The sequence below is a fragment of the Tenrec ecaudatus genome, chromosome 4, assembly GCF_050624435.1.
Source record: "Tenrec ecaudatus isolate mTenEca1 chromosome 4, mTenEca1.hap1, whole genome shotgun sequence".
NCBI classification, from domain to species: domain Eukaryota; kingdom Metazoa; phylum Chordata; class Mammalia; order Afrosoricida; family Tenrecidae; genus Tenrec; species Tenrec ecaudatus.
Genome location: NC_134533.1, coordinates 17,742,238 through 17,886,416, shown reverse-complemented (window position 1 = coordinate 17,886,416; position 144,179 = coordinate 17,742,238). Strand labels below are relative to the sequence as shown.

The window sequence follows — 144,179 nt, the reverse complement described above, 5'->3', positions numbered from 1 at the left end:
TGCAAAAAGACCAAATTAGTGGATCTTACATGACAAATCAGATATTTTAAATAGCACTTGAAACAGTAGGTCTTCCAATTAATTATATGAGCATAATATCAGGTAAGTTATTTATCTCCTCTAATTTGTTGAAATTTTAGCTAACAAATATATCTATTTCATACTTTTAAGATTTTGAATTTGATAACGTATGTGAAGCACTTAGCACAAAGTCCAAGACAGTGAATACTTAATGAATGTTGGTTACTTTTAGAAAATGGCAAATAAGAGGGTGGTATCAAACACGAATGAGGTTCTAAGTCTAGGAGACAGATAATACATTAATAGGGCAAGCGATGTGGCAAAATAAATTATCAAGGGCTCATGAGGGAGGGGGGGAGTGGGGAGGGAGGAGAAAAAAGAGGACTTGATGCAAAGGGCTTAAGTGGAGAGCAAATGCTTTGAAAATGATTAGGGCAAAGAATGTACAGATGTGTTTTATAAAATTGATGTATGTACATGTATGGATTGTGATAAGAGTTGTATGAGTCCCTAATAAAAGGTTTTGTTTTTGTTTTTAAAGAGAGATGTTAGGAAAAGAAGTTTGTTTTAGAGCAGGAAAAAACCCCAAATGTTTAGTTTTGAGGCACATTGAGTGTATTACGTTGGTTATATCTATTGCTGTTTTTGCTGTAAAGACCTGACAAGTCCATTCTGATTCACAGCCACCCTCTCCCCAAAAGAAGCAACATTGCCTAGTCCTGAGGCACCCTCATAATTGTTATTATGTTTGAACCCGTTGTAGCAGACAATGTGTCAATCCATCACATCAAGAGTCTTCCGCTTTTTCACTAACCACCCACTTTTTCAAGCACATATCCTTATCTCAGGACTTATCTTTCTTGATAACATATCAAAAGTAAAAATATGTGACACAAAGGCTCTCCATCCTTCCTTCCAAGAAACAGTCTGTACTTCTTCCAAGAGAGATTTATTAGTTCTTTTGGCAGTTCCTGGTACTCTCAATAATATTCACCAGCACATTTCAAATACATCAATTTTCCTTTGGTCTTCTTTATTCAATGTGCAACTTTCACATGCATATGAGGTCATTGAAAGTACCATGACTATGACCAGGAACATCTTAGTCTTTAAAGTGACATCCTCCCCTCCCCCCAGAAGTATTTATTTCAAAGGATGGCATTGAATCTGAAGTTCCAGGAGTGGGACATATCTAATTGGAGCACACAGGAGCAGATGAAGGGGAAGAAGAGAGAGTGGAGTACATCCTGGCCCACCAGGCCTTGAGGACGATGTTCCCAATTAGAGCAGCCAGTCCACAGAAAGAACCACATGGCCGGCCCCATTATGAGACATGACGCCCCTACAGGGGACAACACCGGAGACACAGAGTGGGAATTGCACCCAATCTGATGCTGCCACACCAAGGCAAAACACTAAGGGGTGCAGCAGAACAGCAAGGGAATGGAGCAGTGAGGTCCCCAGGGAATGCTGAAGGTGGAATTTGGGGCCAGGGCATGGTGCCCCAACAGACTGGCCTGGAAAATACCCCTAAAGGTCAAAAAACAATCCTTGAACTAACTACAAGCTTTTCTTTCTTGTTGTGTTGTGTTTTGTTTTTAGTCATTGGTTTGTTGTTATTGCTGTTGTGTTGTATATTGTTGCTTGGTTTTGCTCTGTCTTGTTTTTGTGCATGTTATTATCTCCACAGGTCTGTCTAAATAAGATAGGCTGGATGAACAATATGGAGGAGATAACAATGAGACCAACAGTTCAGGGGAACGTGGGGGGGGGGAAGGTAGTGGCATTAACAAAGCCAGGGACAAGGGAACAACAAGTGATCCAAATCGGTGGTGAGGAGGGTGTGGGAGGCCTGATAGGGCATGATCAAGGGTAATGTAAGGAAGAGGAATTGCTGAAACCCAGGTGGGGACTGAGCATGATGGTGGAATAGGAGGAAAGTCAAAGGAAATAGAGGAAAGAGCTAGGAGGAAAAGGACATTTATAGAGGTCTAGATAAAGACATGTACATATGCAAATATATTTATATATGAGGATGAGGAAATAGATCTATGTGCATATATTTATAGGCTTAGTATTAAGCTATCAGAAGGACATTGGACCTCCACTCAAGTACTCCCTCAATGCAAGAATACTTTCTTCTATTAAATTGGCATTCCATGATGCTCACCTTCCCAACACAACTGCTGAAGATAAATGGATACTAAACTAATGTGGTGAAGAAAGCTGATGGTTTCTGGCTATCAAAAGATATAACATTTGGGGGTCTTAAAGGCTTGAAGGTAAACAAGTGGCCATCTAGCTCAGAAGCAACAAAACCTACGTAGAAGAATCACACCAGCCTGTGTGACCACCAGGTGCTGATGGGATCAGTTTTATCAGTCATCAAAGAACAAAAAATCATATCATTGTGTGCTCACCTCTATGATATGATTGCTGAAAACAAATGGGTGCATAAACAAATGTGGTGAAGAAAGCTGATGATGTCCAGCTATCAAAAGATATAGCATCTGGGGTCGTAAAGGTCTGAAGGTAAGCAAGCGGTCATCTAGCTCAGAAGCAACAAAGCCCACATGGAAGAAGCACACCAGCCTGTGTGATCACAAGGTGTTGAAGGGATCAGGTATCAGGCATCATCAGAACAAAAAATCTTATAATAATGAATGGGGTGGGGCTAGGATGGGGTGCAGACCCAAAGCCCACTTGTAGGTCACTGGACATCCCCTTATAGAAGGGTATCAGGGAGGAGATGAACCAGTCAGGGTGTGATGTAGCAATGGTGAAAATTACAACTTTCCTCTAGTTCCTAAATGCTCCCCCACCCCCCACCCCCGACACTATCATGATCCCAATTCTACCTTGCAAGTCTGGCTAGACCAGAGGATGTGCACTGGTACAGATAGGAACCAGAAACACAGGAAATCCCGGGTGGATGATCCCTTCAGGACCAGTGGTGTGAGCAGTGATACTGGGAGAGTAGAGGAAGGGTGGGTTGGAAAGGGGGAACTGATTACAAGGATCTACATGTGACCTCCTCCCTGGGGGAGGCAACAGAAAAGTGGGTGAAGGGAGACGTCAGTGAGGGCAAAATATGACAAAATAATAATTTATAAATTATCAAGGGTTCATGAGGGAGGCGGTAGCAGGGAGGGAGGGGAAAAGAGCAACTGATGCCAGGGGCTAAGGTGGGGAGCAAATGTTTTGAGAATGATGAGGGCAGTGAATGTACAAATGTGCTTTACACAATTTGTGATAAGAGTTGTATGAGCCCCTAATAAAATATTTTTTAAAACCCATAAAAATAAAATAAAGTGACATCCTTGTTCTTCAACACTCTCAAGAAAATCTTGTGCCACAATGTCCAATGTCCTCATTTGAATTCTCGACTGCTGCTTCAATAAGCACTGATTGTGGATCCATGCAAGATGAGAACTTTGAAAAAAAATTTAATTTTTCTTCACTTATCATAAGGTTGACTTGCAAACCACACCGAAGAGTGTAGTCATGGATCGTCATAAGCAAGTACTTGAAAACCTCCTCACTTTCAGAAAGTTAGGTTGTGTCATCTGCATATTGCAGGTTTCTAGTAAGACATCTTCCAATCCGAGTGTCGAGTGCCTCTTTATATAGGCCAGCTTCTCAAATTATCTGCTCAGCATACAGTTTGAATAAGTATGGCAAAAGGACACAATCATGATGTACAATTTTCCTGGTTATACACCTTTTTGTAACAATTGTCAGGCACAATGAAGCGTTCTGGAATTCCCATTCTGTTCATTGCTATCCCCACAGCTGAAAGTCTTTGTACCGCCAATAAAATACAACAAACATCTTTCTGGTACTCTGCTTTCCATCTGACATTAGCAATGATATCCTTCATGCCACATCCTCTTCTGAATTATCTTGAATTTCTGGAAGTCCCTTGTTGATATAATGCTGCAAAAATTATTGACTCATCCTCAGCAAAATTTCATTACATGTGGTATTAATGATACTGTTAATAATTCTGGTAATCTACTTAGTCACTTTTCTTTGGAATAGTTGAAAATATGGATCTCTTCAAATTGATTGTCTGAGGAGCTGTCTTCCATATTTGTGGTATACATGAATGAGGGCTATCAGTGTTTTATCAGCTTGTTGAAACATTTCAATTCCTGAAACATCACTTCTCATTAATGCCTCAGTGCAGCTTGGACTACTTTCTTCTGCATAATTGATTTTAGATTATATGCTCTCTCTTGAAATGGTCTGATGACAACCAGTTCTGTTTTGCAACGAATCCCTATATATTCCTTCTGTTTTTTAAAGGCCTACTACAATATTCAATACTTTTATCTTTAAGATCTTTTAATATTGCAATTTGAGGCTTGAATTTTTTTTCTTTAATTCTTCCAGCTTGACATATGTAGAAATGGGGAATTAAATATTTAACATTGTGCTATACAATATTTGATACTATTATATCCAATTGTTACTCTATTACGAGTAACATTTAATTTAAATTACATTTAAATTTAATTTATATTTAAATTAATTAACAACCTAATAAAAATTTAAATTCACAGCCTTGATATTTGTATGTGGCCCGGGCTTAATAGTGAGTATCACAGATATCATGGAAAATTATACTGGATTTAGATGGCAGGTCCTCAGATTCTTCATCATATTTTTAACATAATTGGTTTATTTTTAATCCCATGGGCTCTACTTTATGCAATTAAAAACACCTTTTCCAATAATATTTCCATAGACTTCCAAGTAGAGCATAAAATCATAGTAAAATATCAGAATCAGAGAAAAATGACTTTGAGACACACTGTTGGTGAAGTAATTAGGGTCAGTACTATTGCCCAAGGAAAGAATGTATGGTGTGAACCAGGAAAGATCTCAGGAAATTTGCTATGGGGTGATGGGAGAGGAATGAGATGAGGAATATAGATTTGGGAAAGACAAATAATCAGGAGAATTCCATATCTAAATGCCAAGAGAAAGAGTAGATTTGTCAACTTGTTTAGATGCTACATGGAGATTTAGTACTCTACAAATGCCACCACTAGTCTGTAAGTTTGTCATACTTTGGTAGCTTGTGTTATTCTGTGCTGCTGGAGGCTAGGTCACTGGTATTTCAAATGTCAACAGGGTCAGCCACAGCGAACTGATTTCAGCAAGAAAAGTCTATGAAAAAGGGATTCACAGTCCACTGTAAAGGAAGTAGACTATGAACATCTTCTGTATAGCATTTACACATTGCTAGGTTCTGAAGACTTACTGAATGGAAGGAGAACACTGTCAGAGATAGTGCCAGAGGATGGACTCCTTGGGTAGGAGGACACTTAAAATGTGTCTGACGAGAAACTGGCTTTTCAAAGGAGAGCCGACCATGCTGACATGATTGGAATAAATCGGTGGGCATACAGTCAGCCTGCAGCATCTTTATTTGCTTTGGGGGTAAAACTCAAAATGAGAAGAAATAGCTACAAAAATTGACAATAATGGGAACTTAGAATGTATAACAATAAATCTAGGAAAAGTGGAAGTCATCAAAAATGAAATGGAATACATAAAGATAGATATTCTAGCATTAGTGGGCTGAAATGGACTGGTAACTTTGTATTAGACAATAGCATGGCTTACTATGCCAGAAAGGAAACAAATAGAGAGGAATGGGATTGCATTCATTGTCAAAAAAGACATTTCAAGGATCACCTTGAAGTACAATGCTGCATGTGATAGGATTAGATTTATCCAATTCAAAGAAATATAATCAATACAACTATTCTTCAAATGTATGTACCAACCATTAAAGCTAGGAATGAAGAAATTAAAGAATTCTACAAGCAGCATCAGTCAGAAATTGATCAAACATACAATTAGGATGCAATGAAAATTATTGGTAATTAGAATGCAAAAGTTGAAAACAAAAAGGAAAGAACAGTAGTTGGGAAATATGATCTTGGTAATATAAGATCACATGATAGAATTTTTCAAGAAAAATGACTTTCTCAGAAAAAAGACTTACTTTGAACAACGCAAACAGCAACTATACACATGTACTTCCCTAGACAGAATACAGCGAAATCAAATCGACTACATCTGTGCAGAGACAAAGACAATGGAGATGCTCAATATCAGCAGCTAAAACCATGCCAGTGGCTAACTGTACAGCAAACCACCACTGTTCATCTTCAATCTGTATCCAGAACAAATAACCAGAGAAACTGGATTATATGAGGGTCTTGTTCTTGTGCATATTATTATCTCTGCAGGTCTATCTAGATAAGATAGGCAGGATAAACAATCTGGAGGAGAAAACAACCGAAGATTCCGGAGAAACATTGGAAAGGGGGAGGTGGGGGAAAGAAGTGGTGTTAACAAACCCAGGAACAAGGGAACAACAAGTGATCCAAAATCAGTGGTGAGGAGTGTGTAAGAGGCCTGCTAGGGCTTGATCAAGGGCAAGGTAACCAAGAGCAATTATTGAAACCCAAGTGAAGGCTGAACATGATAGTGGGACAAGAGGAAAGTAAAAGAAAATAGAGGAAATAACTGGGAGGCAAAGGACATTTATAGAAGTCTAATTACAGGCATGTACATATGGAAATATATTTTATATGATGATGAGGAAACAGATCTATGTACATATATTTATAGGTTTAGTATTCAGGTTGCAGATGGACATTGGGCCGCCACCCAAATACTCCCTCAATGCAAGAACACTTTGTTCTAACTGACAGGATTGCTGAAGGCAAAATGGGTGCATAAGTAAATGTTGGGAAAAAGCTGATGGTGCCTGGCTATCAAAAGATATAGTGTCTGGGGTCTTAACGGCTTGCAGGTAAACAAGTGGTCATCTAGCTCAGAAGCAATAAAGCCCACATATAAGAAGCGCACCAGCCTGTGTGATCATGAGGTGTCGATGGGATCAGGTATCAGGCATCAAAGAACAAAAAATCATATCTTTGCAAATGAGGGGGAGTGCAGAGTAGGGACCCAAAGTCTATCCGTAGGCAATTAGACATCCCCTTGCAGAATGGTCATGGGAGGAGACGAGCCAGTCAGGTGCAGTGTAGCAACGATGAAATATATATAACTTTCCTCTAGTTCTTTAATGCTTCCCCATCCTACCCCCCACTATCATGATCCCAGTTCTACCTCACAAATCTGGCTAGAGCAGAGGATGTATACTGCTATAGGTAGGAACTGTAAACACAGGGAATTCAGGACAGATGAACCCCTCAGGACCAGAGCTGAGAGTGTCGATACCAGGAGGGTGAAGGGAAGGAGGGGTAGAAAGGGGGAACTGATTACAAGGATCTAAATATAACACCCTCCCTGGAGGACAAACAACAGAAAAGTGGGTGATGGGAGATGTCAAACAGTATAAAATATGACAAAATAATAATAATTTATAAACTAGGAAGGGTTTATGAGGGGGTTGGGGAGGGAGGGGAAAAATGAGGGGTTGATACCAAGGGCTCAAGTAGAAAGCAAGTGCTTTGAAATGCTGATGGCAACAAATGTAAAAATGTTCTTGACACAATGGATGCATGGATGGATTGTGATACGAGTTGTATGAGCCCCCAATAAAATAATTTTTTTAAATCAGTGCCCCTTGTTATCAACTCCTCATTTTTCTCTCCCTCCTCCATCTTCCCTCCCTTCTGAACCCTTGATAATTTATAAATCATTAAGTTTCATGTCTTCTACTGACCGATGTCTCCCTTCACCCACTTTTTTGTTGTCCACCCCCCTGGGAGGGGTTATATGTAGATCCTTGTGATGGTCCTACCTTTCTTCACCACCACCCCACCTTCCCCTTACCCTCCTGGTATCGCTATTCTCAATACTCTAGGGGTTTTTTTATCTGTCCTGGATTCCCTGTGTTTCCAGCTCTTATGTGTACCCATGTACATGTTCTGGTCTAACCAGATTTGTAAGATAGAATGGGAGTCATGATAGTTGGGGGGAGGGGATCATTAAAGAACTAGAGGAAAGTTGTAAGTTTCAAGGGTGCTAAACTGCACCCTGACTGACTCATCTCTTCCTTGTGACCCTTCTGTAAGGGGATGTCCAATTGTCTACAGTTGGGCTTTGTGTCTCCACTCCACACTTCCCCTCATTCACAATGATATTTTTGTTTTTGTTTTGAGTCTTTGATGCCTAATGCCTGATCCCATCACGACCTCATGATCACATAGGCTGGTGTGGTTCTTCCATGTGGGCTTTGTTGCTTCACAGCTAGATGACCACTTGTTTATATTTGCGCCATTAAGACCCCAGATGCTATATCTTTTGATAGCTGGGCACCATCAGCTTTCTTCACCACATTTGCTTATGCAGCCCCTTTGTCTTCAGCTATTATGTCAGGAAGGTGAGCATCACGGAATGCCAGCTTATGAGAACAGAGTGATCTTGCATTGAGGGAGTACTTGAGTAGAGGCCCAATGTCCCTCTGCTACCTTAATACTAAACCTATAAATACATGTACATAGATCTATTTCCCTATCATTATATATAAATATATTTGCATATGTACAATCCTGTATTTAGACCTCTTTAAATGTCCTTCGCCTCCTAGTTCTTTCCTCTATTTCCTTTTACTTTCCTCTTTCCCCTCTATCATGTTCAGCCTTCATTTGGGTTTCAGTAATTCCTCTCAGGTACATTGCCCTTGATCAAGCCCTACCAGGCATGCTATACCCTTCTTGCCATCAATTTAAATCACTTGTTGTTCCCTTGTCCCTGGGTTAGTTGGCTCTCCCCTTCCTTCCCCCCCCCCGTCTCCCCTTCTCCCATGTCTTGTTGTTTTTAATTCCAGAAAGTTTATCTTGCCTATTTTATCTAGATAGACATGCAGAGACAATAGTAAGCACAAAAACAAGACAGAGCAAAACAAAGGGAAACAAAACAACAACAATCACATAAAAGCAATGGCACACACAAAAAAAGAAAAGCCTGTAAATAGTTCAAGGTCTGTTTGTTGACCTTTAGGACTGCTTTACAGTTTGCCACACTCTGGCCCCAAATTCTATTTTTGGTATTCTGGGGACTTCATTGCTTTGCACCCCTTGCTGCTTGCTTGCACGTCTTTAGCGTTTTGTCCTGGTGTGGTGGAGTCAGATTGGGCACAATTCCAGCACCGTGCCTCCAGTGATGTCCCTTGAAGCACTATGGGTCAGTGAGTGATGTTGTCTCTCGTGATGGGCCTGGCCCCATGGTCCTTTCTGTGCATTAGGTGCTCTGAACAGGAATATTGTCCTCGGTGGTTGGTTGGCCAGGGAGTGTTCCACTTTTTCCTTCCCTCTTCATTTGCTCCCTTGTGCTCTGATCAGACTCGTTCCTCTCCTTGAACTGTTGCTTCAGTGCTGTCCTCTGAAGTGAATTCTTCTGGGAGGAGGGGAAGGTGTCCAAGTATGTTTTGGGGTAACATCTCATGGCTTCACAAATCTGCCTAACAACTTTAGTGAAGGGTGAGAATGTGGGTCCATGATTTCAAGTAACTAATTGTGATTCCTTCCACACTAAGAGTTTTTGGCAACTTCTCGCAGTCTTCTTCCTCATTCTTTCGTTTTCATCATTTTTTCCTCTTCTAAATCCATTTAGCACTGATGTGCTAATTCCCTTCTTTGTCATCTGTGAGCTGTGTCTCAGTGGTAATCTCAAATTCTAAATTCAGCATTCTTAACAAATGGACGTGTTCTCTATTTTATCTCCTCCATCATATTATCTTGATCAAATGCTTGGAGTATGTGTACATAACTCAGGAATACTCCCTCCCAGCTCCCCACATATTCCTTACATGCTCTTTCCCATAACTTCTTCCCACGAAAATGTATTGTTCCAGATACACTGACATCAAAAGTGCACTTTCCCCTAAATCAGAGACTACCAATAGGCAACACAGCCCAGAAGAAATCCTCCTGCATACTTAACAGATAGACCCAGTTTATTTTTTTTACTCTGCTTTGATTCAGGCAATTTACACATTGTCAACAGAAATGAATCCACAGACATCCCATAAGCACACCATTCCACACCCTGAAAGGGAAAGTCACCGAGCAATTTACTAGTAAGGTGTTGTCTTCCTTTCCTAATGCTTCTCTAACAGAATGACAACTAGTGGTGGCTTTACCGCACAGAAATTTAGAAGAGAAGAAATCCAAATTCAAGGCACTGAAGGCAGTCTTCCCCTTTCTGTTGGCTCTGGGGGAAATCCTTATCTTAGCTTCAGGAGCTCAGGCATTTCTGTGCCTTGGTGGTGAATATCTGACAGCTGGGTTTCCCCTTTAGTGCTTGCTCCCTCTATGCTTAATCTGTTCTTTATATTTCAAAAGTCATTGTTTCAAAATAAACCTTACATTAACATAGCAAAGAAGCCCTTGGTACCAAATAGGATTAGGTTAAATTATGTAAGAGTTGGGTTTACAATATATATTGTACATTGGGAGGTGGGCGGGGGTTGAACTTTTTACCTGTGTTCTTCCAGTTTAAGGGATGCTGAGTGTGTCCTTTCCTTTTGGTGTTCTAACTCTAGGTCTTTGCACCTTTCATGATAATATTTTACTTTGTCTTCTTGAGCTGCCCTTTGAAATTTTTCCGTTCCGTTATTTAGCTTCATCATATCATCCATTTGTCTTAGTGACTGATTAAGAGCAAGTTTCAGAGTCTCTTCTGACATCCACTTTTTCTTCCCTGTCTTTTAAATGACATTTTATTTTGTACATATGTGATATTCTTGATGTCATTCCATAGCTCATTGTGTCTTCTGTAATTGGTCAGCAAATCTATTCTTGAGATGTTCTGGAAATCCAGGTGAGATATGTTCAAGGTCGTATTTTGGTTCTCCAATTTTCTTCACCTTAAACTTGAATGTACACATGAGCAATTGATGGTGTGTTCCACAATTGGCCTCAGGCCTTATTTTCCCTTTTTATATTGAGCTCCTTCCCCTTCTATTCCCACAGATGTAGTCATTTTGATTTCGGTACCTTCTCTCTGGAGAACTCCATATGTATAGTTGCCTTTCGCGTGTATGTGTTTTTTAAAGGTATTTGTGATGAAGAAGCCATTGGTCCTGTAAAACTCTGTCTTGAAATTTCCAGCTTCATTTTTATCACCAAGACCATATTTGACAACTACTATTATTTCCTCTTCATTCACAATTTTGCATTCCAATCACCAATAATTCCCAATTCAAGCTTAATTGCATGTTTGATCAATATCAGACTGAAGGTGTTGGTAAATGTTTTGAGAATGATGAGGACAATGAATGTACAAATGTGCTTTACACAATTGATGTATGTATGGATTGTGATAAGAGTTGTATGAGCTCCTAATAAAACGATTAAAAAATTCTTCAATTTTTTCATAATTACCTTTAGTGTTCAGTGCATATATTTGCAATATAGTTTTATTGACTGGATTTCCTTGTCAGAGGTTACATATTATCCTATTATAGGCAGCACTGTACTTAAAGATAGATCTTGAAATGGTCTTTTTGATGTTGAATGCCAGGTCCTTCCCAGTATAGTAAACTATGTGACTGCCTGATTCAAAATGGCCAATACCAATCTTTTTCAGCTCATTAAATTTTAGAATATTGATATATATTCCATTTCATTTTTCCAACTTCTAAGATGCCTGCATTCATACTTTGTACATTCTTTTTTTTTTCCTCCATTTATTTTTATTTTTTTTAACAATTTATTGGGGCTGATACAATTCTTTTCGCAGTTCATACATATACATACATCAATTGTATAAAGCACATCTGTACAGTCTTTGCCCTAATCATTTTTTTCTCTTTTCTTCTTTTACATTTTATTAGGGACTCCAACAACTCTTACCACAATCCATACATATACATACATCAATTGTATAAAGCACACCCATACATTCCCTGTCCCAATCATTCTCAAGGCATTTGCTCTCCACTTAAGCCCCTTGCATCAGGTCCTCTTTTTTTCCCCCCCTCCCTCCCTTTTCCCCCCTCCCTCATATGCCCTTGGTAATTTATACCTCGTTATTTTGTCATATCTTGCCCTATTCGGGGTCTCCCTTCCCCCCTTCTCTGCTGTCCCTCTCCCAGGGAAGAGGTCACATGTGGCTCCTTGTAATCAGTTCCCCCTTTCCAACCCACTCACCCTCCACTCTCCCAGCATCGTCCCTCACGCCCTTTGTCCTGGAGGTATCATCCACCCTGGATTCCCTGTATCTCCAACCCTCATATGTACCAGTGTACAGCCTCTGTCCTATCCAGCCCTGCAAGGTAGAATTTGGATCATGGTAGTTGCGGGGAGGAAGCATCCAGGATCTGGGGGAAAGCTGTGTTCTTCATCGATACTACCTCACACCCTAATTAACCCATCTCCTCTCCTAAGCCCCTCTATGAGGGGATCTCCATTGGCCGACACTTGGGCCTTGGGTCTCCACTCTGCACTTCCCCCTTCATTTAATATAATATATATACACATACATATATACATATACACATAAATACACATACATACACACACTTATATCTTTTTTTTTTTGCATGATGCCTTATATCTGGTCCCTTGGGCACCTCGTGATCGCACTGGCCAGTGTGCTTCTTCCATGTGGGCTTATTTGTTTCTGAGCGAGATGACCGCTTGTTCACCTTCAAGCCTTTAAGACCCCAGACACTATCTCTTTTGATAGCCGGGCACCATCAGCTTTCTTCACCACATTTGCTTGTGTACCCATTTGTCTGCAGCGATCCTATCATGGAGGTGTGCAGTCAATGATATGATTTTTTGTTCTTTGATGCCTGGTAACTGATCCCTTTGGGACCACTCGGTCCCACAGGCTGGTGTGTTCTTCCATGTGGACTTTGTTGCTTCTGAGCTACATGGCCGCTTGTTTATCTTCAAGCCTTTAAGACCCCAGTCACTATCTCTTTTGATAGCCGGGCACCATCAGCTTTCTTCACCACATTTACTTGTTCACCCACTTTGGCTCCAGCCGTTGTGTCGGGAGAGTGAGCATCATAGAGTTCCAATTTAATAAAAGAAGGTATTCATGCATAGAGGGAGTGTTTGAGTAGAGGCCCAAGGTCCTTCCGCCACCTTAATACTTGACCTATAAATATCGACACAAAGATCTATTTCCCCATCCTCCTATATATATTTGCATGTACATGTCTTTGTCTAGACCTCCATGAATGCCCTTTGACTCCTAGCTCTTTCCTCCATCTCCCTTGACCTTCCTCCTGCCCTACTACCATGCTTCATCGCCAACTGGGCTAGAGTATACCTCTTCTCTAAGCAACCTTACCCTTGATCATTTCCCACCAGGCCTGCCACTCCCCCTTCTCTACCATTTGGGGTCCCATGTTTTTCCCTTGTCCCTGGGTTTGTTAACACCACTTCCTTACCCCCCCTACCCCCCACCCCAAGTCCCCACGGAACTGTCGGTCCCGTTGTTTTTCATCCAGATAGTTCATCCAGCCTGTCCTATTCAGACAGACCTGTGGAGTCACTAACATGCACGAAAACTAGACAGAGGAACACAAAGCAACAGTATACAACCAGACAACAAAACAACCAAAACAAACCACTGAAAAAGAACAGAACAAAACAGTTCACAAGAGAAAAGCTTGTAGTTAGTTCAGGGATCTTTGCTGGCCCTTAGGAGCGTTTTCCTGTCCAGTCTGTTGGGGCACCACGCCCTGGCCCCAAAGTCCACTTTCAGCATTCCCTGGGGACCTTGCCACTCCATTCCCTTGCTGTTCCGCTGCACTCCCCCAGTGCTTTGCCTCGGTGTGGTGGGATCAGGTCAGGTGCAATTCCCACACTGTGTCTCCGGTGCTGTCCCCTGTATCGCCCTTAGTCACTGAGGGGCATCATGTCTCATAGTAGGGTCAGCCATGTTGTTCTCTCTGTGGACTGGCTGCTCTACTCAGGAACATCATCATCACGGCCTGGTGGGCCAGGCTGTGCTCCACTCTCTCCTCCTGCCCCTTCATCTGCTCCCGTGTGCTCTGATCAAATATGTCCATCTCCCATAGCTGCAGGGTCAATGTCGTCCTTTGGAAAAAGTTCTTTTCGGGGGAGGGGCAGGAATCCACTTAATTTATGGTGCTGGGGCCAGCCTCCCAGACCTCTCCACCGGTTCCGTCCTCCACGCCGGGATATTGCATTCACACCTTGCGACACTGGGTTGAAGTCTGGTCCCACTTTCCCTGTGGAGATATAAACCATACCCTCCCCTTGGGTGGATTAATGCCCCATTTCTGTCATGCTGATTGTACTTACCTCAGGGGACTCATGTTGTACCTGTCCCTTTGGGTCTGGCTTACCTCGCTTAACATAATTCCTTCCAGCTCTTCCCATGAAATAACGTGTTTCATGTGCTCATCGGTGCTTTTTAGTGCTGCATAATACTCCATTGTGTGTATGTGCCAAAGTTGGCTAATCCACTCGTCTATCGATGGAAACTTAGGCTGTTTCCAAGTCTTTGCTATTGTGAATTGTGCCGCAATAAACATTGGAGCGCATATGACTGGTCGTGTTTTATTTGCTGCTTCAACCGGGTATATGCCCAGTAGAGGGATGGCTGGGTCGTAAGGTAGATCAATTTCCATTTTCTTTAGGTATCGCCAGATTGCTTTCCACAGTGTCTGTACAAATCTGCACGACCACCAGCAGTGGAGGAGGGTTCCTACTTCACCACAGCCCCTCCAACACTTGTTGCTCTCTGATTTACTGATCTGGGCTAGCCTCAGGGGTGTTAGGTGGTATCTCATGGTTGTTTTGATTTGCATTTCTCTTATGGCAAGGGACTTCGAGCACTTTCTCATATATTTATTGGCCATATTGATCTCCTCTCTAGTGAAAGTTCTTCTCATTTCTTTTGCCCACTTCCTTAGGGGGTTAACTGTTTTCCTCTTTTTGCAGGTCATGATGGTGTTGTAGATTTTAGTAATGAGCCCTTTGTCTGACGTGTCATTACTAAAAATCTTCTCCCAGTCTGTGGGTTGCCTTGTCACCCTCTTGGCAAAGTCTTTCGAGGTGCACAGGTGTTTTATTCTTATTAGATCCCATTTGTCGATTTCCAGATCACCTGTGTGTGTCCCCTTCCCTGTTGCAGTGAGCCTATGTGCTCCCTGGGCCAGTGCTCTGAGATTAGTCCCCATTCCCTCCTTAATGGTCCTGATGGTTTGGGGTTTGACTTCTAGATCTGTGATCCACCTTGAGTGTATTCTTGTGCATGGGGTGAGGTAGACGTCTTGTTTCAACTTTCTACATGTGGATATCCATTGTTTCCAGCACCACTTATTAAAGAGGGCATCTGCTTCCCACTTGACGTTTTTGGGACCCTTGTCGAAGATCAGTTGTCTATATGCTGATGATTTTACTCCTGGGCTTTCTATTCTTTTCCACTGGTCTGAGTGTCTATCATTGTGCCAGTACCATGCTGTTTTGACCACTGTAGCTGTGTAGTAGGCATTAAAATCAGGTAGGGCGAGTCCTCCAATTATGTCCTTCTTCTTAAGGAGTTCTCTGCTAATTCTGGGTTTCTTCCCTCTCCATATGAAGTTGGTGGTCAGTTTTTCCAATTCTTTGAAGAAGGTTGATGGTAATTGGATTGGTATAGCATTGAACTTGTAGAGTGCTTTAGGAAGAACTGTCATCTTTACTATGTTCAGCCTACCTAACCATGAGCAGGGGAGCTTCATCCATTTGTGAAGGTCACTTTTGGTTTCCTGTAATAGGGTTTTATAATTATGCTTATATAGGTCTTTAGTATTTTTTGTTAAGTATATTCCTAGGTATTTCAATTTGTTCTTGGCTACTGTGAAGGGTACTTCCCTCTTAATCGCCTCTTCCATGGCCCTGTCCGATGTGTACAGAAACCCTACCAACTTCTGTTTATTGATCTTGTATCCTGCTACTCTTCCGTATTCCTCTATTGCTGTAAGTATTCCAACTGTGGAGTTTTGGGGGTCTTCAATGTATAGGATCATGTCATCTGCAAATAACGATAGTTTCACCTCCTCCTCTCCCAACTGGATCCCTTTGATGTCCTTCCGCTGTCTTATGTTGTTAGCCAGAACCTCCAAAACGATATTGAATAGAAGAGGGGACAGGGGGCATCCTTGTCTTGTACCCTTTTTCAGTGGTATTGTTCTTGTCTTTTCTCCATTGACTATGATGTTGGCTGTTGGTCTTTCATAGATAGCTTGTATGAGCTTGAGGAACTTACCTTCCAATCCTATCTTCATGAGTGTTTTGATTAGGAATGGATGCTGGATGTTGTCAAATGCTTTTTCTGCATCTATGGATATTATCATATGGTTTTTATCCTTTTTCTTCTCGATGTGGTGTATGATATTGATGGATTTTCGGATGTTAAACCATCCCTGCATCGCTGGGATGAATCCTACTTGGTCGTGGTGAATGATATGTTTGATGTTCCTTTGTATTCTATTGGCCAATATTTTGTTAAGGATTTTTGCATCTATGTTCATTAGAGATATTGGTCTATAATTCTCTACACCTGTGGGGTCTTTTCCCTGTTTGGGTATCAAAGTAATGCTGGCTTCGTCAAATGAGTTTGGGAGCTTGCCGTTCTTTTCTATGTTCTGGAATACTTTGTGGAGGATCGGTGTCAGCTCTTCCCTGAATGTTTGGTAAAATTCTGCTGTGTAGCCATCTGGCCCTGGGGCCTTTTTCCTTGGTAGGTTTTTGATGACACTCTCTATTCCTTCCTTCGCTATGGGTTTGTTGAGGTTCTTGATCTCTGTCTCAGATAATCTAGGGATAGATTGTTTTTCTAAATATTTATCCATGTCTTCCAGGTTTCTGAATTCATTAGAATACAAACCTTCATAGTACTTTGTGATTATCCTTTTTATCTCATTGGGGTCTGTTGTTATTGCCCCCGATTCATCCCTCATCCTGGCTATTGATGATTGCTCCTTTCTATCTTTGGTAAGCTTTGCCAGGGGAGTGTCAATTTTATTAATTCGTTCATAAAGCCAGCTTCTAGTTTTGTTAATCCTTTGCATTGTTCTTTTGTCTTCCCACTGGTTTAACTCTGCCCTGATTTTTATTATTTCTTTTCTCTTGCTATTGGAGGGGTAGTTCTGTTGACTCTGTTCTAGTTGTTGGAGGTTTTGTGTTAACATATCTGTCATACGCCTTTCTTCTTTTTTCATGTATGCATTCAGTGATATCAAGCTACCTCTGATAACTGCCTTTGCAGTGTCCCATAAGTTTTTATATGTTGTATGCTCGTTCTCATTAGTTTCTAGAAATTTCCTGATATCCTCTCTGATCTGGACCTTAACCCATTCATGTCGCAGGAGATCGTTGTTTATTCTCCAATTGGTGACCCTTGCTTTTCTGGGTGCCCTCCTATTAATCTCCAGCTTTATGGCATGGTGGTCTGAGAAAGACGTCTGGATAATATCTATGTGTTTGAATTTACTCAGGCTGGCCTTGTGCCCCAGCATGTGATCTATTCTTGAGAAAGATCCGTGTGGATTGGAGAAGAATGTGAAACCTTTTGCTTTTGGATGAAAGGCTCTATAGATGTCTATCAGGCCCTGTTGCCTAATTACATTGTTTAGCTCTCTGGCCTCTTTGCTGAGCTTCTTTCCCTGTGACCTGTCTTTCTCTGATAGTGGAGTGTTGAAGTCCCCCACTATTATTGTTGTTTCCGTGATTTCTTCTGTCATTTTTTTAATAGTTTGTTTGACGAAATTTGCCGCACCATTATTAGGTGCATAAATATTCAGTATGCTTATTGCTTCCTGGTTTACTGAGCCTTTGAGCATTATGTAATGTCCCTCTTTGTCTCTTTTTATGTTTTGGATCTTGAGATCCATTTTGTCGGAGATTAAGATAGCCACTCCTGCCTTCCTGGAGTTACCATTTGCTTGGTATACTTTCTGCCAGCCCTTTATTCTCAGCATATGCTTGTCTGCTTGCTTAAGGTGTGTCTCTTGCAGGCAGCAGATTGATGGGTTATGTTTTCTAATCCAGTCCCCCAGCCTCTTTGTTTTAACATATGAATTGAGCCCATTTGTATTCAGAGTGATTATTACAATCTCTGGCTTCATGGTTGCCATATTCTGTTTTGTGTTTTGGGTCTTTGCCTATCTTCCTTCATATCAGTGTACTGCATTTGAGTGGAGGGTTTCTATCCTGTCCTCTTTTTCATCTGAGACCGTGTTGTCCTGGTACGTGTTGCTGGCATGTTGGCTTCTAGATGGAGATGGGCTATATGGTGGTCTCCTGGAGGTTCTAGTTGGAGCTTGATCTTCTGGCCATAGTGAGTCAGCCAGTATGTTCTGCAGGGTCGGGTGACTTGCAGTATATTTTTTGAGTTCTTCCTTGTCCTGGAAGACCCTTATCTTACCCTCTATCTTAATGGATAACTTGGCAGGGTATAGGATTCTGGGGGAGGCATTTTTATCTTTCAGTTTTTGGAAGATGTTGCTCCATTCTCTCCTCCTCTTCATGGTTTCAGCTGATAAGTCTGAGCATATTCTTACCTGCGCTCCTTTGTATGTGACTGTCTTCCTTTCTCTTGATGCTCGTAGAATTTTCTCTTTTTCCTCTAAGTTGGATAATTTTACAATTATATGCCTTGGCGTGTTCTTCTTGGTGTTTAGCTTACCCGGCGTCCTCTCTGCTTCCTGTATGAGAGTCGGTTTCTCCTTTGTTAGGTTGGGGAAATTTTCTTCCAGGAATTCCTTTGCTATCTTGGCGGTCGATTTGTGTGTTATGTTGTGTTCCGGTAGACCGATTATTCGAATATTATTCCTCTTCATAGCATCTGTCATTGATCTCAGGCTGTCTTCTGTTTCTTTAATTTTCCTATCTGATTGTTTTTCTCGCTTGCTTCGTTTGGTTTGAGTGTCCTCGAGTTCACTGATACGGTTCTCAGCCTCCTCAAGCCTAGATATAGCTTCTGTGACCTTTTGTGTGGCCTCTGCTACCTCCTCTGTTAGTTTCTGCAGTTCCTTTTGGTGGATAGTATTCATCCCCTCTATTGTGGACTTCATCCCCTCTATTGTGCATTTCATCCCTTCTATCGTTGCATCCTTATTTTGGTTTGCTTCTCTTAGCTCCTGTATTACTGCAAGCAGAGTTCTGAAGATTTCCTTTTGTGGCTGATCTATATCTGTTTCTTCTATGAGTGACGTTAGGTCTGTTAAAGTGCCTCATTTCTCTGATTTTTTTGTTGGGAGTGATGTGGTCTGTTGATTTTTCCTTGATCCTTTAATAGGCCCCATGCTTCTGGGAGACAGGAGTAACCTTATTGTGTGGAGGCTCAGGCCACTGTGCCGTCTCCTGGGGTGGCTGGGGCGGGCTGCGGCAGGCTTAGGGCTGGCACTGGGGACCCAACAGGGCCCCAGGTGGTGAGAGCTGGCTGGAGCTCACTGACGGCTCCTCAGGGACTGCAAAGCGGAGACCCAGGCTCCACTGCAGGTGGAGTGTTTGATCTGCCCGGGCTGTGAGCGGGCGCGGGGAGGCCCCTTGGATAGCTGCGCAGGCAGCTGCGGGACACTGCAGGGAACAATGGTGTTCGCTCTCCGCCCTTTTGGCGCGAAACCGCAGGGGGTAATGGCGCCAGCAAAGGAGGCTTGGCGCGAAACCGCAGGGGGCAATGGCGCCCTTCCTCTGCTCTGGCTCAGAGTCGCGGCCGCCGGGGTCCCCGCAGCACCCTGGGGAGGGCACCTACTCTTGTGCCTTGCGCAGGGGGGGGCCCTTGGTGGGCAGACTCAGCAGTGCGGGGCGGGGCGCTCCGCGGAAGCTCAGGGTCCGGGACAGGCGCGGGTTGGGCTATGGCTCCTGTTGGCGGGAAATGCTCAGCGCAGGGTCCCCGCCAGGAGTGGAGCTGGCGCTAGGCTGCCAGGGGCTGGAGGGGGTGGGCGGGGGTGGGAGGCCAGCGCATGGAGGGCAGGTGGAGAGGTCCGTGGCAGCGGTGCGGGTGGATGGTCCCCCGTGGGACCCCTGAGCTTGGATGAATGGAGGGAGGGACGTGGGCCCGAGGGCAGATCGCTGCCCTGCGGGGAGAGGGGAACTGCGGGAGAGGAAAGCTTCTCTCCCAGTGGGGATCCGCGAGTGGGGAGTGGGGAGTGGGCCGCTGGAGTAGGCAGGGCAGGCAAGCGGCTCTGGGCTGGCGTCCGGTTTGGGGATGGAGCCTAAGCCGGTCGCCAGTGAGCTCATGGCAGCTTAGTGGCCAGAGATGTCCCACTAGTCCGGTCCTCTTTCACCTAGACCCCTTCTCCGGACAAATACGTGGGGTAGGACTGGGGTGCTGTCCCAGGGGGATATTTCACTCACCAGACTCTTACTATTCAGCTACCTGGTCGCCAATCCCGCTTTGTTTGGAGGAGCTCTCAGAGTATGCGGGTGTCCCTGTCGGCCATCTTCCCCCTCTCTCACTTTGTACATTCTAAGTTCCAATTTGTAGTAGATATTTGCTGCTGTTTCTTCGTATTTGCGTCAAGCCTCATCAGTACATGAAGGTCCTGATGGATTTACTCCTGCAAGCGTTAGTCCATCCACATCATTATGGTCAATTCCAATGTGAAAAAGCACCTCTTCCTTGCTTGTCTCTTGAGACCTTCTTAACTGAGGACCTCATCTTGGCACTATCTCTGCCAATGTTCTGCTGCTATTTATCAGGTTCTTCGGCTCTCTATAAGGTTTTCAGTGGCGAATTACTTAGAAGTGGACAGTTTTTCCCTCCTTCATCCTCTGCTCTTATCCTTGAAGTGCTGGTGAAACCTCCTGTTCATTTTGGGTGATTCTGCTGGTATTTGAAATACTGGTGACATAACTTCCACAATCATAGAAACACATGCCAACACAGTATGACAAACTGACAGACAAGTGAAAGCGTCTGATAATAGTGCTGGATATTATTCTGTGAGCCGCTACTTCTCCAGGATTGATCAGTATAGGCCAGGGAGGTCAGCTCATTAGGTAAATGGTGGTGAGTTCTTGAGCTTAGTTCATGAGTGGCATCCACAATCTGGACCAACTAACAGAGTATCTCTATTCCTCTGGTCATAAAAAGATCAATTTGAATTATCATCCCCCCCCCCACTATTGGTCAAAAGAAGCTTCCTATATGTACTTCAAACTCAAGCTTTCAGCATGCACCAAGGAAAAATATGTCTAGGAGTAGTCAGGATAGAACATGAATTGCTTCTTAGGTATAGTAGTGTCTGAAGTTGTGTGTTCCTGAGCTTTTAAATTTCTTGAGCTCTAAATTCTCTTTTAATAAAGTTACGTGAACTAATAAATATCATTTATCTCGCATCCATTTCATTTGAGTTCGTTTTTCAACCATGGAGCCATTACCGGCATGTCCAACATCTTCCAAATTTAGAGGGCATGTTATTGAATCACCTTGAGACAAACATCACCTTGAAAACTAGGTGACTCAGTAAAACACTTCAAAGAAGAAGCTATTTGGCCCGTCGACTATAGATATTTTGATGTTTTCTTAAAAGTTCACAGAAACAAGAGGCAAAAATAGAGAAGGAAGAAAAGAGAATGGAAGAGGAGAAGGGGGAAATGGGAGGGGAGAATAAGACGACACAGAATAGAAACGTAAGAGCGGAGAGGACCAATACATTGTAGAGCTGGCATTTTTACTGCTTCATTAAGTCACAACATTTCACGTTTCCCCCAGGCATCTGCAGTGGTTTTATAGGGGGGGGGGTGTTTAAAGACCTCTGGGTCCTGAAAACCAAACAATACTGCCCTAAGCTCACCGAAACAGGGATCATGGGTCAAGGGTCACATGAAATGACAGGGCTAAACAGCTTCATCTCCCCAAATCATGGTAAGTCTATCGTTAGCATTATTGATCAGAAAGTAATATGACTATAAAATTGTAAAATCAAGCTATATTAACCAGCTACTTAAAGCCACTCACAGCCTAGCCCCAGGGCATCATATATTTTCCATAAATATTAGAGGGTTTTTTCAATATTTTAGTAAATGTATATGTAACAAAATATTTCAACTATTTTTTAAAATCTTCACATATACAGTTTAGTGACATTTACTGTGTTTATCATCACCCTTCTCATTGCCATCTAGTGGATTCTGACTCTTGTGACCCTATAGGATAGAAAGGAGCTGGTCCTGTGAGTTTCTCAGGTTGTATCTCTTCTCCCCTGCAGAGGCTGGAGGTTTTAAACTTCTTCCCTTATGGTTGGCAGCCCGGCACATAACCCACTATGCCACCAGGGCTCCCTAACTGTCACTGACAACCATTCCCACATTACATCACTCCTCTCAGAACCCATGCTGACTAAATATTGAGTCTTGAAATGTGCAACAGGAACGTTTTGAGAGGTCACATCCATCTCATTTATGTTTAAGCCGTCTATTGGCACCATATTTGATCTCTGTGAATGTGATTTTTCCTTCTTGAGAAATAGGTTTAATCACTGTGGTGAGCATTCAATAAAGCGAGGTGAGTATGGCAGGTGATGACAAGGTCTCTTCTCCACTTTTACTCCTACAGTGAGATGCTTGAGGGATATGCTTACATTCTGAAACCCCGAACCAAGGTCCAACTGCCTGGTCATTTGTTCATGCATTTGTTTTTCTTTTCATGTCGTGAGGACCTATCTAATGCCAGATTCATAAACAGAGTGATGAAACAAAACCAGTTGCCATTGAGATAATTCTGATTCATGCTGATTTCACATTGTGTCAGGATAAAACGATGTTCCATGGGGTTTTCAATGGCAACTTTGCTGAAAGGAAACTGCCAGACGTTTCTTCCATGGCCCCTCTGGGTAGACTTAAGCCTCCAACCATTAGGATAGTTTCTGACCATTGAACCCCCAGGGACAAAACCTCTGCCTTCCTGAACATTAGAATGTAATGCACTGCTCATTCCTCTATCCCTTCTCATCTCCTCTGCGACTGGCTGAATGTAGAATCTTAGCTGATTATTCCTTTTTAGCATAGTGGCTTCATTTCTTCTTTGATCACTTGAAATAAGATAGGAGCTGGAACTAAGAGGGTAAACCATTCTGTTGCATTGTGAGCAAACCTGGTCACATTGCCTCAGCAAAGAAATCCTCCCATTTTGAGTCTTGTGCTTTGCAAGACTAGGGCTGACCCACAGCAAGTCCATAGGAACCAGCTGAGTCCTGGGGCATCTTGGGGAAAGCTGTCCTTCCTGAATGTCTGCATTAAGACAATGAAGTGATTTTAAGCCAAGGGACTGATCGCTAATTGGGTGTTGTTATAACTTTGCGGAAGTGATAGGGAAATGTCTCAAGGCAGTTGACCTGGGAAAAGTGGATGGGGACTTTATGAAATAACTCTACACACACAGTACCAGGATATGTCCCAAGTAAATTAACGCACCTGGAAAGCATATCAGCCAGTGATGATAGCACTTAAATTAATATCCATTTATCTAAAGTCATCCCTCAAGGAGCACTTTTAGATAGACAGGGAGAGACCCACTGGTAATGCACAGTCATCACGAACTGCATCCGTTTATACTCTGTTTTGTATTTGCATCGAGCTGTGAGGCTAAAAGAATGGTTACGTTTTGCTCTGTGACACAAAGGAACCAGTTGGAATATTGCCCGTGGAGAACATGGCTTATCTTACAGGTGACATAAAACCACAATCATCGCAATAACAGGTTTTGCAGGAGCAAACTCCACCCCTATTATCCTTTTTGAGCCACTTAGCAACCCTTTACAGATGGGAGAATAGGTATCATTACACCACTACTAATAAAGAAGGAAACTAAGAGTAAGACTTTCCAGAGACGTACTAGTTCCAATGGCAATTGGCACTGCATGCTGACTCATGGCGACCCATGTGTCACAGTTGAAATGTCTTCCATAAGATTTTCAGCGGCTTGCTGTTCAGAAGTAGACAGGCCTTTTGAAGTTTAGGTGAACTGAAACTGAGCACGGTCACCGCTTGCACCATGCACGCACGGCTCCATAACCACGCATCGCTTTTGTAAAAGGACATAGCAAAAAAGAAGCATGAACACGAAGTTTGGCTGATGGCAAACATCAGCGTATTTTCCCTCTCTGGGCTGTCTATCCACAGAAGCACTTCCTCCCCCGGAGTTAGTTACAGAGCTGAAGTCCTCAGAAGCTAGAGATGGCATCGAGTGGCACTTCAGCTTGTTGGAGAATTTCTTTCAAAACCTTTCCTACCTTTTTAACTTAAAATAGAAATTCACTGGTTTTGAGGACATAAAGATAGGATTATAGGATTATTCATAGCCTCAGAAGCCTTGGCTTTTTTATTTTCCTGGTGTATAACATTACAGAGTTAGGAAAGTTCACCTATTCATTAAAAAAGGAGACAAGGAACATGGAGTAGAAAGATTCAAAGTTCTAACGACTGTCACACAGAGAACCACAGTAGAAGGAAAAAAGATCAACCTCATCTCACCACCGATGATTTATACTTTCACATACCCTCACCAGCTTCATTCTCTAAGCTGATCCATGTACAAGGGGAATTCAAAAGAAATACAGAACATATATGCATGGGTTTATTCCAAATACAATGTGTATAAACATCTCTCTGGGATCAGTGGAATGACTGCAGGCAAGTTCTCTTAAGGATACACTGTCTTGGTCTCAGTGTGATTTAAAAAAGAAAAATCCAATCCAAGCAGGGGCTTCCAAGGGGATCTAGTGGGCCCATTAAATTCAAGGCAAAGAAGTTAGCCCCGAAGGTTACAGTAACTGTCGTGGGAGATCACAAAGATCACCTTGATAGCTTTTTGTCCAAGGCCCCAGGAATATCATGGGGACTTAGCTTAGGATGGAGAGGTTTGAAGAAAACTGAAAACTGCGTAGGTGAGAAAAAGGTCAGGAAAGTTATGCCAAGGAAATTCTCTTCCATTAGGATGATGGCAATGGAGGTCTATGAGAATTCTGCTGGAAGACCTCTTCTCATTTACCTCCAGCCCCTTCAGGCTTCTTTTTCTTCCCCAAGTTCCAAGAACATTTTGCTTCTTTCCAAGGATGTCCAATTTGACAAGGCATAAATAAAAGAGGGAGGGGTTCTTCGGGGTAGGGTTAAGCAGAAGAAAACACCACCTTCAAACGTGTATAGACTTAGACAAAGGTCTATATCCAAAAGACCCAAACACAATAGCTCCACATGAAATTTTATTAAATTTTTATTTAATAATGTTTCTAAGATTCATACTGATACCTTTTGACTTCCCCTGGTGTATCTCTTTCTCTGGTCCATTCGGACAGTTGGCTTTCTTTAAGAAAACTGAATTAGGGAGAACACAAAGTACCTGGAAATGGTAAGAACCCATCAAATACTTTCTAAAGTTGAGTAATACTGTGTTTCAGAAATCAAAGTGTAATGCCAGAAGTTAACTTTTCCCAAAAACCTAAACACGGTAGGTATTACTCACGCATACTGCACTGGAAAGTGGATTGTTAAATTCAGCACGTTGTCATTTGATCTTCCTTGTGATCCATTGTGAATTTGTTCTAGTTTTTAATCGTTTCTGCATTTTCTTCCCTTGAGGCTTTTAGGTTTTACCTTGTTCTTCTTGTTTTTTAAAATGTTTTCCTGTGTATGAAACCCAGGATTGGTAAATCTATAGAGACAGCGAGATCAATGGCTCCTTGAGGGCTTGGCAGAGGAAGTTGGGGGAGATGCGGCACGACACACAAGCTAAGTACAAATGGGGGGATAAGTGTCAGCATGAAGAAAATGCTCTCAACCTGACTGTGGTGACGATTGTACAGCCCTTCTTGATGGGACTGGACTATTGAATTGTCTGATGTGTGCGTTAGATGCCAATAAAACTGTTCAAAAGAAGAACGGTTACTATTTATATTTATCCGCACATTTCGTCCTCACCAAAAACATACATCATTAATACCAACGTTTGTTTTATAAATGAGGAAGCAGAGAGGGTAGAACATTTATCCAGACCAATATGCTAGAATGAAAAGTCCTCGGTCTTGAACACGTGTTCTATTTGCACACCCAGACATGCAGAAGTTCACTGTTGGACTTTCTTCTCAAAAGAGATAAAAAGGCACATAGTCTGATCACATTTTAAGTGTTACAGGTCCATTAGAGTTCATTGATTTCCATTTTCTGCTTCAAATGAGGAGACTGTGTAGGTTTCCATGTACAGAGACCCTGTAGGACAGAGTCGAACTTTGTCATTTGAGTTTCTGAGACTTTAGATCTTTACAGGACTAGACAACCTAATTTTCCTCTTGAAGTTTAGCTGGTGGGTTCAAATTGTTGACCTAGTAGTCTCTACACCACCTGGTCTGGTAAATAATGCACAGGTAATTACATTCCAGAACAGAAAACGTTCATAGTAACACCTATTAAGATAACATAAGACAACACACATAAGTGAGTAAAGCTTAGGTAATTACATTCCACACAGGGAAAGAAACAGATGTGATAGCAATAATAGCAGCTGTCATGTGAACTCCAAGTATTAGGCATTACCAAGTTCTTTGCAAACATCACATAATCCTCTCTGCAGATTTACAAGTATAAAGTTTTGAGTCTAGCCTACAGAATGGGGCACAGGGATAATAAGAATCTTGTACAAGACTATTCAACTTAGATATTCCTGGCCACGAAGCCTTTTCTATTTCTGATATTGGGAAATACCTTGCTGCCTCGAAAAATAAAAACAAACAAACTGCATTGCCATTGGGTTGGTTTCGAACCAAATTGTAGTTCTCAAACCCCTCTTAATTCTGACATTCTAGAACTACTATAATTTATTCACTGGACCTATACATTCAGGTTTGAGCCCATCGCTCCAACCAGTATGTCAATCCTTCGGCTGGAGTGTCTGCCTTTTGTTGGATGCCCAGTATCATGTCCATTTTATTACCAAGTATTATGTCCTTCTCTAAGAACTGGTCTCTCTTGATAGCATGTCCAAAGTATGTGAGATGAAATCTTACACTCTTTGCTTCTAAGGAGCATTCTGGCTGTACTTCTGCCAAGAAAAAAATGTTTTTTGTCCTTTTAACAGAACACGGTACTTTCAATATTCTTTGCCAACACCATAATTCAAATAGATTCTTCTACCATTGCCTTGATTCACGGTCCAACTTCCACAGGCATACGCGGCAATGAATAATGCAATGTCTGAGGTCAGGTGAACTTTAGTCTTCCATGTGATAATAATGGTGTTAGTCTACATTTGCAGATGGGTATATGTTGGGTTTCTAAAAGTCCCATAGAAAAATTCCAGAAACTACTGAGAATTTCTGAAAATGTTCATTTGAAATTTGACAATGTTCATCAGTGTACAGATGGAGGCAGGGGAAGGAAACAGTGATGGAATTTTCTTACCATCCTACTGCTAATAAATGGTAGCCGAACTGTGATCCTGCCATCATCTCACTCTACTATCAAGGCCTTTTGTGTCATATCCTACCTTTGTGTCATATCCTACTTTTCAAAAAGTCTCTGCTTTTTCCAAACAAGTGTAACATATGCTATTTATAGAAATTTTGGCAAATACCACCAAAAGCAATGGAGAAAGTAGCATCACAATTCAGAGGATTAGTAGTGATACTTTGGTATAATTCCTTCTAACCACGCGTAATTAAGTATATTTCATTTTATAGACTCACTTTTTACCAACTATTTTGCAAGCCCAAGTCTATGGCATTGAAAGTTCTATAAAACATTTCAATATCTATAAACATTCCGTGGACATCATCAATGCAGACTCCTTCATGATATGTGGACAGTTAGGTTGTTTATGATTCTTAATTATTAAAGCAATCCAGTTTGAGTCCTTAGTACCTAAATCAGGCTGATTTCATTCAGGTGGATTCCAAAATATGAGAATGCACGTTCTATTATTTCTGGATGCCTCTTTGCTGAAAATTCATCTATAAAATGATAGGCTGTCAGACTAATTCCTGCTCTGCCTCACCCTGGTCTTTCTTCTTCTGCCTTATTTCTAAACAACGAGTCGAGTTATTCACATATATAGCTAGACTCTATGTGTTGGAAGCAGAAGGGAAAGAGGCTGGAATTTGGAATCTGCAATCATACACCAGTGCACTTCTCGGTCACAAGTTGATTCTGGCAAAGCTACCTCAGACCTTCAAGCTTGCATTCTTACCTTAAAAAGTAGGGCACTAAGAGCACCTGCCTCAAATATTGATGAAAGGATTAAAAAAGGCAAAACATGTGACAAGGTATCGCCTTTGTTCCAACAAGTCGGCTGCTATTATCTTTAGGTTTGCTTGCATATAGATATAAATGGCTCTTGGAGGGAACTGACAGGAGCGAAAACCAGGTTTCCTCTGATTTGCTTTTTTGGTCAAATGAAGCTGGAACTTTTTGTTCTTTTTTGGTTTGTTTGTGGGTGATGTCTTCAAAGTGTAAAAGTCCTAAGGAAAAAATGCACTTGTCATTATAATATTTCCCAAGTCTACCAAGCATAGGTGCCATTCTGAAACTTTTGAAAGCCTCTACTCCTGCGTCATATATCAAGTTAATAAATCGAAATGCCTCCGTTGATAGACATGTAGGAAATCTAGTGCCAAACAACCAAACCAAACACAGACAGTAGAATCTTTCAGATCAGGCTTAGCCCCACCCCTCTGTGGCAGGCAGCAACATCTGACCAGACTTGATTGGCCCCAGCACTTTACTCAGGGACATTTAATGAAGAAGGAGGATGCTACTACGAAGCCAGCTAGCGAGGAATGGAGAGGTAACGAGAGAGAGGAGGTTCAGGCACACAGAACAACAGACCGGCTTCTCAGAGGGACAGAAAGCCAAGGAAGCAGAGTAGGGACAGTCTGGGAAGGTGCATACTGCTAGACAACTAGACTGACAAGGAGATATTTCCAGTGTGGATCCTATGGCAATAGGTGAAAGAAGAGAGAGCTGGTAACTTTGTGCTTCTATTGGAGTAGAGTAGAAGAAATTTCAGGAGACATTCAATGAGGATGAAGTTTACAGGAAAACATGAGAGCAAGGGGACCCTGGTAGGGAAGAATCAGCCATACCTAGGTGATAAGCTTCAGGTGAACAGAAAGCCGAAAGCAAATGGGAAAGTGGAAGACCATGTAAAGCAGGAGGCAAATGGGAAGCTCAGCTTGTCTGGGAAAAGTCTCAACAGGTACACCTGGCAGGAGATCCAGCAGCACAATCAGGAGGCTGACCAGTGGCTGGTGATCAATCGCAAGGTCTACAACATCACCAACTGGATCCACAGGCACCCAGGTGGGCGCCTGGTCCTCCAGCACTACGCTGGGGAAGACGCCACGGTAAGGACCTTAAAACTCTACTTTCTCTCTCTCTCTTCTAGCTGCAGGGCAGATGGAGGGCTTGTCTCTCTTCCCAAAGGCATCCAGGGAAGTGCTCAGGCTCCCAAGGCAATTTTCAGGATTTCTATCCAGCAAGAACTCAGAAGCAAATTAAGCCTCAAAAATCTATCATTGTCATTAGGTTTGAGATGAGCTCAGATGCCGATACACACCTGGTTTGGTGGTGTTCTTATTTTTGTTGTGACGGTGGCTTAGTTTTCTTTGATTGCCTTTTGTTTTTGTTGGTTTTGTTTTGTGTAAGTGGGGGAGGGGGCCATGTCTGCCTTGAGGTAGCGGTAGATATTTTGCAAACTTCTATATTGGGTTTCCTAGAAGAAGAAGAAAAAATTTACCCAGTGGGCATCAAAGTGCTCTTTAAAATAGTGAAAGTGGTAAATTATCAAATCTTTTAGAGTGTTCAGAACGCTTCTGTATCCCGTGACTCATTCGATCTTCACAGTAGTTTGTTGTAGGTGATTACGAAAATAAAGTAAATTAAGTAAATAAAGAACTGAACAGTTGCTGCTGAGTGGATTCTGAAGACCCCGAGCCTGTCTCAGTAGGACCATCCTCCATAGAGTTTACAGTGGCTCAGAAGTAGATCAGAGTTTTCTCCTGAGGTACCTTTGAAGAAGGGCCTGATGAAGTTAACCCATCCGGTAAATCAGTGGTTTGTTGACGATTTTTATTTCTCGTGAATTATTTAAAACATCATGATTATGCATTCAGTTGCAGCCACTGAGGAGGAATTGGTTAATAACATAGAAGCAATCACCTTTGAGGATACTAGCCATGCCCCCATCATAAGAGTCATGGAGGAAACCTCCCAAGCGCGTTCAGCAGTGTACTTTAGACTTTAGGGAAACACAACATTCAGAGGAAAGATTGCCCAAGGGAAGATGACTCAGGAAGAATGGGAGATTGCCAGCAGAATTCTGAAACCCACAGAACGCCGTGGCTGCACAGTACTGGTAGCAGGCACATTGAAATCACTTCTGGGAAAATTCTGAAATTCCCTGGGTGAACATGGGGAAGTTCCTAAAATGCTCTGAACCCTGGCTTCATCACCTGGAAACGAAAACGGCACGACTGAGCTTCCTGGTTTAGTGCGAGAGCTGAATGAAACCGATGCTCACAAAGTGTTTAGCACTGTGCCAGACACATGATACGAGTAGGTTTAAGCATGGCTATTATTACTTAAACCACTAGCCTTCATATCCTCAGAGATATGTGTATTTGCATCCAGCACCAGCTTAGAAATCCCAATTCTATTTGGTTAGGAACAGAGAGCTATCTGGTGGGGTAGAATCCTGCTCTCTATTGAAGGAGGATGAGACATTAAGTCAGACAAGACCAAGGTCCAACGCTTCCCTACAATAAGAGCTGGTGCTCTGAAAAACAGGAAGATCAGGTTTGGACTCTTAAAGGCGCTTGTCCAGACTAAACTATGAAAACTCACTGCTGTTGAATCAATTCGTAGTGGGTCTAGAAGATAGGGCAGAACTACCCCCTGTGAGTTACGAGACTGTAACTCTTTATGGAAGTAGAAATCCTTGTCTTTCTCCCAAGGAGAAGCTTGTGGTTTTGAACTGATATTGCAGTTAGCAGCCCAATGTGGAAACACTGTGCCACCGGTTCTCCTGTTCAAAGGAGCATGTCTTCATCCCCACCTTCTCGTCACGATGACACTTTCCTAGCACTGCACCCTTTTCCACCCCTACCATTATCATCATCACCAACTACAGAAATCAACCCAGATATCTACATTGTGGACAAAAGAAAAGTAATAATTGCATATTTCCTAGGTCACTAAGATGCCATACAGAATCTTTTAATGGAGCTGTGGCTCCTGATTGAAAGTAAATTGAGGACTAGAAAGAAGAGTTGAAATGCTAACAGATGAACATGGTCCAAGAGGAGAAACTGCTTTTTGGAAAGGCTAGTCTGGTATTTGAGGGACACATAAACTTGAGAAGAGCTAGTTAAAGAGAAGGAAGACCAGGAAGGAGTCAATTACAGTCCAAACAAGACAGTAACAGAAATTGAGAGATGGTGTGATGGCTCTCTAGGAGACTGGATGCATCAGGCTTGGTGAATGGCTGAATGTGTAAGTGGGATGAAGGACTCTAGATTGATGCATGGGTAATTGGTTTAGGCAACGAAGTGGGTGGTGAGCCCATGACAGGAAATGGAAACAGAGGATGAACAAGTTTGAAAGACAGAATGGACAGAGAGAGAGAGAGAGTTGAGACTGAAGCTGAGCTTAAAGCACCATAGAAACTCTCAGAAATTCCCAATAATGGAAGTTCTCAAACAGTGTCTCGTCTGGCCACTAGATGAGTTTTCTCAACTAGTGAAATCAGTTTCAGTGGAAAAAAAAAATCCAAACCCTCTGCTTATCCCTGCAGGTGGCGGGGAGTCTAGATGATCTGTTCATTCCAAAGCAACTCTCTCCCAGAACAGGGAAAGATTGTTGATTGTTCCCAAACAGGCATATTCATCACTCACTTTCCACTAAAAATATCAGGAAGCTGTTGGTCTGGTCATTGCCATAGCGACAGTGAGATCTGAGACGAGGAATTACCCAAAGATGTGGGAGTCAGGGTCGTCAGATGAGATTGGCTAGTGGATATTAAGGAGGGCTCTTTGAGGTTAGATTACACTGTATTTTGGGTTTTATCATTTTTCAATGTACATATGTGTACACATTGACCAGTCCTATCTCAATTTATGTTTCTTAGTAAACTTCTTTTTAGGGAATTTCAATTTACTCAGATGTACAAAGTAACAACAAGTACATACTATCACTACCACTTACTGATGTTTAATTCTAAAGCCTTACCTGTTAACTTTTAGGCTAGTTCCCCAATAGATGACTGCATGGATGGAAGAATGGAATCTTAAGGCAAACTGGATAGTGCAGTAACAATGTTTCGAAGAAGGACTACAGCTGGAACACAGTAGTAATTTGTCCATTGTCACACAACCTTCATTTCTTTTATCCCTATCCCACACCGGTCTTATTGCCAAATAGGGAAAGGCACATTCTTTGGGAGATTACAACCCCACTGGAACAAGGCTGGGCAAACAGAGTACCAGCTGTATATCAGTACACAAGGTGCCCTCTTGGCCTGGTGCCTTTATACAGATCTCAACTTGAATTTAATTATTGAATTGTAATGGAAGGATTTTATCTCAGGCCTGCTGCCTTAGCAGTAACCAACATCTTTTCACCCTTTAACTAATAACATATATATGTATATGTATGTACGTATATGTATTTTTATACATATAACGTTTATGGAAGTTTTATTTTTTTCAATTCCTTTTTTCCACAAATGTTTGGAGTAAGTGTGTTTATTTGTGTGTGCATGTGTGTGCGTTTACTTCGTAATGTCTATGTGGAACCTTCACATAATTCAGGAAGCAGTTATTCAAACAGAACGAGAGAATATTCATGGTTTAAAATCAGGAAAGGTGTGTGTCACAGCTGTACTTTTCACCATACTTATTCAATCAGTGAGCTAAGCAAAAGTATAGACAAGGTAGAACTCGATGAAGAAGAGCACGGCATCAGGACTGAAGGAAGGCATCTTAACAACCCATGATATGCAGATGACACATCTTACTTGCTAAAAGGAAAACTTGAAGCACATTTGCTGATAAAAATCAAAGACTGCAATCTTCAGTGTGGATTGCAACTCAATAGAAATAAAACCCAAATCCTCACAACTGAACCAGTAAGTAGGACCACAATAAATGCAGAAAAAAATCAAAGTTGTCAAGTATTTCATCTTGCTTGGATCCATAATCAATGCGCAAAGAAGCAGCATTCAAGAAATCAAATGAAGGGCTGCCTTGGGCAAATCTGTTTCACAAGACCCCTTGAAAGTGTTAAAGAGCAAGGATATAATTTTGACAATCAAGATGCTCTTGACTCAAGCCATGGCATTTTCAATAACTGAATATGCATGTGAAAGTTAGGTAATGAATAACAAGACTGCAGAAGAATTTTTTCAGTTAAATTACAATGTTGGTAAATAATATTGAAATTGTTGTGAATTGACAGAAGAACAAACAAATCTCTCTTGGAAGAAGTACGACCAGAATGCTCCTTAAAAACAAGGAGAGTGAAACCTACTGAACTCCTCTGGACATGTTATCAGAAGAACTCAGTCCCTGGTCCTGGCAAAGATCAGTATGTTTAGTAAAGTGGAGGGACAAGGGAAAGAAGAAGAGCTTGAACAGGATGGGTAGATACAGTGGTTGTCGTAATGAACTCACACATAAAAAATGTGAGATATCTCCTGACTAGGAAGTGTTTTGTTCTGTTGTGCTAAAGTGACTAGGAGTCAGTACCAACTCAATGGCACCTAACAGCAACTACACACACACACACACACACACACACACATACACAGATAGATACACACACTCATTGCCATCAAGTCAATGCTGACTCACGGTGACCACCTATGGGTTTCCAAGACTATATACGCACACAATGGTTTCATACACACACACATACACATAGACAAGCAATTTGTAAATTTGTGAATGTAAAGAAAGAATGGCAAGTTTCCTACATTGCTATTGTTCTGGAAATATCAAAGTATAGATGAATCATAGTCAGTTTTTGAATGAGATATTTAGATGTAATATAAATTTATGAATAGGTGAAGGAGAATCGTCTGCTTCCTGGGATCCCACAGGCAGAAAACAGAAGGGCAAGTCCAGACCCAGAAAGAAGAGACTGTTACCCAGACTCCGGAGGGTGGGTACCAATGCCCAGAATCTAAAAGCACGGTTATTGCCCAAATTGGCATGAAGAACAGACCATTATTTTCAAGACTTTAGCTTTAATGAAAATTTCCTCCCTGTTGGATTTTGAATTTGCTAAGTACCCATGACCTCTTCTTTCCCTTGAACTTTCTCCCTATTGGGATGAGGGTGTCTGCTCCCTGCCTGGAGAATTGGAGACAAAAGAAGGCCACACAAACAGACAAGAGTTAACCTGGGTGTTAAAGGATGAGTGAGAGCTGGTATGTAAAAAATAAAATGGAAGGAAGTAGTCAACGAAAAAGAATTTGCTCGTACAAAATTTCCCAACAGTAGATGGGCAGGAAGTGCTTTTTGAATGAGGAGAGATCCAGTGGAGAAGGCGGTGCATAAGGAACAAGGCCGGGGAGGCAGTTTGGAGTCAAATGTGAAAGGTGCACCAAGTGACTAAAAGCTAAGAGGTGGAGAGACACCCTAATTCTCTCCCCAGTAGATACATTTTGGTTTATCATTATCCAGAAATATCCAGCATCACTCTTTTCTCAAGCGGCCTTTCAGAAAGGGAATTATATGTTAAGGTTGGAGTGGACCTTATGGTGCCTGGCTTTAGAATCACATAATCATGAGTTCACGTCACTTCTAGCTCTCCGATTTACTAGTCTAGTGTTGACCTGCAGGGCAGTGAGAGAGGCGCACGAAACTAAGGTTTTGATTGTGAGTGGGCCCACAGAGGACCTTGTACATAAGACACACTCAAGAAATGCTGCCATCATTCCTCTCACTCCTCATTTGAGTCCCTCTTCATTCTTTAGCAAGTTCATATCTGCCCAAGGAGCTTGATAAAGAACTCATTTTGCAGGCCTTTGAATATGGAGATTTAATAACTTAGACTTTATCAAGAGAGACTCTGATAATAGACCATTCTAGGACTATCCAAGTTTGTACAGCCCAGGAAAGCAATGAAGAGTTTCGCATAGTTGGCCTATTCGGGATAATTTTATAGCTCTTCAGTAATGGTTGTTACAGTCGTGAGCTGTAAATTTTACAGGAGATCCGAAGAAACAATGAACCTAGAAAGGATCATCATGAACACACTGTTGCACCCAATGGGATGACTGCCCAGAGTAAGGAGAAATTGCAACAGTTTATGTGTCCTCTACACCCTGATCCTAATCCAACAGAGAGCTTTTCATTGAAACTTGCTCCTAAAAACAGGCATAACATGATCTTTCAGTACTGATCACGCTGAGATTTTTTAATCACACTCTTAAACATGGAATCGCTGCCTTCCTGTTTAGGGGAACTAAGCTTTCAAAGCATGGGTTATAACAGCGAAAAACACCTTTGCTAACATCTCACTCAGCATTTCCCGGGAGGCTCAGATGGAGTATGCTACAGAAGGAACAGTCGACGCCAGGCTTGTTCTAGCAGGTGCACAGCTGTTTCTGAATAATCCAATCGAAAGACTCTTCGGTGATGTGAGTTTAAACTGTGATACCACACCCTTGTAGTTAACCCAATTTGTTCTATAAGAACCTTCTTCTCTGTAGACTCACATGTAGTTCTTGAGTATATCTAAACTTGCTTTAAGATTTGAAGAAGAATTTATTATATTCACTGAAAGCATTTAGAGTTTAATCGATAGTCAGATTCCGAGTTGTTAGGTCACTGCTGAGTACAGGACGAGGTGAACAGCGAGCATTTATCACAAGAAGTATACATATAATAAAGATGCTATTGCTCACTCTCATTGAGTCAGTCCCAAGTAGTGACATCCCCACGCCCAATGGAATCAGACCGTTGTGCCCATACAATTTTTGTTGTGTAATTTTTTTTTGGAAGTAGATGACCAGACCTTGCTTCCCACCATCCATCAGCGTGGGAAATCCATGGGAACAGTCTCAGTTTCACAGCAACATGTAATCCTTCTGGAAGTTGGGTGGTGGCTGGGAGTCGAATAAAGATCTCTTTCATCTTCTAAGTCTTATGTTCTACACACTAAGACGGTTTGGACTACCTCAGTCATGAAACTATTTTATTTTGTTTTCTTCTGAAAGCTTTGTAGTTTGGGTAAATGGTACATAGGAAATCGTTGTTTCAACTAGGCACAAATATTTTAACCAAATAAAAAGAAAAGTAGTCTTGAAAAAAAAACAACTAATAACCCAATAAAAAAAGATCTCTTTTATAAAGGATGACAATTCTACCACTGGCCTACCTTCTTTTACCCCTCTATGGGAAGGAGAGTTAATAAATATTTTAATTTACTATATTCCAAATAGTGTTCTAATAATTACTTTTATCCTCATAATCATTTATTAACTTTGTGGTTATTACTATCCTCATATCTGAGGAAGCCTGATGGTGCAGTGGCTGGTGTGCTCGGATGGTAACTGAAAAGTTGGTGGTTCAAACGTTCTTGCTACTTCTCCATGGGCGGGAGCAGCGTGTGCTCATCAAACTCACAACCATGGGAACCCTCGAGGGTAGCTCTACTGTGTGGCATAGGGTCACGATGAGTCAGAATTGGCTCAAGAACACTAAGTTTTGGGCGATAATCACCTCCACTTTAGGGGAGAGGACAATGGAAGCACAGAAAACCTGTGAGATTTGCTCCCAAAATAGCAACTGTGTTAAGTCTGGGTTGTCTAGAGAAACAAAACCAGTGACATGCATCTATGTATAAGAAAGAACTTTTTATCAAGAAGGTAACCCAGCCGAGTCCAGCGGAAGTCCATGGGTCTGATGCTCGCCGGAGCCCTCTTCCGACTCACATAGCTGTAGATTAAGGATGAGTCCAGGTGAAGCAAGAAGCAGGGAGGTTATCGGCCAGTGAGTGTAGAGCCACGTGCATCCAAAGTTGGTGGAAACATGGCAAGGCTCCATCCGCTTTCATGGGGCTGCCCCTGGAGACTGGCACAGAGTTCCAAGAAGCAGGGAGCCGAAGGACTAGAGAGAAAAGGGAAAGTTCCCAGTTTCTCTCTTCCCAGCAAAAAAAAAAAAAAAAAAAGACCACACTTCTCAGAAGACATCATCAGGCTGTGACCTGATTAGCAGGCTGGCCTCCATTTTTATACAAGTGCAAACTGACATAAAAGCGAACTGTTACAGCAACCCTTCAGAACAAAGTAGAAGTGCCCAAGTAGACTTTCCAAGGCTATAAATCTTTGTGGATGCAAACTGCCGCATCTTTCTCCCGTGGAGTAGCTGGTGAGCTCAAACCACTGAACTTCCAGTCAATAGTGGAGCGCTTAACCATTACACCACCAGAGCTCCATGCACACCGTTATACAGATAGTCGTGGTGAGGCCTGCATGTCCATGTAGGAAATCTGACTCCGAAGTCACTTTCTTAACCAGTACTATGCAGCACCACCTGTCTAGTGAGATGCGCATCTTCCATATAGTCAAGGTACAACCTTAGTCTTTTTTAAAAAATAAATCTTTTTATTGGGGCTCATACAACTCTTATCACAATCCATACATACATTAATTGAGCAAAGCACCCTTATATATTCATTACAAACGTCACTCTCAAAATTCGCCTTCCACTTGGGTTCCTGGAATCAGCTCGGTTTCCTTTTTTTTTCCCCTTCCCCTCCCTCCCCGCTACCTCCTTCCCCCTGCTCCCTTAATAGTTTATAAATAATTATTTTATCTTATCTTACACTGCCCGGTGTCTCCCCTCACCCACCTTCCCATTGTCCATCTCCCAGAGAGGAGGTTACACATAGATCTCCGAGATCGGTTCTCCCTTTCTACACCCCCTTCCCTCCCGGTGTCGCCACTCCCACCGCTGGTGTTGAGGGGTTCGTCCGTCCCAGATTCCCTGTGTTTCCAGATCCCTACTGCACCACTGTCTTAGTCTTATATTTCCACTCTTTACCGCTCACCAACACGAGCCACAAGCCATATTACTGAAAGGTCCAGCATTTCTCTCTTAAAGAACCATTCTTCTCCTAAAACAATGTAAATGCTAAGGAGGGAGGAAAGCAGTTCTTACTCCCAAACATAAGCAGGATATAGAAACTACCACTGCCTCTTATGGAATATGAATCTCAGATGGAAAAATACCATTGGTCAACTTTATTCTGGTCCCAGGATTCCACATTTGCTTTTTGTTCATTTGTGGTTTTGAAGGATAGTGATGTAACTCCTTCAATGCCAAAGACAGCCTAGAGGTTTCTACTTGAGTCAACCCTAATCAAGGACCATTCCCCAGATATTTTCAAGCCTTTTTCTTAAGCCCACTGTCATCAACTGTGGCTTGTATTTCTCTATATATAATTAACTCAAGGACATCATGCCCTTGGGCTTTGGCCAAGTACCAAGAGAAGCTTCCAATGGAGCAATACTCTGTGTCCTCCATCTTGGTCATGTGAGAAGCTTCCCCACTAAGACTGAGGTTGAGTTTAAAGATTCATCATGGCCCATAAACTCAAGACAAATATTACTTCCATAAAAGAACCAGCAATCCTGTCCAGTGCTAGAGGAAAATCTAGCTGTGTTTACTAGTAAAGAACTGGATCTAATCGGTGGGTTTCCAGCCTAAGGCCATGTCACAAGTTTCCCAGGGTAAATATGATAAATCCATTTGAACCATCAACTTGGAGTCAGAAGAAAATCCTACAAAGGACTCTGGACTGGTTTACAGGATGTGTATACTCATCATAGGATATACGGTTATTTCTCTAAGCCTCTAACCAATCTCTCTGATTTACAGGATGCCTTCAGGGCCATGCACTTGGACCTTGATGTTGTGAGAGTCTACCTTAAGCCACTGCTCATCGGAGAGCTTGCTCCAGAAGAGCCCTCTCAGGAGAGAAACAAAAGTGTGAGTGAGCCCTCACAACCCTTGGTTGTGTGGAAGATGGGGACAAGGCTGATAAAATCCAGTGGCATTGTAAGCATCTCAGTCCTGGCAGGGGTCTCCACATGGTTCATCCAGCTCAAGGCACTAAGGTAGTTCCATGTGTCTTGTCAGCTGCAATGTCTCCCAGGGAGTCAGCAGAGAGGGAGAGTGTCCTCTGCCCCAAGGAGGAATACAGAAGTTCCCAGATTTCTCAGGAGATGGCCATGCCCACCCAGAGGCCTCATTGGCTATGACCTGATTGACAGGCTAGACTCCACCTCTTCACTCTTAATCCTCTCAACTTGACAGATGATTATATAACTACCACACACCCCAAAGCCTTTAGGTATTCCTGAGGAGCAACACCAACCCTTTTCTCTTTAGTGTTTGGCTACATGAAAGGTAATCTTCTGAAGTACAGGGTCTCTGTAAGGTTGAAAGTGTCCTTGATGGTTTTACATAAAGCTTAAAATAATTCTCAATATTGAGAAATTCATTATTTAGACTAGCTTACATTGTGTGGTTCTTAATCCCTTTCAAATAAATTGTACTAATTGCTGATCAATATACTATTTTGAGACAGATTGAGTCAGGATTTTATTCTCTCTTGAAGAAAGACTCACAGAAGAAGTGTGATTAAACTAAAAACATCGATGTAATCATGTGCAGAGCTGAAACTAACAGATCCCCCCCCACACACACACACACACAGTCCACCCCACCGTCTGTTAGGCAGCATAGCTTTGTGCTTAGGAGAATGGGTTCTGGATTTGGGCATCTTAGACTAACATCCAGTCCTGCCTTTCTCAAGTGGCATGAGTTCAGGCCAGTCACAAAACCTCTCCGTGGCTCAGCCTCTCCCTGTGGCTCAGTTTCCCTCTCTATAAAACAGTGCCAGTATTAGAATTGACTGCCTGGGGGCCCATGGCAAGTGTTAGAGGCCTTTAAAATGCTTAGGATCGTCTCTGATGCATGGCAACATTGCAGATGGTCAGTAAGTTTGAGAGGTTACCAGTATGGTAGACTTAGGGGAGCACTAGGGATTCACAGACCTCCAGATGTGTACCCCATTTGAGGGAAGGAGACACGGTCACAACAAAAAAGATGGTGCAAAGTTCACTTGTTGGTCTGTTTGTTTTCGTTTTCTTTTTAATCATTTTATTGGGGATTCATACAAGTCTTATCACAGTCCATCAATGTCAAGAACTTTTATACATGTGTTGCCCTCATCATTCTCAAAACATTTGCCTTCAACTTAAGCCCTTGGTATCAGCACCTCTTTGCCCCCCCCCCCCAACTAATTTATAAAGTATCATGAACCTTTGATACTTTATAAATTATTATTTTGTCATGTTTGTTTCTAAAAGTGTTCTGTAAGAGGAAAAAAATGCCACAGTTTAATGATCAGCTAAAATCCCCTGAGGGTAAAGGCCTGCCATGTATCCTGCTGTTCACTCTTGCACACATGCATTTGGGAAATGAGCCCATCCAGTCCTCACAGGCAAAGGATACGCTAAGGGTTGCCTCTGTGAATATTGTAGTGATTATTTTTTACTTCTAGAATTATTGTTATAGCTTTTTTTTTTTCAATTCCCCCTTTCTGTTCTTAAGAGTTCACAACCCTGCCCTTTTCCCCATAATTTGCTCACCCTTTCAACTGTCCTGCTTACACACCTACTTCAGCCATTAAGCCAAGAGACATTTCTTCCCAGCGTATTGTGATATGGAGATATTGGAAACCAATCTCAGTATTGCACATGGACTCACATGGCGTATACACACCCTTCTGAGGTCCAGGATCCCTCCCTTGAGCACGCAAACTCTAACACCGCTGGGGAATCTCTTTTGTTTCTAGGGCTGTGTTGAACAAATCTCAGTAAATTCCTCCTGCGAGCTAGCTTTCTGCGAGCTGTCATTCAATTGACTCTGATTTATGGCGGCCTTACGTACAAAAGAACAAAGCATTGCCCCATCCTGCATCATCCTCACAATTACCCCCACGCCCCAGTCCATCAGGGCAGCTATTGTGCCCATCTATCCCCTCAAGACTCGTCCTTGCCCTCAGTGGCCACAATTTCACCAAACACGATGCCTTTCTCTAACAACTGATTCCTCCTGATGATGTGTCCAAAGCAAGTACATCAGACAAGTGTCTGTGGTTGCCCATAGGCTTTCAATGACTGATTTTCCTAAATAGGTTACCAGTCCTTTCTTGCTAGTCTGTCTCAGTCTGAAAGTTCCACACTGAAACCTTTCCACCATGGGCGACCCTGCTGGCATTTGAAATACTAGTGACATATCTTCCGGTATCATAGTAACATCCAAGTACAGCACCAAAGTATAGCATTAATAGACCAGCAGGTGGACCATGGAGAGATACTATTCATCTCTCCTCCTCCCACCCCCTCCCCCCCAAAAAAAAATCACAATCCAAAGTTTTGTTTGTATAATCATTGCTTGGGGTTTTGCTTCTGGCCAATTAGTCCAAGCATTTTGGAAATGAACACCTCAGATTTAATTAGTGATATTTGTCCACATAAAATTCCTGATATATGAGATATTTGTTCCTTTAATTTCAAAATAATAGTACCAACCTACTAACTAAAACATTTATCTAAAACACTTCAGACAGTGTCTAGCAGCTTGCAAAACTCCACAAGTGGCGGCGTTTTTTATTATTACTGTGTTCTCTTGTGTTCCTTTTTCCCTGAAGTAACTGACTCTTTCTCTAAATATTTTTGTCACAGTCACAGTTGGTAGAAGATTTCCAAGAACTTCGGAGGTCCTTAGAGGATAAGAACATGTTCAAGGCCAACTTGGGGTTCTTCTCCCTTCACCTGATCCAGATCTTGATTTTGGAAGCTGTGGCTTGGCTATTACTGTGGAATTTGGGAAGTGGCTGGATGGTTACAATCCTCGTTTCCTTCCTTCTTACTATTTCTCAGGTACGTTAGTAATGAAACCCAGGCAGTGGCCTCAAGGAAAGTTCAGGAAGTTTTGTTGTCTCTTGGTGTCAGCTACTGCCTGACACTTCTTGACCAACTAATTGCCAATGTCTGAAACTTAAGAGCAAATTACCAGAATTCACTGAGCCATAGATCCCTTGTCTATAAAAGTGGGGTAATAATTTTTCCTCATGTAATTATTCTAGGAGAACTGAAAAAAATGTAAACTCTCTAACCCATTACCATCATATGTATGTAGTTCATTAATGATAATTGCCACTAGTCTCATAGACTCCAATCCCTGGAATGTTAGAGTAGGATTTCTATTGGCTGAGTTTTTTAATTCAGAATTCCAGGCTTTTCTTCTGAGGCAACCTCTGGGGGGTCGTTAGCATCCAATCTTTCATTCAGCAGCTGAATACATTGTTCATTTGCACTACCTTCTAAAACCAAACTCACTGCTATCAACTCCCATAAAGAGTTGCAGTCTGAAAAACCCCACAGGACAGTTCTACTCTGTCCTATAGAGTCGTAATGAGCATGCGCTACCCAGGGACTCTGATATCTGAGACCATTAGCCCTCATATTTTTACACAAGTCCAGTCCCTGGAGATCCATCTTCAACCAAACTACACTCATTAGTTCCTTCATTTAGTAACAAACCCAAATCAATCAGTGCTTCAAACCATGAGTTCTTAAAGGGCATTGGCTGCATCTCCTTATCTGGAATGTAGGACATATGAATGATAACCCAACTGACACTAAAATTTCATAGGTGTTTTCTGAATAAAATATTAACCCCACCCCCACTGTGCTGTGGATGGAAATAGAAATATACCTAAACCTTCCTTCAGGAGGCATGGCATCCAGCATGGAGACAATAATGTAAATATCTAAATACATTATCTAACAGAGTGACAGCTGTGCCAGGGCAAGGAGCCCGCCACGTGCTGTTGGTGCACAAAGAGGCGTTCAACTTTGATCAGAGCACTGAGGAAGGTTTTGTCACAATGCAGACACAGTTAAAAACCAAAAAAATCTGTTGGCCAAATCCAACATAAATAGACCTCCACATCTCCCAAAGAGCAGCTCATAGATGTGGGACTGCAGACATTCTGGTTAGCAGGCAAATTCTTTAACCAGTGCACCACCAAAAACCCTTGTCATGGAGTTGATTGCAATCCATAGCTAGCCAAAATTGGGTTTTCAAAATGGTAAATCTTTACAGGAGAAGACAGCCTCATCTTTCTCCTGAGCAGCAACGGGTGGGTTTGGGCCACCAACCTTGCACAAGGCCTTGTTCTTAATGTGTGTCCAGGTATCACTGTTTCCCCCACCTCCTGGAAAAACCAACTGACTTTTCTTTCTCCTTCAAGAGTAACTTTTATAAACAAAACCAAACATTTTTTTGATGCTTAGGATGAGCAGGACACTTTATGATTTTTTAACTTGCTCGACAAGTGAACCAGTTGCTGTTACCAGATTTGTCAGATGAGGATCTGAGGTTCAGAGCAACTGGTAACTTAAAAGAAGTCATACAGCTCCTAAGCAGTGCAGAGCGGAAACCCATTAAATCCAAACCTGTCTGAAACTAAATTCCATTCCCATTCTGCTCCATGCTAGGAGACTTTGATGGTGACAAGGGAAGCTTTCTAGACTGATGCCTATGCAAAGACAAAGAGATGGGAAAGGATACTCTGTGGTGGGAAATCAAGTAAACTTGGCTTGAGGTCCAAGATTGCCCAGTGTTCTTGGCAAGCTCGCTCCTACACTGACAGACTCATTTGTTGATTTCTCCTTAACTTCTCTAACAACATCTTTTGTTCTCTTAGGCTCAGGCTTCATTTTTGCAACACGACGTAGGACATCTTTCCATTTTTAAGAAGTCCAAGTGGAACCACCTGATGCACAAATTTGTGATGTGCCATCTCAAGGTACAGGGTGTTCTGGGAGTAGTAGGTTGAGAATGTTTAAGCGTCATTCCTTAAAAGAGTGCTTTTTAAGTTTTGCTATGGTGCATTAATATCAATAAAAGCTGCTTATACACAACCCCTATATATGTGTAAATATGCTAATAATCTAGGTTGTATAATATACTAACATATATACTAATAATTTAGATAAATTCTAGTAATGTACTGGTAAGATCCTTGGGTGATGATTGTAAATAATAAAATCAAAGATCAGAGGAGGGCTTATATTAGAACTTAAATTTGGAGCACCTAGTCTGAAAAAAGGTATGGATGAGATGATACTGAAAACTCAAAGTCCATTTGGAGAGTCCCCAGGTGGACTCTTGACCAGGGATGTGAATAGTCTTGACTTCAGAGTGAGTGCATGGGAAAGTGAATTACCATAGATTAGGTTAGGTGAAAATTTAACATATAATTTGTTTTCCTTTTTGGCCCAATTTTAAATTATTCTGGTCTCTATTATCTTCTGCTTTCTCTTGAATTAAAGTTTTCCTATGTTTTATTTTATTATCATTTTATGGTGGTTTTGTATGATTTTTCTTATATGAAATCTAGGATAGTTAAATTTATAGAGACAATAATTAAATTAATAGTTCCTTTGGGCTATGGCAGGGAAGGTTGGGAGTAATTGGGAGCTAATAACAAATTTTACAAGAGTGAAAAAAATGAAATTGTTTAAAAAAAAGAATGAAAAAAATGATGAACTAGGTATCTGCTTCAGAAAGGTCACAGTCTTCAAAGCCCTATGGAGTAATTCTAATCTGTAGCACATGGGGTCACCTTAGGTTGGAATTTGAGTGGCAACTGATTTAGGGTTGCTTTGTTTGTTTGTTTGTTATACACTTGAGACACGTTCAAATGGATTAACTATTTAAGTCTAGGTCCTATATACTGGTAAATGGAAGAATTAATAGTATAGTACTAAATACTGTGGGCTTTAGAAGACGGTTTCTCCGGTCACTTGAGAAGCTTTTAAAATTCACCTAAGTCTATGCTCCATCTCGGGAGCTTCTGATTTAATTCATCTTCATAGTTACAAAATTTCCCCAGGCAAGTCTAACCTGAAACCAGTGTTGAGAACTTATAACAGCAGAAGAGACTTCTGTGGAAACTCAGTCACTATATTGCTGGAGTAATTTGTTTATTTGACTATCATTTTTTATCATCTTATTGAGAGCTCTTACAGATATTATAACAATCTATAATTCAATTATATCAAGCATAATTGTACCACCTCCACCACCATCCTTTTCAAAACATTTTCTTTCTTCTTGAACGCTTTGATATCAGCTTCCCTTTCTCCCCTCCCTCATTTTGATATTATGTATTATTATTATATCTTGCCTTATCTTAAACCATTGAATGTATCCAGTCACCTACAATTCTGTTATTCCTTCCCCTTGAGTGAGGTTATACAGTCATCATTGCTATTGGTTCCCCCTCCCCCCACTTCCTGTACCCTCAGGGAGTCATTACTCCCATTACTATTTCTGAAGGGTTTATCTCTCTTGGATTTCATGCATTGAATGGTCTTAATTTCAGAAATGAAATATGCAAGCTTAATAAGATTAATGAGATAAAACTAATACCATAATAGTAAGGAGAGGAAATACTCAAGAACTAGAGGAGTGTTATGTGTTTCATCAGTGCTGCACTGCACCCTGGATATATGATCCCTTCTGTCTGGCCCTTCTGTGAGGGATTGTCCTATTATGGTACCGGTGGGCTTTGAGTTTCCACTTTATCCATGCTCGATCGCATCAATTTGCTTTTTGTTTTTGAACTTCTGATACCTATTCCTGCTGACCCCTCATGATCACACAGGCTGCTGTGCTTCTTCCATGTAGGCTTTGTTGCTTCTCTGCTAGAAGGTCAGTTGTTTAACTTCAAAAAAAATGTTTTTACTGAAACACCAAGAAGGTGATGGCTTCAACTTCATATGCAGTTAAGATTACATACAATATGTGTGTGGCGGCTAACACACTGCCTAGTATCTGGAGAATGTTCAATAAATATTCACTGTTTTAATATCAGGAGCAATGTTTCCATGTATCAAAATGAGAAGCCAAAAGTGTTTGGTTGTGATGGCATTAATGAGATAAGGAACTAAAGCATAAGGCAGAGCGAACGTCACTAAGTTGGACCATTCTTGCATTCATCCAGTCTTAGCCTACCTTTGTTCCTGTTGGACAAACTGGGGTTTAGGAACCTTGGTGGCATAGTGGGTTACGCATGGGCTGTTAACTGCAACATTGCAAGTTCAAAACCACCAGGATCTCAGCAGGAGAAAGACAAGGCTTTCTACTCCCATAAAGAGTTATCTTCTTGGAAACGCAGAGGGGTAGTTCTACCCTGTCCTCCAGGGTCGCCATAGGGTTTAAGTAAATTTAAAAAGAGAGTTAGATCTGGATTCACCTAGTAATATGTCTATACCCCAAGTGGTTCAAATGAACCCACCTCCCACCCCACCCCCCAGACATGGTATAGCTACTTGAGGTTTTATGGATTCTTCGTTTATAAGCTGTGCAGATGATTATAGGTGTTCTGGTCTTTGCTGTGTTTGCACAGCGAAAGAGCCTTCTGGAATTCCATCTCAACATGTCTGCATATATTCTGGACTTTAATGCAACACTAAAATAAAAATAGAGCCCCTGTAGCATGGTTTTTTTTTAACACCTGTACCCATATGCACAATTTGAAAACTGTAAGAATCAAATGTTCTTGCAGGAGATTCAAGATTTGGACCTTCCTAGAAAATCTGGCTTATACTGTTTCATAATTACATAAAGAACAACAGCAACAAGCGTGATGAGCTTGTTGTTCCTTATGTTCTAGAAGGTTGGAGGCCCCTCATTCAAGCATGCTGCATAGATATACCTTTATGAAATCTCCACAGGACAAAGATAAGACAAAAAGAAATCATTCGCATGAGGGAAGCCATCAGCATGAGGAAGACCACCAGTATGAGTCCAGATGGGGTCCAAAGGATTTGTAGCCTTCTGGCTAATTAGGAAAGTTATAAAACAAAGAAATCCTCACAAAATCATGATTTGTGGCAGATCAGTTTATCGCTGCCTTAGGTGGTATTACAGAAATACGAAAAGGACCATGATTGGGAGGCATACACAATGGTAGATGAGAAAACTTTACTGTATTGCTGCCTTTTCAGAAAAAAAAAAAAGATGCTCAGCACCCCTCTGTCTATTAAAAACTTCTGCACTACAGCCAACATCTAGGATGAAGTGTAGCTATTGGCTTTTGCAGCCTCTGGATCATTCCAGAGCCCCCGGGCTGTGTCACCCACTTTGGGAACCACTGCTCTACCAGTTTTATCTGCCCTCCCTCGCCCTCCCCACCTTTGTAATCATCAAATCTGTTTCACTTGGTCTGAAAACCTTTGTCTTGTTTTTCTCTTTATTTTTCCTTCTGTATAAGTGGTCTAATGCAATGCTTGTCCTCTCGTGATTGACTAAACTCACTCAGCATCATAGTCTCGGGATGCTTCCCAGTTTCACATCATTCCTAGCGACGCATCGTATTCTATTGTATGTATGTACCAAGTTCATTTATCCACTCTTGTACTGATGAGCATTTCGGTTGTTTCCATCTTCTTGATATTGTAGACAATCCTGTGATAAATTTGGGCCTGCATATGTCTGATCATGTTATGCTTCTTACTTCCTTAGGGTATCCCAGCAAAGAGAATGCTGCATCATATGCAATTGCTATACCTAGTTGTTGAGTTAGCACCATATCACTTTCACAGTGATTGTGCATTTTCTTTTATGATTGTACATTTTTGCAGTCCCGCCAGAGTGTAGAAGGTTCCAAACTCACCACAGCCTCTTCAGTATTTGTTATTTTCTGGTTTTTGAACATTGTTGTCTGTGCTGGCAAAAGGTGGTACCTTATCCAGATTGACCACCTGGGCGTCTTCTTTGGTGAACTGCCTGTTCATATCTTTTACCCATTTTAAAAAATGGATTATTCATCTTTTTCTTGTTAAGATATTGTAATTTTCTGTATATTTTAAAGATTAGTCCCTTGCCATTTAACACTTTTAAAAATCATTTTATTGGAGGCTCTTACATCTTTTATAACATTCCATAGATCCATTGTTTCAAGAATATTTGTACATATGTTGCTGCCATCACTTTCCAAACATTTACATTCTATTTGAGCCCTTGGTATCAGTTCTCATTTTTCCATTCCGCCCCCACACACTTTTTACCTATATTTTCTTATAGGAGATTTGCTACAACCAAGGTGTTATTCCATTTTTTTACTGTTTCTTCCGTAAGCATTGATTGTGGATCCAAATAAAATGAAATTCTGACAGCTTCAATCTTTCCCCTTTTATAAAAATCTTGCTTATTAGTCCAAACATGAAGCTTTTTGCTTTAATTATTTTGAGGTGCAAGCTGGACTGGAGACTGTTTTCTTTATCTGGATCAGTCAGTGATGCAAGTCTCTTTGCAAGGTTATGTTACCTGCACATTGAAGATCACCAATGCGCCTTCCTTCAGTTCTGATGCCATGATATTCTACATATAATTCAGATTCTGAAATTTCTGTTCAGCACGCAGATTGAATATGAAAGGATATAATCCTGAAGAATGCCTTACATCTTTTAAAATGTTAACTTTATTTCCTAATATATCCAATATAAGCAATTTGTTAAGGACTGTTCAAAGTACCGTACACTGCCAAAAGAGCAACCAGACCTGCCTGAAAAGAAGTACCGCTAGAATGCTCCTTTAGAGGCAAGAGTGTCAAGATTTCATCTCACATACTTTGGACATGTTATCAGGAGAGACCAATCCTTAGAAAAGGACATCCTGCTTGGTAAAGTAAAGGGTCAATGAAATCGAGGAAGACCCTCAATAGACTACAGTGACTACAGTGACTGCAATGGGCTAAACATAACAATTTGAGAACCGCTCAGCCCCAGACAGTGTTTCATTCTGCTATGCACGGTGTTGCTAAGAGTAAGAACTGACTCAAAAGCACCAAGCAGCGTACAATTGATGAGGTTTTTCTTTCTGTATTTCTATCCTTGCGTCAAGACTTCATGTGTTGTTCACTTACAGCCCATCTTAATGCAGTGGCTACCTTCCAAGTGCTCAATAGTCACATAGGGCTAGTAGCCACTGTGTCTGACAGTGTAAAATTAAAATATATACAGACTCACTGTAGGTGTCAAATATGAAATAAAGAACTGATGCTACCGCTTGTTATTCTGTAATAGATTATTCCTTAAATTATTGTGGACTAAAGAGATATTGAATGGTTTCTATGCGACATTATTTTTCTAAACAATTTTTTTTATTTAATCGTTTTATTGGGGGCTCGTACAGCTCATATCACAATCCATCCATCCGTCCATTGTGTCAAGCACATTTGTACATTTGTTGCCATCATCATTCTCAAAACATTTTCTTTCTGCTTGAGCCCTTGGTATCAGCTCCTCATTTTTCTTTTTCTTTTTTATTTTTATTTTATTTTATTTTATTTTTTTAACAATTTATTCGGGCTAATACAATTCTTATCACAGTTCATACATATACATACATCAGTTGTGTAAAGCACATCTGTACAGTCTTTGCCCTAATCATTTTTTTCTCCTCTTTTCTTTTTTTACATTTTATTAGGGACTCATACAACTCTTATCACCATCCATACATATACATACATCAATTGTATAAAGCACATCCATACATTCCCTGCCCCAATCATTCTCAAAGCATTTGCTCTCCACTTAAGGCCCTTGCATCAAGTCCTCTTTTTGTTTTCCTCTCCCTCCCCTTTCCCCCCTCCCTCATGTGCCCTTGGTAATTTATACCTCGTTATTTTGTCATATCTCGCCCTATCCGGAGTCTCCCCCCCCCCCTTCTCTGCTGTCCCTCTCCCAGGGAAGAGGTCACATGTGGATCCTTGTAATCAGTTCCCCCTTTCCAACCCACTCACCCTCCACTCTCCCAGCATCGCCCCTCACACCCTTGGCCCTGAAGGTATCATCCATCCTGGATTCCCTGTACCTCCAGCCCTCATATGTACCAGTGTACAGCCTCTGCCCTATCCAGCCCTGCAAGGTAGAATTCGGATCATGGTAGTTGGGGGGAGGAAGCATCCAGGATCTGGGGGAAAGCTGTGTTCTTCATCGGTACTACCTTGCACCCTGACTGACCCATCTCCTCTCCTAAACCCCTCTATGAAGGGATCTCTAGTGGCCGACACTTGGGCCTTGGGTCTCCACTCTGCACTTCCCCCTTCATTTAATATGTATATATATGCATATATGCATATATATACATATACACACATATATATACATACACACACTTATATCTTTTTTTTTTTTTGCATGATGCTTTATACCTGGTCCCTTGGCACCTCGTGATTGCACTGGCCGGTGTGCTTCTAACATGTGGGCTTTTTTGCTTCTGAGCTAGATGGCCGCTTGTTCACCTTCAAGCCTTTAAGACCCCAGACACTATCTCTTTTGATAGCCGGGCACCATCAGCTTTCTTCACCACATTTGCTTATGCACCCATTTGTCTTCAGCGATCCTATCATGGAGGTGTGCAGTCAATGATATGATTTTTTGTTCTTTGATGTCTGGTAACTGATCCCTTCGGGACCACTCGATCACACAGGCTGGTGTGTTCTTCCATATGGACTTTGTTGCTTCTGAGCTAGATGGCCGCTTGTTTATCTTCAAGCCTTTAAGACCCCAGTCACTATCTCTTTTGATAGCCGGACACCATCAGCTTTCTTCACCACATTTACTTGTTCACCCACTTTGGCTCCAGCCGTTGTGTTGGGAGAGTGAGCATCATAGAGTTCCAATATGTACAGTAGCTCATGCTCCCCCCACAACCCATGCAGTAAATGTCATAACGTTGATTTGCTGGGGAGGAAATTGAGTCTCAAAAATTATAATTGATTTGCCCAAATCACAGAGTCAGCATTTGCAGAGTCACTCTATGAGATAAAGCAATATGTTTTGAAAACCGCTGTCCTACCTCAGCCAGCAGACTGTCATTAAGAGAGAGGGAAAGAGCAACAATGAACCTAATCTGAGATGATTCAAGCCTGACACCAGCTAGAAATATTTCATTCCGATTTATTTTGATTTGAAAGCATTGCAGCCTGGACATGCAGCAATCTGAGCCAACTTCCCTCTGGAGATCACTTCAGATCCATGATTCTTTGAAATAGTCATTAAAGTAAGAGACCTGGGGCCACTTTCTTCCCCACAACTAATTAAAATCTCAGGCCTAACATTTTTTATTTGTAAAATGGGAATCATAATCTCTGCCCCAATCTACCTTCAAAGTTTTTAATGTGTTTTTTAATGAAGATCAAATTTTTAAATGTAGTGAAAAATGCATTTCATTTTAATGTTTTATTATTATTATTTTAATCACCTGGAATAGTTACAACCTAAAGTGTATTGCTGGATCCAATAATTATTTCTTCATAGGCCATGAGAATCTTTATTTCATTGTGGAAAATGGGGCACATTTGGAAGTTCAGATGTCTTAGTTTGACTTTGAATGTGGCATGCAGAAAACTCTGATAAGGAAGAATTTCACAGAAAAGACATCTTTAAACTAATGAGCCCTCTCTTCTCCTCAGGGTTTGTCAGCAAACTGGTGGAATTATCGACACTTCCAACATCATGTAAAACCGAACATCTACCCCAAAGACCCAGATATTAACACAGGCCCACTTTTTGTGCTTGGAGATTTGCAGCCAGTCAAGGTACATCTTGAATCTTGGGCACTAATAACTTCAAAGTAGATTCTTAAACGATGGCAGCCAGTTTGGGGAAGTTAAAGCTGAAAGCTCTGGTTTCAAGTACATCTGGGAGCTTCTCTCCAACTTTTAAATCCAGGATAAAGAATTCAAAACACTGGATCTTGGTTGGGGGTGAAGTGGGGAGTGGGGAGGGGACTGATACCAAGGGCTCAATAGAAAGTAAATGTCTATAAAAGAATGAAGGCAACATATGTACAAACATGCCTGATTCAGTTGATGTATGGATTGTGATAAGAGTTGTACTAGCCCCCAATAAAATGATTAATAAATAAATAAAATAACTGGATCTAGAGTTGTAAGAAGAGAGGGAGATTTGAATATAGGACTCTATAAACTCAGAGGTCATCCTATCAAACCTTCCACAGGAAGAAATGTGATAGACGAAGAAATGTGCTCTGCTTGAACAATTCTGGTCACATGAGGGTCCCTGCCTAGAGCCCATGACCATCTGTGAGGCAACACAAGCTAATGCTAGATAGTGGAACCAGATGGCTGGAGATGATAATGGCCCCCCAAAGTGTACTAAGAACATGGAGGTATGTTCATCCAGCAAGGAAAGATCAATGCATTGAGTAAGACTATCTCCTAAATAGAAAACCATCTAATATGCCACAGAATGAGATTCACTAGGTATAATATGTGAGTGGCCACGCCTCGATCTTTCTTTTGCACAACAGCGCGACAAACCATCAGTTGAATGACTAAATGCAAATGGAGCTAGAACTGCAAGCAGAATTCTGTACAGCACAGTTGGAAAGGAGCTAGAGAAGCTCCGTAGAAATGCTCTGTCCCTTGCCAGTCAGCACAGCCCTCCAAAATATTGTCCACGGGAATAAACAGTTACAATCTCCGCGGTCCAACTGACTATGAAACATGTGAAAGAACCACCTACATTTAATTAAAGATGCCATAACACGTCTTCCAATTTTGGTTCTGGTTATTCTAGTGTCTCAAGTTTGATAGCCAGATATTTTAGTCTGTGTAGACTAGAGAAACAAATCCAGGGACACTCATATGTGTAAGAGAAAACATTATATACAAGAGCAATTGAATATTGAGGAAACATCCCAGTCCAGGTCAAGTGCATAAGTCTGATATTAGCCCGCATGTCTGATACCAATGTATAAATTCCGCATCTGACTCATGAAACACATGCAATGATGCCGAATTCGGGAAAATCACAGGCTGTGGGTGGAAAGCCTTGAGGATCCAATGTTGTAGAGGTATCTCAGAGCTGGCGGGGTTCTCCACGTGGCTCCTTCAGCGCCAGGGCTCTAGCGTCGCTCCATGGGTCTTGTCAACAAGCATGTCTCATAGGGACTCTGTGGTCTCATAGGGACTCTGTGTGTGTCCTGCCTCTCCAACCTCTAAATGAGGTCATCAAGCTGTGACCTGATTGATAGGCTACACTACACCCCTTCACTCTTAAGTCTCATATTGACAACAGATTATGTAACTACCACACCAAATAAATTGATGGCTATTAGATGAGGAATCTCCATAGAGATTTCATATGTACAAGAGTGTGCTGACCAAAGGGTTTTTTCTCTTTTCATTTTATTCTCTCTCCATCAGTATGGCAAAAAGAAAATCAAATACCTTGATTATGAAAAGCAACACCTGTACTTCTACATAGGTGAGTCTTCCGTATATTCCATTTCCTTGAGGTAATCACTTGCCAACCCAGAAGTTATGACTGACATCTTCTCATGTAAATATTTGTCCGTGTCTTATTGTTACCAAGAAAACAGCGTAACTTATTTCACATCCACTGGAGTAAAAATCTGGAAAGAAAAGCAGAAATGACATAGCCTTTTTAAGAGGCATCTCATCACTCTGGGTCTCAGGCAGGGAAAAACTGATCCAAGAGGAATGGAAGGTAGAATACCAAAGAAGACGTTTCTGCATCTTGGATTCTCTTCCTGGAATACTAAACGCTTATCAAGAAGAAAGGACACAGTGGGGTGGGTAGGGAGAGACGAGGGATCGGAAACAAATACTGGAATATATACAATGTGGTGCTAGAAAAGGTGAAGGCCCAGGAGCTCTGGTGGCATATGGGTTACTCGTTGGATGTTAAGTGCAAGGTTAGTGATTCAAAGCTACCACATGCGCCATGGAAGAAAGATGAGGCTTTCTGCTCCCATAAAGATTTACTGCCTTAGAAACTCACAGGGTCTGGTCTTGTCTGTCTTATAGGGTCTCTGGCTAATAATTGGGTGTGGGGTGGACTTGGGTTTGTTTGGTTTGTTTTTTGTTTTTTTTTTTTGGGGGGGGGGGTTATGGATCTTCCAGGTGGAAGAAATCTGTCTCTTCCTATGGTCGACGTGGAGCTGTAGGAGATATGTTGACAGAGCTTTCATAAGTCTGAATGTGTGTCCAGGATTTTTTTAAAAAAGAAATAAGGCATCTGAGTAGCCAGGAAAACCAATATCATGACAGCTGACAAGAAAAGACTTCAAGGGAACCCCAAATCTGCTCATCGACAGCACGCTTACGTGTTTGAAAACATAAACCAAAATCAAGGAAAGAAAGAAATATTCCATGCAAAATCATAGTTCTTAACTAAACACACTTTGGTCCCAAGGGAGCATTTGGCTATTTCTAGGAATATTGTTGGCAAAATAATAAAGTGGGACGGGTGATGCTGATACCAAGTGGATCGAAGCCAGGGATACTGCTAAGGATCCCTTCTACCATACGCAGAATAGAAGTCTCCCAGTAGCAAAGGAGTAGCCAAGCCTGGTGTCAATAGCTCATAATTCTGAGATTGAGAAAGCTGTTTTTGGTCATCTGGTAGGCCACCTGAAGCAACCTAAACATCCCTAACAATGGTGGCCCTACAGGACTAACTTTTGAGTTGTGGTGGCCAGCCACCTCTGCAGCCTCCTAGTTGCTGGAGTCTGACAACCCTTACCTTGCATCAACTACCTGCTCCTTTTCCTTCATGTCTGAAGAGAAAGACAAGAAGAGTGATGGCCCATTTTGAAAAGCAGCTGTTCCCCATCCTACTTCCACCTGTGTTTGCATAAGAAGAAGAAGCTAGAGTTTCTTTTCTGAACGCTCTTGAAAAGTAAGCCTTAGAATGCCAATTTAATAGAAGAAAGTATTCTTGCATTGAGGGAGTAACTTGAGCGGAGGCCCAATGTCCCTCTGCTACCTTAATACTAAACCTATAAATATATGCACATAGATCTATTTCCCCATCCTCATATATAAATATATAAATTGGCATTCTATGATGCTCACCTTCCCGATACAACTGCTGAAGACAAAGTGGGTGAATAAGCAAATGTGGTGAAGAAAGCTGATGGTGTCCGGCTATCAAAAGATATAACGTCTGGAGTCTTAAAGGCTTGAAGGTAAACAAGCGGCCATCTGGCTCAGAAGCAATAAAGCCTACATGGAAGAAGCACACCAGCCTGTATGACCAAGAGGTACTTGAGGAATCAGTTATCAGGCATCAAAGAACAAAAAAATAATCATGTCATTGTGTGCTCACCTCCCTGATATGACCACTGAAGACAAATGGGTGCATAATCAAATGTAGCGAAGAAAGCTGATGGTGCCTGGCTATCAAAGATATAGCGTCTGGGGTCTTAAAGGCTTAAAAGTAAATAAGCGGACATCTAGCTCAGAAGCAACAAAGCCCACATGGAAGAAGCACACCAGCCTGTGCAATCACAAGATGTTGAAGGGATCAGGCATCATCAGTACAAAAAATCTTACCATAGTGAATGAGCAGGGGAGTGTAGAGTAGAGACCCAAAGCCAATTTGTAAGCCACTGGACATCCCCATAAAGAAGGGTCTTGGGGAGGAGAAGAGCCAGTCAAGGTGCGATGTAGCAATGATGAAAAATACAACTTTCCTCTAGTTCCTAAATGCTTCCTCCCCACCCCCCACCCCCACTGTCATAATCTGAATCCTACCTTGCAAGTCTGACTAAACTAGATGATGTATACTGATACAGATGGGAACTGGAAATGGGGAATCCAAGGCGGATGATCCCCTCAGGACCAGTGGTGTGAGTGGCAATACTGGGATGGTGTAGGGAGGGTGGGTTGGAAAGGGGGAACCAATTTCAAGGATCTACTTGTGACCTCCTACCTGGGGGATGGACAACAGAAAATGGGTGAAGGGAGATATGGGACAGAGAAAGATATGATAAAATAATAATTTACAAATTATCAAGGGTTCATGAAGGAAGGGAGAGTAGGAAGGGAGGGGAAAAATGAGGACCTGATGCCAGGGGCTTGGGTGGAGAGCAAGTGTTTTGAGAATGATAAGGGTAATGAATATACAAATGTGCTTTACACAATTGATGTATGTATGGATTGTGATAGGAGTTGTATGAGCCCCTAATAAAATGATTTTAAAAATAAAATAAAAGGTCTCAACAACAACAACAAAAGAAAAGTGAGCCTTAACTCTCCTGTCTGTAGCAGAGCGATATGCTTTTAAATCACAAAAGATAAATGAATGGTGTGGGTTTACAGCAAATGCTCACATCAAAGAAAATCCTGCTACCAAGCACTTTTTTTCATTGTGCCCCTTTCTTTCACATACCAGCTTAGTGTCTCAAGTACAATTGAGTCATGATCCAAGTCAAAGGATCTCCACAAGGCTCCTTTGTGCTCTGAGCAGTTTCACAGGTTTTGGGGGAGAAGTAAGGAACTAACGGTCTGGCCAAGATATATGATGTCTTTATTTCTGTCCCCCAAATATACGCTACTAGTACCCATTCCCAAGAAGTGTGGAGATTGAATGGACTTATGGCCTTTGTAAGGGCTTAAAAACTCTTGACACTTTGCCGGACTTTCCTTCAAGAATAATTCAAATTTCCAAAACCTTCCCTGCTCTTCTCAAGGGAGATTGAACCTGGAGCTACAGTCACTGATATTTCTGGCTTTCTGGTTCAGCCTTAGAGACTCGGAATGCTTGTCAGAGTCCAGAATGAGTTCTCCACCTCGTATCTCTCCTCAAAGTCAACATTCCAAGGATAGCGTGTTCAGGAGCCAGACTCTTGCTGACGTCCTCTTCACTGAGTCACTGTCTCTTTCCGTTCTTTCGCAGGTGCTCTCCCCTTGCTCATGCCGGTCTATTTCAATCTGCAGTCCATACAGGTGATGTTTATTCGAGGGTATTGGATGGTGAGTAATTTGTCTTTCTCTGAAACCAAAGTCAGGCAGAAGAAGAGAAATTAAAATATTCCTTCCAAGACACAGCATCCTTGATTACCAGGGCCTGCTATCTATCCTATAAAAAAAGGGATCTCATTCCAATGAAAGAAAATGAAGCCATGGTCAGGTCATCTAACATTCAAGTGTTTTTCTCCGTAGGACATTGTCTGGGTCAGCAGTTTCTACATCCGCTACCTCATCACATTTGGCACATTCTATGGAATCTTCGGGACTGTGTTGCTTATATATATTGTCAAGTAAGAAAGCAATAATATTCTCTTATTCCCATAACCCAAGCGATTCTCTCACCTTCCTTAGCAGAATTGTTGGGACGTTAACAAAGATTATGACACCATGCAAAAGTCCCTGGAACAGAGACTTTATAGTTATAGTTATATATAATATAAATTTATAAATATATAGTTATATTATATATATAAAACTTCTTTTATTCTACCTGCCCCCTCCCCGCCCCAAAATAAACCACTGCTATTAAGTAAAATCCAACTTATAGAGACCTTTTAAGATAGAGTATACCTGGTCCTTGGAGTTCCTGTGGTGATATAATTTTACAGGAGTAGAAAGTTTCTTCTTTCTCCTACAGAGCAGCTAATGGGCTCACACTGCTGACTATGTAACCAAATAACTGATTAAAGCAGTCGGGCTTTAAACAAGGTCAATATTGGCGTTAGAATGGATTGTGTAAATCGGGCTTAGAATGGCTGTACAAATGAGTGGCTGAGTTGAGGCCTACTTCAAGAGACAAGAATTGGAATTTATTACAAATGGATCATTTGAGAGTCCGAAAGAGAGACCTAATTAGTGATAAATCTTCTGACTCTCACCCGAATGCTCTTTCTACACTGCTATGCGTTTCCTGTGCAGCTCTGGTGGCATGGTCGGTTACGCATTGGGCTGCTAACCGCCAGGTTGGCAATTCAAACCTACCAGCTGCCCTATAGGAGAAAGACATGGCTTAGAGTCTCTGAAACCCACAGGGGCAGTTCTATCCTGTCCGACAGGGTCACTGTGAGCCTGGATCATCTCGATGGCATTGCGTTGTTTGGTCTTCTCTTTTCATGCTGTGCCTAAGTCATAGATTGATTCAAGCTGATAGGAGCTTAGATATAGACAAGGGTAGTGCTTTTTCAGCTTTTCGTGTGCCTAGTTATTTTGGGTTGCTATTAAAATATAGAGTCTGAGATTCTGCTCCTAGGTGATGTTGATGCTGCTGGTAAGAGGTCACACTCTATATCTAGGTTTTAAAGGGATTTGCTAAAATCTTCCCTTTCAAATTAACCCGTTCAAATCAGTGAGGTATACCAAAGGTCAGAGTGAAAGTGAACCATGTGATTTTAGGACATGCAGTTAAAAAACAAACAAACAACAAGTTACCCTATATATGGCTTCTGAGACTGTACGTCTTTACGAGAACAGTCAGTCTTCTTCTGGCATCTCTCTCTGGAGGAGCTCTCAGTGGCTATGAACCACCAGTTCTGTAATGAGCAAACCAACACTTATCCCACAGTGCCACTAGCGTTCCTTTATACTAGAGAAAAATTCAAGAGACGTGTCTCTTGCAAGAAACTCAGAAGACACAATCCCCCTATACCATGAGAGGCCCTACCATCCTTCAAGTGCAAGGGGTTGCAAGGAGAGATGGTTCAGGTGTTTCATTCCAGGTTGAAGACAAGACTGGCTCCTTATAAAACTGTACTCACTCAATCTCCATTTAGCCCCATTTTTTAAAATTCCCAATTTCAGTATTTCAACTGATGCCTAAATTCTTTAGAATCACAGTCCATTGGATATATATAAGTATTGTGATAAGACTTGGAAGAGCCCCCAATAAAATGATAAAAAATTATCATCCATTTGGATAACGTAATCTATGCCAAATATCATGCAGGGACAGGAATTCTGTTACATTCTTTTATGACTAGAGATTTTCACCAAATCAAAATAATGTCAGAGTACAATTTGACTAAGGAAGCTTTCCGACTTTCCAAATAACTCCTCCCTCATTCTGTTGCCTTATTCTTCTAAACCCCACGGTGGGTAACGGGAGCTAAGAGTCAGCAGGCACTTTGCTAAAGGCTCACATGCTCTGTCTTTTTAGATGTCCTCCTCAGACAATTCTGTAAGGTAGTATCCATCTTTATGTTTCCTTTAAGGAAACTGCAGCTCAGAGAGATTAAATCACTTGCCTAACGTCAAGGAGGAAGTTCACTCCAGGGTCAGTGCCATGCAGAACTGGAACTCAGAGCTATCTGATGACGAATCCCAGGCTGTCAGCCACTTTGCATACACCTTCCACCTATCCTGGGATCTTTTCTATTATTGATTCAGTGGCTGCATGATCCGCATTCCGTCTCTAGTATGAAGGGTTCCACAGTAACCGCCAAGTAGAACAATGAATGGCCATCATGTTACTGGAAACATTCACTCCCTTTCATAACCTCGAATGTCCAGCCAGTCGTGCCAGGGATTAAGTAAGCCCAGTAATTGAGATAGAAATATTCCAAAGAGTCATCACTCCCTCCTTCTATTTCCCAAAAGGTTTCTTGAAAGTCCTTGGATCGCATATGTGACCCAGATGAGTCACTTACCAATGAAAATGGGCCAAGAAGAGAACCAGGACTGGGTCAGCATCCAGGTAATGTTGGAACTCCCCAGAGACAGTCTTCACATCATGCTGAATAGTCACATCCAATCACAAAGACTCGGCGTATTCAGTTCCGACCTCAGACTTGGCACTGCAAGTGTACCTGTATAACCTAGGCAATGTGACTCTGTCCATTTTGTCAACACTCCAAACACTGCCCACTTGAAACATGATAAAATGGATGCACGGTGAGGACTAGGAACCTGTACAAAGACACAGTCGGGGAATGTTAGGGGAACAGGCAGGAGTTTGATTTCCAAACCTTTGTTCTAAACTAGAGTTCAGCAAACTGCAGCTGAGAACGAAACCCAGCCATTGCTGCTTTCTGTAAATAGAGTGCTACTTTGGAAAATAAGCATGCTCATTTATTTATGTATGAATGCTAATGAGAAAGTTAATGGCCTGAATCGACCATCCACTCCACGGAAGAATGATACTAAAGTCTTCTTCTGTAAATATTTACAGGCCTTGGAATCCTATGGAGCAATTCTACTCTATTTTGTATGGTTTCGATGAGGCGGGATCAACTTGATGGCAATAGGGTTAGTTAATTGGTTTATGAGCGGCTAACCACAAATTTCCACAATATTTGCCTAGAGAATCAGTTGACACCCTTAAGAGTTATTGAGAGACCCCAAAATCTTCTTCTCTGTTTAGGCTATAAACATAGAGATTTGTTATATTTGAAATTAAAACGGGTCGACTAAAAATATATGTTAATTCATTTTTAAATATTGAAAATAAAACCAACACATAGTAACACTACAAGCCCTACTTAATAGCCTCTTGGAAATTCCACAATAAAAGCGGAAGCAGATGAGAATGAAAAGGTCAAATAAAATCATAAAACATATGAAAAGACTTTTAATTTTGCAGATCTCTTGAAAAGTCACAGGGAAACCTCCAAATTGTGTGACACACAGCTTGAGAAATGTTGGCATAGAACAACCACTAAAAAAGCATTCAAAATAGCAACAACTTCAAATTTGAGACTGGAAATAAGCCATAGGTAGGTGCAATTAGGTTGAAACAGTTGCATCAATGGTGATTTTTAACCTTTTGGTCTAATAAGCCCCTTGGCCATCTGAAGAAAATTGTATGCGTTCTTCCTCAGCATAATCTTTATATTTATCAAATGTAATGCCTAAGATTACCAAAGATATGCTTTAAAAACTCACTCTCATTGACATAGCAACTGTGGAATGGAATAGAATTGTCCCACAGGGGTTCCAAAGCTATGGATTTTCACAGAAGCATCGTGCCTCATCTTTCTCCCATGAAGCAGTTAGTAGGTTAGAACCAACCACCATTCCACTAGCTCCTTGGTCCCTTCGAATCAGGCATACTTGTCTAGTCTTAGAAAAATGTTGTACTGCCTCTTTAAATTGTAAGCCCCTTTGAGGCCCAGGGCTGCATATATTTTATGCCTTTCATGGAGTCTTATATAAAGAAGCTGTGCAATCAGCACTTGCCGAATGATTGACTACATACAAGAATGTTTTCTTTGCTGCACACTTAGGCCCATTTGTATCTAATGTAAAATATTTCCTTTGCAGGTCCTGGCCACTTGTAACGTTGAGCAATCCTTTTTCAATGACTGGTTCACTGGGCATCTGAATTTCCAAATTGAGCACCAGTAAGTCAAATAGAAATAGTCCATAAATACGGAGGAGGGGCAATCAAGTATAACCACGCACCATAAAGACCAAAGTAAAACCTGGACTCCAAATCTCAGGGAGAACAAATACATGAAAAGTCAGCAAAGGCTGTCGCTTTCCTACGAGGCTCGGTGACAGAAGAAAGAAGGACGAAAGGCAGGGTGACAAGGATGAGTAAACAGAGTGGAGTCTTGGCAAAATGACTCAGTTGCCAAATCCCTATCAGCTCAGGAACTGGTGACTGCTCTCTTCGCCCAGGGCTTGTTGGGAAAATCTGTACTACTGGAGTAACCGAGTTGTGTTAAATATAATTATTTAACTCCAGCTTAATTTAAGCATCTGTCTTTGCCGATCTGAAGTTACAAAATAGTCAGCCAGGAAATCCAGTCCGTGTTGCCATCTCCCAATGCTGTCTGGAAGTACCTCCCCCACGTGTTAGCTCGGTGGGAAGGCCCTAAAAAAGGGAAAGGAAAAGACACTGAAAATCAATCTCTCCCGAATTTTCCAGGGAGAACCTTGGTGTAGCCTTTGCCTAAGGCCTTTCTGGAATGCAGGTAGTCCCCACCTGACAATTCCGACTTGGTTGCAAGTCATTTCTGACATAAGCAGAATACCGCTTTTGTGATTTTCTTCAGTTTTCATCTTCAGCTCTCCAACTCTGTTTTGAACGGTAAATCATAACATCGGGCATGTACAAGTGAACATCTGAGGGTGATAATCTCTGAAAATTACATGTCAAAACAGCATACATAGCACATATCACTAATGATGCGATCACTGGTAAAAAGAGGTCATTAAGTGTGGCTTGCAATAATTCAAATACACCATAGACTGGGAACTACCTGCATTCAGAGAAAGAATGAGATTTTATACCCAGGTGTTAGATTCCTTGGCTTTCTTTTATATTTGTCCTTTAAAGTCTCAACAGAGCAGAAATAAAATCATATTTTATCAAAGAGGAGATTACCTCAAACTTAATAACCCGGATGATTAATAGAAGAGCTTGAGTAAGAACCACATCTCCTTCATTAGTCTTAGGACTTTCCCACAAACACAATGATTAGAATTCACTGAATGCTCAACACTTCATGAGGTAGGAGTCAAATGGAGAGAGAAGTAGTCCCATGTAGATAACTCAGAATGGCAGGCAACATCATGCACTTCAGGTGAACTTGCAAAATTAACGATACTTATTGGGGCTGATATTTATCCTCTTAGCATTTCCCAAGAGCTTCTGGCCACCCAGATGGTGTGCAGAGGGTTAGGGGGTAAGTGTTTGGGCAAGAGCTCTTGAACTTCCCAGAAAATAAGTTTTGGGCAGGCCATTGTTGACATCATTTTATTTGGTAATAAGGAAAAGAAAACGCATTTGCATTTATCTGTTGGTCTAAGCTTTCTATTTCCTCGTCTCTGTTTTTATAGCCTGTTTCCCACAATGCCACGCCATAATTATCACAAAGTGGCACCACTGGTGAGGTCACTCTGTGCCAAGCATGGATTGCCGTACGTGGATAAGCCCATGCTGAAGGCGTTTGGAGATATCGTCAGGTAATGACGTGCTCGCTCTCAGCTCACAGCTCTCATTTTCCAGACTGTTCATTGTGCTGTGATTATTCACCCAGCAAGCCGTGTGAAAGGAGCCTCTGCGTCCAGCCTGGTTACAGGCTCTATGGGAAATACTACCAACAGTGATTGTTGTTGTTGTTGGGCGCCTATGGTCCACTAAAGTGGAAGCTGCTTGAAACCAGTATTGTATATTATATGTCACTGGACCCGGCAGCGCCTTATACAGGCTGGAGGACTTTAACGGTGGGAAGAATTTTCACATGATCCGGTGCAGGTTTACAAACTTCTGTACTGTATGGTGTGATGGGACATCAATATAACAATCAAACTGGTGGGGTGACAGATCAAGAGCGGTGGGGCCCCCAGAAACCTAAACCACACTCTTGCTTAGCACATTCCATTTCCTTCTGAGCATCATGTTGGTCACATTAAGAACCTGGATCCTTAAGATCCCTGGCTGGTACAAATGGTTTGTGCTTCTCTGTGACACCAGGAGGCAAGAAAGACCTACGATGTAGAACATGACAGCATTGCCCTGAACAAGGTAGATGTCCCATGGGGAAGCTCTTTCGATCGCAAGCTCACCTCTTGATGATTCTGCTTACTCCTCTTGCAGGGCCTTGAAGAAATACGGAGCTATCTGGGCCGACGCCTACTACACCACATGATGGCAGGAGGGCTGATGATTGTGCTGTTGGTGCATTGATTTATACACGTACACCAGGGGCATGAATCCAAGAAAGTAGAGAGATCTTTCTGATGATGTCTTCTCTCTAGATAAAAATCAGAGGAGACGCAAAAGGGGTTTGACCAGACTCGCAAAAGGGAAGTGAGGGTTCAATGGTTTTATTCTTGCGATGGAATCTTGAAATTCATCCCACAAAGAATCTAGCCGGACTTATAAAGTGGCCATAGGAAGAAGTGTGCCAGAGGAGAGGCTTCTGATGAGACACTTTGGAAAGACTCACATACACCATCTACGAAGTACCTGGAGAAATGCAAATGTTGTTCATTTCTTTATAATTAGTTAATCGTTTCTATGAAAATGGAAAATAACAAGCATTAAAAACCTTTCAAAATCTTTCAATATTCGTTCACTTTTTTATTATTAGGCCTTTGTATATGTAATGAGTGTATTATATACCTTTGTTTCCAATTGGAGACATTAAAAATTTCTGATAAAGTATCTTAAAGGAACTTCTTCTATCCAGTCTCAAAAGCAAGTGGTAAAAAAGTTAAGGTTTTATTTTTAAAGGGTACCCTGTGTTCTCCTAATGAGTCCTAGTGGCACAACCAGGTAAGTGTTGTACTACTAACCATGAGGTTGAGAGTTCAAATCCACCAGTGGCTTTGCAGGAGAAAGATGAAAAGATTTACAGTTGTAGAACCCCCATCCATGATCCCAGGAGTCAGAACCAGCTCAATGGCAGTGGCTTTGGAGTGTTCTCTTAAGCAATACATTGTTGCTGACTTAAACATTTGGACTGTTCATTCCCCACCATGAGAGCAGAACCACCATAGCTTGTTATGAACGACTCTGGTAAAAGAACGTTTTATTTTCTTTATGTCTCACCATGTGTCAAGACGTTCTGCTAACTTGGTGCCAGATTGAGCATGTCTTGAAATGAGAGAAGAGAGGGACAACTGGTAGATTTTCTCCTTTTCCTCCAGGAAACCTAGGTTCAATTCTTGGCCACTGCTCCTCCCATGCAGCTACGACCTGTCTGTCCGTGGAGGTTTACCTGTTACTATGACGCTAACTTAACACGTCTCAGCCAAGCTGAAAGACTAAACCAATCCGGAGGAAAGACTTTGCTATCTACTTCCAAAAATTGCCCTGGGAAAAATCTATGGAACACGCCAGGGCTCTTATTCATAAAGACACAGTTAAAGTTAACCTTAGCTGCAGGGAGGAAAAGCACAAGAGAACAAGCCTATCCCTCGTTGGTGGTTGTTGCTGTTAGGTCCCCTGGAGTTGGTTCCCACTCATAGCAGCCCTGTGCACAACAGGAGCAAATGCCTCCCAGACTTCGACCATCTTCATACGTGTTCTTCAGTGGGAGCCCGTTGTGCTAACTGTGGTATTAGTCCATCTTGTCAAGGGTTTTCCATTCCTTCGCTGCCCCTCCACTTTACCAAGCATGGGGTTCTTCTCCAGAGACTGGTTTCTCCTAATACCACGCCCAGAGGTCCAAAGTATGTGACACAAAGCCTCTCCAGGCATGCCTCCAAGCAGCATCCTGCCTCTACTTCTTCCAAGAAAGATGGGTTTGTTGATGCTTCACCAACACCACATTTCAAATGCAATGAGTTTTCTTTGAACTTCCTCATTCAAAGCCCAGCTTTCATACGCATATGAAGTGATTGAAAGCACCATGGCTTGAGTTAGACACACCTTAGTCCTCAAAGTAAAGTCCTTGTTTTCAAACTTGCAAGTGGTCTCAAGTTCTCTCCTATGCCTTAGTCCCACGCAAATCATCAGAGATATTGGCTTATCTCTGTTCTCTGAAATTCTACCAATATGCATTAGCTGCCTGGACTCAAAACAAATTTTCACAAGTTTGTTGGATTGTGCACTTATTAAATCCCCAGTGAAGGAAAATGCATAGAACCACTCACAGCTCCTGGGGAACTAAACTAAGCCCCAAACAAAGCCATTGTCAAGTGGATTCTAACTCAGACAGAGTGGAAGCACTCCACAGGTTTCGAAGGCCACCATCTTTACAGAAGCAGAGCACACATCTCTCTCTCATGGAGCAGATGGTGGGATTAAGCTACTGACCTTGCAGTTAGCACCAGTCACCAGGGCAACTTCCTGGGAAACTAGTCATGCCAAAGCTAGGAAAAGAGGCATAGGTTTCCTGGGAGGAAAGGACGTTGAAATTATAATATATAATATTATAATAATGTCAAATAGTGAAGAATCCCTGGTGGTATCTTTAGATGGGTTCTCCTGCCTGAAACGGGGGTTGCGAGTGGGAGTGGGTTACAGGGACTGGTTTTCTGTGTTTCACCTGAACCAACTCCCAGACTTTAGATACAAAGAGACATTCAAGCACTATATATAAGTAACGGGGAAAAAAGCAGAAGAATTAATGCATTTCAACTATGGGGTTGCTGAATAATAGTAAAAGTACCATGGTCTGTCAGAAGAATCAATTCGCCAAGCACAGCAAGAATGCTTCACAGAAATGAAGATGGCGAAATGCTGCATCACACTTTCAACCTATTTGTCAGGAGATGGGGAGAGGCCCAAACCAAATTCATTCCTACTGAGTGGATTCTGATTCATAATGACTCTCCGGGACTGAGAAGAGCTGCCTCTTTGGGTTTCCAAGGCTGTATATCTTGACAGGAGCAAATAGGCTCATTTTCCCCGGTGCAGTGGCAGGTGGTGGGGGGAAGAGGGGGGAGGTCACTAACTGCTGACTTTTGTATTTAGCAGCCTAATGTATCACCATTACATTCCTTTAAGGATAAAATGGTTACACCTTTTTCACCAATTCTTCATTTCAGAAGCAAAGGAGGCAGAAGTGGAGGTGACACATGGGCGTCGCTTGTTGAAATAGGAGAAATTATTCCCTTACTTGTGACTCATAGCCTCTCATCTGTAGGGAGGTGCCTCTACCATTGTTAAAGTGATTCCCCATGGGTTCATGTAACTCATCGGTCTTCCTTGACTGTGGGCGGGTCTGGGATGGGAGGAACTCTCATTACAATAATAACAGTAACCATCATCTGTATGGGCGTTCCTGGCTTATGAAACCTGTCTATTTGCTTGTTACAATCACACCATGATGCACCTTGGCCAGGTAGTAATAAGTACCACACCCACTTTTCAGAGTTGGAGACTGAGATTTGAGGCATGTACGTGACCTCTCCAAGTTCATAATCGGGTGCTAAGTTAAAGACTGATGATCCATAGAAACTATGGGCAATGTCTCACTGTCTTCCCTCAGTTCTGTGAAGTGGGTTATGCTAGCTCTTAAATGCTTCCTCCCCCCAACTATCATGATCCCAATTCTACCTTATAAATCCAGCTGGACCGGAGGTAGAGATGGGAACCAGAGACACAGGGAATACAGGACAGATGAACTCCTCAGGTCCAGTGGTGAGAGTGATGAGAGAAGGAGAGTGGAGGGAAGGTTGGTAGAAAGAGGGAATCAATTACAAGGATCTACATATAAGCTCCTCTCTGGAGATCGGTCAACAGAAGAGTGGGTGAAGGAAGACATTGGACAGTGTAAGATATGACAAAACAATGACTTGTAAATTGTCAAGGGTTCATGAGGGAGGGAAGGATTCGAGAGGGAGGGGAAAATGAGGAGCTGATGCCAGGAGCTGGAGTTGAAAGCAGATGTTTTGAGAATGATGATGGCAACAAATGTGCAAATGTGCTTGACACAATGGATGGATGTATGGTTTGTGATAAGCATTGTAGGAGCCCCCAATAAAACCATTTAAGTAGATAGATAGATAGATAGATAGATAGATAGATAGATAGATAGATAGATAGTTAAAGATCAGCCATTGGAACTCACCCATTGGTACTCACTCAATGGTAGTGAATTTGAATTTTGAGTTTGATCTGATTACAGAAATCCCTCCTACCAATAGTTAATGCACTTGACTACTAAGCAGAAGGTTAACGGTTCGGGTCCACTCCAAGAAATACCTGACCATCTACTTCTACCCACCCCTACCCCCACCTCCAGAAAAATCAGCCATTGAAAACCCTATGGAGCATGCCCCTGAATGGACTCCATAACAACTGAGTACCTTTATGAAAAATCAATTATTAACTCAAAACAGAAGAAACTATCTTCTCATGCATACATTCATTAATTTGGTAACATTTGTTGAGCATCTACAATGTGCAAGAACTTATGGAGAAGCAGGAGCCCTGGTCCCGGACAGATAGATTCTAATGGAGATCTTAACCTCACTGCTATCAGTCTGGTGTCAACTCATAGTCACCCTATAGGACAGAGTTGGGCTGCCCCTGTGAGTCCCTAAGACTAAAATTCTTTGTGGGAATAGATCTGCTGACTTTGCTGCTAACAACCCAAAGCATAATCACTCTGCCACTAGGGCTGGCTGCCAATAAACAGGTAGAAGGAAGAAGATAACATATTACGAAAATAAACAGGACGTTGTGGGAGATAATAGGCAGGGAAGTAGTTTGCATGAGGCAATCAGGACAGGTGAACATGACAAGAGTAGCAAGAATCTGTCCCAGAATCCCAAGGAGCATGATCGTGAGACCATGATGCAAAAGCTCTGGGACAGGACACGTCTCTCTTCAAAGACCAAATTAGGAAGCCTGTGTGCACATAGAGTGCTGCAAGGTCATTTCCTCACTGGCTGAAGCATCATTTCTTCATAAGCATAGTTCTACTTGACTTTTCACCAGCATTCAAAATCGGTTTCAACTATGTGTGTAAGATTTTGTGCTATTAATTTTTTTAATGAGCTCCATCATCTTACCTCTTGAAATTCCCTCAGCAGTTCACAGGGAGCATTCTTGATTCCAGGACAGGAGAGACTGGGAGAGAACTGGAACCTGTCAGTACATGACCCAAAGTCACAGAACCAGGACCCACTTAAGCCATAGGTTGGTATTGGCGTATAACACAGTTCTTTGTCTTCCTCTTCTAAGTTCGGAGTTCTTCCCACCCTTCTGGGAGTCATCCATGTCCAATAACTGAAAGGAAAACAAAAAGGTGTGCAAGCAGCATTTGCCATCTCAAGGATCTGGGTCCACATACTGGTTTGCTGGGGGGGGGGGGGAGTTGTTCTGTTTTTAATGAAAGTGAGGATTCCTGAGTGTCTCTGTCCTCTGGTCCAAGCAATATGCATACTGTAGACAAAAATCGCATGTACATTTGCTTGAAGAGAGCTGCCCACCCTCACATTCAACAAGGAAATGTTTGAAAGACACACAAGGTGGATGACTTGAACTTGCATTTCGCTTGGTCACCATTTCTGGGAGGCTCTCATTTTGTATATGCAAAGCCATGTGCAACCACAACAAACGATTCAGGGGAGATACAAGTGATTTAAGAAATGTCCATAGCTACTTTGTCCACCTCCTATGAGCTGTGTAATCTTGGAAAGTGTACTTAACCTCTCTTTGCATCCATTTCTTCATTGATTACATGGTGATTAAGTCTATCTCAGAGGATGGTTGCCAAGATGAAAAGTGAAAATATGTGTAGTATTTAGGGAAGCACCCGGTGTATACCATTTGCTTAAATCATTTATTTTCTTCTTTTTTATATCTTGCTTAACCCAAGGTAAATCTGACAGGTACAGACAGTGAATGCTCTCTGCTGTCTGAGTCCAGGCAGAAACTCTTTGGAAGAAAGGTCTGATAAATCACTTGCAGAAAAATATCAGCTATTAAAAATCCTGTGGAGCAAAATTCCACTCTGACACATAGTTATCATGTGTCAGAATCATCTCCATGGCAACTGGTTTGGTTTGGTAGAAGAATAGGGATTGATTTCTTCACATTTTTGGAAGCTCAAAGTCCAGTTCTTTCTGTGATTCCTTCTCCTGGGTCCTGGTAGCGACCAACAATCCTTGGTGAGCTTTTCTTGTAGGGCAGTCTTATCATGGAATCTGTTGTCTCCTTGGGTGGATCTCATCCATTCTGAAATGATTTCATTAGGACCTACCCTGCTCTGGTAGGACCTCATAAGATTAAAGTAAGCCCGCCTTTTTTGCAAAGGGTAATAAATAGAATTATAGAAGTTATGATTTCCATATATAATTTGGGGACATTGGGCAATTCAACTCATAACAGGCATGTTCAGAGAACCACTACTAGCCTGGTTTTGGCAGAGAATACCAAAAGCTACTGCCGTTTCATTGAACCTGAATCATAATGACCTTACAAGACAAGAGTGGGTTTCCAAGTCTGTATACCTTTATGGTGTAGAAAAAGTCGTCTTTCTCCTGAGGAGCGCCTAGTGATTTTTAATTACTGGCTTGCAGTTAGCAACACACTGCATAACCCACTAGGCCACTAGAGTCCTGGGCAGAGTATAGAATTTGTGTAAAGTCTTCCAAAGAAATTGCTATCCACAAAGAGAGAGAACTAAGGACCCTACAGGGCCCATTGATGTAGTCACCTACTCAGAGCCCATGCCTATCTCCTCTTTCTCCATGCTGTCATCCAAATGCTGTCTCCCATGCAGTCACCACCGGCCCTTTGCACATTCCCTACTCTCTACTTGGAAAACTCTTCCTCCTTTTTGTTGACCAGTCAGCCTTACTCAACCTTCTCACTCAAGTCAGGCACTAAGTTCTGAGAGAAGTCATCCCATCCTTACCTGGTCAAGCTAACGCCCCCTTATAAGCTCTTACAATCTGTGTACCTTACGGATACCACTGATCTCTGTCTGTACCACCACAGGCTGGCAACCTCATGATGATGGTCACTGTGAGTATTGCTATTCATTATTTTATCTCTAGAGCCAGTCCACTGCTGTTATAAAATGGATGTTCTATCATCATGTCAGCAGGTAACCAATTCAAACAAAGATAAGCCTTAGAATGTTAAATCAATTTTATGGTGCAAAATTAATAAACAAAACTAAAATGTGGAAGTGTGAAGTATATGTCCTTGGCTCAGTAGATTTTTGAGCCAATAGCTGGTGTAATGAAAACTGGACTCTAAAAAGCTTCATCTTGCAGCCACATAAAGGAAGATTGGAAAAGGAGGGCGACCAACTACATGACTATCACAACCACCCAGATGAGAGCTCACGAGAACCTGAGTTCTCCTAGAGACACCAAATATGGAACAGAAAGGAACAGATGAATATACACTGCGGAGTCTGGGTCCTCAGAACAATGTAAGTAATTACTTACGGGGGACAGTCTAAAGACCCCAGGTTTGTATTGTAGGTGATAATTGCCCCAGATTGCTCACTTAGGATGTGGTGAAACCCATATGAAATTGTACACTACCGATTAGTAAATAAGTCCAAACATTTCTTGCTTACTGGGTACACTAGCTCTCCTAAAAGGTGTACATTTGAAAAGAGGCTTTGATTCAATAGGAAGGTGCAGGCAGACCTAGAAGAAGCTGTGATGTGGTGGTGACGTGAAATTGTTGACTAAATATTGGTAAGTAAGCACAAGAATGCCTATGCTTACCTTGCTTTCTGGGTAATCTGACACTGATGGCAACAGACTCTCTCAATCAATGGTATCAGGAACATCACTGCCCCTTTCAAAGATGGCAGCTACTCTATTTTGAATGCTTGTTGATCTGCACAATCCAGGGAAAAAATCCAATCTCCTGAATCTGTTTTCCAAAATGCCTTTTCCCTGTCTCCCATTCCAGAGCTCTGACTAGTAATTTCTCCCATCCGGTTATCATTCTGGCACACCCACATTTTACAAGCCTGGGTGTATTCCAATTTCATTGCATAGGCCACCGCTGAACTGGTTTGAACCTGTCTGAAGACCTGCTTAGCTGCAGCCTGCCTGGGCCACTCCCTACCCCATGCCCTGAACACTGCCTCAGGGATTGTTCATGATTCAGCTACAAAGTAAGTCTCGTAGATGTCAAAGGCATCTCATCTTTCTTCTTCAAACCCCCCTGGACCCCTGCTAGTAAAATCAACCATTTTCAGTAAATTCAGTCACTTTCAATTTTAGCGAAGTTCTTTCCAAAGCTTTTTCTTTATGTCTTTCAATTGTATTAAAGTTATTTTTTTCTTTTTTTTTTTTTGGTAACATTTTATCCACTTTGTCTTAACCTACATTTCTTTTCATCTTCTACATCACAGCTAAAGGGCACCACCATCCAGAGAGTTGATCAGAACAAGATTCAAGTTGTAAAGCACCTTTCTCTCTCTCACTTCACAACTCTTTCACTTCAATTGAAAACCCATTCCTAAAAACTTGCCCCTGTTAAAATGGTACAAGTAGGTATTGCTCTATACAGTTTCCATAAACTACCCAAATCCAAGCCATTGTTATTTCTGAATTAGACACCTGCATAAGCTTCATCAAAGAGCCCAAGTACTGTAGCAGTTTATATATTGGATTGCTAACCACCAGCATATATTGGATCGCTAATCACAAGGTTGGTGGTTCAAGTTCACCAGCTGCTCCAAAAGTGAAAGATGAGGCTTCCTGTTCCCATAAAGATTTACAGTCTGGCAAAACTATAAGAGTGGTTCTACCATGTCCTTTAGGTCACTATGAGTTGGAATCAACTAGATGGAATTTGATATATACAGTGGTTAGATGAACTTCATCTAAGTGATCTCCAGGCTTCCATTCTTGTCTTGATAATATACATTCCAATTAGCTGCGAGTGTGATCTATCAAATGAAGACCCTGTCCCTTCTTCCACTTATGCAACAATAATTCTCTATGACACTTAGAATAAATTCCGCATTCCTCACCAAGACCCGAAAGACTTGGCCGGGTCTCAGACCCACTGTGTACCATGACATCCTTCAGTCCCTCCAACCAGCTTTCAAGAAGTTGGAGGACACAAATAATCCATGTTTTTTCCAGTGCCTACCTTAAAATGTTAAAGTCTCTTTTCCTTTAGTAAGTTGTCTTTTTTGTACTGAACTTTGCATGGCTGTATGTTTCTCATCGTTTGTATTGTTTTGTGGTACCATCAAATCTGCACTGTGTCATTGCAAACTTCCATACAGCAGAATGACACACGTCTTAGTCTTATGCAATCCTTACCATTGTTGGTATGCCTGAGGCCAGTGTTACAGATATTGTGTCAATCTATCTTTTTAAGGATTTATTTTCATTTCACTGACCCACTTCCAAATAGGATGCCCTTTTCTTACAATTGGTCCTTCCTGTTGACATACCCAAAGAAAGCAAATTGAAGTCTTGCCATATTCACTTCCGAAGTGCATTCTGGCTCTATTCTCGCTCTACTATTATTATTGCACTGAACTTTTTTACTAAAGGTTTGCAGAGCAAATTAGATTCCCATTTAACAATTCCTATATACATTGTCCATATCCTTTCACTATGTTTATTCTCTCTCCATGTTGAGCAAATAATCTGAGAAGTTGGAGTCTATGAAGAAGAACATGGCATCGGGATTGAAGGAAAGTTTATCAGCAACCTGCAATACGCAGATGACACAACCTTGCTTGCTGAAAATGAAGAGGGCTTGAAGCACTTGCTGACGAAGATCAATCGGTGCAGGCTCCAGTATTCATTGAAGCTCGGTGTAAAAACAAGTCCTCACAACTGGGACCAATTGATAACAAGAGAAAAGGAGAAAAGCTGTCAAGGAGTTCATCTTGGTTGGATCCACAAGCAATGCTCCTGGAAGAAGTCAAATAGCATATTGCCTTAGGCAAATGTGCTGCCCAAGAACTCTTGAAAATGTTAAAAAGCAAGGCTGTGCAAGGACTAAGGTACGCCTGACCAAAGCCATGGTATTTTCAGTCATCGCATATGCATGAGTTAAACAATTAGTAAGGAAAATGATACATTTTACTTATGCATGGTCTAAGAATATTGGATGTACCTTGGATGTCCAGTAGGACCAATAAATCTGCTTTGGAAAATCTAAAGCTGCAATGCTCCTTAGAAGCAAGATGGTGAGATGTCACCTCACATACATTTAGACGTGTTATTAAGCAAGGCCAGTCCCCAGGAAAGGTCTTCATGCTTAGTAGAGAGTCTGAGAAACAAAGGAAGGCTCTCTAATGACCCAATGACTGCAACAATGGGCTCCCAAATGAGAACATGTGTGAGGCTGGTACAGGACTGGGCAGTGTTTCATTCTGTGATGCAGAGTTGCTATAAGTCGGAGGACATCTGATGACTCCTAGCAACAAACAACACACATATTTGTCCGTGACATTGTGATCTTTTCCACAGACTGTACAAATTCTCAGTATTTCCAATCTTCCTGTACGATTTCCATTACCCCAGGTTTCCTGCTACCTCTTATTGTCTCGTCTTTGCTTAGGGTAAATATTGACCATTTGGTCTCGAATGCATGCTAATTTAAAGGTGCACTATACTCACGGTGATATTTTTTATTTTAAGAGACTCTCTGTTATTTAGCTGAAAGATGATCTCAGGAGCATGCTCAGTTTAAAGGATATCTTATGGCTACGGTCTCAAAAATTTCAAGTTTTTCTACCTGTTCAGTAAATCTGAATTTTTTTGAAATTTTATATTTGTTCCACATTTTTCTCTCATTCTATGCACAACCACCTAGACCTATTCCTCACTCATCGACCACCTTATTATCTGGCATTTCACATTTAGAGAAAGTAACATACTGTCCAGCATTAACAATGCATGTCTGGTGTGTTAGATTGGGTTCTCTAGAGAAGAAAAAAATAGGGACGTTTGTATATGTTTGTATATCTCACTGCCATCTAGTCAGTGCTGACTCATAGTGACCTCTCTGTGGATTTCCAAGATGGTAACTGTTTACAGGAGTAGAAATCCCAGTCTTTCTCCAATGGAGTTGGTAGTGGTTTTTGAACTGCCAGCCATACAGATCACAGCCCCATGCATAACTACTATGCCACCAAGGTTTCTATATAGAAAGAGATTTATATCAAGAAATGGTTTACACAATTGTAGAGGAAGGCAAGTTCAGTGAAGTTCAAGTCAGGCTTCTCCTGACATATGGAAGCTGATAAACAGAAGGAAGGATGATGAAAAAAGGCAGTGGGGGCACAGGCTGATAGATGCAGAGGTAAATGAATCTGATATCAGCTGAATGAATCCACCATAGGCAGTCTGCTGACAGCTCCAGTGATCAGCAGGTGACCCAACAGAAGATTAAGGTACCAGGTCAAGATCCAGCTCCAACAGAAGGCAAAGGGTCAAAGAGATTTCTACTCTGCTCAGTCTCTCTCTTATACGATAGGTCAACAGCTCAATAAAATGTCATCAGGCTGCAACCCAATTGATAGGATGAGCTCCATTCTACCCTTTCCCAGGAGTGTCTAGTTGACACAATCCTTAATCATTACATCTGGCCATAACAAATGCTGAGGTGCAAGGTGAAAGTAATGTTGGCTGTAATGTGTCAACTTGGGCCATGATTCTTAGAGGTTCGGCAGTTATGTAATAATGAAATTTTCCACTTGTTCAATGATAAAGCCACTCTCCATTATGTGACTGAATGTGTTCATATTATATTTTTTCATAATGACCTGGTCTATGAGGCCTAACCATGTCAGTAAATGAGACGTGAGCTTATTGTGTTGCTGGTCAGAATGGTTGTTAGTGGTAGCCAGACACCACCTAGTCCTTCTGGCCTCCGAACAGATGAGGTCATGACTTGGTTGAACTATTGGTCTTGTAACGAATTTCTTCTTCAAGTCTTGTGGTTCCTTCTTTCGCTTTGGCTTCAGATAAAGTAGAGATCAATAGTTATACTGTAGATAGCTGCTCAAAAGCTTTCATACACCAGAATACTACTCATTATTCTAGGATGTAGAATAATATCTTTATGAAAAATGTATCAATTGACCTAGTTGTTCTCAGTTCTAAGCCTTCAAACCCAGTAAATTAAACCCGTGTCGTATTTGGTTATGTCTAATACTTGATTACAACTGTGCCTCCTCTGAGTTTTATTATATATACCAAAAGATATTTAGCACAAATATACATGCATAGGTATATGCCTATAGATACACCTATGCGTGAACATCCACATAATCCTGTTTGCATTCCTAATCTTAGGTATGCATATATTAAATACTTATGTAACCACACACATTTTGGTTGTGATTACTGTCACAAAATTATACAGCCATACCTTGGAAATATTGTAGGTTCAATTGCATGGAAAACTATGTTCACACCATGCTGTAATCTATTAAGCATGCAATGGTAACATTATGAAAAAAAAATTGAAATACTGTAAGAATTACCACAATGTGCCAAAAACAGACAACGTGAGCACATCTTAAAGAAAAAAAAAGGCTCCATTGAATTTTCTTGAAACTGGGTCGGGACAAACAGTTATACACTGCCCTTCAATTCGTAAAAAACGTAATGTGGGAAAAGCAAAGTGAAGCCCACTAAAGTGCGGTGTGCCTGTTTATGTCATAACAGTCACCAAATGTGGCTCTTCTTTTTGTGCACTTGTGAGTTCCATCGCTTCCCTTGGTCAAGTTGTGCAGACTTCACGCATATTGAAGATTGCCTTTCCCTCCACAAAATGTAACAATTATCTTCTATCTCGAAGGGATTTCTCTTCCTCCCTCTCCTGTCCTTGGTAACCATCAAGGGACATTGTTTTCTATGTGTATACCTACTCCAATCTTATTTTGAAAAGGAGACTTTGTAATATTTGTTTGATTGATTTGACTCAACATAATATCGTTTACAATTCTACCTGCAGAGTCTCAAAGTCCCCACAACCTTGTCACATTTGTTTTCAATTTCTTGTTATTATTTTGATCATTGCCATTTTTAAAGAGTGAGATGGTATCTCATTGTAGTTTTGATTTGCACCTCTCGTGCATCTCTCTCAGAGGCAATGAGGGAGCCCTGGTGATGCAATGGTAAAGCATTCTGCTACTAACCCAAAGATTGTCAGTTCAAACCCAACAGTTGGTCTTTGGGAAAAATATGTGACAGTCTGTTTCTCTGAAGATTTACAGTCTACTCTGTCCTGTGGGGTCACTATGCATCATAATTGACAGCATTGGTTCTTTTGTTTGTTTGTTTGTTTTGGTTGATAGCTAATGGTCATTATTTTAATTATTTGTTTATTTGTTGTTGTTAGGTGCCATTGAGTTGGTTTCAATTCATAATGACCCATGCACAACAAAATAAACACTGTCTAGTCCTGTGCCATCCTCACAATTGTGGTTATGTTTGAGTCCATTATTGCAGCCCCTGTGGCAGTCCACCTCTTTTTCACTGCCCCTCTACTTAACCAAGCATGGTGTTTGGTAAATAAGCATTGTTTGTTAGCCACCTGAATGTCTTCTTTGGTGAGGTGTTTATTCATATTCTCAGTCATTTTTAATCAAATTGTCTTTTTGTTGATGAGTTATTAAAGTTACATATATATATTTAATGATTCCATTATTAAAAAGTGGTATAGTGAGCCAATCCACAGGAGAAAGTTGAGACTCTCTATTTTCATAAACATGTTACAGTCTCTAAAACACATAAGGGCATTGCTACAGAGTTACTGAATCAGAATTGGCTCAATGTCAGTGAGATTTTGTTTTATTCCATTATTTTCAAAGTGTCATGTAAAATTAGCAGATCAAAGTGCCTGTTGCTACAGCTGTCCCCACCTCTGCCCTAACTTGATCTCCTCCTTACCATGCCTGCTTCCTCTACTTCACTGGAAGAATGACAGAGAAGTTCTCAACTCTATGTCAGACCACCACAAAAGACACAACATTGGTGTAAAATCGCACACAAGCTCCACTCTATCAATATTAAGCTACCCGTGGTCCCCCTTATATTAAAGGTATTCAACTGAGACAGTATATTTCACTAGTTTCCCTCTCCAGACTCAGAAACTCGCTGTCTTGAATTGACCTAGATTCATAGTGACCCTATAAGCCAAAGTAAAATTGTCTCTGTGAGTTTTCTAGATGGTAAATCTTTATGGGAGTAGAAAGCTGCATAGTTCTCCCTTGGAGCACCTGGGAGTTTTGAATTGCCGACCCTGTGGTTAGCAGCCCAACCCATAACCTACTAGTCCACCAAGACTCTGTTCAGTTTCTTTAGCACTGTCAATTGCTGCACCATGTGCATGGCACCCAACTTGGACAGGAGATGATCAGAGATGGCCAGGTGGTTGGGGTGGAAGCAGAGCAGATACAATGACACGGAGGTGGATACTCTTCAGTCTGCGGGGGCTCAGCTCCAGATGATGCAACAAATCTGACATGTGTTCTAATAATCTCAAAGAACCTGGAAACTATGTGGAACATAATATTTGCATGCAGACATAGCTTTTCTGGAGCAATTTCTAGCAACGATAGAAGCCAATATCTAGGGACTCTCCACATCTCCAGTGACCACTGCATAATGCTACATCCCACATCTACTGTTACCAGGGGCAAGCAGTGTCAGCAAGGACTACATCCAGCATCACTTCTGAGCTGTCTTTACTGAGTGACTAGTCCCTTGGAGAATCCAGACAAAGGCAACAAAGTGGTAGACCTGGACCACCACCATCACAGTCTGAATGTCTCGCAGCAAAGGTATGTTAGTCTGGGTAGACTAGAGAACAAACCCATGGACACACACATATGTGTATAAGAAAGAGATTTATAAACAAGAGCAATTGAACATTGAGAAAACATCCCAGCCCAGTTCAGATCAACCCCATAAGTCCAATATTAGCCCACATGACTGATACCAATCTATAAAGTCCTCTTCAAACTCGTGAAGCACATACAATGATGCCGAATGTAGAAGATCACAGACCAGTAGGTAGAAAGTCCTTGGATCCAGTGGCATTGGAAACATCTCAGCTCTGGCAGTGGTCTCTGCATGGCTTCTCTAGTATCCAGGGCTACATCAGGGTGGGTCCATGTGTCTTGTCAGCTGCTATGCCTCCCAGGGTGTGAGCAGAGAGTCTCCCACCTCCAAGGAAGAAATTTCAGCAATTCCCAGAATCCTTAGGGGAAAGCCATGCCCACACAGAGATGTCATTGGCCATATCCTGATCAACAGCCTAGACTCCAACCCTACACTCTTAATCCTCAGATTGGCACTTGATTATGTACCTACCACAAAAGGCTTCATGGAAGAGTGTGGGTTAGAGGCCCACAGGGAACTCTTCTGGGTCACATATAGGTGAGTCCTTATCACCTGGTAAGCTCTATGCTACAAGATCCAAGAGACTGTAAAGGACTTGTCTGCTCATCTTCAGAAGTCATGAAAATACCATAAAGCACAAATGAACAAAGTAATCAACTTAAGGAGTGAGGTAGAGACCCAGGGACCTGGTTCCGTAGGGATCAGGAGAGAGGAGCACACAACACACTCATGATGCTTCCACTGTCCCAGATACCCAGCCTCACTTCCAACAGTCTTTCTAAATATTTTTGAGATTAGACCTTTATCAGAGATGTCACTCCCACAGATTTTCCCCAATTGTAGGTTATCTTTTTGCTCTTTGGGTAAGCAGAAATATTTTGATATTCAATAACCTTCACTAACACTCCTACTCAAATGGGTTGATTTTTCTTCTGTTTTCATTGTGCAACTGCCATGTGCACATGAGGAAATTGAGAAGACCATGGCTTGGGTCAGGCTCACCTTAGTTCTCATCTTTGGGATTTCAAACCCAGTGTTATCTTCCCCCAGATGAAGTGGTGGCTCCGCCAAGTTCCCATAACTCCACAGAATTTTATTTCCTTGTACTATTTATCCTGTGAGAAATTATTTTGCTCATTTATGAGTTTCCTTGACGCCATTCTGTTCCCATACTTTCAAATTCAAATGACATTGTATTCCTATCTCCTATGTGTTTCCAGTACCTGGCACATAGTAGGTGCTCAGTAATATTTGTTACATTAACATAGAATACATTAACAGAGAATCACTGAATGTATGCTTTGCCTTCGAAAGACTGATATTTCCCCTATTTGGGCTACTATTTAGGCGAATGTTCAATCTACCTCAATCTGATGATTTAGATATTAAATTCTGAATTCAAAATGAGTTATGTGAAACTGTTTCTCTAGTGTACATTTTATACAGTATTACAACTATGGCTAAGTCACTTCACCTCCCTGAGCTTCAAGTCCTTTGTCTGTAAAATTTGGATAATAACAATATTTACCACACAAAAGATTTTTGTGCACACGAAACAAGACACTACTTGTAAAACTCTTTAGTCAAGTGCCTTGAAATGACCCAAACAAAACCCAACTCACCACCATCAAGTTGATTCGGAATCATAGGAACTCTCTAGGGTGGAGTAGAATTTCCCCTGTGGCTTTCCAGGACTGAATCTTTATGGGAGTAGAAAGCCTCATCTTGATCCCACTTAAATGACTAGCCCTCATTAAGCATGACTACAATTCTTGATGTCGCTTTTGTCATATTGATAGGTGTGGTAGTTACATAATTTCATGTCGACATGAGGATGCATAAGAGTGTAGGGGTGGACGCTAACCTGTCAATCCGGTCACTGCCTAATGGAGACTCCTTGTGGCTATAGCCTTCTCTTAAGGATGTTTCTGGGAACCTACCCACCCCTCCTTTCTGCCTTCACCATCCTGCTGACTGACCCTGGTTGCTGCCAGAGCCCCAGAGATGTGTCCACCACCATTGAATCCACAAAACTTTGCTCCTACCACCCTCTGATATGCCTGCATTCTTCATCACTTCCTGTGGCTGCATGAGTCTGAAGAAGGACTTGTGGACTAGTATCAGACTTACGGACTTAGTTGGACTGGGCTGGAATGTTTCCTCAATACATAATTATTTCTTCATATAAAGCTCTTTCATATATATATATGAAAGAGCTTTATATGAAGAAATAATTATATATATTTATCATATATATATCATATATATATATATATCACTGGATTTGTTTCTCTAGTCAACCCAGCCTAACACAATAAGATGAAAGAGTTAGTCTGCTGTTAGTTAAAATACTAAAATTTTAACAATTTAATTTTTTAGTTTGTTGGAAATTCAAAATGTAACAACTCCCTTGCTGTAAAAACTTCTAACTTCTAAGACCATCAGTAGTGATGGTCTTCTAACTCAGGAAGGCAGGAAGCAAGGCCTTTAAGATAGGTACCCAGGTCAGTGGAGAGGTCTGGGAGGCTGGCCCCAGCACCAAAAATTAAGTGGATTCCTGCCCCTCCCCCTGAGAAGAATTTGTTTCAAAGGACGACATTGATTCTGCAGCTCTGGGAGATGGACATGTCTGATCAGAGCACACGGGAGCAGATGAAGGGGGGGGGGGAGGAGAGAGTGGAGCACAGCCTGGCCCACTAGGCCATGAGAATGATGTTCCTGATTAGAGAAGCCAGTCCACAGAGAGAACAACATGACTGGCCCCACTATGAGACATGATGCCCCACAGTGACCAAGGGCAATACAAGGGACAGGCCGGAGACACAGCGTGGGAATTGCACCTGACCTGATCCCACCACACCGAGGCAAAGCACTGGGGGAATTCAGCAGAACAGCAAGGGAATGGAGTGGCAAGGTCCCCAGGGAATGCTGAAAGTGGACTTTGGGGCCAGGGCGTGGTGCCCCAACAGACTGGACTGGAAAACACTCCTAAGGACCAACAAACGATCCTTGAACTAACTACAAGCTTTTCTTTCTTGATGTGTTTTGTTCTGTTCTTTGTCAGTGGTTTGTTGTTTTGTTGTCTGGTTGTAGACTGTTCTTTGTTTTCCTCTGTCTTGTTTTCGTGCATGTTATTGTCTCCACAGGTCTGTCTGAATAAGACAGGCTGCATGAACTATCTGGAGGAAAAACAATGGAACCAACAGTTCCAGGGGGACTTGGGATAGGGGGAAGTGGCGGGGGTAAGAAAGTGGTGTTAACAAACACAGGGACAAGGGAACAACATGGGACCCAAAATGGTAGTGAGGGGGGAGTGGCAGGCCTGGTAGGGAATGATCAAGGGTAAGGTTACGTAAAGAAGAGGTATAGCTGTAACCCAGGTGAGGACGGAGCATGGTAGTAGGGCAAGAGGAAAGTCAAGGGAGATGGAGGAATGAGCTAGGAGTCAAAGGGCATTTATAGAGGTCTAGACAAAGATATGTACATGCAAATATATATATGAGGATGGGGAAATAGAGCTATGTGTATATATTTATAGGTTTAGTATTAAGGTGGTGGAAGGACCTTGGGCCTCTACTCAAGCACTCCCTCAATGCATGAATATTTTCTTTTATTAAATTGGCACTCTATGATGCTCACCCTCCCGACACAACTGCTGAAGCCAAAGCAGGTGAACAAGTAAATGTGGTGAGGAAAGCTGATGGTGCCCAGCTATCAAAAGAGATAGTGTCTGGGGTCTTGGAAGCTTGAAGATAAATGGGCAGCCATCTAGCTCAGAAGTAAAAAAGCCCACATGGAAGAAGCACACCATCCAGTGCGATCACGAGGTGCCAAAGGGACCAGGTATAAGGCATTATGCAAAAAAAAAAAGATATATATATATCATAATGAATGAAGGGGGAAATGCAGAGTGGAGACCCAAAGCCCATTTGTCGGCCCCTGGAGATCCCCCTCACAGAGGGGTTTAGGAGAGGAGATGGGTCAGTCAGGGTGCGACGTAGCACCGATGAAGAACACAACTTTCCCCCAGATCCTGGATGCTTCCTCCCCCCCCAACTACCATGATCTGAATTCTACCTTGCAAGTCTGGATTGAGCAGAGGTTATACACTGGTGCATATAGGAGCTGGAGGCACAGGGAATCCAGGATGGATGATACCTTCAGGATCAGGGGTGTGAGGGGCGATACTGGGAGAGTAGAGGGTGAGTGGGTTGGAAAGGGGGAACCGATTACAAGGATCCACATGTGCCCTCCTCCCTGGGAGACGACAACAGAGAAGGGGGTGAAGGGAGACGCCGGATAGGGCAAGATATGACAAAATAACAATAGATAATTATCAAGAGCTCAGAGGGATGGGGGAGCGGGGAGGGAGGGTAAAAAAAAAAGAGGACCTGATTCAAAGGGCTTAAGTGGAGAGCAAATGCTTTGAGAATGATTAGGGCAAAGAATGTGCGGATGTGCTTTATACAATTGATATGTGTATATGTATGGATTGTAATAAGAGTTGTATGAGCCCCTAATAAAATGTAAAAAAAATGAATAACACAGCTTTGAGAGTTCTGTACATGTCCTTCTTTGTTCCTTTCACTTGCAGCATCACATCTATTATACATTTTTCTTTACTATACTTTTGTTCAATTTCCCAAATGAAAGCGATATATGCTGTCTGAACATTGGTGGTCTTAATGGAAGTTGTAAAGCGTCTTATGTTCTTATGATATAAATTGTAATCAATCAATGAAAAAATAATATAATTAATTAATTTTTTTAAAAGATAGGTCCCAGGCACTAAGCATCCCTCACTGAGATAAGCAATGGGTTGTGGGGCTTCTGGGACGGGTGGTCTGGTAAATTCTGGTGAAATGTGCATATAGATGATTGTTTCCTGTGATGGTTTTAAAATTTGCATCATTTAGGGTATATAGCTTGCTGGATTGTCATTGGATTTTCAAAGTACTTTAGAGGGAGCAAACCCCGGAGATTCCTATTGCCTCCGGCTTGCAGAATCAACACGAGTCTCTCAAATTAACCTCTTCTCGTTCTTTGACTGACACAAAGACAAGCGATACCAGACCCTTCTGCCCTCAACACCATCAGTAGCTATCATCCGATATAGAAGTGGTAGATTTGGGGTAGAAAGTTACCACCATCAGGTTTGCTCAGACTAGACACCTGACCCAGATAGTGAGGTCCAAGCCTAGAAGAGGAGAGGTGTACTCTGTGAAGTGACATCCCTTGTGGTACCCAAGAAATTGTCTCTCAGTCTGTGTGGTCACATCTGTAGGAGGCATCCGCTGATCAAGGTGTTTATTATGGGTGACCATTTAATCCTTGGTGCCTCTGTGTCTTTGAAGACAAAAGCATTGCAAAATGACTGTTATTTGTGAACTTGCTGCTAAAAGCAATAAGAGATAACTCAGTTATTTATGATCTCTTTTAAAATTCTTTTGAATCTTGTATATCCGTGTGATTGTCTTAGAACATAGTGCTTTTATTATTCAAATGTTAAGAAAGTGTGACTAGTTAAGTAACATTTGCATAGATAAGAGTTTAAGAATGTTTTTTGATGTTTGTTTTGTAACCAATCCCTTGTAAGAAGAGTATAAAAACCAAGCTTTGAATATACTCTGGACTTCAGTCCATCAGATTGAAGTCCTCCCTATCCCATACTTTGTATATATCTCTTTCTTTTCCTTTCATCTGCACGCCGCATTTTGGACCCAGCTTGATGCGGGATAGCTGGTCTAATCCCCCACACATATCACCACCCTTGCAGTCTCTGTAGAAGCTTATATCCATCAATCACCATTCTCCAAAATGCAATGGGATGTACTAAGGACTATAACTGGGCTGGTCCATTGGTACATCCGACATACTTGAAACTACTTACAGCTGGTCTTCTTGGATACCATCGAAGCATAAAAGACTCTTACTTTGTATAATGCTGAATCCAAAATAATATTGGTACAATACCCACAGAAACAATGGCTACACTTGTCTGCTGCCCAGGGTATTGACAAGGAAAGGAAGTCGTTCCACTCTGAACCAGCCCTACTTGGTGTTCTGCCCCATAAACAAGAGCAAGATCATCTACCCAAGAGAGTTGCTTCATCCAAGGCCACATCCCAAGGAACGCCCACTGGAAAATGGAAGAACTTGATCTTTTGCAAGATGTGTCAGCGATAGTTAGACAGTATGAAAAGGTTTTAATTTCAGTACACCTAATCACCTCCGGTGCTTGGTTTGGGACATTTTATGATGCACCCATATAGAACTCGTCGGTCGTAAACATTCCCCCCCTAAATGCCCAGAGTGGAAATGCACTAACAGCACATGCCCTGCTAAGATTGCAACACGGACCTCAGACATGGTGGCTCTGGGAGACACATCATTTACTTTGAAGTATTTGGAAGTCATGACTCCATGTTAATACCTCCTGATGTTAAGAAATATCTACAGCGCAGGGTGGAAGAGACTAAGGAGCTTCTCACAGAGAAAATGGGAGAAACAAAGGGAAGACGCACTGAAAAATTCCAAAAAACCAAAGGAAGAGTTTCTTTTAAGAACAAAAGTGGAATTGGGAGACTTTTACAAAAGGGCATAGAAATTTCATGTACTTTAACCTTTTGGGGACTATCGTCAAGAATACATTCACCTGATTTTTGTTGTTGTTGTTAGTTTCTTACATCTGCCATCTAAATAGCAAAGATCCTAATAAAAAGACCGCTTGCAATCCAGCAAATCAATCAGTCTTGTCTCCAGACACTATTTTTGATTGACTCACATATTCAAATGCAAACTCATTAACATATTTAACATGTTTAGTACATAATGAATATTTTTGCAGATACTAAATGTTGATCTATTAACATATTTTTAAGTTGCCTGAGCCTACACCTGTGTTTTAACACCCGTGTTATACGGAATCCTTATAAAGCAATTTATTTTTTCATATTTTACAAGGGGTGTTTTTGCAGTAGGGTTAAGTTATAAGTTCTTAGAAGTCATGAATCATCTTGAGACTAGAACTCTCTTTCTCAAGTCTCCATCTTCAGTCCATTTGGTGGTGTCGTACAGTTCTGGAATCGAGTGGATTACCGTTAGAATGAGATGTTACCCAGGAGTGCTTTGAGATCCTTGGTTCAAAAAGAATTACCTGCAGGTGGGGCAATGGGGGTGATGCTGCTATCTCAATGTTAATCCTTAGGCAAAGTTACAAAGAGCTAAAGGACACTTATAATACACTGTTTCAAATATCAATAGCAGGCTGACCGTATGGAGTGGTGCATGGTCTTAAATAAACCTGATTAGTAAACCTCATTTCATGACAGTGAAATTTAGATTAATTCCTCTCTCCTTCTGTGGGGTACAAAGCAAAGCACCTCCTCAAGTCAGATCTGCATGTGCATATGTAAGTGAAGGTGTGGATGAGGAAAAGAGAGAGCTAGGACTGAGATTTAGCTTATAGAGAGAATGAAAAGGGTTTGTTTAGTCCAGTAACAACTGAAATGAAAAATTACTTCAGTGAGGGGCATTCTTAGTTCATTCAAGGATAATAGCAAAGCTAATTTTTTTAAGTATGCCCCCTGAAATGTACCTTTCACTTAGATTACCTTTTGAATATAACAAGGTTCTGTTTACTGATTCCAACAGAGAAGAAAAAGAATGCATATATGCAGATTACTTTCTTTGAGTATTAAACACAATAAAACATGCCTTCAAAACTAACCTACAGTTCATTTCCTTTGGCAGGATTTACCCCTATTTGCTTACAACTGGAAGATAAATGTGGTATCATTTATGCTCCCAGATTCTATGGTTGAAAACAAAACAAACAAAAAACAGCTGCTGACTATCTTTTTTTCAGTGATTTTTTAGAAGATAGCCCTAAGTTTAAACGTCTTAATACATCAGCTCATCGTTTGTTGATTATTCTGTCATCCAGCATTGTGCATTTCTGATCATTTTGAAGAAAGTCTCAGATCATGCCTCTGGCCTGGTCTCCTTGCTGGGTGTGGCCCGGCCTGGGGTGTCCTCCCTGGACCTCTGAAAAGTATATCCTGGACCCTGGCAGCTGAAGGATGGCAGCTGACCCTCCTCAGATGTCTTCGCTCATTACTCTGCAATATGTCAGTCCAGCTATAGAGGACAAGGGCTGGCATGAGGGCCTAGAACCAGCAGGGATCCAGGTGGTACTGGGCAGAGATCCAAAGGTGTCAGTGAGTTGGTGAGAGGAGAAAGGAGAGCACTATTGTGATGCTGTGAGGCCAAATCAGATACTAGGATACAGTGGCCAGCGGGTAAGAGCTGACCACCATTAATGCAGCAGGCTCTGTGGTACTGGAAGGGGGGTCCTGCACCAATGCACATCCTGAGATGTGCCGAGAAAGCAGGGTTGGGGAGCTAGTTGGGGCGGGGAAAGGCATAGAGATGGACACACAGGTGATGTCAATTTTACCTAACAACCTGGCCTTTGGAAACTAACACTGTTGGTAAATCAGAAGTGGGTGTAATTTGAGCAAAAAGAGTGTTAGAAGACAAGAAACAGTTTGAAGATTAGGTACATGTATTATCTGTGTTCTGTCTACTGGTTTGGGTCATCTTCAGCATTTCTTAATTAATAATATGGTGACAGTAATTAAACAGAAAGTAGCTTTAGCAAATGAAACCAAAAAATGAGTGCATTTTTCCTGGTATTTTTGAACTGACACTATTTCTTATAAAGTGATTTTATGAGGCTTATATTTCTGAATTATTAAAGAATTTATTGTTTTCATGGTAATGTAAAAATGTGGTACATTGCTCTATCAGAGAACATGCCTCTCTTAATCACATTGATTTATTCCATAAATATTTGAACGCCCAACAGAGTGCTCAAATTATAGGACAATGTCATTATTATTACATGCAAGTAAAATTTTGCTGAAAATCATCCAACAATAGCTGTAGCAGTACATTGACAGGGAGGTGCCAGAGGTTCGAGCTCGATTCAGAAAAGAATGTGAAACAAGGAATATCATTGCTGGCTTCAGATGGATCTGAGCCCAAAGCAAAGAATACCAGAAATATGTTTACATGTATTGCCTTGACTATGCCAAAGCGTTTGACTGTGTGGATCATAACAAACTATGGATAACCTTGAGACAAATGAGAATTCTAGAACAATTCATAGTGCTCCTACCCAAGCTGTACATGGATCAAAAGGCAGTTGTGGAAACAGAATAAGAGAATACTGCATGGTTTAACACCAGGAAAGATGTGTGACCACGTTGCATTCTCGCACCATACTTATTTAATCTGGAAGCTGAGCAAATAACCAGGTAAAGTGGATTATGTGAAGAAACATGTACTATCAGGCTTAGAGGAAGGCTGACTAACAGCCTGAGATATACAGATGACACAGCCTCGCCTGCTGAAAGGAGGAATTGAAGCACTTGATGAAGATCAGTTTGCAGCCTTCAGTATAGATAACAACTCAATGTAAAGAAGATCAAAATCCTCACAACTGGACCATTGGGTAACAATAGGATAAATGCAGAAAAGAGCGAAGTTGCCATGGATTTTGTCTTGCTTGGATCCACAATCAATGTTCACGGAAGTAGAAGTCAGGAGCTCAAAAGACACATGGCATCAAGTACATCTACTACTGCCTGAGACCTCCTTAGAGTCTGTAAAGCAAAGATGTGACTCTGAGGACAAAGACGTGCCTGACTCGAGCCATGGTATTTTCCATTGCACCATGTGCATGTGAAAGTTGGAAATTAAATAAGGATGGAAGGAAAGTCTATCCATTTGAATTGTGGTGCTAGAGAAGAATATCGAATATTTATCCTTCTAAAAGGACAAACCCTTGGCAAAAGTATGAGCAGAGTGCTTCTTGCAGAAAAGGATGGTGAGACTTTGTCTTACATACTTTGAACATGCTGTCAAGAGAGAACAGTCCCTGGAGAAGGGCAATGGGGTAGTTACATAATCTGGGGTCAATTTGGGACTTGATAGGATTAAGATTGAAGAGTTGGGGTCTAGTCTGTCAATTGGATCATAGTTAATGAGACCTCTGTGTGGGCATGGCCTTTTCCTGAGGATTCTGGGAATTCCTGAATTTCCTCCTTGGAGATGGGAGACAGTCTCTCTCTGTCTCTCTCTGTCTCTCTCTGTCTCTCTCTGTCTCTCTCTCTCTCTCTCTCTCTCTCTCTCTCTCTCTCTCTCTCTCTCTCTCTCTCTCTCTCTCCTTTTCTCCCTTCCTGCGAGACATCACTTAGGACAAGACACATGGCACTACCCTGATAGACTCCATGACCTGGAGCTGGAGAAGCCACGTGGAGACCCCTGCCTGCACTGAGATGCTTACAACGCCACTGGATCCAAAGACTTTCTACCCACTGGCCTGTGATCTTCCTGCATTTGGTGTCATTGTATATGTTTTGTGAGTCTGAAGAGGACTGTATAGATTAGTATCGGACATATGAGCTAATATCGGTCTTATGAGCTTGGACTGGACTGGGTGGGGATATTTCTTAATGTAAAATTACCCTTTATATAAAACCCTCTCATGTACATACATGAGTTTCTGTGCATTTGTTTCTCTAGTGTACCAAAATGGAGACAGACAACATGTTTGGTAAAGCAGAAGGGCAGTGAAGAAGAGGAGGACACTCGAGGAGATGGACTGCCACAGTGGCTGCAAGTGGACTCATGTCTATGTAGAGTTGTGAAAATGGCACAGGGCTGGGCGGGGCTTCATTATGTTTTGCATGAGGTTGCTATGGATGGAAACGACTCAACAACAGGTTCCAAATACTTTATTAGGCACTGCTCGCACAAAGGAAATAAGTGTGCTTGCATCTAAGATGCTCATTCCCCAGTATAAACAAATGATTCACACCCATAATTAGTACACAGGGAATATATGTATATACATATGAGGCAGCTTCAGAAAATTATGGAACATGGAATTAAAAATAATGCATTTTTCGGCAAGCTCTTTACAGCCCACTTAAATGTAGAGAATATGCTCAGAAGTGGTGGAAAGAAACAGAGAAAGCTTTAAATCACAAGAGTGAAGGGAGGATCAGATGCACAATCTGGCTGACTCACGAATTAAAGGATGAGTGTGAATGAGACAGGAGAAAGATGAATTGTGGGTAAGTAAAAGATAGCACAAGGCAGAGAGCTTCAAAAGGCCTCTTGGGGAAAAGCATGCATTTGAGAAGTGTCTAACAATGACAATCTTTCCCAGCAACCCCCTTCTGTGTTCTGCAGCTTTGTGACTAAGGATTCCTTTACTTACTATGACAGCACTACTAAGGCAGCCACGTCTGCCATCACTGCTCGGGGTTAGAGAGAAAAGACTCTGGGTTATAGGAAGTGGAAGAGCCAGGAGTCAGAATTAAGTGCTGACTTAATTAAGTCTAGAATTCAAGGCCAACATCAGACTGGGCCAAATAATCCCTAAGATCATAGATGGAAATAAAATGCAGAGTCCCCAAAGGACCAAAACTTGGAATAAATTCATAATCATATAGTCTCTCCTGGGAATCCAGATTCTGTACTTACCTCAGCTTCCAGAGTCTGAGAGCCTCTTGAGACCAATTCCTAGTCCCACAGTCCTAAAGAATTAAAACCCTAGTTGAAGTGATTGCCCCACTGTCACCTTGGGAGCCATCAACCTGAAGGAGGAGTTGGAAGGGATATGCTAACATGAATCTAATTTAAGAAAAGCAGCTCTTGTGTTTTTTTCCTAAGCAGACATACATTCTGGAAGAATGTCTGGAAGAAAATAGTAGAAGTCTAGATATCAGAGGAAAACACTAGATGTTTAATTTTGTTTCATTCAACACTTCACATCCAGAAAATCAAAAGTGGAAACAAAGGGAAGGATCCGCTACAGGGGTGAGTGGAGATCATGGTCCTTCAGCACCTAGAAAAATGCTTCCCATGCCTTCCGTGTCCAATACGAGTCTTTTGAGTAAAGTAATTCATTTTAGTTGCCAGCTAACACTTTGGGTGGGAAAGAGAGAAATCGAATTTAGACTTTCAGAAAGAATACTGTCTGGGATTTTACAGCTTTTCATAAAATAAGCAGCCATCTAAGTGAGGTCTCAACAAAGTCCACATGAAAAGAACTACATTAGCAGATGTGACCCAAGGAGTGTAAAACTAAAATCCAAATCCAGAGGAGGGAGTGGTATCACGGCTTAAATCGTCAGTTTGTAGAAGACTATCTGGACGACAAAGTCCATTTGCAGGGTCCTCACGTGAATGAAGCCTCCAGTAAATGCCCCGTGAACATGATCTAGGGATGTGAATAACCTTACAATGAGACAGGGAACATTGTAAAGTCAACGTAAGAACCTATCAATTGATCTCCCTTTGGATCTATTTTAAAGTTGCTTTCCATTTTTAACATTGTCTGCTTTATTTATGATTGCAGCTTTTCGATGTTGAACCTGGGAATTGTGGTTCATTTGTACCCCTGTTTATCTGCTTCCTGATAGTGTTTTACATAATTTTCTGTATATGAAATCAAGGGTAGGGAAATCTATAGCAACGGTAACTGGGTTAATAATTACCTAGGGACATGGAAGGGGAGGGTTGGGGAAATGGGGAGCTAACAGCAATGAATGTGAGATGAAAAGGCTCTGAAATGGAGCAGGGCGATGTTTGCACACCTCTTCTTCGTGTGATGGCTTCAAGTGGACGATATGTGTGGTATATGCCAATAAAACTACTCTTTAAACACTACCTCTAAGGGGATTACAAGAAAAGTCGATTGTACTTTTATGTAGATACTGCTGCTAATTAAAGTAGAATGGACTTAACTGTGTATAAGTGGAAGTGTCTTTTGTCTCTCCCGTTTAATTAGACTTCTGTTCAAGTGACTTTCTATTTCCAGTTGCCATCTCTGGTAGGGTGACCTCCACTTGGCACAATCCCAGACACACCCCTCAAACCAAATCTGAAGCTGTTTATTGCAATAAAAGCTTCGATAGTTCCTAACCAGATAAATTCTTTCCTGGAACAGCCATCAGACTACATCTCCTGTAGGACATTATTTCCTTCAACTCTTGTGACAGACAAGTGACCTAAATGTCTTAAGGGCTATGGCTATGACTTGCTATCAGAGAACCTAGGTTTTTGCATGTAAATTTCAACATGCAAAAATTATTTTTCCACTGAATTTTCATTTTAAACCCTAAGAACAATGACAGTCTCTCTAATACCTTATGAATTGTGTGGATTTGATTTACTAGAACTACTTTATTATTTTGTGTTTCGTTTGGATTGTGGGACATTCTCATTGGGCATGGCACCTGAATTCATAGATCCAAGTGAATGTAGTCCTTCAATATGAACTGCTCGGAGTACACACATTTGCTTCCTTCTTGCCGATGAAAACATGTTAGAATCATTTCCATGGACTGACATAACCTTATGAACAAACCAAATCTCTTTGGCTCCTTTTACCTATTGAACGGCTGCAGTTGTATAGCCTGCAGAATGAATACTAACCGAGAACTTGGAAATCAAGATTTTTCATTTGGAACCTCGTCCTTCCCAAGAAAGCAATTTGTTTTTTAGTGCTACCATCGAAACTGGCAGCAGTTCACATTTGTAAACTGTGCCTTAGAGGAACTGTTAGAGTCAGGAAATACCTCACAGTTACAAAAGGCATAAGGAATGTACAAGGAACACATTGTATTGTTGTGAGTGGCAGAACTGATTCCAATTCATAATGACTTTATATAACAGACGAGAAATACCCTGTAGAATTTCCAGAGCTATAATTTTTAGGGGAACAGACAACCGGGTCTTTTCTCCTGGTGAGGGTGTGATGGTTCCAAGTTCTGGCTGTGCGCCTAACCACGACACTGCCAGGGCTCCTTTCGTGCACACTCAAAACACAAACAAACAAACTCGTTGCGGTCAAGCTGATTCCAACTGATAGCAAGCTTACAGGGTAGAGTAGAACTATTCCAGATGGCTGTCAAGGAAGTAAAGCTTTACGGGAGCCAACTGCCCGATTTTTCTCTGGTGCACAGCTAGTGGGTTCAAATCTAGGGCCTTACACTTAGCAGCTCAACTTTAGCCCATTGTGTCACCCTGGCTTCTCAGTGAATAGGGATTTTGCTGTTAGACGGCCATTGATTCAGTTCCAGCTCACAGCAACCCTGTAAACAACACAAGCAACACTGCCCTGTCTTGCACTGGCCTTCCAATTGTTTCTTATGTCCATTGTTGCAGCCACTGACTCCACCTCCTGGAAAATCTTCCTCTTTCACTGACCTACTTTACCAAGCAGGATGCTATTTTCCAGGTACTCAAAACTGCACTATTAATGCCTCTAAATAACTCCCACTTAAGCTATCATCAATATCACGGGAGACGTCATTCTATACCGTGCTATAATTTGTCAAGCGACTCCTCCTCCATGTTACGACATTAAGATTTGGTTTCATCACTGTAGCTCTAGTGAATTCATTTCCACTACCATAAAATGTCCTTCTCTTTTGTCTATTATGACTTATTTAATATTCAATTATTCATTTTGCTCAATTTTTATCAAGTAGCTTCATTTTTATTTAATCTAATTTGATCGTGTCTCGATTTTAATCAATTTATTCTCTTTACAGTTATTTTCTTTACTAATAGATGTGGATTAATTTATGCCATCTCATGTAATTTCTATTTATCTTGGCTTTTTCTATGATTCCCTTTTATTGACTTTTTGTCTTCATTTGTACTAACTGATTATAAATTCCATTAATTCTTCTAAACTTAAAAAAAAGCAATGCTTGATTCTTATCCTTTCAAGAGCATGGATTATGTTAAATTTATAAATATCTGAGAAACAAAAATAGAGATGGAAATTCAAGATATGTAAATATATAGAGACAGTCACTGGATTAATGGATTATTGGGGACATGGAAGGGAGGTTGTAGGGAAATGAGGAGCTAGCATCAATGAGTATAAGAAGGAAGAAAATGTTCTGGAACTGATTGTGGTGATGATTATACAACTTTCTTTTGACATTATTAAAATATTAAAGTATATGATATATGAATTACATGTCAATAAAACTTTAAAATATCTAAGAAACACTATCAGTTATCCAAAAAGTGCATAATCATATTTGAGCATTGTATAAATAATGAATACTTGCTTCATGAACTGGAAAGCTTGTCAATCTGTTTCTCAGGACATGTTAAAAATCATCTTCTATGCAAATAAATCCATTCTCACGCATTACTGCTTATCTGCTGAATTTTTTATCAAACATACAGAATAATTTGGAAATCAGTAAACATTGCTGTGTTTGTATGAAAATCTAAATCATAAGGTGGCATAAAAGTCTTTTCATTTCAAGACATCACAAAGATTTTTCTTCTTTTCTTGGACCTCTCTGATTCTTTCCTAGATTTTCAGTAGCCATGACACAAGCGAATTACACTGAAGTAGCCGAATTCTTTCTTCTTGGATTTGGCGGCCAGCACAAGTTCCGGTATGTCCTATTCATTGTATTCCTAGTGATCTATGTGGCCTCCATGGTGGGCAATATTGGAATGATCCTGCTCATCAACACGGATTCCAGACTTCAAACACCCATGTACTTTTTCCTGCAACATTTGGCTTTTGTTGATATCTGTTATACTTCTGCTATTACGCCCAAGATGCTGCAAAACTTCCTAGTAGAAAATAAGTCAATATCATTCGTGGGGTGTGTCATACAGCTATTGGTTTACGCGATGTTTGCAACCACTGATTGTTACCTCCTGGCAGCTATGGCACTGGACCGGTACGTAGCCATCTGCAACCCACTTCGCTATTCCACAGTCATGTCTCAATCAGTCTGCATCCAATTGGTAGCAAGTTCATATGTCATAGGTTCAATAAATAGTTCCATACACACAGGATTTACGTTTTCCAGGTCGTTCTGCAGGTCCAATATTGTCAATCATTTTTTCTGTGATATTCCACCACTTCTCTCCCTGTCTTGCTCGAGTATCCACATGAACATCATGATGCTCCTCGTCTTTGTGGGATTTAACCTGATGTTCACTGTGCTGGCCGTCATCTTTTCCTACATATATATTATTAGTGCCATCCTGAAGATGTCTTCTACTTCTGGGAGAAAAAAAGCCTTCTCCACCTGTGCCTCCCACCTGACAGCAGTCACCATTTTCTATGGGACCCTCTCCTACATGTACTTACAGCCTCCCTCTAAAAATTCTGAGGAAAACATGAAAGTGGCTTCCACATTTTATGGCATTGTGATCCCCATGTTGAACCCCTTGATCTACAGCTTGAGGAATAAGGAGGTAAAGGAAGCTCTAAAATTGATGGGAAAGAGGTTCTAGACTTGACTCAAATAATTAAAATATAGCCCAAGAAAACATGCAGCATGAACGCTTTCTAAAAATGTAATGTTTCTGAAATTGAAAGCATGTTCATGTGTTCTACTGGCGCTAACGCTTTAAATAGATTAGACCTTAGAGGCATGTAAAAGTATCACCCAGGACTTATTTTTCCTGGAATATACTTTAAGAAAGATATCTTACTTATCCATGAAAAAGCATCATGTCTGAAGTGTGCAATGTATTTATTCACTTGTGGTATACATCGAATATGTTCATAAAGAATAGAAAATGACTTATCTGCTCATAATAAACCTTAAAAAATCATAATGTTCCATTTATAAAAGAAAAGTACCTGCGTTGTCTACAATTAGACTCTCCTCAAATTCTTCAAATTACTGCATAAATATAAATATAGAAAAACTCGTTTTTATATGAAGGATCATATTCAAGCTATATGGTTTACCTGGTATTCCCAGTTTAGTGGCATTTTCCAGCACATAGCAATGTTTATTTTTGTTATGGGTTACTGTTTTTATTCTTAATCCATGAGGACTCTTGTAAGTACTTTAGTATCTCTCCCTAGCAGTTAGAGAATCCAAAATGTGAATAGATCTTATAACCTAATGAGTCTGCATTCATGTATAAAAAGGCACATCAATCATTCTAGTGTTAAACTGCAGAAATACCATGGGAAGTCCAAGGAGAATCAAAAGCCCTTTAATTCTGTGAGATAAATGGTAAGTTTGGGTAACTAGATTGAGAATAGGTGGGGAAATTCTTATTTGAATTCTTGAAAGTCCATGCTAGCTTTCTTTCAAAATAACACCAGTTGTTCTAATTAACTAACCAAAAAAAAAAATTTGAAAAACAAAATCTCACTGCCACTGAGTCTATTCTGACTCACAGTGATCCATGAGACAGAGTAGAACTTCCTACCCATGTGGGTTTCCTAGAGGGTAAATCTTTAAGGGAGTGGAGAGCCTGATCTTGCTCCTTGGAGTACTGGTGGTCTCAAATTGTTGACCTTGCACTTAGCAGCCCACACATGACCCCTATACCACCAGGATTCCTAAAGAAAATGATACATTTTTTCAAATCCAATATCTCATAAATTTTAAGAGAAAAAAGATAATTTTAAGTTAATCAACATAAAATCCCTTAATCCCCCAAAGACTACCATCACCAAAGAAAGAACCATTTATCCCAGGGTACTGATATCTCCACGGACCAGCAACAAAGTACACAGAGTCTAAGAGACGGAAAGGGGAAATTTGAGATCCAGTTAGGAAGAAATTCATTGCCATCAAGTACAAGGTTAACACATACACTACTACTCTTCTAAGTCAGAATTTTATGTTTTACATGGAATAAATTTGAAATGAAATCAACTACACTTTTATATAGTTTGGGCCCAGACTAGACAGAACAGATGATGAAAGGAAAATATCGACGGAGTTTGAATGAATGAATACAGCACTCATCCACTTATTTATTTACGTGAAATTACACACATGTGCTGAAGGCTGGTATAGCAGCAAAGTGGGTCAATAGGTAAGCACACAACTGCTAGCCAAAAGGCTGGTGGTTGGAAGGCACTCAGAAATTTCACATGAGAGATATTTGGTAATCCATCCCCATAAAGATTTCAGCACAAAAAAAAAACCCATGGGATTATAAATTGGGAAATGACGTGGCAACATACAACGGTATTAAGGCACTGGAGACAAGTAATTGAATTAGATGTTATCTTCACTAAAAAAATGATAAACCACCTTCTACACACACACACAACAACAAATCGATGCTGGAACCAGGAGATAATGAGATGGAAAGCAGTTGGGGTCAAGGCAGGCTGAGAGCTGAGACAATGCCCATGAAGCACATCTCCCAGTTCCATGATAAGTAGGAAATACTCCTGAGAAGCAGAAAGCACTTAAATAATCCTGTGGCCTTTTTCTAGCTGTTACGATGAATTGTCTCTTTTACATTCCATTCCATCCTTCTACTTGGAGTGGTTAGAAAGATCAAGGCCACATTTTTGAGATGTCTTTGTCCCCTGAATTCTGGATATAAATCAGATATATTTCGTGTGGAATTTGGAAAGCAGAAGTGAGCCAAAGAACCTCTTCTTACTGGTAAGCACGGAAAGGAGACGAGTCAGGTGAGAGAAGTGACAAGAGTCAGACTGGGTTCTGTGTCTGGCAGTCATTGAAGGTGTGCGGGAGGCAGTCGTGGTGGTGGCAGCAACAGTAGGGGTAGCAACAGCAATTGGCCAGAGTATTGGTCTCAGCTGACCTCACACATTCCTGAAGTCCGTTCTTCCATCGCCCAAAAGATTTCACAAGCATCAAACCCCTGCTTGCAATATCTGCTATGGCTTCTTCTCCTGTTAGCTTGTGACACCGTCACCAACCACGACAAATATTCAGATATTCGGAAATGTTCCCGAAAATAACAATCCTGAGGAAAGGGGGAAGAATGGTCTGAATTACAAATGGTACCTCCTGACATCCGAACTTTGTAGATGTGTTACACTTAGTACACAGTCTTATCTGCCTTGCATGATAAGTAGGTACGAGCAAAGGAAAACTCTGATGTGAACAGGGTTCATATTACACAAATGCCAGACTGGAATGGCAGAATGAACACTACCTGGGAATTTTGGAAAAGAACGGGACTCTGACAAAATTCCTTAGAGTATTCAGCATATGGGAAACTCTTAAGAATTTTCCAGGAGATTCTGATACTGTACTAGTTTGTAGAGTCACGGCTATACCATAGCATGTAGGGAAAGGTGAAAGGAAAGGACTCCTTAGGGATATTTGGGGGTGCCTGGTTACAACAGAAATGTTATAGCATACACTTTTATAGCTGATGGTTAATTTTTCTTTTGGCCCCCTAATCATGGTATGATTCACTGCCACTGGAATGAATGAAAAGTCCCTACCAATACATTCCTATATCAATACCTTGCTATGCCAATACAATTCCAATACCAATACGTATGTGTTGAATGGATAAATAGGTAAATTAAAGAAGAGGGGACACACCAGAACTTAGACATGACATGCTCTTATGAATCAGAAGCAGTAAACTGCTTTAACACAGTTGTTCCTAAATAAAAGCAGAACAAAACCAAAATTTGTTGGAAATGGCCAAGTTTCTGGTTGAATCAACTGCCTATAGCAAGCATTGTTGGAAAAAAACACATAGACTCATAATTTAAAGCAAGGATCTGTCATTCTACATAAAGAAGGGTAGGGTGAAAGAGCACACCGAAAATAGGTGCTTTCTGTCCTTCATATCTTGAAGTTATCAGTTATAAGATACATTTTAGAAAGGAGACATGTAAAACTAGCTTGGTGGTTCAAGCAAGCTGTCAGATACCTCTTTTCAAAAATTGTTTTTCCTTGCCTCATTTCATTTTTGCTTTTGTTGATGTTGTGTTGCTTTATTTGCTTTGCTCTTGAGATTGAGCGTGTGAATGTTAGTGAGAAAGATACACACAGAGGGAGAGAAAGGATTCATGGACAAAAGATATCTAGTAGCACAGGTATGGTATTTGCATACTCGGTTGTCAATTTGAGTATGAAGAGTGAAGAGGGGAATTTAGCGTTTCAATCAGGTTGTAGCTTGGTGACTTCATTTGGAGCCACTAAGGACATAAATAGCTCATTGGATGCAGGAGACAGATTCATTCCCTGCAAGACATTCAGACACATGGAGCTACGCTAGAGCCCTGGAGCTGAAGGAACCATATGGGGATCCATGCCAGCACTGACATGCCTCTTCCACCACTGGATCCGCAAGACATCCCACGTACTGGCCTGTGATCTTCCTGCATTTGGCATCATTGCATCATTGCATGCGTTGTATGAGTATGAAGAGGAACTTATAGACTGGGAGTAGACATATTGGATAATATCAGACATGTGGATTTGGACTGGACTGGAATGTTTTCTTTCTGTAAAATCGCTCCTGTATATAAATCTCTTTCTTATACATATGTGAGTGTCTATGAATTTGTTTCTCTTTCAACCCAGAGTAACACATCAAGGTAATAATGACACCAAAGAGAGTATAGGAAAGCGATGTTCTTTAATTCAGACGAACAACGTGTACCGCAGAACTACAGACCTTGACATTCATCCATTCCAGAAGGAACGTAGAGATGTGATGCAGTTAAGTTGTGAATCAGTTTTTCCCATAAGAAAAACTGAAAACTGATTAATTCGCTCTCGATCACCAACTTTTTACCCTACCCTGGTCTTTTTATACAAAATATTCCACAGAAATGTCAAAGTAAATAAGTTCAGAGTTAAATAATATAATTTAAATAAGAAACACAACATTAAAAAAAAGTTTTTAACAACACATTATGGCCCATACCTTGAGACTGATGAGGATCTGAATCTGTGGACATGGATGTGGGGAGGAGGGATGGAGAGAGTCATTGTTGGGAAGGGGAATCTCCTTCCATAAAATCAACTGATAGCTGCTTTCAGGAGGTTTTTTGTTTTTGTGTTTTTCCCCTTCTTTACCTTTTTTCACTAGGACCTGGCTAGCTTTCTCTGGAATAAATAGGTAGGTAGATAGATAGATAGATAGATAGATAGATAGATAGATAGATAGATAGATAGATAGATAAAGTCTGTCTTGTGGTCTGCTGTTGGTGTTTCCTTAACCGTTTTCTAAGTTCACTAAATTATCGTCAATAAGATCAATAACATAGTTAACCAGTTCCTTATTGTGAGCATTCTTTAAAAAAAACTTTATTATGGGTTTTTTAATCTAAAAACAGTACAAAAACTATGAAAATGATAGAAAATGCTTGGAACACAGCCGCAAAATGTTTAAACAACGCTTACAAACAACGCCAACTAATGCTGAGTGACTGAAGAAATATGAATTGCTTTTGTTTACAAAAGTCCCGTGTATCAGGTCGGTTCCAATGTTTGTTTTAGCTCCAAGGCAACATTTTCTCGACATTTCACGGCAATATCTGATGATGTCCAGGACTGATGCACTCACTTACGGGGGTTCTACTGTACTTCTGCCAACGAATGCTTGAGTACTGCCTCTTCCACCTCTCCCGAGGAGAGTCACGGATTAAAGGAGTCCATCTGTCTTACTGACATCATGGTTTACACAGCAATTGCCTGATGAGGTATTGGTACTAGAAGGTAAGAAGGCAATGACTTCCCACCACCATCGTAAAGGAAAGGTGGACTGCTGGGGACTAACCAAGCCTCTGTCTCAGTCACATGTGAGTGAAATAGAAGAGAGAATAGAGATGTCACGTTCTACGCCTTTGCCTTTTGTCAAGGTGCTTTCCCTCACCATATTCCCACTTCATTCACCAGTCAGATAGGAGTGGTACTTCATCAACTATGCCAATCGGCCATTAGAAAGTTCAGTGTGGCTTCTCCTTACAGTCCAGTCAGTATTTGGCCAATCAAAGTACAAGCAGAATGGTGTCTTGTACTTAATTGGTACAGATAATGGGTCACAAATTCAAAATGTATTGAATACATGAATAAACATTGGCTAATTATCTGAATGAAGGATATAATGTTTAAACCCATGAAATCTGAACTCACAAAGATATTTTTTTGAAAACTTACCTGTGTTCACAAAGTTAATAAATACCAAGTTCAGAATTTGAACTCAGGAAGAATGACTTCAGGAGTTTGTACTTTCAAACCCTAAGCTGTACATCAACATGGCCATCCTCCTGGGAAGAGAACGTAAATCCAAAAGTCTAAAACCAATCTTTGAGTACTTCAGTATAGTTACTAAGGCATCCCCAAATATAAGTAGAGGAGATTATAAATGAATCTATAAAAACTTATTGGCATTTAGCAAGACTCCTAATGAAAAAAGAAAACCAAAGTCCTTATCAAGGCATCTATTTCCCAGGGAAGAAATTATTTCCATCTTGTAGAGCTGCCATACAAAATTATGCTAAAGTTACCATAAACCAATGGTTCTCAACCTTCCCAATGCCACGACCCTTGAATACAGTTCCTCATGTGGTGGTGACCCCACAACCATAAAATTATTTTCATTGCTACTTCATCACTGTCATTTTGCTACTGTCATGAATCGGGCGACCCCGAAGGGGTCGTGACCCACAGGTTGAAACCGCTGCCCTAAACTAACACACACTTCTACTAGAATAATAAGAAAATCTTACTGAAAATTTAAGTCAAGGTGTGTGGGGGGGGGCGGATTTGTATGTCTTGGTGTAAAGCAATGACATTTCTATGGTAGGAAAACAGAGAGGAATAACCTCCCACCAGGTAAACATTTAAAAATACTTATCTAGAAACCAGGGGAGAAGATGCCTAGTACTAAGTTCCTAAATGGACACTTTCGACCTAGTTTCTATACAGCTCTTGGTGACCAGACTATGTGCTCTAGACTACTGGGACTTTACACTCTGTTCTTTTGAGGGGCACAACATCCTTCATGCTCAACAGCAGAAGGACTCGATGTGGAAACCCCACTAAGTGAACGGGTTTTATTCAACCAGACCTGTAGCCCTTGGATTTCAGGCAGAAATTCCCTAATGTGAGAAGTAGGTGGTGGCTCTGGCAAGAGCATGGAACTGGGGGGTCATTGGATTTTGGTTCACATCTCCTACCTTGAGGATGCACAGTGAATGGTGGCCTGGGACTACCATATACTTATTATTTTAATGCATCTCTTGCTTCATTATGACATATATTAGTATGGTAGGTATGGATCTGCTGTTGTAAATCAATATTATTGCAAGTTTTCCCCTATCAACAACAACAACAACAAAAGGAGTCACGGTGGCTTGTTGGGTTCCATGTTGGGCTACTAACCACAAGGTCAGCAGCTCAAATGTTCCAACTTCTCCTTGAGGAAAGGGGAGGCTCTTATGAGGTGAAATTGACTAGATGGCAATGAGTTTGGGTTGGTTTGAGAGTTCCTTGCCAGTTGAGCTCAGCTGGACCAATAGAGTTCCATGAACTGATTATCTGTAACAGCACAGTAAGACCTACCCATGGATCCATTCTACTAATTGCCACCACAAGGACTGAAAGTAGCCCGCAAGTTACAAAGGAATATGAATGACGCCACTCATTTGGGACATTATCTCAAGTTCAGACTGCATCAGGTCTCAGAGTCCTTGAGGCATGGATCAAGAATGACCAACACAGCAATCAAAGAGGGGCATCCAGATTTGGAGAAGTCTCTCAACGATGATAGCCTTCCCTTGCAAGTTCCTGCCCAGTTCTACAAGTACGTGCACACGTTTCCTCTCTTGCTCTTACATCACTGAAGCAGCTTTATTACTGAGAATTTCAGAATCCTAGACAAACCCTTGATTGTTACAAAAGATCTCTAAGCTCTTGTATGTAAACAAGACGTGAAGCCCTTCAATGGTACAAACTTGATTTTTGTTTTTTAATGGTGTCAGCTGGGAATCTGAGTTCTGTGTACTCAACTCAGCCCTTAGAGTCTGGAATTCTCATGAGATGGACTTCTGAACCACACCCCTCAAAGTAACACCCAATTATGCCAATGCCAAAGTTTCTCTCGGGAGCCACTAGTTGGCAGCAGGTGTCAAAAAGGAGGTTCAGATTTAAAGAACCACTTCTCTAGAAAAACTCTGGATGCAGTCTGCGGTTGTCAAGCAGACACACGTTCTGGAGTGTCAAAGAAATCTCGATCTTAGGCATCAGAGAAAGGCTCCAGGAATTTCATCTTTGCTGCTTCTCAACACTCACTTTCAGAAAACCCAAAGTAGAACAAGAGTAGTAGGACCTGCTACCTGGTGAGTGGGAAGGATTTAGGGTGTGCAGCATCTAACAAATTGCTATTGATATTCAAAAACGTCTTTGGGTGTCAATTCATGGATCTTAGAGATGTCATGTCCTCGCTTTACTTAATATCTCTGAGAGGGGTAGGGGAAGAGTCGGTCATACTTGGATATAAAAGCTGCTTCTAATTAGAGTTACACTGATTTAATTGTATATCAATGAGGCTCGACTCTTGCTATTAGCTTATGGGACACCATCTATAAGCTTTGCTTGTTGCCTTCCCTTGCCCATCTCTACCTGGTACAACCCCAATTGTATTCCTAAAGCTAATGTGAAGCTGCTTGTCTCGGGAAAGGTTTCAAGATCCCCTACCAGATGAGCTCCATCCCTAAAAGGAGAACAGGCATTTTATTTGCAACCCCGTCTAGCCACTACTAACTGACTTTCCTCAGTGAATCCACCTCAATAGTCTGAGAACGGTGGGTGGAGATTACCATAATAGACCATTAGTCTCTGCACTTAACTTTCAACATACATGACATTCAACTTTTATTTTAATGTGTTGGAGCTTTCTTACTCAAGGAATGGTAATTCCTGATTCAAATAATACCTTGAGCAGACGTGCGGCTTTGATTTAATGACTGCTTTATTATTTGGAGGCTGGTTGACTTGGGGATGATTTCAGTTGCCCAGTGCCCGTGAACTCATAGAGTCGAATGAATGTAGTCTTCCAATGTGGACTGCTTGGGTAGATGCATACGTGTTTCAATATCCCTGATAAAAATAGTTCAGGAACTACTCCAGAAGACTCGTACCCTCCTTGGCTGTATGAACAAATCCATGTCATTGGCTTCTTTTCTCTATTGAACTGCTGCTGCTCTAAATACTAGGAAAATAATAAAAATCTCAAAATTTAAGATAAAGATTTTCTTGTGGGACATAGTTAGTCCCTACATGAGCATAACTTGGGAGCTAACACTTAGCCCCAAACATAGGTATGGTCAATGCTAGAGTGAGTGTGCCTGTAAAATGTGCTGTATCAGACATAAGAGGGGCTAACATATTTTTAAGAAATACTTAACAGTTACAAGAAGGCATATTGAATAGAAACAAGCATTACTAACCACTAAATTGCTATGAATGTCAAAGATCATCAATGTAATTGAATCTTTAATATTCTACTATTAACACTAGACCACAGACATTTGCTTCCTACAAGGTTAGACCTGTTTCTGGATATATTTATCCAACAGATTCCGAAAGGGCCACCAGTTTCCCCCTATTCACTCTAATCTTGGAGATACCGTGTGTATGCCACATACCATTATTTGTTGTGCTCAGCCAAAAGAAATCAGGATATATTAATGTAGTGTTAGCTAAGCAGAGACAAGAAAGGTGCACTCGTTTTATTTAAAGTAGTCTGTATTGTAGGAAACATTGAGGTCACGTTGTTCTTCACATGGTGCCCTCTGATCCAAAGATATATTTGAACAACACAAATTACATGAACTTGGAATTTTCTCAAGTACCAGTTCCTCTTTATTAGCAATTGAATAGCAGGCAGTTCCGTATTGTTATCTGAAGGGGATCCAGAAATAAGAGTTACTGTACAATAAATAAGAAACCCTGATGGCATACTGGGTTGTGTGTTTGACTGATAACCACAAGGTTAGCTCATCGAGCCCACTAGCCATTCTATAAGAGAAAGAGGAGTCTTTCTGCTTATAAAAATTTACAGCCTCTGAGACTGATAGAAGAAATTCCACTCTGCTCTAAAGGGTTGCTATGAATTGTAATGAACTGACTGTTAGTGAGTTTGGTACAATAAACAGCAATGTAAATTCTGAAACACAAAACAGGTCTGCCAGAGTTCAAGCTCTTTATTAAAATTAAAATATACCAGTCTCATTATATACGATGGGACAACTTCTGCCCCTGTGCACAGAAACTCTTAGAAGAAAAGTTAGAATTTTTCTTATAAAGAAGTGTGGAGTCAATCTCACCTCTGAAAAACTTAACATGAAATACCCACTGACTTCTTTCTATTAAAATGCATTTTGAAATGTTTACTTCACAATTTGAAGAAAAATGTATATCTCTAAAATATTTATGAAAATGCTAGATCTTATGTTTTCAATACTCTAAGTTGTCCTCTCACTTGCTATCTATGTGCTGCTTGAATTTCTTTCTTTATTTCCCAGTCTTCTGAAGCTGTGTTTTGGATCTGCAGCATCCAACGTGCAGTCTGTATATATTGCATCCTCTCATACCAAAATGGAAAAACCTGCTGCCACCTAACGGATTCTAACCCATAGTGACCTTATAGATGAGAGATCTACCCCTGTGAGTTTCCAAATCCTTAAATATTATAAAGGCTGCAGAGTGGCTGGTGAGTTGAAACCACTGCCTTGATAGCTCAATGCGTAACCAACTAGCCAAGAAGAGACCATAGACACATTTGTTCGGGAGTCCTGTAATACCTATGTAATTCTTTTTCAAATACTTCTTTCCGTTTTTGTCTTATCCTGTAATGGATGGGTCTGAGTTATTCTCACATTTAAAACTATGATGATAAATTAAGAAATAAGTGTAACTTAACAGAAAATACAGGGGAAGGTCATATTTAAGAAACTAGAGCTGATTGAGTTTATCCAATGCAATATTTGAATCAGATCCCCAAATAGCCCCAGAAACATGCCTAAAAACCAAGACACCAAGAAAAAATATTTCCATTGTTGGCCTGTTTCGATAAATTCTTTTCTCAACATAATGATTTTAAGGTTTTAATAAATAGTGTCAAAGGGAACAGTAACACTAGGGAGGTTTTGCACCCCTTAGAATAGTTAACTATCTACAATTAAAAGGTCACCATTTACCTAAGGATAGAGTTCCGAAGGCTAAGAAATAAGGAGGACTAGAAACAGCAAACACCACAGTGGGATGAAGGGTGTTATATTAGAGAGATTGCATTCAGTGGGAAATATATACATCAATAGTTGAATGGGAAATTGATCTACTCTATATGCCTTCATCCAATTTACATTAAGGTAAAAAATAAAAATGTTTTCATTGAGAATTGTGGTTCTAATGAATTTTTTACTGCCACTTAAGTTTCTATTCTTATCTATACCTCAATTCATTTACTCATGAGCCATCTGTTTTGTTTCTAATGTTTGCCACACTATCAAATGACTTGGTTTCCATGCAGTTTTATCCACATAGTCACCTAAAATACAGTTAGTTTTAATATATTGAAGAGCTGTGTGATCATCAACTAAGAAAATGTTCTTCACTTTGGACTCACTGGTATTAACTTCCCTTTTCCCAACCACCTCTATGCTCACAACCCTAAGAGACTATTAATGAGTTACTGTCTTTTCATATTTACCTATTCTGAATTTCATATAAGGAAATCAAACCATAAAAACCCTAACAGCAATAACCAACTGAAACATTGACAAACCTCAATCCATAAAAAAGCAGAAATAATCAAAACTAGCACAAGTGAAAAAGGGAAACATGACAATATGTTAAATTCTGACCTAAATATATGTGCATTAATTCACTTTCTGATGCATTCTGAAGGCAAGCCTTTTCACATCCCTGATCAATGATCTGAGGGAATTCAACAGAGGCCTAATCCAAATGGGCTTTCTGCACATGGATTTTGGGCTTTCACTGTCATCCATAGCTTTCTGCACATAGAGTACTCAGAATTTAAGCTCTAATACATTTCCCTCCCCTGATCTCAAATTCTATTGTTTACAATCCTTGGACCACATGGGCTGATTTGCTTCTTCCATGTGATCTTAACTGACACCCCACTTAGATGCCTATTTATTTTAATACAAGCTTTAAAGACGTCAGACATTCATCTTCCTGATAGCATAGCTGGGCACCATCTGATCCCTTCACTACTCCTCGATAGCATGCATGTCTACAATTATCCTTTCATGATGGCAAACATTGAGCGGGACTGCATCAGAGGGGCTGATTGTTCTTAGGTTAGGGCTTATGGTTAAGTATGAGCTCAAAATTCATAGATATATATATATATAGAGAGAGAGAGAGGAGAAATGAGAAATCTCATATTATACTGTAGTGTCAGAAATAATGTAAACACCCTCCATGAGACGTTTGGTAATTCTAATAATAATATTCAATTCACTGCTGTGAGTCTATGACAACTCATACCGTCCCTATAGGACAGGGTAAAACTGCTCAGAGCCTGCATTTTTGAGACTGTAAATCCTTACAGGAGTAGAAAAACCTGTCTTTCTCCTCCAGATAGCTAGTGGTTTCCAACTGCTGACCCTATATTTAACCGTTCAGTATGGGAAAGCTTTTTAGACTAAAATACATGGGATGCTCACTTCTGCATATTAAAAAACTTAAATGACTGAATCCTGTTTAAGTAAAACTATGGGGATTAGACACAGGGCACAAAGTTTAATAGCATTCATTTACTATGATAGAACTATGTCTGAAAAACCAAGACATGTCATAAAAATTAAGAAAACATTACATTTTGCTTTAAATTTTCAATGGCTTGGACTATGATTAAAATTACAAATGGATGAGAAAATATTGGTTTTAAAAAAGCTACTTGTCATCGGCTGTTGTAATGGTTTCCTTTCTTTTGTTTCATTATTTTCCTGCTTGTTCCCAGATTTTCAGTAGCCATGACAAAAGGAAATTACACCGAAGTAACCGAATTCTTTCTGCTTGGATTTGGCGGCCAGCACAAGTTCCGGTATGTCCTATTCATTGTATTTCTTGTGATCTATGTGGCCTCCATGGTGGGCAATATTGGAATGATCCTGCTCATCAACACGGATTCCAGACTTCAAACACCCATGTACTTTTTCCTGCAACATTTGGCTTTTGTTGATATCTGTTATACCTCTGCCATTACGCCCAAGATGCTGCAAAACTTCCTAGTAGAAAATAAGTCAATATCATATGTCGGGTGTCTAATACAGCTATTGGTTTATGTAATATTTGCAACCACTGACTGTTACCTCCTAGCTGCGATGGCACTGGACCGGTACGTAGCCATCTGCAACCCCCTTCGCTACCCCATAGTGATGTCTCGAGCAGTTTGTATCCAACTGGTAGCAAGTTCATATGTCATAGGTTCAATAAATAGTTCCATACACACAGGATTTACGTTTTCCAGGTCGTTCTGCAGGTCCAATATCGTCAATCATTTTTTCTGTGATGTTCCACCACTTCTCTCCCTGTCTTGCTCGAGTATCCACATGAACATCATGATGCTCCTCGTCTTTGTGGGATTTAACCTGATGTTCACTGTGCTGGCCGTCATCTTTTCCTACATATATATTATTAGTGCCATCCTGAAGATGTCTTCTACTTCTGGGAGAAAAAAAGCCTTCTCCACCTGTGCCTCCCACCTGACAGCAGTCACCATTTTCTATGGGACCCTCTCCTACATGTACTTACAGCCTCCCTCTAAAAATTCTGAGGAAAACATGAAAGTGGCTTCCACATTTTATGGCATTGTGATCCCCATGTTGAACCCCTTGATCTACAGCTTGAGGAATAAGGAGGTAAAGGAAGCTCTAAAATTGATGGGAAAGAGGTTCTAGACTTGACTCAAATAATTAAAATATAGCCCAAGAAAACATGCAGCATGAACGCTTTCTAAAAATGTAATGTTTCTGAAATTGAAAGCATGTTCATGTGTTCTACTGGCGCTAACGCTTTGAATAGATTAGACCTTAGAGGCATGGAAGAGTATCACCCAGGACTTATTTTTCCTGGAATATACTTTGAGAAAGGTATCTTATCTTACCCATGAAGAAGCATCATGTCTAAAGTGTGCAAATTATCCACTCATTTGTGGTATCCATCCAATATGTTCATAAGGAATAGAAAATGACTTATCTGTTCATAATAAACCTTAAAAATAAAAATCATAATGTCCAATTATACAAGAAAAGTGCCTACGTTGTCAACAATTCGATTCTCCTCAAATTCTTCAAATCACTACATAAACACATATATATATATAATATAATAAAATCTCTTTTATATGAAGGATCATATTCAAGCTATATGGTTTACCTGGTATTCCCATTTTAGTGGCACTTTCCAGCACATAGCAATGTTTATTTTGGTTATGGGTTACTGTTTTTATTCTTAATCCATGAGGACTCTTGTAAGCACTTTAGTATCTCTCCCCAGCAGTTAGAGAATCTAAAATGTGAATAGATCTTATAACCTAATGAGTCTGCATTCATTTATAAAAAGGCACATCAATCATTCTAGTGTTAAACTGCAGAAATACCATGGGAAGTCCAAGGAGAATCAAAAGCCCTTTAATTCTGCGAGATAAATGGTAAGTTTGGGTAACTAGATTGAGAATAGGTGGGGAAATTCTTATTTGAATTCTTGAAAGTCCATGCTAGCTTTCTTTCAAAATAACGCCAGTTGTTCTAATTAACTAACCAAAAAAAAAATTTGAAAAACAAAATCTCACTGCCACTGAGTCTATTCTGACTCACAGTGATCCATGAGACAGAGTAGAACTTCCTACCCATGTGGGTTTCCTAGAGGGTAAATCTTTAAGGGAGTGGAGAGCCTGATCTTGCTCCTTGGAGTACTGGTGGTCTCAAATTGTTGACCTTGCACTTAGCAGCCCACACATGACCCCTATACCACCAGGATTCCTAAAGAAAATGATACATTTTTTTCAAATCCAATATCTCATAAATTTTAAGAGAAAAAAGATAATTTTAAGTTAATCAACATAAAATCCCTTAATCCCCCAAAGACTACCATCACCAAAGAAAGAACCATTTATCCCAGGGTACTGATATCTCCACGGACCAGCAACAAAGTACACAGAGTCTAAGAGACGGAAAGGGGAAATTTGAGATCCAGTTAGGAAGAAATTCATTGCCATCAAGTACAAGGTTAACACATACACTACTACTCTTCTAAGTCAGAATTTTATGTTTTACATGGAATAAATTTGAAATGAAATCAACTACACTTTTATATAGTTTGGGCCCAGACTAGACAGAACAGATGATGAAAGGAAAATATCGACGGAGTTTGAATGAATGAATACAGCACTCATCCACTTATTTATTTACGTGAAATTACACACATGTGCTGAAGGCTGGTATAGCAGCAAAGTGGGTCAATAGGTAAGCACACAACTGCTAGCCAAAAGGCTGGTGGTTGGAAGGCACTCAGAAATTTCACATGAGAGATATTTGGTAATCCATCCCCATAAAGATTTCAGCACAAAAAAAAAACCCATGGGATTATAAATTGGGAAATGACGTGGCAACATACAACGGTATTAAGGCACTGGAGACAACTAATTGAATTAGATGTTATCTTCACTAAAAAAAATGATAAACCACCTTCTACACACACACACACACACAACAACAACAAATCGATGCTGGAACCAGGAGATAATGAGATGGAAAGCAGTTGGGGTCAAGGCAGGCTGAGAGCTGAGACAATGCCCATGAAGCACATCTCCCAGTTCCACCATAAGTAGGAAATACTCCTGAGAAGCAGAAAGCACTTAAATAATCCTGTGGCCTTTTCTAGCTGGTACGATGAATTGTCTCTTTTACATTCCATTCCATCCTTCTACTTGGAGTGGTTAGAAAGATCAAGGCCACATTTTTGAGATGTCTTTGTCCCCTGAATTCTGGATATAAATCAGATATATTCGTGGGGAATTTGGAGAGCAGAAGTGAGCCAAAGAACCTCTTCTTACTGGTAAGCACGGAAAGGAGACGAGTCAGGTGAGAGAAGTGACAAGAGTCAGACTGGGTTCTGTGTCTGGCAGTCATTGAAGGTGTGCGGGAGGCAGTCGTGGTGGTGGCAGCAACAGTAGGGGTAGCAACAGCAATTGGCCAGAGTATTGGTCTCAGCTGACCTCACACATTCCTGAAGTCCGTTCTTCCATCGCCCAAAAGATTTCACAAGCATCAAACCCCTGCTTGCAATATCTGCTATGGCTTCTTCTCCTGTTAGCTTGTGACACCGTCACCAACCACGACAAATATTCAGATATTCGGAAATGTTCCCGAAAATAACAATCCTGAGGAAAGGGGGAAGAATGGTCTGAATTACAAATGGTACCTCCTGACATCCGAACTTTGTAGATGTGTTACACTTAGTACACAGTCTTATCTGCCTTGCATGGTAAGTAGGTACGAGCAAAGGAAAACTCTGATGTGAACAGGGTTCATATTACACAAATGCCAGACTGGAAAGGCAGAATGAACACTACCTGGGAATTTTGGAAAAGAACGGGACTCTGACAAAATTCCTTAGAGTATTCAGCATATGGGAAACTCTTAAGAATTTTCCAGGAGATTCTGATACTGTACTAGTTTGTAGAGTCACGGCTATACCATAGCATGTAGGGAAAGGTGAAAGGAAAGCACTCCTTAGGGATATTTGGGGGTGCCTGGTTACAACAGAAATGTTATAGCATACACTTTTATAGCTGATGGTTAATTTTTCTTTTGGCCCCCTAATCATGGTATGATTCACTGCCACTGGAATGAATGAAAAGTCCCTACCAATACATTCCTATATCAATACCTTGCTATGCCAATACAATTCCAATACCAATACGTATGTGTTGAATGGATAAATAGGTAAATTAAAGAAGAGGGGACACACCAGAACTTAGACATGACATGCTCTTATGAATCAGAAGCAGTAAACTGCTTTAACACAGTTGTTCCTAAATAAAAGCAGAACAAGACCAAAATTTGTTGGAAATGGCCAAGTTTCTGGTTGAATCAACTGCCTATAGCAAGCATTGTTGGAAAAAAAACACATAGACTCATAATTTAAAGCAAGGATCTGTCATTCTACATAAAGAAGGGTAGGGTGAAAGAGCACACCGAAAATAGGTGCTTTCTGTCCTTCATATCTTGAAGTTATCAGTTATAAGATACATTTTAGAAAGGAGACATGTAAAACTAGCTTGGTGGTTCAAGCAAGCTGTCAGATACCTCTTTTCAAAAATTGTTTTTCCTTGCCTCATTTCATTTTTGCTTTTGTTGATGTTGTGTTGCTTTATTTGCTTTGCTCTTGAGATTGAGCGTGTGAATGTTAGTGAGAAAGATACACACAGAGGGAGAGAAAGGATTCATGGACAAAAGATATCTAGTAGCACAAGTATGGTATTTGCATACTCGGTTGTCAATTTGAGTATGAAGAGTGAAGAGGGGAATTTAGCGTTTCAATCAGGTTGTAGCTTGGTGACTTCATTTGGAGCCACTAAGGACATAAATAGCTCATTGGATGCAGGAGACAGATTCATTCCCTACAAGACATTCAGACACATGGAGCTACGCTAGAGCCCTGGAGCTGAAGGAACCATATGGGGATCCATGCCAGCACTGACATGCCTCTTCCACCACTGGATCCGCAAGACATCCCACGTACTGGCCTGTGATCTTCCTGCATTTGGCATCATTGCATCATTGCATGCGTTGTATGAGTATGAAGAGGAACTTATAGACTGGTACTAGACATATTGGATAATATCAGACATGTGGATTTGGACTGGACTGGAATGTTTTCTTTCTGTAAAATCGCTCCTGTATATAAATCTCTTTCTTATACATATGTGAGTGTCTATGAATTTGTTTCTCTTTCAACCCAGAGTAACACAACAAGGTAATAATGACACCAAAGAGAGTATAGGAAAGCGATGTTCTTTAATTCAGACGAACAACGTGTACCGCAGAACCCCAGACCTTGATATTCATCCATTCCAGAAGGAACGTAGAGATGTGATGCAGTTAAGTTGTGAATCAGTTTTTCCCATAAGAAAAACTGAAAACTGATTAATTCGCTCTCGATCACCAACTTTTTACCCTACCCTGGTCTTTTTATACAAAATATTCCACAGAAATGTCAAAGTAAATAAGTTCAGAGTTAAATAATATAATTTAAATAAGAAACACAACATTAAAAAAAAGTTTTTAACAACTTCATTATGGCCCATACCTTGAGACTGATGAGGATCTGAATCTGTGGACATGGATGTGGGGAGGAGGGATGGAGAGAGTCATTGTTGGGAAGGGGAATCTCCTTCCATAAAATCAACTGATAGCTGCTTTCAGGAGGTTTTTTGTTTTTGTGTTTTTCCCCTTCTTTGCCTTTTTTCACTAGGACCTGGCTAGCTATCTCTGAAATAGATAGATAGATAGATAGATAGATAGATAGATAGATAGATAGATAGATAGATAGATAGATAGGGAGATAGATAAAGTCTGTCTCATGGTCTGCTGTTGGTGTTTCCTTAACTGTTTTCTAAATTCACTAAATTATCGTCAATAAGATCAATAACACAGTTAACCAGTTCCTTATTGTGAGCATTCTTTAAAAAAAAACTCTATTTTGGGTGTTTTAATCTAAAAACAATACAAAAACTACGAAAATGATAGAAAATGCTTGGAACAGAGCCGTGAAAGGTTTAAACAACGCTTTCAAGCAACGCCAACTAATGCTGAGTGACTGAAGAAATATGAATTGCTTTTGTTTACAAAATTCCCGTGTATCGGGTCAGTTCCAATGTTTGTTTGAGCTCCGAGGCAACATTTTCTTGACATTTCACGTCGATATCTGATGATGTCCAGGACTGATGCAGTCGCGTACGGGGGTTCTACTGTACTTCTGCCAACGAATGCTTGAGTACTGCCTCTTCCACCTCTCCCTAGGAGAGTCACGGATTAAAGGAGTCCATCTGTATTACTGACATCATGGTTTACACAGCAATTGTCTGATGAGGTATTGTTACTAGAAGGTAAGAAGGCAATGACTGCCCACCACCATCATAAAGGAAAGGTGGACTGGTGGGGACTAACCACGCCTCTGTCTCAGTCACATGTGAGTGAAATAGAAGAGAGAATAGAGATATCATATTCTACGCTTTTGCCTTTTGTCAAGGTGCTTTCCCTCACCATATTCCCACTTCATTCACCAGTCAGATAGGAGTGGTACTTCATCAACTATGCCAATCGGCCATTAGAAATTTCAGTGTGGCTTCTCCTTACAGTCCAGTCAGTATTTGGCCAATCAAAGTACAAACAGAATGGTGTCTTGTACTTAATTGGTACAGATAATGGGTCACAAATTCAAAATGTATTGAATACATGAATAAATATTGGCTAAATATCTGAATGAAGGATATAATCCTCAAACCCATGAAATCTGAACTCGCAAAGATATTTTTTAAAAACTTACCTGTGTTCACAAAGTTAATAAATACCAAGGTCAGAATTTGAACTCAGGAAGAATGACTTCAGGAGTTTGTTCTTTCAAACCCTAAGCTGTACATCAATATGGCCATCCTCCTGGGAAGAGAACGTAAATCCAAAAGTGTAAAACCAATCTTTGAGTACTTCAGTATAGTTACTAAGGCATCCCCAAATATAAGTAGAGGAGATTATAAATGAATCTATAAAAACTTATTGGCATTTAGCAAGACTCCTTATGAAAAAAGAAAACCCAAGTCCTTATCAAGGCATCTATTTCCCAGGGAAGAAATAATTTCCATCTTGTAGAGCTGCCATACAAAATTATGCTAAAGTTACCCTAAACCAATGGTTCTCAATGCCACGACCCTTGAATCAATGGTTCCCAATGCCACGACCCTTGAATACAGTTCCTCATGTGGTGGTGACCCCACAACCATAAAATTATTTTCATTGCTACTTCATGCCTGTCATTTTGCTACTGTCATGAATCGGGCGACCCCGAAGGGGTCGTGACCCACAGGTTGAAACCGCTGCCCTAAACTAACACACACTTCTACTAGAATAATAAGAAAATCTTACTGAAAATTTAAGTCAAGATGTGTGTGTGGGGGGGGGGCGGATTTGTATGTCTTGGTGTAAAGCAATGACATTTCTATGGTAGGAAAACAGAGAGGAATAACCTCCCACCAGGTAAACATTTAAAAATACTTATCTAGAACCCAGGGGAGAAGATGCCTAGTACTAAGTTCCTAAATGGACACTTTCGACCTAGGTTCTATACAGCTCTTGGTGACCAGACTATGTGCTATAGACTACTGGGACTTTACACTCTGTTCTTTTGAGGGGCACAACATCCTTCATGCACTAAGTGAACGGGTTTTACTTCAACCAGACCTGTAGTCCTTGGATTTCAGGCAGAAATTCCCTAATGTGAGAAGTAGGTGGTGGCTCTGGCAGGAACATGGAACTAGGGGGTCATTGGATTTTGGTTCACATCTCCTACCTTGAGGATGCACAGTGAATGGTGGCCTGGGACTACCATATACTTATTATTTTAATGCATCTCTTGCTTCATTATGACATATATTAGTATGGTAGGTATGGATCTGCTGTTGTAAATCAATATTACTGCAAGTTTTCCCCTATCAACAACAACAACAACAAAAGGAGTCACGGTGGCTTGTTGGGTTCCATGTTGGGCTACTAACCACAAGGTCAGCAGCTCAAATGTTCCAACTTCTCCTTGAGGAAAGGGGAGGCTCTTATGAGGTGAAATTGACTAGATGGCAATGAGTTTGGGTTGGTTTGAGAGTTCCTTGCCAGTTGAGCTCAGCTGGACCAATAGACAGTTCCATGAACTGATTATCTGGAACAGCACAGTAAGACCTACCCATGGATCCATTCTAATTGCCACCACAAGGACTGAAAGTAGCACGCAAGTTACAAAGGAATATGAATGACGCCACTCATTTGGGACATTATCTCAAGTTCAGACTGCATCAGGTCTCAGAGTCCTTGAGGCATGGATCAAGAATGACCAACACAGCAATCAAAGAGGGGCATCCAGATTTGGAGAAGTCTCTCAACGATGATATCCTTCCCTTGCAAGTTCCTGCCCAGTTCTACAAGTACGTGCACACGTTTCCTCTCTTGCTCTTACATCACTGAAGCAGCTTTATTACTGAGAATTTCAGAATCCTAGACAAACCCTTGATTGTTACAAAAGATCTCTAAGCTCTTGTATGTAAACAAGACGTGAAGCCCTTCAATGGTACAAACTTGATTTTTGTTTTTTAATGGTGTCAGCTGGGAATCTGAGTTCTGTGTACTCAACTCAGCCCTTAGAGTCTGGAATTCTCATGAGATGGACTTCTGTACCACACCCCTCAAAGTAACACCCAATTATGCCAATGCCAAAGTCTCTCTCGGGAGCCACTAGTTGGCAGCAGGTGTCAAAAAGGAGGTTCAGATTTAAAGAACCACTTCTCTAGAAAAACTCTGGATTCAGTCTGCTGTTGTCAAGCAGACACACGTTCTGGAGTGTCAAAGAAATCTCGATCCTAGGCATCAGAGAAAGGCTCCAGGAATTTCATCTTTGCTGTTTCTCAGCACTCACTTTCAGAAAACCCAAAGTAGAGCAAGAGTAGAAAGACCTGCTACCTGGTGAGTGGGAAGGATATAGGGTGTGCAGCATCTAACAAATTGCTATTGATATTCAAAAACGTCTTTGGGTGTCAATTCATGGATCTTAGAGATGTCATGTCCTCGCTTTACTTAAGATCTCTGAGAGGGGTAGGGGAAGAGTCGGTCATACTTGGATATAAAAGCTACTTCTAATTAGAGTTACACTGATTTAATTGTATATCAATGAGGCTCGACTCTTGCTATTAGCTTATGGGACACCATCTATAAGCTTTGCTTGTTGCCTTCCCTTGCCCATCTCTACCTGGTACAACCCCAATTGTATTCCTAAAGCAAATGTGAAGCTGCTTGTCTCGGGAAAGGTTTCAAGATCCCCTACCAGATGAGCTCCATCCCTAAAAGGAGAACAGGCATTTTATTTGCAACCCCGTCTAGCCACAACTAACTCTGACTTTCCTCAGTGAATCCACCTCAATAGTCTGAGAACGGTGGGTGGAGATTACCATAATAGACCATTAGTCTCTGCACTTAACTTTCAACATACATGACATTCAACTTTTATTTTAATGTGTTGGAACTTTCTAGGTCAAGGTATGGTAATTCCTGATTTATATAATACCTTGAGCAGACGTGCGGCTTTGATTTAATGACTGCTTTATAATTTGGAGGCCGGTTGATTTGGGGATGATTTCAGTTGTCCAATGCCCATGAACTCATAGAGTCGAATGAATGTAGTCTTTCAATGTGGACTGCTTGGGTAGATGCATATATGTTTCCATATCCCTGATGAAAATGGTTCAGGAATTACTCCAGAAGACTCGTACCCTCCTTGGCTGTATGAACAAATCCATGTCATTGGATTCTTTTCTCTATTGAACTGCTGCTGCTCTAAATACTAGGAAAATAATACAAATCTCAAAATTTAAGATAAAGATTTTCTTGTGGGACATAGTTAGTCCCTACATGAGCATAACTTGGGAGCTAACACTTAGCCCCAAACATAGGTATGGTCAATGCTAGAGTGAGTGTGCCTGTAAAATGTGCTGTATCAGACATAAGAGGGGCTAACATATTTTTAAGAAATACTTAACAGTTACAAGAAGGCATATTGAATAGAAACAAGCATTACTAACCACTAAATTGCTATGAATGTCAAAGATCATCAATGTAATTGAATCTTTAATATTCTACTATTAACACTAGACAACAGACATTTGCTTCCTACAAGGTTAGACCTGTTTCTGGATATATTTATCCAACAGATTCCGAAAGGGCCACCAGTTTCCCCCTATTCACTCTAATCTTGGAGATACCGTGTGTATGCCACATACCATTATTTGTTGTGCTCAGCCAAAAGAAATCAGGATATATTAATGTAGTGTTAGCTAAGCAGAGACAAGAAAGGTGCACTCGTTTTATTTAAAGTAGTCTGTATTGTAGGAAACTTTGAGGTCACGTTGTTCTTCACATGGTGCCCTCTGATCCAAAGATATATTTGAACAACACAAATTACATGAACTTGGAATTTTCTCAAGTATCACTTCCCCATTATTAGGAATTGAATAGCAGGCAGTTCCGTATTGTTATCTGAAGGGGATCCCGAAATAAGAGTTACTGTACAATAAATAAGAAACCCTGATGGCATACTGGGTTGTGTGTTTGACTGATAACCACAAGGTTAGCTCATCGAGCCCACTAGCCATTCTATAAGAGAAAGAGGAGTCTTTCTGCTTATAAAAATTTACAGCCTCTGAGACTGATAGAAGAAATTCCACTCTGCCCTAAAGGGTTGCTATGAATTGTAATGAACTGACTGTTAGTGAGTTTGGTACAATAAACAGCAATGTAAATTCTGAAAGACAAAACAGGTCTGCCAGAGTTCAAGCTCTTTATTAAAATTAAAATATACCAGTCTCATTATATACAATGGGACAACTTCTGCCCCTGTGCACAGAAACTCTTAGAAGAAAAGTTAGACTTTTTCTTATAAAGAAGTGTGGAGTCAATCTCACCTCTGAAAAACTTAACATGAAATACCCACTGACTTATTTCTATTAAAATGCATTTTGAAATGTTTACTTCTAGGAGGACTAGAAACAGCAAACACCACAGTGGGATGAAGGGTGTTATATTATAGAGATTGCATTCAGTGGGAAATATATACATCAATAGTTGAATGGGAAATTGATCTACTCTATATGCCTTCATCCAATTTACATTAAGGTAAAAAATAAAAATGTTTTCATTGAGAATTGTGGTTCTAATGAATTTTTTACTGCCACTTAAGTTTATATTCTTATCTATACCTCAATTCATTTACTCACGAGCCATCTGTTTTGTTTCTAATGTTTTCCACACTATCAAATGACTTGGTTTCCAAGCAGTTTTATCCACATAGTCACCTAAGGTACAATTAGTTTTAATACATTGAAGAGCTGTGTGATCATCAACTAAGAAAATGTTCTTCACTTTGGACTCACTGGTATTAACTTCCCTTTTCCCAACAACCTCTATGCTCACAACCCTAAGAGACTATTAATGAGTTACTGTCTTTTCATATTTACCTATTCTGAATTTCATATAAAGAAATCATACCATAAAACCATAATAGCAATAACTAACTGAAACATGGAAAAACCTCAATCCATAAAAAAGCAGAAATAATCAAAACTAGCACAAGTGAAAAAGGGAAACATGACAATATGTTAAATTCTGACCTAAATATATGTGCAGTAATTCACTTTCTGATGCATTCTGAAGGCAAGCCTTTTCACATCCCTGATCAATGATCTGAGGGAATTCAACAGAGGCCTAATCCAGATGGGCTTTCTGCACATGGATTTTGGGCTTTCACTGTCATCCATAGTTTTCTGCACATAGAGTACTCAGAATTTAAGCTCTAATACTTTTCCCTCCCCTGATCTCAAATTCTATTGTTTACAATCCTTGGACCACATGGGCTGATGTGCTTCTTCCATGTGACTTTAGCTGGCACCCCACTTAGATGGCTATTTATTTTAATACAAGCTTTAAAGACGTCAAACATTCATCTTCCTGATAGCATAGCTGGGCACCATCTGATTCCTTCACTACTCCTCGATAGCATCCATAGCTACAATTATCCGTTCATGAGGGCAAACACTGAGCAGGGCTGCATCAGAGGGGCTGATTGTTCTTAGGTTAGGGCTTATGGTTAAGTATGAGCTCAAAATTCACATATATATATATATATATATATATATATATATATATATAGAGAGAGAGAGAGAGAGAGAGAGAGAGAGAGAGAGAGAGAGAGAGAGAGAGAGAGAGAGGAGAAATGAGAAATCTCATATTCTACCATAGTGGCAGAAATAATGTAAACACCCTCCATGAGACGCTTGGTAATTCTAATAATAACATTCAATTCACTGCTGTGTGTCTATGACAACTCCTACCGTCCCTATAGGACAGGGTAAAACTGCTCAGAGCCTGCATTTTAGAGACTGTAAATCTTTACAGGAGTAGAAAAAACTGTCTTTCTCCTCCAGATAGCTAGTGGTTTCCAACTGCTGACCTTATATTTAACCGTTCAGTACGGGAAAGCTTTTTAGACTAAAATACATGGGATGCTCACTTCTGCATATTAAAAAACTTAAATGACTGAATCCTGTTTAAGTAAAACTATGGGGATTAGACACAGGACACAAAGTTTAATAGCATTCATTTACTATGATAGAATTAAGAAAACATTATATTTTGTTTTAAACTTTCAATGGCTTGGACTATGATTAAAATTACAAATGGATGAGAAACTATTGGTTTTAGGAAAGCTACATGTCATCCGCTGTTGCAATGGTTTCCTTTCTTTTTTTCCATTATTTTCCTGCTTGTTCCCAGATTTTCAGTAGCCATGACACAAGCAAATTACACTGAAGTAGCCGAATTCTTTCTTCTTGGATTTGGCGGCCAGCACAAGTTCCGGTATGTCCTCTTCCTTGTATTCCTAGTGATCTACGTGGCCTCCATGGTGGGCAATATTGGAATGATCCTGCTCATCAACACGGATTCCAGACTTCAAACACCCATGTACTTTTTCCTGCAACATTTGGCTTTTGTTGATATCTGTTATACCTCTGCCATTACGCCCAAGATGCTGCAAAACTTCCTAGTAGAAAATAAGTCAATATCATTTGTGGGGTGTGTAATACAGCTATTGGTTTATGCAACATTTGCAACCAATGACTGTTACCTCCTGGCAGCTATGGCACTGGACCGGTACGTAGCCATCTGTAACCCACTTCGCTACCCCATAGTCATGTCTCGAGCAGTCTGCATCCAACTGGTTGTTGGCTCATATGTCATGGGCTCTCTAAATGCCTCTGTACACACAGGATTTACATTTTCCAGGTCGTTCTGCAAGTCTAATGTCATCAATCACATTTTCTGTGATGTTCCTCCACTTCTCTCCCTGTCTTGCTCGAGTATCCACATTAACATCATGCTGCTCCTCGTCTTTGTGGGATTTAACTTGATGTTCACTGCTCTGGTCGTCATCTTCTCCTATGTATATATCATTGGTGCCATCCTGAAGATGTCTTCCACTGCAGGGAGGAAAAAAGCCTTCTCCACCTGTGCCTCCCACCTGACAGCAGTCACCATTTTCTATGGGACCCTTTCCTACATGTACTTACAGCCTCCCTCAAATAATTATGAAGAGAATATGAAAGTGGCTTCCACATTTTATGGCATTGTGATCCCCATGTTGAACCCCTTGATCTACAGCTTGAGGAATAAGGAGGTAAAGGAAGCTCTTAAAGTGATGGGAAAGAAGTTCTAGACTGGAGATAAGTTGTCAAACTCAGCACCACCAAGCGCTTAGTAGATACTACACGAGAACTTAATGTGTCTGAAATTCAACCTATCACCATCTTAAATTACCTTTTTCTGTTCATATGACTTTAGAATTTGGGAAATGTGGTAAGAACATTTCTTCAGATTAATATTACTTGTAATGTACTTTGAGAAATATATCTCACAATACCCATGAAGAATAACCATATCAAGGTTATTTATAATATTTAAATTCTTGCAGACAACTTATGAAGCATTTAATTGTTGAAATGTATTTCAAATATAATATTGAATACTAAAAACTTCTCTTTCTATATAATCTATATATATATTAAATTTCATACATTTTCAAGAATTTAGATAGGTTTTCTATATTATACACAATGAAGCACTCGATAACTTTTATTGTAATTACTGTACAGACCTGAATCTAAAACAAATGTTATAGCTGTGAAAACATCTTGTGACACGGGAAATCCTTTTACCTAATATTTCTATGTGACTGACATTTCCTATCCTTTGAAAACATTGATTTCTGTTATTAGTTCTCCTCTATTCTGAATCTATGTTTTCATTTTCTAGGGAAAGGGAACTCTTTCAAACACTTTCTATTTCTCTCTCCCTTAGGGATAGAAAATCTAGACTAAAGATGGATTATAAAACATAAAGGGTGGTCATTTATTTATTAAAAAAAGGCGTACTCATCATTTTAGGTCCGATCAATATATTTAGACCTCAGAAATGCCCTGTTGGAGAGCAGGTGAAGGAAACCTGCACCTGATCTCTGGAAGTGTTGTGCAAGTTAGGTGAACAGCAAGTATTACTTCAAATTAATGTCAGCTTTCATATGGAATTTGTAGGATGTGCACTGTAATTTAAAGCACAAGAAGTAGACCAGAGGAAAATATACACTTCAAAAATTCAATCTCTCACATAAATGCTAACAAAAGAGAAAATAAATATGACTTGTAGTCAATGGAAGGTGACCTGACTCTTTCCAGAAAGGGTTGTCTTTGTAAGAGAAAGAACCTTCTACCCCAGAGCCAGGTCATGCCATCTTCATTTCACAGGGGTCAACGAAATTACTAAGATCAGGCTCATTATATTTAAAGTAGACAAAATAGCCAAATCTCAAAGTCTTATATATAGGAAGAATCCATCTAGTTGTGTTCATTTCAGAACAGCATAGTACTGGCTTGAGATTCTACTGCAGCCAGTATTTGCTCCAACAAAGTGCAACCATACTGGAGCCTTGTACTCGATAGCTATACAGACCGAATTTAAATTATTGAGGACATCAGTGAACATTGATTAAATAAGTGAATGAGAGATACAATCCTTACAATACAATCTGTGAAACTGGAATTCTAAAGTTTTGAAAAGGTTCAACAACTTGCCCACGTCCATTCAATTAATAAATATTGGAGTCAGTATTTGGACCCAGGCAGAATGAATCTAATTGTTCAACTTGTCCATCTTCCTAGAAACAATATTGAGGAAATCGCCATTGAATAATTCATGATTGTCACTGGCCATTACCAAATACAAGAAGAGGAGCCCATAAAAGGATTAATTCATGACAATGTATTTGTGTTCAGCTAGGGTCGCTCTAGGGAGTCAATTGCCTGGGCGGGGGTGGGGGGTTGGGAGGGGTGTCAATCCTATAGAGTCGCTTGGTAATTTAGTTCAAGATGGATCCATAGAGAGTTCTCTGAACTTGGTCTGGAACTCTACAGAAACTTCCGTGCTCTTCTTTCCACCAATGGCCATCACAGAGTTATTAAAGGAGTTAAAAAAAAAAGTTAAAATAAAAAAAATAAAGGAGTTAAAAACCGGAAACAGAAGATAGAGTAACACATACCAGAGAGGCTCCCCACAGAAAACCAGCACAGGAGAGTTACTAAGAGGGAAATTCCACACTTCCGAAAGGAGGAGAGGCATCATAAAGCATCATAAAGATAAGCAGGCACCGATCCACTAGATTTTGAGGAGCTGGGGGCTTCTGGCTTACCCAGTGGAGGCTGGGCTAGGGTCTAACCTTAGCCGCCTTCACTGTCTCTGCCAGAACAGGGCTTTATCTCAACACAGCTACAGTTAGCTGATGCCTCTGGGCAGAGATGAAACCCCTCCAGGCCCAAAGCAAGGCTCAGAGCTCAGCTGTAGTGTTACTTTTTTTCTTTTTCCTTTTCTCTTCTCTTTTCTCTCACTCATCACAGCAGACCTCCAGATAACTGCCTTTAGCCTAGGGCGTTTATGCCTGCCCTCCCCCAGCTCTCTAAATCTCTAGTCTTGATCCCTTCCTTGAATTTAAATACATATTTCTATTTGCCTACCTAGCATTTTCACATTAATCTACCGACGATAGATTGAATACAATATATCCGAAACCATAATGTGTGCTTTGCAGTTTATATATTCCCAACTCAGTTTATGCAACTAAAACATATTTATAAAAATGTCATGGAGGAGTAATAAGAGCCCACAGACTGGGAAAATATCATTAGCAATGACACATCACACAAAGGCCTTATTACTAAAATCTACAATACTCTGCTAGCTTCCAAAAAAAAAAAAAACTAATTGCCCACTGAGGAGGTGGGCAAAGGACCTGAATAGAAGTTTCATAAGGGCAGAAATCCAAATGGCCAATAAACATCTGAGGAAATATTCAAGATCAATACCCACAAAAGAAATGAAAATTAAAACAACAATGAGATACCACCTAACACCCTCAAAGATAGCCCAATTCAAAAAATCAAAAAGCAACAAGTGCTGGGGGGTGGCGGGGATTGTGGGGAGACAGGAATGCTCATCCACTGTTGGTGGACCTGTAGGTATGTACAGCCACTATGGAAATCGATTTGGTGAAATTTAAAACACAAGGAAATAAAGTTACAATATGACCCAGCAACCCTCCTACTGGGCATATACCCAGAGAGGCAAGAAACAAACCACAGCCAGACATCTGTGCTCCAATGTTCATCACGGCACAGTTCACAATTTCAAGGAGTTGGAAAAAATGCAAATTTCTATCAACAGGCGAATGGATTTTTAAAATTGTGGGGCATACATACAATGGAGTACTATGCATCAGTAAAAAGCAGTGAGGAACGCATGAAGCACTTTGCCACATGGGAAGAACTGGAGGAAATTAAGCAAAGCAAAGATAGCAAAGCACAAAAGGATAAGTAAAACATGATTCTGCTGAGGTAAGCTTAAAAAAAGAAAATGCAAAAGGGGCATAGGGAAAAAGCTACTGTACACATACATTGCTGTGTTGAGGTCCAGGTAGTATGGCAGGGGGAAGACCAAATCCAGGGATACATATGATAGCCAAGTAAGAAGGAGGGAGACAAAAGAAACAAAAAAGAAATAGTGGGAGAACAGGGCACTAACGCACCCAAGAGGAGGGTATTGTTTATATCTTCACAGGGAAAGAGGGATTAGATTTCAGTCCAGCACTCCAAGATGTGCATGCAACATACCAATAGGAAGCAGAGAACCAGTAGAGAGGTCTGAGGGGCCAGCCCCAATCCCAGCTACATGAACAGGCACCCCTCCCCCTAGAAAAGTTTACTTCAGAGAACAGCACTGAAGCTACAGCTCAGGGAGACAGACATGTCTGATCAGAACACACAGGAGCAAATGAAGGGGGAGGGAGAGAGAGTGGAGCACATCCTGGCACACCAAGCTTGGAGAATGATATTCCCGCTCAGTGCAGCCAATGCACAGAGAGGACCATATGGGTGGCCCCGCTAAGAGATATGATATTCCTACTGACCCATTGCCCTATCGGGGACAAAATTAGAGACACAGTGTGGGAATTATGCCCAATCTGACCCCATCACACCAAGGCAAAACACTAAGGGTGTGCAACAGGACAGCAAGGGGAGCAGAGCAAGGACGTCCCAACGGAATACCAAAAATAGACTTTGGGCCAGGGCCTAGCACCCCATCAGACTCAACCATAAATCACTCCTAAAGGGGTCAAGAAACAGACCTTGAGCTATTTACAGGCTTTTCTTTTTTTGTGTGCTATTGCTTTTTTGTAATTGTTGGGGGTTTTTTCTTCTGTTGCTTTGTTTTGCTCTGTTTTGTTTTTGTGCATATTATTATCTGTGCAGGTCTATCTAGATAAGATAGGCAGGATAAACAATCTGGAAGAGAAAACAACAGGACCGGTGGTTCGGGGGGGACATGGGAAGGGAGGAGGTGGGAGAAAGAAAGTGGTGTTAACAAATGCAGGGACAAGGAAACAACAAGTGATCCAAAATCAGTGATGAGGAGGGTGTAAGAGGCCTGGTAGAGCTTGCAATATAACAGAGGAATTACTGAAACCCAAATGAAGGCTGAGCATGATAGTGGGACAAGAGGAAAGTAAAAGAAAACAGAAAAAGGAACAAGAAGGCAAAGGGCATTTATAGAAATATAAATACAGGCATGTACATATGTAAATAGATTTGTAGATGATGATGGGGAATAGATCTATGTGCATACATTTATAAGTTTATTTAGTATTAAGGTAGCAGATGGACATTGGGCCTCCACTCAAGTACTGCCTCAATGCAAGAACACTTTGTTCTATTAAACTGGCATTCCATAATGCTCATCTTCCCAATATGATCACTGAAGACAAAGCGGGTGCATGAGCAAATATGGTGAAGGAAGCTGATGGTGCCCAGTTATCAAAAGATACAGCATCTGGGGTCTTAAAGGCTTGAAGGTAAACAAGCAGCCATCTAGCTGAGAAGCAACAACGACCACATGGAGGAAGCACACCAGCCTGTGTGACTATGAGGTGTCAAAGGGATCAGGGATCAGGCATCAAAGAACAAAACATCATATCATTGTAAATGAGGGGGAGTGTGGAGTTGAGACCCAAAGTCCATCTGTAGGCAACGGGACATCCCTTACAGAAGGGTCATGTGGAGGAGATGAGCCAGTCAGGGTGAAATGTAGCAACGATGAAACATACAACTTTCCTCTAGTTCCTAAATGCTTCCTCCCTCCCCCACCACTATCATTATCCCAATTCTTCCTTACAAATCTGGCTAGACCAGAGGCTGTACACTGGTACAGATAGGAAATGGAAACACAGGGAATCCAGGACAGATGATCCCTTCAGAACCAGTGGTGAATATGGTGATACCAGGAGGGTGGAGGAAAGGTGAGGTACAAAGGGGGAACTGATCTACATATAACCCCCTCCCTGGGGGACAGACAACAGAAAAGTGGGGAAGGGAGATGTCAGACAGTGTAAGGCATGAGAAAATAATAATTTATAAATTATCAAGGGTTTGTGTGGGAGGGGGGCAGGGAGGGAGAGGGAAAACGAGAAGCTGATACCAAGGGCTCAAGTGGAAAGCAAATGTTTTGAGAATTATGAGGGCAGCAAATGTACAAATGTGCTTCACACAATGGGTGTATGTATAGATTGTAGTAAGAGTTGTACGAGTCCCCAATAAAATTATTTTTTTAAATAAAAGGTGTTAACTTAGTTAGAAAGGCATGCATGGGAGTAAGTTTAAAAGTATCACTACAAGTCACAGAAAACTTTATGAAATAAAAGTACCAAAATGTGAAGCTTCTGGGTTTTTTTTTACATATCTTTCATGTAGCCCTATTGACTTTGAAAAACATTGTTTCCGTCTCTCTAGCTCTTCCCTGAAGAATTCTGTGCTCTGTAATTTACACCACATCAAAATGGCAGTTCCCACATCCATGCGGGACTCAATTATGTTCCCTTTATTATTTCTCAGTTTGGGGGCACAAAAATAAGTCTGAAAGGGCAAGAGGGTAAAGGAAGTAAGGTTTCCCAGCGAAATTCTCAGAGGATGTTACCCTTGAAGGATAAAATTGTGCATTTTTGTGGTGGGGGAAAAAATCCTTGGTACTAATTCCTCGACTTTTTCTCATGAATGCAGTTTTCAATTTTTTTAAAATTTCTTCCTAACTGAGCCCCTAGGATTGCCCTAGGACCTTTGATAAAAGCTATCAAGATAACTCCTTTGGAATTTGAAAAAATAGTTTCCATAACCTTCTAAGCTGACTTTGCTGCCTTGAATTGGAGCCCAATGTTTTGATTGAACTCAACCAAAACTAAGACAAGAAAGAACTTGTCTGCCATTTCCCATTAATTGCAGAGACACATGGAAACAGGCTTTCTTTGGAATAAATTTATTCATGAATGAACTGGAATACAGTAGCAAGACATTTAAACTATGTTTGTAACTGATGTTGGGACAAGACTTCAGTAGCAGGTTGTGATTGTGCCAGGCCCCATCTAGTCCCTGAAGTCTGTGCCAGTAGTGACAGTGAGAGCAGGGAGGGGGCACCCAGATAGGACCATTCGTAGCAAATCCTTTGCCAGTTCAAAGGTGTGTACATGTGTTTTCTCCCTTGACTTTCAACACCTCTGAAGCAGCCATGTCTGCTATGCTCAGCCAAATTTTTCATATAAAGAGATTGAGGTTTAGAGCAAGCAGAAGATCAAAAATTCAAAACCATGTTTTGAGTTCCAGGCAGGCACAAGTAGTCCTTAACTTCAAGAGAGTAAACAAGATGCAAGGTTCCTAAAGAAAAATATATCCTTTTTTTTGTTTTTTTTGTGTAATCACATTCAAATGAACCCCTAGCATCTGAGATCCTTGTAAGGACAAGCTTTAATTCCACAGTCTTGCAAAGCAACCCCCATTTGTACAAATATAACAATATCACCTAGGAATCCATCAGTCTACAGCAGATGAACAAAGGGATATCCTAGTTTATACAATTTCAGGTAGGGGTGGGGGGAGGGAACAACAACAACTATTGTATTTGTTCTAAGCAAACAAACAATGCTAGAGTGTCTAGAAGAAAGACTCAAAGGCTGGCACCAAAGAAACACCAGGCATTTTATCTTTGACAGTGTGGTGTTTTATTTCCAAAGGCGAGTTGAGATTATTTGGGACATAAAGTACTTAAAACAATGCCTGGAACATTGTCAACAGTCAGTAAACCGCCTGTTCAGTCTTCTTTACCAGCTAACACTGTGGGCAAGAGGTAAGTCAGGTGTGGGGAGCAGAGAAGGGGAAGAGAGCTTATAGGAATGAATCCTTTATTCTCACATTAAGAAGCCTGGCATGCTGGGTTTCTGGGGTGCAACTCACACTTGTGAGTTCCAGGTGAGTCCCAATCACATTTCCAAATTAATGTTGTTCCCCACTATATCCGACCATAATAGTGCTACCTTCAGGTTACCTCTTACACGCGCATAGCTGATTGCATCTAGCCTGCAGCCTTAACTATTGCTCTCTAGGCTCTGGAGACAGCTACTCCCCTTTATCTGCCTGGGGCACTGGTGTTAGGTTACTCCTCCAATATATTCCGGGACCTTTAGGGTAAAGGTATAGCCCACTTTGTTATGTATGTGGTAACCTGTAATTAGGGGGCGGGGGGGCTTGGATATTTTCTCACACACACACACACAAGTATATAAGCTTTGGTTGGAAATACATTTTCTCTCTCTGCACAGACTTGGCTCCTGAAATCATGGCAGTCCCAAAGTTGAGCACTTACATGCTTTATCTTGTCTGGGGTCTCTTTGATTTACCCTCAATTACACAACCACCTCTTGGACCCATTTGTTTGTGGGGCCGATATCCCACAGTCAGGTCTAGATTCAAAAATTGCTTTAGTTAAGAATGGCGTGCTTCTCCCATGTGGATTCTGTTGCTTCCCTGCTAGATGGTTGCTTGTTTAACTTCAATCCTTTAAGACCCCAGACACTGTCTCTTTAATAGCTAGGAACCATCAGCTTTCTTCACCATACTTGCTTATATACCCATTTTGTCTTCAGTGATCTTATTGGGAAGATGAGTAACACATTGCCACCTTATTAGAACAAATCATTCTTGTACTGCAGTAAGATTAAAGTAGAGGCATAAAGTCCATCTGCCTCGTTGTTGTATTCACACACACACACCCCACACATACAAATACATAGACAAATACTCCAATCTTCGTGCATGGAAGAAGCACACAAGCCTCTGTGATCATGAGGTGTCGATGGGACTAGGTATCCAACGTCCAAAAACAAGCAAGCAAATTGACATGAAGGAGCATAGACAAAGTTGAGACCAAAAACCACCTATAAGATAATTGGACAGCCCCTCACAAAAGGGCCACATGAAAGGGATGTTATATCCAGGGTGCAGTATATCACTGTTGAAGCACATAAAAATCCTCTACCTCTTTGATATTTACTCCTACTACTCTTATGGTCTTAGTTTTACCTCATTAATTCTGTTAGACATGCATATGTTCATGTGTATAATTAAGATCATTCAATGCATAAAATCCAAGATAGATAAACCCTTCAGGATTTGTAACTGGAGTAATGATTTGCTGAGAGTACGGAAAGGCAGGGGGAGGAAAGTTAGGAAGGTGAGGAAAGGGAAATTGATAACAATGATGTCTATATAACCCCACTCGAGGGGAACAGATAACAGAAGAGCAGGCGAATGGATACGTGGGATGGTGTGAGATACGGGGGGTGTGTGGAGGGGGTGTAAGAATTATCTATAAAGGAATAAAGGAAAAATAATTTTACTTCAATGTAGAAACTGCTGCTAATTAAAGAAACACTGACTTAATTGGATATCAAGGTGTAGGGGCAGTGAATTATTTAATGTGGCTTTTCTAGCAAAAGTCTCTAACTCCAACCGAATGACCATTTCCTGCATGGGTTTAGTAAGAAGGTATGGCAAGATGCTGATCAAAATCACCTGTGAGTAATTGTGAACAACAAGAGTCCCTGAAATGCCTTCCTGCTGTGTATAAAATGTGCCCTCTGAAAAGCAGGACGAGAGACTTCATTCCCAGCAAGAGCAGGCGTCTAGGGCATCCTCTGGTCCTAAAATGCCTGCACAATAGACTTCCTGTATACAGAAGACAAGTTATAACATCAGAAGAGCAGCAGCAGAACCAGGAGCGAGTGCATGGAACACAGCGATGGACTTCCAAACCCACAGAAAAAAGTAAAGCTGCTGTGCTTTGTGCAGAAGGCTGGATTGTGAAGTGGGGTTCGCCTGGGCACTTAATTCAGGGAGTTAGGTCTGCTGACCCATGGGTTTTGAGATGAATGCATTTAGATTGGGGACTTCAGGGGAGTAGTATGCCTCTTTGGACATTTATTAGCAAACCCGAAACAACTGTATCATGTGTCTTGATAAACATCTATCCAGAGCATTTCTTACTGTCATTACAACCTGTTAACTTAATAAGCCCTTTAATTGTGAATTTTGTTTGTGAGTACTATGTAGCCATTGCAATGAATACTAGAAGCTAGAAATCAAGTAGAGACTACCAATCAAGGCAACACAAAAGGAGCTTCTTGCCCCCAAACTTTACAGGGCACCATCATGATGCTTTTGCTCAAGTTACTTCCAGTATTAGAAGTCACCTCCCTTGTCAGTGCAGATCTCCACCTGGTGTAATCCTAAACATATATCTAAAACCAAAGATGAAACCAATTATTTTAGGAAAGGTTTGTAGATATCCTAACCAAGTGCTATCTTTCTCTAAACTAACATAAAATAGAATTTCCCTCTGGATGATAGCAAATATCAAAAAGGAGGAAGATCCTTGACAAGATGGATTAACAGAGTGGCCACAGCAATGCGCCCAGATACAAGAACAATTTGAAGGGTAGCACAGGTCTAGGCGTTGTTTCATTCGGTTGTACCTATGATGGCTTTGAGTTGGGGTTTTAACAGTTTGTATTCATAGAAACAGGTGTCTAAGTTAGGTGTCAACTACATCCAGAGCTTAAATTGTGAACACCCAATTTATTGAAGGGTGTAAAGGTCAGCCCAAATTCCATCTGAAGAGTATCTAGTCAAATTAAGCCTCTGGAAAATCGCCTATGGCCACAGGTGAGGGATTCAAACAACTTTCTATCAGACAGAGATTATTGTAAACTTAATCATGGTGGATTGAACCACCATATAATACAATACTTGGTCAGCTGACCTCCCTCTTGACTCAACTTGAATTTGCTCTGGGCTTAAATATTTCTGCTTGTTCCATGAGATAAATTTATTCTCTGGCTTTTTAACATATATTTTGTTGTTTTTTCTCTCTTATTCTTTGTTTTAACTTTTATCCTTTATGTTATTATTTTTCTTCTTGCTGTTTCATTTTGATTTTTGTTTTTTCTGTTAGGTTTCCAAGGTTATGAAGCACAAAAGGAGTGGATATATAGGGACAATAACTGATGCATTGCTTTATCAGGGATGGTGGATGGGGAGGTTGAGGAAAATTGTAGAGAAAACCATGAAAACGGGAGGGGGACGGAGCATTCAAACTTATTGTGATACTGTATTTATGACACTTTTTAAAAGCAACTTAACTGAGTTCTGGCAAGTTGGTAACTGAATAACATACACCAGAGGAACTCAGTAAAAATCAACATAGGAGAGTCACTGAGATGGAAATTCCACACTGCCGGGACACAGGAGGAGCATCATAAAGATAAGTAGGCACAGATCCATCGGTTTTAAAGAGCTGTGGACTTTTCACTTACCATTGCAGAGGCCAGCTGGGCTTACCCTTATCCCCACCACAGTCTCAGCTGGTGCTGGGATTCTTTGGCCAGCCCAAAGGCTTTACTTCAACACAATCACAGCTTGACACAACCTTTGGCCAGGGTTTAAATACCTCAAGCCACATGATCAGATAATCGGGCCTCAGCTATTTCTTTACTTTCTCTCTCTCTCTCTCTCTCTCTCTCTCTCTCTCTCTCTCTCTCTCTCTCTCTCTCTCTCTCCCCCTCTCTCTTCTCTCTTTCCCACCACAGTCTCAGCAGGCTCAGTTCACCCCACCCCCTCTGGGTTTTTGGCAGGATTTTTTTCATCTCTATCCTTTCACACACCATTGTCAGCTATCAGGCCACTCCTTTCTGCCTAAGACAATTCTGTCTGCCCTCCACCCAGCTGTGGGAGCTCCTGCCCACCCACCCTCTGTGGACATACATGCAACTGGGGAAATAACACCCACATTCCACTGCACCCAAAAAGGATAAAGATTTCCCCTTCAAACGGCTGAGGGAACACCCATCTACCCTCCAAGGCCCTTTAAGCTGCTGGAGAAACTCCTGCCTGCCCAATCTCTGCAGCTTTATATGTGGCTGGAGAAATCCCACTTGCCTTCCATTACACCCCAAAAGGCTGAGGGATCTCCCCTTCAAAAAGATGGAAAACTTCCACCTACCCTCCAAGACACTTTAAGCAGTAGGGGGAACTCCTGCCTGTCCATTGTTGTGCTCTGCTCAGCTGTGGGAACCTCTGCCCACCTTCCATGGCATTCAGGTGACTGGAGGATCTCTTGCCCATCATCCACAGTCCTACAGGAGGCAGAAGGAAGTTCCTCCTGCCTGCTGCATTGCTTCACATGGCCGAAGGTAGCTCTGACAGCTCTCTCAAGTGCTCTACACTGCTGCAGGAACATCCGACTACCTACATGGTGATTTTTAGACTAGGGAAATTTCATCAGAAGGGTGTGCACATCCAAAATGGGCACATCCACCCACCCTCCGTGGCACTCCCATTGTAGCAGAAACCCCTGAACACCTTCTGAGGTGCTCCAATCTGCCATGGGCCACACTACCATGGTGTCCTGTGTGATCATCCAGCGCAGTGCCATCCTCACAGGCAAACAACCACTGACCAGAGTCCCCAAATAGGACCATCCAAATTTCCTTCAAATAACAGAATAGTGGATGGCTAGGGAGAGTGAAACCATAGGAGTATAAAGCAACAGCCTGACCCCCTCCCCCCGCCCTGTTAAGTTAGCTGCAGCATTCCTACAAGAGGAAGCATTCCTACGAGTCTCCCAAAGACAGAGCCCAGCTCAGCACAAGAACACTTTGCTTTAGTAACCTGGAATTCTATGATACTCACCTTCCTGACAAGATTGCTGACGACAAAATAAGTGCATAAGTAAATGTGGTGAAGAAAGCTGATGGTGCCCAGCTATCAAAAGATATAGCATGAGGTCTTAAAGGCTTGAAGATAAACAAATGATCATCTAGTTGAGAAGCAACAAAGGCCACATGAAAGAAGCACACCACAGTGTGTGATTGTGTTAGTCCCTGAAGATTAGAGAAACAAATCCATAGAAACTCATATGAGTATAAGAGAGAGTTTTAAATAAAGGGTAATTGTACATTAAGAAAGCATTCCAACCCAGTCCAAGCCCATAAGTCCAATATTAGCCCATACATCCAATACCAGTCTATAAAGTCCTCTTCAGGCTCATGAAATACATTCAATGAAGCCAAATTCAGGACGATTGAAGGCCAGTGGGTAGAACATCTTTGGATCCAGTGGCATTATAAGCATCTTAGCTCTAGCAGGGGTCTCCATGTGGCTCCTTCTGTTCCCAGGACATGGGGTTTATCAGCATAGTGCCATGTGCCTTATAGGTAGAGCATCTCCAAGGGAGTAAGCTCTGAGAGAGACTACTTCTTGCCTCCAAGGAGGAAATACCACTATTCCCATAATTCTCAGGAGAGGCCATGCCCACATAGAGATCTCATTGGCTATGACCCGATTCACAGAATAGAATCCACCCCTTCACTTTAAATCCTCTCAAATCCCAGATTAACACCAGATTATGCAACTACCACAATGATCATAAGGTGTAGATGGGATCAGGTATCAGGCATCAAAGACACAAAACAAAAAATCATATCAATGGGAATGCGGGGAGGGAAGAGTGGAGAACAAAAGCCCATCTGTAGACAATTGGAGATCCCCTTACAGAAAGGTCACAAGGAAAAGATGAGCCAGCCAAGGTGCACTATATCATTGATGAAACATACAATTATTCTCCAGTTCTTTATTGCTTCCTTCTCCCATCCCCCACTACCATGACCCCAATTCTACCTTACAAATCTAGCTAGACTAGAGCATGTACGCTGCTACAGATAAGAGCTGTAAACACAGGGAATCCAGGGAAGATAAACCCCTCTGGACCCATAATGAGAGTAGTGATATCAGAAGGTGATAAGAATGGTGGAGGGAGAAGGGTGAAATGATCACAATGGCCTACATATAACTCCCTACCAGGAGGACAGGCAAGAAAGAAGTGGGTGAAGGGACACGCCAGTCAGTGTAAGACATGAAAAATAATAATAATTTATAAATTATCAAGGGTTCATGAGGGAGGGGGGGGGAAATGAGGGACTGATACCAAGATCTTAGGTAGAAGGAAAATGTTTTGAAATTGATGATGGCAACATATGTACAAATGTGCTTGACATGATGAATGTATGTATGGATGGTGATAAGAGCTGTAAGAACACCCAATAACATGATTGTTTTTAAAAGAACAAAAAAGAGAGAGAGCCCATTGCACTTTGACTCTCTGGAAAATGTCATCCGGCTCCTGTAAAAGAACATATAACCAGAAACAAGCCCCAACAACCTCAACGAAAAAACAGGAGGAACAAAAGGCAATGTCAGAAGAAGCCTGAATATAACAACATGCACAGAAGAATCAGACATTGATCTCCCACAGAAAGAAATCTTCAGAATGCTGCTTGGAGTCATACAGGATATGAGGGAAGCAATACAGAAAAAGGATGAAATGACAGAGGAGAAAAAGGCCACACACCAAAGGAAAATACAAGACCTAAAAGATGAGATGACAAAAGCCGGTAGCAAAATCATAGACTTTGCCAACTGACTGACTGGAGGAGACAGAGAATTGCACCAGTGACATAGAGGATAACCAGACAGAGTTCAACAAACGGGAAAGGCAATCAAATAAGATAATCAGAGAAGCTGAAGAAAACCTGAGAGCCATGTCTGATGCTATGAAGAGTAACAAGATTAGAATAATTGGACTACCAGAATTAGACACAAGAAGCCAATGGCAAATATAGTGAGGGAATTCGTACAGGAAAACTTCTCCAGATTAATGAATGAAAACCAGGCAACTATTCAGGAGGCCTTAAGAACATTAGCTAGCCTGAATCCCAAGAAATCACCAAGGCATACAAGAGTTAAACTATACATATTTGAGGAAAATGAGAAAATCTTAAGAGCAGCTAGGCAAAAACAAGCAGTCACCTATAAAGGCACATAAATAAGAATATGCTCAGACCTGTCAGTGGACCCTATGAAGAAGAGGAGAGCATTGAGTAACAAATTCCAAAAAGAGAAGGAACATAATGCAAACTCAAGAATATCCAGACAAATTATCTCCATCTTTTAGATGGAGAAGAGTCTTCCCAGACATGGAAAAATTCAATGAATATCTTAAAAGAAACCCAGCCCTACAAAAGATCCTTGCTGAAGCTGTGGGGGCAGAACAACATTCAACGAGCACAAATAAGAACAATTCCACCAAGAGGGCAACAAAGAGAAAACAACCTCCAAGATAGCATTGGCCCAAGGGTGGAAAGAAGGCAAGAATGTATCACACACATACACACATGTACAACACACTGATAAGAGGGGAAGTGGAAAAACAACCAACACAAAAGGTACAGATTGACATCACAGAGTCCACATATGGATGTAATAATCCTATATGTCAATGGACAACTCAGGCATTAAAAGGCAAAGGCTAGTACCGGTATATTGGCTTAGAAAACACAACCTGTAGATCTGATGCCTCTAGGAGACACATCTAAAAATACAGGCAAAAGTAGGATGAAAATCAAAGGCTAGAGAAAAACATAACAAGAAAATAATAATTCAATAAAAACAGGGTTGCAATACTAATCTCGGGCAAAATTGATCTCAAGTTGCAAGCCATAACAAGACATAGGAGGGGCACTATATAATGCTCAAGGGAACAGTAGACCAAAACCAGTGAGCATAATAAATATATACGTGCCCAACTTGACACCCGTGAAATTCATCAAATGCTCCAAAAGATGAAAAATGAAATCACAGGCTCAACATAGTACGTGACTTTAATACTCCATTCTCTAAGAAATATAGATCACGGGGAAAGAAGCTTAACAAGGAGGCTACAGATCTAAACATTACAGTCAGATGACTTGATCTGATACATATTTTCAGAGCTTGTATTAGTCTGGGTACTTTAGAGAAAGAAATCCACAGAAACTCATGTATAAGAGAGAGTTTTATATAAAGGGTAAGTGCACATCAAGAAAACATCCAAACCCACAAGGCCAACATTAGCTCATATGTCCGACACCAATCCACAAAGTCCTCCAGCTCACAAAACACACCCAATGATGCTGAATACAAGAGTAAAGCCAAATCAGGAATGTGTAAGCATCTCAGTGCTGGCAGGAGTCTCCACATGGCTGCTCCAGCACCCAGGGCTGCATCGAGGTAGGTCCATGCGGCTTCTCCTTGGATGCCTTGCAGTAAATGAGCATTGCCAGCTGAAGCAGGGAACTGGATAAGGCAGCTTCACCATGGTCCAACCATCACAAAGCAAGAGACCCAAGAATAATAAAGGTAAGGATTACCGAGCCATTTATCCCTCTGCCCTTCAATTAACATCACATGTGTTTATTGACCAGGTTGGCACAATAAACTAACTACCTCTGAGCTCTCCACCGAAATAAAAAATAGATTCACATTATTTTCAAGCCTGCAAGGCACATACTCAAAGATAGATCATATGCTGAGACACAAGTCAAATCTGTGTAAAATTCAAGCACATAAAGATCATACAGACTACTTTCCCTGACCACTATGCCATAAGGCTAGAAATCAAGAAGAGAATGATTAAGCAAACGGGGGGGAAATTGGAGTATGAATAACTCTTGACTGCAAAAGGAATGAGTACTGGCCCAGAACAGCAATGAAATTAGGAAGTTTCTAGAAACCAACAAGAATGAGAATATGACATACCAAAATTTTGGGGACACAGCAAAGGCAGTTATCAGAGGAATTTTAATAGCAATACATGCACACATGAAAAAGGAATAAAGACATGATTGAGATGCTGGCACAAAACTAACAGCAATTAGTCCAGAGTCGACAGAACAACCCTACTAATATCAAAAGAAAAGAAATAATAAAAATCAGGGCTGAGATTCAGGAGAGGGAAAACAAGAAAACTATGGGAAAAAATCAATGCAGTTCAAGGTTGGTTCTTTGAAAGGATTAACAGAATCACAGACTGCTGGAAAGCCTAACCAAAGAAAGGAAGAACAAATTTTAAAAGCAAGGCAGAAGGATGAAACAGGGGACATCACAACGGACCCTAATGAAATCAAAACGATAATTACACAGTACTCCGAAGGAAAGAAAGAAGAGACATGGTAGTGGAAACGGGGCACCAAACCACCCAAGGGGAAGGTATTGTTTATATCTCCACAGGTGAGGGAGAGTGGGGTGAGACTTCAAGTCATTGGTCCAGAACATGAGTGCAGCATACTAGCGTGAAGTAAGGACCCAACAGAGGGATCTGCGGGGCCGGCCCTATTCCAACTGTGTATACACCGCCCCCAACCCCACCCCATACCTTCAGAGGAATGAACTTCAGAGGACAACAATGAAGTTACAAATCAGGGAGAGAGACATTTCTGATCTGAGGACACAGGATAAAACAAAGAGAGTGGAACACATCTGGCCCACCAAGCCCTGAGGACAATATTCCTGCTCAGAGCAGCCAATGCACAGAGAGGACCATAGGGCTGGCCCCACCACAAGACACAACAGCTTTCACAGACCCATAGCGCCATGGACGACAACACTGAAGACACAGTGCAGGAACTGTGCCCAATCTGACCCCACCACAACAGGGCAAAACACTAAGGGCATGCAACAGAGCAACAAAGGAACAAAGCAATGAAGTCCCTGGGGAATACCAAACGTAGACTTTGGGGTCAGTGTCCCATCAGACTCAACCGGAAAACACTCAAAGTAAGACAAACATACCTGGAACTATCTAAATGCTTTGATTTGTTTGTTTGTTTCTTTAGTTGGTTTTGGTCATTGTTTTTGTTGTTGTTTTGTGTTTTTGCTTTCTTTTGTTGTTTTGTTTTGCTCTGTCGTGTTTTTGTGCTTATTATTGCACTGTATGTCTCTCTAGATAAGATAGGCAGGATAAGCAATTTGCAGGAGAAAACAACTGGATCGATGGTTCCAGGGGATAAGGAGAGGCAAGAGAAAGGAAGGGGGATGTTAACCAACCTAGGGACAAGGGAACAAAAAGTGATCTTAAATTAATGGTGAGGGGGGTATAGGATGTCTGGTGGGGCAACATAGCTGAGAGTAATTACTGAAATCCAAATGAAGGCCAAACATGATAGCGGGACAAGAGGAAAGTAAAAGGAAATTGAGGAAAGAACTAGGAAGCAAAGGACATTTATAGAGATCTAAACATTAGCATGTGCATATGTAAATGTGTTTATATACAACGATCTATGTGCATATATTTATATGCTAAGTATCAAGGTAGCAGATTGACATTGGATCTCTACTCAAGTACTCCTCAACGCAAGAAAGCTTTGTTCTAATAACAGCATTTGGTGATGCTCATCTTCCCAGCAATATTGTTGAAGACAAAGCAGGTGCATAAACAAATATGGTGAAGAAAACTGATGATGGCTGGCTATCAAAGGAGATAGCATCTGGGGTCTTAAAGGCTTGAAGATAAACAAGCGACCATCTAGCTGAAAAGAAACAAAGCCCACATGGTAGAAGCACACCAGCCTGTGTGATCATGAGGTGTCAGTGGGATTAGGTATAAGGCATCAAAGACTAAGAACAAGAAAACAAATCAATGTGAATGAGGGGGAGTGCAGAGTGGAGACCCAAAACCCATCTGTAGACAATTGGACATCCCCCCAACAGAAGGGTCACAAGGAAGGGATGAGCCAGTCAGAGTGCAATATAGCACCAGTGAAACATACACCTTTCCTCTAGTTTTTAATGCTTCCCACCCCACACACAAACACACACACACACACACAAAAACACTATCGTGACCCCAATTCTGCCTTACATATCCGTCTAGACCAGAGCATGCACGTTGGTACAGATAAGAGCTGAAACACAGGGAATCCAGAATAAATAAATCCTTCAGAGCCAATAAGGAGAGCTATACCAGGAGGGCAAGGGGAAAGGTGGAGGAGAAAGGGTGAACTGACCACAACGATCTACATATAACCCCCTCAGTGGGGAAAGGACAACAGAAAAGTGGGTGAAGAGAGACACCGCACAGTGTAAGTCATGAAAAATAATAATAATTTATAAATTATCAAGCTTTCGTGAGGGAGGGAGGTTAGGGAGGGTGGGGAAAGGAGGGGGGAGTTAAGGAGCTGATACCAAGGACTCAATTAGAAAGAATATGTTTTGAGAATGATAATGGCAACATGTACAAATGTGCTTGACACAATGGAAGTATGTATGGATTGTGATAAGAACTATATGAACCCCCAATAAAATGATTCTTTCAATTATGCTCGAATAATAGGACCCATTTCTCCCTTGAGCCCTAGGTCCTTTAGCCTCCCCACAGTATTCTGCAGAGAAGTTGAATTGGAATTTCTTCTTCAAGAAATCATATATTTTGGTGATTAGAATAATAGGGGTAATTACCTGGTTCTTAACAAAGGCTCTTACTATATATACTTATTTAAACAAGAAAAATCTTTGTTTTATAAGAGGTTTTTGTATTTTTAAATAAAGCAAAAAATCCCTCTTGGAAGTAAGACAAAAACAACATCTGTCCTTTCTGTAAAGTTTAACATTTCTTCAGAAGGAAATAATGAACATTGTTTTTGCTAATTTGCTCTCAGTCTCCAGAAGCACAGATTCTCAAAGGAGCAACACTGATCCCACAGGCCCCAGGTATAAACTCCCTGATCAGGTAGGACCACAAACATAGATCTTAGCAGGCGATCGGCTTATACCTGCTGTAGAAAAAAAAACTGAAGGCAACTCTGGTGTGAGTAAAATAAAGTGAATCTCTTTCTGTTTCATGTCAGCCATGTAGCATCCTCCCGTGTGCAGGAAGTGACAGAGCCAAAGAGTCAGAGGCCAATTTTGCAGTATGTTTCTCCCCAAGACCTGAAAGAATCACTTCATCACCGGTGATGTAACAGAAAGCGAGAGCAGGAATGGTGTTGGGCTGGATGTTTACTGAGAAAGGATATAAATGAGTAAATAACTGAATTATCAACTGAGATAATGAATGTCTTTAAAATTATTTTCTTCATCCCATCAACCTTTGTTCTATTTTAAAGAATGACTTGAATGTGTTATGTGTTAAGACTATGGATTGACTATACATTCTATGTCTGAGCCTTTGCTTACTTGAGAATCATATCACATCCCTGAAAAGCAGACTTGACTTTTCCACTCCCCCTACTTCTTAAAAGGGAGCTCTAGTGCCTTACAAGTTGGCCTGCTAACCACAGATCAGCAGTTCAAATCCCCAGCACTGCCCGGGAAAAAGATGAGCTATTTGCTGCCACAAGGTTTACAATCTTGGAAACCCTAAGAGGCAGTGACCTACATGGTCAATCAGAGAGTCTGGGTTTTGTGTTTCTTTATAAAGCAAGTGCAATCATTGTGAATAGAAAAAAAAAGAGTGCAGGAATATGTGTGGTTCAAATTTCAATCTCTCCCCCATCCGATGAGCCAGGATAACCATAAAGAGTTTGCTCTGTGTTCTTCCCGACCTGTCATCCTGGGTATAAAGAGAATGGGAACAAGGTGGAAAGTCACTCTGGTGTTTGTCAGGGTTCCACACTGTGAATTCTACTAGGAAACTTGTTTTGTCATTTTTCCATATAACATGAACCGCATTCTATAAAATTGCATATTTACCTCCTTTGGGAGACCGTGTTGAATTTTGCACTCTTTGATTAAAGCACTTGGTTGCTAACTGAAAAGTCATAAGTTAAATTCACCAGCCAATTCCAGGAAGAAAAGATGTGGGAGTCTGCTTCCGTAAAGATTTCACAGTGAAAATCCAGTGACGCTGTCCTACTCCATCCCTGCTGAATAGACTTGACGTGGTGATAGCGTTTGGTTTGATTCCAGTCTTCCGCTGGTAGGCAATTCCTCCACTTCTTGAGAGTGGGTTGTTACTTTTAATTTCTCTCCATCATATTTTATTCATCATTTCCAGGGCTTGTTGACAGCCCAAAATTTTGCTCACTAACTTTTATACACATATACCCTGATACACACATTTCAAGAGATTTTAAAAAATAATTTTGCCCACCCTCTATACATACTTTGTGTTGTATCTCAGAAATATTATTTCAATGATCCTCTGAAACTTTGAGATTTATGAGAACCATGAACATTGCTGAGGCTAGCAGTTCTCAACTTGTGGGTCACGACCCCTTTTGGGGTTGAAGGACCCTTTCACAAGGGTCACTTGATTCATAACAGTAAGAAAATGATAGTTATGAAGTAGCAATGAAATTAATTTCATGGTTGGGGGGTCACCACCACATGAGGACTGTATTCAATGGCTGCAGCCTGAGGAAGGTGGAGAACCACTGACCTAGAAGCTTGTTTCTTTCACTCAAGGTTCTATTTAAGAGAAATATCAACACAGATATTGTGGATCCTGGTCACTGATTTTTCACAGGCTTCTTTAATTGCTCAATCCATATCCATGACAATGTTGTCATGTATCTTATATGTGTATATAGGTATATACATATGTACATGCATTAGTATATGTGCATGTGTTTATACTCATTTATGTGGTCTCCAAGGAGCCATGATGACATAGTGGGTAAATGTTGGCCTGCAATCCATAATGTCAGCAGTTCAAAACCACCAGTCCTTCCAAGGGAGAACAATCGGACTTTCTGCTCCAGTAAAGACTTACGGGAAAACTAGTTGTTGTATAATGCTTGGTAAAAAAAATCACACTAATATATTTAGAACTACAGGTTTTTAGAGGAATTAATTTTTAAATAGCAATAACTTAATATATCAAAAATGTATCTAATTCATCTTTTGTTTATGTTGTGGAAACTTGTGTTTTTCTGCATAATTGTCCAATTAATCAATGTATTTGTTCTTATTTGTATAAAGTTGCCCATAATCACCACATAATGTCTTTTCATGAACTATTCTGTCTGCTATCATGTTCCCTCTTCCTCATATGCCTTCTCTTCTTACTCTCTCGTGCTAAAGGTTAGTCAATTATAATCGTGGGTGGGGTTTTGTTGTTGTTTGTGGTTTGTTTTCAGCAAACCAATTTTTTACTTTGTTGACAATAACTATTAATCATTTCCTCTTTTGTTAACTTTCATTCTCATTTCCTCTATAATTATGTTTAACAAATTTATTTCTAAATATTTTATCATTTTATGTTGTGTTTCTCCTTACATTTATTCAGCTTCTGCTTCTTGCCATTACCATTATCCTGCATTTTGTTGGACTGGTGATATTTTAAATATGGCCCTTTTTTCCCTATCACTTTTGTAGGAGCTTGATTAGAACATACACTGGTTTAGAAGTTATACACTATATGTGCTTGATGCTATTGCTGTTTGATGGTGATGTTACTTTTTATCACCCACACCTGAATTCTCAGTGACCAAGGCTGGATTCCATGCCCTATGCCAAATGGCTATCTGGCATCTACCTAACTCATCACTTTGCAATTCTAGTTAACAACTGTATCACTGAAATTTTCTTTCAGGAAATTATGGGGCAAATATCCTTAAGTGTTCTTCCACCAAGTACCCTTATGGATATTTGCCATAATTTCCTTCTTGCCCATGCTCAAATATATATTTTAGATCATTCATTAGCATATATTCCAAATTAAATTAATTCATGTCCCCACATATACCTACACACAAGAACAACAATTATCATCATCTCTCAATCTCTTTAATCTGCCTTCTTCTTTTAAACGTGATTAAATATCAAATAAAAAAATTAAACTTATAGAATACTATATATGGTTTAACTAACCATAATAGAACAAAGATACTGTTTTGAAAACATAGTATAAAAAATAAAATAAAGTTTATTATTGCTTTGACTGCCCTGGGAAAGACATAGTTTTAAGCTAGGCACAGGTATGAATTTCACTTAAATATTTTTTAAATCATTGAGCAAAAATTTGATTCTTATTTAAAATTTAATAATGTGTGTTCTATACAGGATACCATAGACAAAGCTAACAGATGATAGAATGTGAGAAAATCTCTGAGAAATATGATAAATGTTAACAACTAGTAAGAAAATGAGATTCTAGCATAAATAAGGAAGATCTATAAGACAATTCAATAGCAACCTTGGCAAACTACATAAGCGGGCAGTCTACAGAAATATAGAATCTCACGATTTTAAGGAAAATGTTAACCAGTGATAAAAATCCTTGGGAATCAAGAAAAACAAATAAAAATAATGCATCATTCTGCTCCTATTTTTCTGGCATATCTTAGGACCATGCCAACGTCCACAAGGAAGTGAGGACACGAGAAATCCTCAATTATGTGTATCTACTCTGGAAACAATCCAGCAGCACTTAACTCCATACTCACTGCGACTGAGTTGATGCATGCTCACAGAGATCCTGTGGATAGACTTGCCCCTGTGGGTTTCCAAGACTGTCACTCTTGATGGGAGTAGGAGGCCTCATATTTCTCCCTCAGAGCAGCTCATGGTTTAGAACTGCTAACTTTGCAGTCAGGAGCCCAGTGTGAAACCACTATACCAACCGGGCTCCTTCATCAACACTTGGTCAAGCTAAAAGCATGAATAGGCTGAACATTTTGTTTCTAGGACCATACTCCAGAGAATATTCCACATAGACTCATTTGTATTAGAAGCAAGTTATCCAATCTATAGGAAAATAGATAGGCAAATTGTAGTTGATGGACATTATACAGCAGTGTTATTGGAACATCTGTGCATGTACGTTTATATCTCTGTGAATGTCCTTGTCTAAAATGAGATAAGAGCAGAAAGTAAAACTGAGCATGTGAAAACATTATACTATGTTGATAATTCTGGAAACAGCCGCTTATCACTTTTTCCAAAAATTTTGTTAGTATAAAATAGATTGCAAGTTTTAGAAAGGATTTAGACATTCACCACAAACAGATATTCCCTATGAGCAGACACAAAGTCATTTGTTGTCATGACTTCACAATGGTCCAAACAGAAGGTAAAGAAAATGTGTGATATGGATATAAAGACATGAAGGGAAGCAAGGTTAATAATCTATATTTTCAGAGTTGGCATTTAGAATTTAATATTTTAATTAAAATAAATACCCCTAAGAGAAAGCAAACTGAAAACATGTATGCTATATGCTCCTTAGCTGATATGCTAATGATGCCCACTTATTGTGTCCTGAAGACAGCCACAGTCCATGGCAATGTCCCCGAGTTATAGATGCAATTATGTAAGTCCAGAGGCCAGTCAGGCACCTTCCACATTCTTAGGAATCCAAGTTAATTTTGTAATTAAAAAATTACTCTTGGACCTCTGGGACACCAAATTTTATACTACTTCCAATTCTTGAACTAACTAATTGACCATAGCTTTCTCTATTTTTTTTTCTTTGCAGCTTCACAGATGATATTGAACCTCTGCTAACCATGAAACAAGAAAATGGCACTGACGTGACAGAATTCATCCTCCTGGGATTTGCTGGTCAAAACAAATTTTGGCATATCCTCTTCATAATATTTCTAGTGATCTATGTGACCTCTCTTATGGGTAATATTG

General features: G+C 40.9%; 5 protein-coding genes and 1 pseudogene across 5 annotated transcripts in view; all 6 read left to right on the top strand.

Annotated features, from left to right (window-relative positions):
• The first annotated feature begins 28,999 nt into the window (after positions 1–28,999).
• On the top strand, positions 29,000–63,857 carry LOC142445671 (fatty acid desaturase 2-like protein FADS2B). Its single transcript, XM_075547612.1, has 12 exons — positions 29,000–29,320; positions 38,861–38,971; positions 41,737–41,934; positions 43,767–43,868; positions 51,549–51,674; positions 53,307–53,367; positions 56,806–56,882; positions 57,072–57,169; positions 59,472–59,568; positions 61,134–61,213; positions 62,658–62,783; positions 63,418–63,857. The coding sequence occupies exons 1-12, from the start codon at positions 29,000–29,002 to the stop codon at positions 63,467–63,469; spliced, it is 1,449 nt and encodes a 482-aa protein (XP_075403727.1). The 3' UTR covers positions 63,470–63,857.
• A 6,749-nt stretch (positions 63,858–70,606) lies between these two features.
• LOC142445670 (protein FAM210A pseudogene) lies at positions 70,607–85,777 on the top strand (annotated as a pseudogene).
• A 7,732-nt stretch (positions 85,778–93,509) lies between these two features.
• On the top strand, positions 93,510–94,436 carry LOC142446365 (olfactory receptor 5AK3-like). The gene has a single exon (XM_075548119.1). The coding sequence runs from the start codon at positions 93,510–93,512 to the stop codon at positions 94,434–94,436; it is 927 nt and encodes a 308-aa protein (XP_075404234.1).
• Positions 94,437–106,911: 12,475 nt separating this feature from the next.
• Positions 106,912–107,838, top strand: LOC142446364 (olfactory receptor 5AK3-like). The gene has a single exon (XM_075548118.1). It carries the CDS (start codon positions 106,912–106,914, stop codon positions 107,836–107,838), a length of 927 nt encoding a protein of 308 aa, XP_075404233.1.
• Positions 107,839–119,539: 11,701 nt separating this feature from the next.
• LOC142446363 (olfactory receptor 5AK3-like) lies at positions 119,540–120,466 on the top strand. Its single transcript, XM_075548117.1, has one exon. The coding sequence runs from the start codon at positions 119,540–119,542 to the stop codon at positions 120,464–120,466; it is 927 nt and encodes a 308-aa protein (XP_075404232.1).
• A 23,583-nt stretch (positions 120,467–144,049) lies between these two features.
• LOC142445669 (olfactory receptor 5AK3-like) overlaps positions 144,050–144,179 on the top strand; it is a 930-nt gene continuing 800 nt past the window's right edge. The window contains exon 1 of the mRNA XM_075547611.1: positions 144,050–144,179. This exon is cut by the window's right edge and continues 800 nt beyond it. Within this exon, the coding sequence (XP_075403726.1) occupies positions 144,050–144,179 (130 nt within the window).

Excerpts from the sequence above, each read along its gene's own strand:
- LOC142445671 (XM_075547612.1), top strand. The coding sequence starts at position 29,000 with ATGAAGTTTACAGGAAAACATGAGAGCAAGGGGACCCTGGTAGGGAAG. Across the intron at positions 29,321-38,860 it reads ACGCTGGGGAAGACGCCACG|GATGCCTTCAGGGCCATGCA; the intron begins GTAAGGACCTTA and ends TCTGATTTACAG. Across the intron at positions 59,569-61,133 it reads AGGACTGGGTCAGCATCCAG|GTCCTGGCCACTTGTAACGT; the intron begins GTAATGTTGGAA and ends TTTCCTTTGCAG.
- LOC142446365 (XM_075548119.1), top strand. The coding sequence starts at position 93,510 with ATGACACAAGCGAATTACACTGAAGTAGCCGAATTCTTTCTTCTTGGA.
- LOC142446364 (XM_075548118.1), top strand. The coding sequence starts at position 106,912 with ATGACAAAAGGAAATTACACCGAAGTAACCGAATTCTTTCTGCTTGGA.
- LOC142446363 (XM_075548117.1), top strand. The coding sequence starts at position 119,540 with ATGACACAAGCAAATTACACTGAAGTAGCCGAATTCTTTCTTCTTGGA.